The 131,541-nt window shown below is 50.4% G+C and overlaps 3 protein-coding genes across 7 annotated transcripts; 2 read left to right on the forward strand and 1 right to left on the reverse strand.

The window, feature by feature from the left end:
- Positions 1-257: 257 nt before the first annotated feature.
- TMEM94 (transmembrane protein 94) lies at positions 258-50,940 on the forward strand. Of its 2 annotated transcripts, XM_084218308.1 has the most exons (32): positions 258-336; positions 8,104-8,230; positions 19,569-19,688; positions 20,374-20,501; positions 21,076-21,212; positions 21,847-22,043; positions 22,664-22,815; positions 23,104-23,206; positions 23,511-23,597; positions 24,080-24,196; positions 27,903-27,959; positions 29,779-29,883; positions 30,471-30,635; positions 30,878-31,087; positions 31,257-31,572; positions 32,308-32,481; positions 35,795-35,897; positions 37,091-37,308; positions 38,528-38,709; positions 38,909-39,047; positions 39,671-39,786; positions 40,649-40,748; positions 42,157-42,265; positions 42,833-43,022; positions 43,821-43,898; positions 44,281-44,366; positions 44,818-44,899; positions 45,192-45,346; positions 45,610-45,704; positions 46,829-46,922; positions 47,164-47,334; positions 48,171-50,940. In XM_084218308.1, exons 2-32 carry the CDS (start codon positions 8,207-8,209, stop codon positions 48,241-48,243), a joined length of 4,083 nt encoding a protein of 1,360 aa, XP_084074434.1. In that variant the 5' UTR covers positions 258-336; positions 8,104-8,206; the 3' UTR covers positions 48,244-50,940. The 2 variants fall into 2 exon arrangements, with proteins under 2 accessions (XP_084074434.1, XP_084074435.1); XM_084218309.1 differs by lacking the exon at positions 27,903-27,959.
- A 665-nt stretch (positions 50,941-51,605) lies between these two features.
- CASKIN2 (CASK interacting protein 2) lies at positions 51,606-85,270 on the reverse strand. 4 transcript variants are annotated; one of them, XM_084218808.1, is made up of 21 exons: positions 85,040-85,270; positions 82,225-82,922; positions 64,381-64,432; positions 62,357-62,454; positions 62,124-62,269; positions 61,890-61,985; positions 60,895-61,025; positions 60,587-60,695; positions 60,345-60,453; positions 59,965-60,050; positions 59,767-59,884; positions 59,353-59,535; positions 58,822-58,943; positions 58,314-58,389; positions 58,107-58,201; positions 57,779-57,889; positions 57,576-57,677; positions 57,228-57,366; positions 54,766-56,904; positions 54,332-54,650; positions 51,606-54,099 (listed from the first exon to the last, which is right to left on the reverse strand). In XM_084218808.1, the coding sequence occupies exons 2-21, from the start codon at positions 82,316-82,318 to the stop codon at positions 54,003-54,005; spliced, it is 4,422 nt and encodes a 1,473-aa protein (XP_084074934.1). In that variant the 5' UTR covers positions 82,319-82,922; positions 85,040-85,270; the 3' UTR covers positions 51,606-54,002. The 4 variants fall into 4 exon arrangements, with proteins under 4 accessions (XP_084074934.1, XP_084074933.1, XP_084074936.1 ...); XM_084218807.1 differs by having other exon boundaries at positions 59,965-60,059; XM_084218810.1 differs by lacking the exon at positions 59,353-59,535 and having other exon boundaries at positions 59,965-60,059.
- Positions 85,271-98,341: 13,071 nt separating this feature from the next.
- Positions 98,342-102,665, forward strand: LOC311161125 (melanin-concentrating hormone receptor 1-like; the record flags this gene model as incomplete). The annotated part of the gene is made up of 2 exons (XM_084218436.1): positions 98,342-98,399; positions 101,617-102,665. The coding sequence occupies 2 exons, from the start codon at positions 98,342-98,344 to the stop codon at positions 102,663-102,665; spliced, it is 1,107 nt and encodes a 368-aa protein (XP_084074562.1).
- Between the last annotated feature and the right edge of the window lie 28,876 nt (positions 102,666-131,541).

Genomic DNA, 131,541 nt, shown 5'->3' on the forward strand with positions numbered 1-131,541 from the left:
GGGGTGACTCTCGCCCCGGGTCTCGTCTCCGCTCCGCCCGCCGCCCCTCAGCGCGGCCGCCCTTTTCCCCTCAGCCTCCCCTCACGGCTGGCCCCGACCTGCCGCCAGGGCGGGCGCCTGGCTTCGCGCGCCACCGCGGCCCAGCCAATCAGCGCGCGGCGTGCGGGAGGCCGCGCGGGCTCCCACCAACCAGACAGCGGCTTCTTGAGGCGGCCTCGAAGCGCCCCCGCGGGCCCCCGGCGCCGGGGCGTCCCGCCTGCCAGTGACCGAGATGGCGGCCCCGGCCCCGGCGGCGCGGCGGGCGAGCGGCCCCGCCGGCAGCGCCCGGCGCGGCGGGTGAGTACGGGCCGGGCGGCGGGGCAGGGCCGGGCTGTGGCCCTCTTGGGAGCGCGGCCAGGGGTCCCCACCTCGCCTGGGGGCTGCCCGCCACGAGGGGGGAGGCCCGAGGCAGAGCCCGCGGCGGTCCCACAGCCCTGCGCCCTCATTGCCCGCAGTTCGCCGGAGCGTTACCCAGCGGCTTAGGAGGAATAGGAGATTAGAAAAGGACACACAAAAGGCAGTCTAAACACATGATGGCAGCTCAGCGCACCGGCGGCGCTTCTCCCGCAGCTGCGGGACAGGCTCCGGCTAGCAGCGCCACGGAGCATCCCCCGGGGCCCCGCGCTCGGAGCATCCCCCGGGGCCCCGCGCTCGGAGTCAGGCCAGGGGGTGCCCATCAGCCGTGGGTGCGCTTGGGGCAGCTGCAGTTTCATACTCCGCATAAAGGTTTAGTGTCTGGTTCCAAATTCTGGCCTTTAGGAGGTTTTCCAGACTCCTTCCAGCCGGGATACCAGCATTCACTCAGCCGGTTCTTTCCTATTGCTTCACTCCTGTGCCTGCTTCAGCGCAGTGTTCTGATCAGCAGAAGTTCGTGGCACGCTTCGTTTTGTCCCAGATGTCCACCTGTTTCAGTTCTCCAAAGCTGTGATCCACACAGTTCTTTCTATTTGTCGTTTGGGAGCTTTTCCCTGTCAGGATAACAGAGGCTGTTATTGTTAAGGAAAAGCCTAACAAATCCCCTTTATAAATGCCATTACATAAAGCATGAGAAGTTCATCTTAGATGATACTATCTACCCAGAAGATAGAGAGAAAGGGAAAACCCATAAACAGGAGTGGAGACTGTTTTAGTACACATTTAATACTGAGTTTTCATGGGAAATTTGTGCCATGGAAGAGTTTTCTTAAGTTAGGCTTACCAGTCTTAAAAGTTACCAAGATAATAGCAGGGACCATAAGCACCCATCCGTCTTCCTGAGGCAGCTACCGAGGCATAGATATTTTCATGTTTTCTCAGGAAAGGAAGCTACTAAGGACAGCTTCTTTAAAATCCTATTATTTCCCCCAGCAATTTTAGAATAAACTTCCTAGTTGAACAGAGATCTCACACACAATTGGACACAATGGAATAGTAGCACATGAGCTCTGTAGAACACTTCAAGTTACTTAGAAATGCAGGTTTCTATGTAAACAAACTGTTACTCAACAGCTGCTGTACTGCATTAATCTACAGGGTTTGCTCAGATGTAGTAAAATTTGAATACCCTAGCAAGCAAACTAAATTTATTTTCCAAGAAGCCTGCCTAATATAGGCATACATAGAAATAACTACATGGTGCTGCTTTTGTGCAAGATATGCTTTATTCTTTCGAGAAATGGTTTATATTTCCTATCTTTTAGTCAAGCTTATTGAAAAAACTTTGCATAATATTCTTCTTAACCATGGCCTTTTAAACAAACACCTTGCCAACATTTTTTATCTGATGAGAGGATTAAGATATTAGTGCTTCTAGCCTCGGTCACCAAACGAATCAATATTGGTGCTGCAGGTGGAAGCAAGAAAACAAGCCTTTGTCCTCTAATCTTCACATTACAGCTCTGTTTACATCTTGATCTCTCAGAGCCCTACCCAAATTAGGTATTGGAAGCCGCTGCAAACACTCAGACCAACCTGCCCCAGGCAGAGACACAACCCTGAGAAGGTGTGGGTTGGGAGGGTTTATATCCCCCTGTGGCTGGCTGGGACTGGCCAGGAGCAGAGCCAGAGGCCATGGGGGGTTGGCCAAAAGGGTTGGGTTGAGTTGGCCAAAAGGTTGGCGTTGGTCAGAAGGATTGGGTTGGCCAAAGAGAGTGACCTGCTTGGGCAGCATTGTCCTGCACTTAGACCTGTGGGAACAGGGTTTGCTTTGGATTGGCTGGGTTCACATCTGTGATAATTTATGTGTTTGAACACTAAATAGTGCACTGTGCATCTCTGGAATGTTGGGTGAAGACTGGAGGAGATTCTTCAAGAGCTTCAGAGAGCTCCTCTTTTCCTTACACAGTAGAGTGAGGCAGCTCACTGCCCTATTTCTAGGCATGGCTCATCCTATAAGTTTGTCATAAAACTCCCATGGGGCTTGTGAGAATAGCAAAATACACAATCTGTGAAGTGCCTTTCCTAGGTAAGGGCTGTGCTGTGCTTGGAATGGGTGTTTGAGCTTGGTCTGAATGGCCTTCAGGTGCTGAGGCTGCTCTAGGAAACTCCCAGAGAACACCTTCCCATTGGCACAGTGTTTATCAAATATCTCCAAATGGCAAACACTGCTGTAAGAATGCTTTTTTACCCATATTTACTATAAACTATGAATACAGCACCTTTATTTATAGTGTAGAATTAAGAGGAAAAGCTGTACTTTTGTCTCTGAGTCAGTGTATATCAGCAAAAATTGATTTGCTAAAAGGTCCTATAAATACCGCACAAGCTTTTTAAATTTTACTTTGTGCCATTTTCTTTCTGTGGTTTTCTAACATTTCAGTATTATTTAATTTTAAATGGAGGTAGTTATACAATCCTGGTTACAATATCATGATGATGAATGACAGCTGTCACTTTTGCAGTGAATTCTTCCAGATTTGCTGTAAAAATTTCTTTTCAAGACATTGTGCCACAACATCTTGTCTCTGCAGAAGCTGTAGGGGCCCTTCCACTTTTCAGAATTGTGCTTTTTATTGCATTTTTCACTTTGATCCAGATTCTCTACATGTGTGACCTTCTATGGCAGGCACTACCTGAAGCAGAAAAAGTAAAGCAATCCTTTAGTTCCCAAACACACTTTTTTGTTTTTAATCAAGTGAGGAAAAATTAATACAGCAAATACTTCTCAGATTTACAATACCTTATTTTGTAGTAGTATCAGCCCCTGTGGAAGCAGTAAGGTAGACTAAACTAGCTATATAATTCTTTGATCATATTCCTTTTGATAGTTGCTTCTCAGCTCACCAAAATGAAATTAAAACAAAAGTGTTCTTTCACTTGTGGAACATCTTTTTTTATCAGTCTTAATCTTGCAAGTAAACCAAAGGTCCTATTCTTACAAGTGTGTCAAAGCAATTCCCTACTCCCCTTCTCCCTCTTTGTTTCATTTTGAGCAATGATTCTCTTTTGAAACAGTCCAATGTGCAAGCTCTGAATGTGCTGTAGAAAGTAGGAAGGAGTCAGATTATTGGAAAATTTTCAGCAAGTAAGGTTTAAACAAAAAGCAATTTCACCTCCAAGAGGCACAGTTGTCAATGGATGACACTCAGAGTTCATTTCAAATTTAATCCTGTCTGTGATTCATTGCAGAATAGACCTCTCTCTGATTCCTGTCATGTGAAATCATCTCCTGATTCTTCACAGCCAGGCTCAAATGAGATATGAGACTGCTACTGGGTTGATAATACTTAGCACATATACAACACTATTTCAGAGGATCTCACTTTACAGATACTAATAAATTTACTTCACAGTCTCCCTCTGAAGCAGATATGCTTATTCCTATCTACAGTCTGGGGTTATTGAGGCAGAGAATGTTTAGCTGGCCCAAATTCTGACAAGTCTTTTTTCACAGGCAGATACTGAAGCCAAGAAGTGTGTCTGCCAGCTCCCTTGCTGTAATTATTCCATGCTCTCAGTGGGTCTCAAAGCAATTGACAGTATCACTTGGTGCACCTTTGGAAGGCCGTATATCAGCAAATGTGCCCATGTTGCAAATGATCAGGCAGACATCAGCTCCTCATGAGTAGGAAGACCGTATGGTTCTGCTGATATCAAAACAATCAGCTCAAATCAAAGCCATTTTCTCCAAGGCAGCTGCTTTTTTTGGTTATCTGTTCCCCCGTGTTTCTATTCTTGGTTGACAGATCAGGCTTCTGTTCTTGAGGAATTCACTTTGGCAGCAAGAAATGTTCACACTCCCCATCATTTTTCATAGACTAATCTGTGTTGGGAATTTTCAGTAAATAACATGAAGGCATCAGTGATTGAAGACTTTAAGGAAAATAGTATCATTAGGTTGATTTATTTTTCTCCCTAAAGACAGGTTCTATAGGTTCTATAATTGCCTGATCTTTCTTTTTGCTAGTTGTTTTATAAGTTTGGTAGGTAATATGCTGTATAGTTTTTTATTAAAATTCAACACTGCTGTCTCATACTGATGGTTAAGTGATTTGAAATCTTGGAAAATTTGAGCCATAGTATTTTTACCTATATAAATACACTGGCTGCATAAGACATTGTTATTCAAGAGATGATCTGGTAAAGAAAAGGGTGAATGGACCCTTGCAAAGCTCTGCTGTCCAGAGGGATGTTTCAAACACTTGTTGATACTCAGATTGAGCTACAAGACTTGCCTGTTGCTCAGGGCACTTCCAAACTGAAACAAGTTGAGGGGCCATGTGGATGTATTTTCCAATTTAAAAAGGATATCAGACACACATGGCAACCCAGGCACAGAACTCACTCAATCATGTAAAATAGAGATATTCTGAGGTGGGTTGCAGACCTCTCCCTGCAGCTGTGGGATAACCATTGCCTGGATTTGGCATACAGTACTTCCAGACAGTTGGCTTGCTGTTAAACATTGGATAATTTGGTGAAACCTATCCTGGGTTTCACTCTTGCCCAATGATTTGGAAATATTTTTCAGGCTGAATGCAACATGATGACACTTGAACACCACATCCAACCATTCCCAAGTTTCACAAACTGCTCTAGGCTTGAAGATCCTGAGGAGAATGCAGTGTGCTGGGAAAGTGGAAGGAGTAAACTGCCTGCGCTGGGAGCATGTGGTGTCTGATTAGAGCAGCCACAGCTTCAGGCATCTCTGATTGTCTGCAGCTGAATATTTGACGCCCTCCAACATGTCCCAGCAAAGCAGTCCCACTTCATTTCTGTCCTGCAGAGTGTAACATGTCGACGTGACTAATTGCCCAGGCAGACGGAAGAGAGATAAGAATAGGGAGGACAGAAGGAAGCAGATATTCCAGTATGGAATAGCAGTGTGCAAAACTAGGACAGGTCCAGAGTCCCTGCAGCAGGGTAGGGATGGAGGTGGGAACTGCAGGAGTCCCTGAAACAGAGGTGTCTGGGAGGGGAGCACACCTGGACCTTGCAGAGTGAGTGGATGCACAACTCTGCCAATTTGCAGGCTGCCTCCAGAATTTATTAAGTTGCTGCAGCCTCAGTGTGTGAAGCTATTTCCCAAGTGTTTGCAAGACCTCTGTAATGCATGAGAGGTGTTTAGTTGGAATGACAAAATTCTTGCAGTTTTATTTTGATAGATTCTGCATTTAAAAGAAAGCATGCAAATCACATCTTCAATGGCTCCAGTGCCAGTCCAGGTGCAGAAATTAAGGAAGGTTGATTTCTCATCCTAGCTTGTCTTTTCTATTGGCTTCAGTTACCCCAGTACTAAGATATCCTAAGCTATCTGGGGTTAGCTGTGTTTGGAATTTTTGGTTCTAAATGGAAACCCTTTTTAAAAGTAGGAAAGTTAAACATTTTCCATGTTCTATGTCTCCAGATTGGCACAGGAATAACTTGTCTTCTTGCTTACTCTGTGTGAAATGTCTACAGCATACCACTGCTGGTATCTTAAATTAGGGATGTGAACAACTAAACTGCTTCTGGGCTGGTCAGTGGGTTCAAATTTTGAAGAAGGCCTGAATATGTATGATAATGAAGCAGTGCTTTGTGCACCACTGATTATTTTCACAAGCTCTTGTTAGGTTGTCCATTACAGCATTTGAATTTCTCTAAACAGGAAATATTCACTCTTTCCAACCAATCCTTTGTATTTTTAACACCCTTGGTGTGTTTCCTGCTTCCTAGCACTGAAGGACTCCAGGGTGGTGTTCCTAAGCATGTAGATGATGTGCTGTGAACTTTAGGGAATGGTGTGTTTTACATTCAGGATCACATTTCAGTTTACTGCCAGAACCAGAATGTCATTGAGGGCAGTGCAGAAATCCTGTCTCCTGTCCAGCTCAGCCTCCTGCCCTCTAGCCATAGCCACCCACCCATGCTGGATGCTTTTGAAATCCAGATCCAGAGAGAAATTCAGGCTCCTAGTTGTGTTTGAACAAGTGAGAGCATGGTGCATAAGTCTTTCAGTAGATCAGCTAATAAATCTTATCTTGGAGGAAACTAAAAGGAAGGCTCATGGATTTATCTTAGTCCTTTTATTGTTAGTGACTGTTTTCTCCTTAAAATCATCTTGTCTTGCCTTCCCTTATACAGAAGTCACTCTCAAATTAAAGGCACAATACTAAGGCTCTAAACTGCTGTGTGCAAACACAAAAGTACTTTTTCCTCTTTCCCACTCCTGGCCCTTTGCTGGGAGCTCTCTGTCAGCTTCACTCCAGTAACTTTGTCTGATCTTCTCTTTGCAGTTGCTAATTGGCCTGGCAGGGATATGAAGTGACTGAAAATAACTGTATTCCCTCATTGTGTGCATATTGAAAGGGTCACAGAACAGAAAAGTAGGGCAGAATCCAGACTGGTGGCTCATGCTGACCAGCCTGGCAGCCAGAAAATGGCACTTGAAGATGCTGGTTGTGGTTCTGCAGGCAGGTCTATGATAACCAGCACTCTGAATATTGAATGTCTGCTCCTTCTCCCCCAGAATGCAGGTGCAGGATTGCCTGCAGGGGAGGAAATCCTGATATCTAACTGCAGAGTGGCTTTCTGAGTAAGGTTTTGGATGCCTTTTGTTTTCCTTGAGGTAATGCAGCATTGTCAGAGCTGTGCTGTAAGTGACTGCCACAAGCATGGAATTTCCAGAATCCTCCTTTGAAGAAGGTAGTGTTGTATAAACCAGGGTAGTAAATCTCAGCTGGCAAAGGCCAGTCCTGTTGTATCTAGGAGGTGTGTGGGTAGTTTGGGTTGATTTGCATATCTAGCTGCTTCCTTGTTTATTTGCATTTAGGAGAAGTATATGTCCACACCCTGAGCTTCTGTGTGATATTAAAAAATAGAACCAGGAATTATTAACCAACAGAAAGACTTTGCCAAGACAATCATAGCATAATCTTATAGTATCATGTTGTGTTTATATGTAAGAGAGTCCTCTGGAGCAATGTACACCAGAAAAGACATTTTGTGGAAGGAGAACAAATTTGTGCCATAGGAAGTAGAGGAGGGTGAGCTAGAAGAAGGATGTGAATTCCAGAGCTGCTTCCTACCTCAATTCTGTTAGAGTCCCACTTTTGCTGAAAAGAGAAAAGGCCTAGATCTGTGGTCATCTGGCAATGTTTTTAGGACGTCTGGCCTACTTACTGGTGATCAGATCCATGCTCAGCCCAGCAGCTCAGCCTTGTCAAAGGTTGGATGTGATCTTCAGCAAATGGAAGAATCATTATTGCTGGCTCCATTAGAGATTAGCTGGACAAAGCTCCTGGTAGATAAGAGTAACAAGACAAATAGCCATGGATGACAGCTTGCTCCAACACCTGGTGGAATCCAAGCTTTGTCAGCCTTTTTTTGGAAGGTTGCCCAAAAGCCTGTCTGGACTACAGTCATACCCTTACTCTGCACTGCAGGGAACTTAATTCATCTATGGATGTCAGATTTTGGGGATAGTTAAGCTAATTTAACTTCTGAGTTGCAGGGTGGGTTGATGCACTATTAGAAGGACTTTCATCTCCCTAGTTCTCCTTCTTTTGAAGACCAATCCTGTAATTTGAATTTTGTGAATTTCATCACTTTCTTATCCTAAAGGAAGCAATGTGGGAGACTTGATTGCTTCCCCTTCTGTTTCTACAGATGGTGATGTGGTAAATGTAGCCAAGCTCTTCTCTACCTAGGAGACATTCTCCCCTGAGGAGCAGTCCCCTTTTGCTGGACATGCTTACAGAACTGCACAGCCATGGACCTCAAGGAGAGGTGTCAGGTAGGTTTGCTGGTAACAGTCATACTCAACTTAAATGTTGAGTCCTTTTAAATGTCTTTATTATTTTGGGTCGAGATTCACACGGTGGCATTATTATGTAGTGGTATAATCTATGGTTAGTATGGAAGTTCTGTCACCTTCACATCCCTGTGTCAGCAGAGAAATCCTTTGTAGGGTGGGACTGAGGCACCACAGTGGAACAGCACCGGTGGGGTGTCCTCTGTCACAACTGCAGTGTCTCTTTTGAGCTCTAAGCTAGGGCTCCATTCCCAGGGACGCTCAATTTGGCTTTACTGAATTCACTGAAATTTTTTTTAAATAAACCAGGGCAATTAATTCACCTGAGTCCAGCTGATGGTAACTTGGGGTCTCAGCCAGCTCTGGTGAGAGAACAGTCTTGGCTTTTCTCTCTGGTGTCCCTCTCCCCACCACACCATGAGCTTTTGTCTGTTGGTTGTCTCTGTTATCTCCAGGCATCCCTTCCTTGCTGTTTTGTTTGCAGCAGTGAGAAATGGTTTTGTTCATTAGTGCAAATATCTGTTAGAGACTCACCTAGACCAGAAGATACTGCAGCAGTGTAAGTGACTTTTAAAGGGCAGTTTTTCACATCAGCTGTGGCACTTGTCTACTCAAGTGCTTCTTTGGTGGGTTTCTGCTCTGAGCTGTGCTGGACCAGGAAGACCTGGGCTCACTCCTGCCCCAACCTCTTGGTTTTGGAGTGCTCAAGAGGATGTGGTTGACCTATGTTGTTTTATATCAAATTGCTTTATTACCATGGAGTTAACATTCCAACGAGGATAATTATCTCCTTGTTCTCTTGTTAATGACATCATGGGCTAATTTGGTATTGATCATTTTAAGAGATTATGCAATTACCACTGTGTGGAGGGGTGTGTTCTGTGTAGGCTCTGAGAGCACCAAAGAGAGCACGGCATAGTGGGGACACTTTCACTGTAGGTCACTATATTTGGCTCACCTTTCTCATATGACATTCTCCACTGCTCAGTGCAGGAAGGTCATACCAAATTGCTGGACAGGCAGCAACCTTTAAAAGGCCTATTAGGAAAATGTCCTGACAAGAAGGTTACAGAGGGAATCATGGTCTTCTGAAGTTCTGACCTCCTCTCCTGACTTCTTGAAATTTCTTCTCCCTCCTTTCTGAATGAATATTAAAACTGAAGGCAAGAGATCACCACAGTCTTTTAAATAGGAATTAAAAAACCCCGCAGATACATAAAGCTGCATTTTACAACTTATTTTGTTTGGATTCTGAGGAAAGACAATGATTTTATACTTGTTAGCAGCCCCAGGCAGAGGGCCTTGAAGTAGATGATCTTTAAGGTTCCTTTCAATCCAAACCATTTTGTAATTATTATTTGGTGCTAAGAATTTTACTCTTTTTTTTAAATACTGCAGATCCTCGTTCCACCCCATCTAAGGTGAAATCTCTCTTCCTTCCCAAAGTGAAGAACTTGGACCCGTACACAATGATAAGGGAACAAATTAACCTGCTTTGTAACCTCAGCAGTAAGTTTGATGTGCTGGGTTTATTTTAAAATGCTAAAAATAAAATGAACATCAGTCCCAAATCTGGCTGAAAGCAATCTCTGCAATATATGTGTGTGATGGAGAGTTAGCACTCGCAGAGTAGGGGATGTACTCAGAGCACTGCTGCACAGACAGCTGTCACTCAGATGAGAGACTTGTCCTCTGGCTCCAGTTGGCTGATAAGTTCCCTTGTCAGGAATGGCTGAGGATCAGAGTTTGTCAGGTGTAATGCAGGCTGCCTTCCAGTTTTTGCTAGAAGCCAAACACCACAGAGAAAGGCAGAGAGAATTCTTCTTAAATGTGCTGATATTCTTGTTCTTTTTCCTCCTCCTCTGACTTTTTAATTTTCTGTGTATTTCTGAAGTGAATTTAATCCTTGTTAAAGGTGCCAGAATCTCTACTCCAAGACCACTCAGCACGTACTGAGAGAGCAGCACTGATTGCCACAGGACAGAGGGAGGCTCCTGAGTTTGGGTTGCATTAACCAGAGGCTGGATTTGCAGCCACACAACTAATAAAAATTATTGACATCATTCATTCCACAGTTACCCATAACAACTGAGCTGTATTGTCCCAGTGTAATTGCTGCAGCCTGGATACAGCACAGTGCCTCCTGGCCAGAGCCTGGGAACGTGTTCAGGGAGCCTGTGCTGCGCTCCCCATTGCTCCAGCTCCAGCACTGTTGGTCCTTTTCTAGGTTGCCTAACAACAGCTACAGTCCTACCTTTGGACTGAAAAGTAGCCCAAGTCCTTTGCCATTTCTCATCCTGCCAGTGACTGTGTCTCTGTGTTTATTCCCTGCTGTTCTCTAAAAGCTCAGCTCTTCTTCCAAGGGCTTTTTCGCAAACTGATCCTTTTTCCACAGGCATCTCTCATTTATGCTGCAGATTTTGCATAGGTCAGTCCCTGCCTTTGTTCTCAGCCTTGTATTCCAAGTCCCAGTTTTATTTTCAGATCCCAAGTTTTCATCTTCTGCTATTTCATTATATTATTTGATGCAGAAGTGCATATCCAAATGTACTTTCTGATACCAGTTGGTATCAGAAGGAAACTAGATAGTACAAATTACTGCCCTACACAAAACACTTTAGTGCAAGGTCTCTTAGCAGCAGGGTAAACAAGAAGCAGCAATTTTATCCAATGCCATTTTTGTCCATGACCAAAGCTGGAGTTTTGAGGTTGGGACCTCTAACTGCATGAAGCACAAGGATTGTTCTTGGTATTGCATGAGCAAGTTGTTTTATTCACTTTCATTCCAGTCTCCAAAAGGTACAAAGCCATGGGAAACATCGGCAAGCACTGTAATAAAGAAGGGGTCTTACAAGCACATTGTGTGAGGGTTTAGCCACTCTTACCCAGTCTTGTTGTTGATCTTCTCTTTTTTCTCTCCTTTTTTCTTTGTGTTGAAAGGAGTATATGAGTAGTTCCTTAGGCAGGAAAGAAAAATTGTGCCATTAGGACATTTTCTTGTTTTTTTTCAGTATAAAATTGTTGTCTAGGAAACAAAATACCCTACAGAAGGATAAAAGATGTTTTGCCTCTTTCTCTCTTCTGCTTTCTCCTGAAGTTACATTAAATAATTACAAAGTGTCTGCTTCCCTTCAGCTTTGGCTCTGGGAGCTTGTGAGATTACATACCCATGTGTAACTGAGTGCCAACACACCAGTGATAACCAGACCTTGTGCTGGGTTTATTGTGAATATTGAGGTCATTTAATCTCTGCCCTTCTGGCTTAAAACACAGAATATGGGCTGTGCCTAATGAGGCATTTGAACCTCAAGAAAGGAAAGGAGAGGAAGTGAAGAGCTTGTCCAGGCAGGGTAGGTGAGTCCAGACACCTGTACGTGGTCTTCAGAGCTGCACAGTGTGCTGAGACTGGAAGCCTTGGCAGTGCCTGTCCTGTTTGGTACCAGCCAGCTGTAATCCTTGGCAAGCTACTGAGGTGGTGCTTGGCTGGGCCAGTTCTTTACCCCTTTCTGTGTGGAATGAAAGCAATTGTTTTAGTGATTGCTTTGCAGAACTAGGAAGCCCCAGACAGAATTAGGACAGCAGTGAAGTAGGAGCTAAATAAAAACTCACTTATAAAGGTTCATCCCTCCAACAGGGAAGGAAACATTCCTGCAAAAGATGAGAATGAGAGAGAAGGCTCATTCCTCCTTCACCTTTCTATCCCCTTGTTGTTTTTCCAGCAGCCCTTCCCTGTCTGCACTTATCCTTTGCCTTCTGTGTGCCATGCCCAGATAAATGTGGAGCCCCAGGCATGGCTATGGTGAATCTATGTGCACCTTTTAGTTCAGATTGTGTGGCTCAGGATGAATATGGGATGCTGAGAGGGGCTTTTGCAGCATTCTTTATCAACAAGAGAACACTTCAGACGGGACCTGTAACCATCTCAACTTGTTTAAATAGCAAATACTTGTAATTTTGAATTGAGCTTTAATCCAAAGCTGTGGAGTCATCTGTAGGGCAGTTAGTATTCCAGGGTCTCTTGGTCTCAGTTTAGTCTTTTTCCATGCCTGCTCAGGTGCTCCTTTCTGTAGTATATTTTGTAGCACTTTGTCCTACCTAATTTGCCATCTGCTTTTGCACAGACCCCTGTCTGTCAGCATCATTCCTTCCTGTGCATGCATATGCAGCTCTGCAGGCAGTGAGCCCAGGGATCCTCACTGTGTCGGCTCCATCTGATGAATGAACCATTCTCACAGACATCTGGTGCTATCCTGGGCAAACTTTCTTCCCTCTCTGCTTTTTTCTCCCCCTACTTCCATCCCTCATCCCCCCTCATCCCCCACCCCCATCCGCCGCCTCCTTGCTGGATCTGCAGCGTGACTGGAAGCAGGCTGAATTAATCAGCAGACTGGTGCTTCACTCTGCTGCTTCTGTCTCATTCTCTGCGGTGCTGGGCTCTGCACAATCTTGCTCCCTCTCCCTCTTTGCTCTCTCATTTTTGGAGAGCAGCAGCAGTGCAAGTTGCTAGGGAAGTGGTGCAGGAATTTAGCCCAGATGCTCTTCAAACAGGCGGACCTCTGGATCCCCCACCAAGGCAAATGTCGCAAAGTAAGTTCCTCTCCCTTAACATTTAATTTCAAAATGGCTTTCCCTGTCTCCTTCCCCAGTCTGCATCCTGCCTGATGTGATGGGGCATGAAGAGCTTTGAGGTTTTGGGGGAAGGAGGTTATGGCAGGACATGAAACAGAGTGATGATTTTAGCTAGGGAATAGCTTGGTTTTGGCAGTGATGGGGAAAAGAAACTGTTTTAAACTGCAGTTTTAACCCCATGACCAATAGGAAGATCCACACAGGATTTTAGCTGCTGACTCCTTCTCTGCTGCCCCTCTGCTTCATGGCTTAAATTTTTCTATTGCTTCTAGAGGCTTTGATCTGTAACTGTTGAACCTCCTCATCCCTGTGGGATCCGTCCGGCAGCGTACCTGCCAGGCTGGATCATCGCTTTGGTCCCCAAAGTCTTCAGCTGAAGAAGTGGGGATGGGAAGGAAACTATCAAGGGGATGAAAGATTTACTGAAGTTCTGTGGATTTCTGAGCATTGCTGGCCTCTGGTGGGGGGGCATTACCATTCCCTGGAGGGAGCTCTGCATTGGCATAAAGCACTGCTGTGTGTTGAAGCCAGGATAAATACAGACTCCTAACTGCTCTCTGAACTTGGAGGAGTAATGCAACTGGCTAAATTACAGTAATTAAAGCTTAATAATTGTGTAGTGTTTCAAAGTGTTGCATAACCCTATCTCTTCCTGCCGGCAGCCTGGTGGGACAGGTAACTGTGGTTGGGGATTTGTTGCTCCAAACAGGACTGAAGGGATGGACATAGGAATGTACAATTCCACACTGGGCTGTTTCCTGGGGAGCATCTGCCTCTTTCTCTGCTGCTGGGCTGCTGCTGGAGAGAAGCAAAGTGCTGGGCTTTGCATTACCTGTGTAGAAAGGTTGATTGTGCCTGTTGGCATCTTTACTCTGTGCTTTATGGAGAGCATAAAATGTGGATGCTGTTGCATGGATAAAAATGGACCCTGTGCACAGCAAAGTGCATCAGTGATTCAGGCTGGCGAGCACTGCTTTGGCCACATCTCAGAACTCTGTGCTCCTGCAGCTCTGTCTTTTTGCAGGGGGAATCTGCAGGCCCTGTTAGTGAGCCTCAAAGCATCCACACTGGAGCCCCTGCAGGCACCCAGTTACCCAACTGGGGGGGTTCTTTTGTCCAGGGCCAGCGGGACGTCTGGGCTGCCTTTCATCCTGGGCTGCATGGGGTGGGGAGGAGACAGTTGCTGCCTACTGCTCTCTCCATTAACTTGGGCACTGCTGTGCTGAAGACTCTGCTTGTTTTACTTGATTTGAGACCACCAACAGCTAAGCTGAGGCTGCCAAGCTCACGTCAGGTGCATTCAAACCAAGTTTAATAGCTGTGTTCCTCTTGCCTTCTGGTGCTTCTCCCAGCATGTCCAAGTTTAAAGGCAGTGGTTCCCACAGAGCATGGTCTGCTTGGTGGAGCTGCCTGAATTGTGCAGATATCAACATACATTTCTTTTTCCTGAGCTTTTCAGTAGTGTTCAGGTTGGCTGGTGAATGTTAAAATCTTCACAATTGCAACAGTTGGTGGGGAGTTGGTAGCCCCATCATAGAATGAGAAACTAAGGCACAGAGGAGTATCTGATTTTCCCACTGTCATGCAGAAACCAGTGGCAGAAGGAATTAGAGAATCCAGCTGTCCTGACAGTCCAGAGTCTTAATCAAAAATTCATCCCATGGAATAGGAATGTGTCAGGGGGGATGATTGATGTAGCCTGGGTCATTAGAGAAAACATTCTTGCCTGGGCTCAGGGAGTCTGATCTCTTAGAAAAAGTAGCCAGGAGAGCACCAAGAAAGACAGAAAATAAGACTGGGACCAAGGATGGGGTTATAAAGGAAGTTTCTGCCCAGACTGACTGATGAGTTGGCCTGCTGGTTCCATCTCTGTCGCTCTGTAGCAGGGACAAGCCATTTCAGACAGTCTGAGCACTAAGTCAGATGTACAGGAGCTGTAGCATCCTGATGGGTGATTTGCTCTAGAACAAGAATAAATCCCTCTCTAACACTGGGCTGCTGCATGAAATGCTACCCCAAGAAATTGTGTGTTGTCATGTATTTGATGTCTGTCATCCTCTTGATCAGACTCAAAACCCCCCTTTGTGCCATATTGTGACTTACCCTAAACAAGACTCTGACTTACAGTAATAAATGCAATTATATTTGGTGAAGTTACTCCTTATTGTGTGTTTTTGAACCTGTGAATAATGCTTACATTTCAGGAGGTGTAATCCCTGAAGTAAATTAATCACCTGCAAAGTGTCATTGTTAAGTTAAAAACTGCCTTCTCTTTCTGCTAAGGAATGCAAAATAGCTTTAAGGAAAAGGAAGAACATTCTGCTGCCCAGTTTCCCACCTCCAACTGTTCAGATCTGAAAAGCAATTGAGTAGAGGTGTTATAAAAGGAGCCTAGTGAGTGCAGCCTGGAAAAAGGGAAAGAGTCTGACAACTGCCTTACAGGGGTTTTCCACCACTCTGAATCAGAGGGGTGGATTTGCAGTCTATGAGAATTGAAATTTGTACCAAATATTTTTTATTCTGTTCACTTATTTGCTTAAACAGTCTTTGTAAGAGCAGTTACACTCAAGTGTACAGCAGTCTTGGTGAGAATCCCTTATACTGCAAGGGACTGAATCCACAGAGGATGGAGGATGATTCAACCCACTTTGCTCTGGAAAGCAAGGAATATATTTGTGCTCCTGTATTATTAAAAAATATATTTGGCACATATTATATCAACATTTACTGGTACCACAAATAAATATGCTACTATGGATGTGTTATGGCTGTGAGAAAATATAAGAGGACTTAAGTATATTAATAGTTTGTGTCCATTTCTCTGTACACATTCTGGGATCTACTTCTTTTTTCCTCTGGAAGGAAGCTGCAAGACCTCTGTCTTTCATCAGGTAGCAGAGAGTGTGAGATGGCTGATAAACTTTTAAGGTAATTTTAAACGATTCTATGTGTAAAAGAACAAGATTGGAATTTTAGGGAGAGAGCTCAGTGGTGAATTTGTGTGAGGATGAAGGTGGGCTGCAGGAAGCAGACATGGGTAGGTGGTGTTGCTCGGGAACAACTTCACGTAGTGGGAGGAAAAATCAGAAAATAACCACACTTTTCCTACCTATCAGCCTGAAAATGCTCCTGCAACCCCTGAGGAAGGCAAAGAGAACCTATTTGCCATGAGCCAGGCAAGGCTATGGATTTAAAAGCTCTTGTGTATTTGACAGCTTATTTACCCCTGTCAAACTGTGGGGGAGTCAACTGAAAGGACAAGACAAAGAAAAGTCTATAGATGCTGTGACTCCTCATCTCCTGCCTCTGAGCTGCTTCTTGTTTCCTTCCTGAAGAGCCAAACCAGCTCCTAACCCTGGGCATTTGCAAAATCTATCTCAGGTTCCCTTTTCCTAATGTTTTCAGGCAAGCTAATTCAACATGTAGAATATTTACTACGAGTGGAGAAATTCACACATCTTTTTATGTTGCCATCCAGTCCACATCTCAGCACATCCATTGCCTCTAGAAAATAAAATCACATGCACAGAGGAAATGTCCTGCCCTGTTTTTCCCCTAACAGCCATTCCATAGATCACAACTCTTGGTAGCCCTGATATCATCCCGAAGCAGAAGGATGCAATCATGCCCTTTTTACCTGGCTCCAGCCCTGCCTCTCACACTGCAGCTGGGATGGCCAGGGCAGGGGTCAGCTCCAGAGGAGCCCTAAGTGCACTTAGAGGTTCCAGTGCTCTCCAGGACAAAGGGGGAAGCAACTGCTCATTTTGTCCTTAGGACTTTTTGCCTTTAGGCGCAGGCAAAAGGAAAGTACAGCCTTTTAAAATGCCTCCTGATACCCATCAGGGGTTTGCTTTTGCTGTAACCTGGAATTTACTGCTGCTCTTTCTTTGTTGTTCTTCAGAGGAAGCCCTATGCTAAGGCAGCTGGTTGGGAAGGTGTCTTGCTGTTTCTGTTTGGACCGGAAAATTAGCAGCTTTCTCTTTGAGTGTAACTTTCCAAAGCAAAGATGTAAATGTTGAGGTTTTTTATTAATGAACTGACACCTCCTGTGAACAGCTTCTTCACCCTGGGGTGCTCACTTCCTGGTTTGTGGCAGGAAGAGCACTTGCAAGTGATGAAAGGCTGGAAAGATCCCTCTGGGACAGCTTTAGAGGCCTGGGTTTGCCAGAGGTTTACTTAAGGGCATTTGAAAAATGCCTCATTAGCAGTTGATGACTTAGCAGGGCAACTTTTGTTGCAAAAACCTGGAGCTGCCCCTTGCCAGGAGCTCATGGTGGCTCTTCTTGCCTGTCCCTTTCATTTTGGTCCCAGGTTCTTTCCCTTGGTGCTCACCCACAGCAGGTTACCCCAGTGCCCCCAGTTACCCTCACTCACAGTATTACAGCATTTGTTTACCAGGCTGGCTCTGCCTCCTTTGCCGAATACTCCATGTTCTGAGTGTCAGGATGGGGGTTTAACAATTCTTGCCCTTCCTCTTCCCCAGCCCTGCCACACTGCACTTGTCCTTTGTCACCTGCTACAGCCACATTCCTTTGTGGCTGCCCTTATCTTGACTGACTCTGTGCCAAACCGGTAACTCCTGTGTAAAGTCTGGAGCAGGTGTGCAAGCGTTTCAGGAACCTTTTTTGATTGCCTCTGGATTTGCTGCCTTTTTCTGCTCACTGCCTGCTGTGCAGTGGCAGTTTCTCTTTCCAGGCACTGTGTGACTGTAGTAGATGTTGGCATTAAGTGCAGCTTTTCTCTCATTTCTTCTGCAGCTCTTGATGAGTGCATTGGAACCAGCTCGGTGTCTAGGCAGACTTTGCTTTTCAGTTCAAGTCTCTATTATTTTTGCTGCCTTTCATTCAGTGTGTTTTATTTATCTATCTGCTTTCTCCATGCTGGTGGGGATTTATACATCTCTGGGTGCCTTGCTCTGCCCTGGACAGGCAGCAGTCAGACAAGAGCGAGAAGCCTGATTGTGCCTTGCTCAGTGTTGTTCTCAGACACTCCTGTTTGCGGCACTCTGTGGTGCAGCAGCACGGCTGGTGCCAGCACCACTGCCATCTTCTCCTCTGGGAGTCTTTGAGACACTCCTGTGTTTAGTTCTGTGCTGATGTTACCTGGGCTGCTTCCAAGAGCAGCACAAGAACTGCTTCCTCTATTCCTAAAACTGACACAGAGAATGAAAACTGCAGCAGGATTATTTTTAGTTCTGTGAAAGTGCAGCTAAAGCAGCATTGCTGGACTCTGCCTGGACTGAATTTGCTGTTTCAGGTTGTCTCTGATAGGTGGGGAGAGTGTGTGTGTGGTAGATGGTATTTGAAAGAGAATTTATTTTCTTTTCCTCAACACTGTTACAGTTTTGGGTTGGACCATCAATGCAAATGAGTCTGAAGTCCAAGATTAGTTTCCAGTAAATGTTCATCACGAAACCACGCAGTTAAGGAACAGGAAGGACAGATCAGAGCCAAGCTGCACTTGCAGAGCTGGATGTGTGCAAGCAGCCCCTCATGAGCAGAACTGCTGCAGTCTGAGACCATGGGGGGTTTGGCAGGGCTGGGAAGGGCTCTGAGAGCAGGAAGAGCTGCAGCTCCTGCCTGAGCTCCAGGCTGTGTCACACTGCTGGGGACAGGAGGGACAAACTTCCTGCCTGTTTGCGTTCAGTAGTTCTGTACTCTGGGCACAGTGACACATGTGAACATTTCTATATGCAGGATATCCTATGTGCTGTACATGCTCAATGTATTTGTATTAAAACATGAAATGCCCATGAGAACTTTCATTTAGCAGTTTCCCCCTGTGGCCCTCTCATGGACACCTGCCTGTTTTTCCCTGTTGATTTGCTATCAGTCATCTGGTGTCCACAGTACCTCACTGCAGTCTGTGATTTGAAAGAAAGAAGAGTGCTCATGCTTCTGGCCCAGAAATGCAAGTGTTTACCCCACTTTGTTGCTACCAGCATCTTAGGGCAGTGTTTTCCATATGGCACACTCCTGGGATGTGTCCTTTGGGACTGCTGCCTCTTTGATGAGCACTGAGGGAGCAGTGCTGTGAACTCTGTGCTTCCTGCCAGTCCAAATGTCTCCCTTGCAGTTCAGCACTTAAAACTCCAGTGTTTGCTCTTGTAAAAGGAGGAGTTGATAGCGGGGTCATGTCTGGTCCTGAACTGATCTGTGGCCTAGCATTTAAATCTGGGAGCTTATGCATCAAAGTAGCCACAGAGGCAGGACTCACAAACAAAAATCTGTAGCAAGCAGTTGTGGAAATTGCGCCACTCTTGAATTGTGGATATTCTACTACTTAGTTTTTACTATTGTTAGCAAAATTCATCCTTAAAATTCTACCAAAACTGGGTTATGTTGTCTCTACAAGCTGATACCAGTTTAAGCCTGCATAACCTCTGATTGTATTGTCCTCAGCCTCTACTGATTAGATCTTGTTTCACAGAAATGACTTGGTATTGTGCTTTGATAAAGTATTTATCAGCACAGTCAGGACCAGTTTGTTTACTTGATACTATCTAAGTGCTCTAATTCCAGCCAGCAGTCTAAAGTTCACAGGAGGGAAGATGATTTCATGAAAATGGAGAATCAGGCTGGTGATGATGAGTGCAGGGCATTCACAGTCACTTGCTTTGTCAGCCACCCGGAAAAAAACCTAGAAGGAAAATAAGGAAGCACTAACTAGTTTTATTTTTCTGGCACCTCAGGATGAGATGACCTCAAGTTTGGGCCTTACCACAAAGAAAGCCCTCACGATCCTGAGAGACCAATTGTCAGCACTGCTGGAGGGGCATCAGAAGGAACGGAAAAAAGGGACTTCATGGAAGGTGAGGCACCAATCAGCACAAGTTGGGTACTTGGTCTCCCCTTCTCAAAGTAAAGATGAGGCTAAACAGACGACAGCTGCATTTCCCCCCAGAGCGTCCAGGTGTAGAACTGCTGAAGTCCTTGGGAACAAAGCAAGGAATCCAAGAGTGAGTTTCTGTGAGCACTTCTCTCCTGGGTGCCAAAGCTCTGTGGGAAGATGCCTCTTGCCCTGTGAAGGATCTCAGGACTTCAAGAGCCACTAATGGCAGTGAGCTTAGAGGGTCCATCTCAGGTGGAGATAAAAGAGCTGTGAAGCTCAACAGTCTCCCCTTATCCGCTGTGTTTGCCTGGGATTTGTGTTGAATACAAAGTGCCAGTGTTTATGCACAGTGCTTGAAAGTGTTCCTTGGTTGGTCAGTGACAATGGGACAGCCTGGCACAGAAGCCTTTTCATTCTTCCAATCAAGAGAAAAGCAGCAAGTGTTCACCCATATCCATTGGTGCTGGAGGATTCACACAATTGATCTGGGATGCTCTGTGTCACGTTCAGGGGTTTTGCAAAGTTCTGGTCTCCCTGGAGCACCAGCTGCTGTCTTCACCCTTTCTCATTCTGCTTTTCCAAACGTCTGGCTCTGTATTCCATGAGTGCTGACTGGCTCTGTATTCCATGAGTGCTGACTGTTGTGTGCTGCTCTCCCTTTGCAGGAGGTGTGGAGGAGCAGTTTCCTGTACCATGGTAACCGCTGCTCCTGCTTCCACTGGCCTGGTGCGTCTCTGATGCTGCTGGCAGGGCTGTTGCTGCTGTGCTGCTATGGGAGCCAGCCACAGGGGAGGTGAGCAAAGCTTCCTGTGCTGCCTAACTGAAGCAAGGTGGTGGTTTTATATCATCTTAGTACTGTCTGTGATTGACATAAGTGTTGTCCCTCATTCTGTCCAGATATCTAGGTATCAGTGTAGTCACACTGGTAATTTCCTATCAATCCCTTTCACAGAACTTCAGCCAATGTAATTCTACCTCTGATAGACCCAGAGAGTGTCCTATGGAGAGACTGAGGTTTTTTTTTTCTGCAGCATTCCTAGATCTTTAAGACTTCTAAGGCATTATCATAGGAAGCATTTTGAAACTGGAGAAATTAGTGGCTCATGGCAGAAGTTAGTGTGCTATACATGCATTGACCGTATTTGTAAAGTATTTTTTAATTGATATGGGGTCCTTTCAGACTTCTCTGGTGTCTTTATACTAAAGAAGTGTGATCATGTGTTTCTTTTTGAGCCATGAATCTGTGAGATGTAGAAATAAACAACCAGGCAGTTGAGTGTTTATCTCTGTGGGTGTCTGGCAGTGTATTCTGCTTGTTTACTCAAACCTCATGTGCATTCTGCTTCCTCCTGTTTTGCTGTGTGAAGCCAAGGTGCTGAGATAGTCAATGCACTGGCCCTCTTCCTCCTGCTCCTCTTGGATCTCCTCATGATCGGGCGTCAAGAGAGGCTGAAGTGCAGAGAGGTGGAGAGGAGGCTTCAGACCATTGTTGATAAGATAAACGGTGAGGTCTCCTTCATCTGTCCCATTTGCACTTGTGTTTTCCTCCCATTGAATCTTTCCCCAAACCTAATCACATGCATTCCTAATTAAGCTTGCTAACCTTCCCTTGCACAGAAACAGGTTGTGGGAAGTGTGTTCTCCTCATGCCTGTCCTGTAAAATGGTTATTTTGAGCAGTCATGTGGCCATGTGCTTCCAAGCTGTGTGTTAGCAGGTGGGCGTCTGTTATGGCTGTGCTTTGGAGTAATTCAAATCCTCATATCCTTACAAAAATATCTGCCTTGCAGCAGATGAGGAGGGGAGAACACGTGGGGTTGTACCACAACATGGAGCAGAAGGAAATAAATTACTGTGTGTGAGCATTGTCTCAACAGAGCCTTTGGGACTGAGGGGGCAGTTTGTTTCAGTGGGGCAGTTTTAAAGACAGCCTTTAGCTTTTTGGTTATACAGGTTTTTAATGACTGTTTAATTGTTAATACTGAGTGGAGAGAGAAGGGAAAAGCCTTCAAGGAGGAAGAGAGAGATGATAAAAGACCATTGGAATGGGCTGAGCTTAGCATTGAGGGGCTTACAACCACAACAGGATGTAAATCCAGAATTGCTACCACTTCATTCTTTCCCACTTTGTGCTTTCAGATACACTTGGCAAAGAGGTGAAATGGCCAGACTCCATGTACCCTGACCTTCACATGCCTTATGCCCCATCCTGGTCCCTTCACTGGGCCTACAGGGATGGGCATCTTGTCAACCTGCCCGTGAGCCTCTTGGTGGAAGGAGATGTTGTGGCTTTGAGGCCAGGCCAGGAATCATTTGCTTCTCTGAGAGGGATTAAGGTAACTTGCTTGTCTAATTTCCCTGGCCTGTAACAACTTATTTCTCAGGTTTTTCATGCTAATACTCTAATTCCCAGAGTACAAATTACGGAGTGTTTGGTTTCTTCTGACCTTGAAAATAGCTTGAAATTCCAGTTCAGTCAAGGACAGCACACAGCCAGGCTGCATCTTCTCCATGAACTCCCAGACCCACTGGACAGGAGACACTAATGTTATACAAAAGCACCATATTTCCTCCTCTCTCAGGTCAAGGGGAAAATGTAATGTGCTGCTAAATATAAGTGGAGTGAATCTATCCAGTAGGATAATATGACATACAAACTTCGTCCTTTATCCTGCTTTTTATGTGCAGAAATAAAGTTTATCTGCTTTGACCTTCTCCTTACTACTGATTTGTTATAAAAGAAGGTAATATAAAATACCTGGTGTAGAAGTAAATTAACTACTCACAAGATCTATACTAAGATTTTACTGCTTGAAGAAGGTTGGAAAAAGTTTAGAGCTTGAAATTTACCTTTGGTGGTTTTAATTGTAACTTTCACTCCAAATACCAGTTCTCCTGAAATAACCAGATGTGCTTGAACACCACAAGCCTTTGGGCTCTTTGACCTTTCTTCTAGGATGATGAGCACATAGTTCTGGAGCCTGGAGATCTATTTCCACCCTTCTCACCCCCGCCCTCCCCAAGGGGAGAAGTGAAGAAGGGACCTCAGAATCCTCAGCTCTATCGTCTCTTCCGTGTGTTGAAGACCCCAATAATTGATAATGTCAGGTGGGTTAAATGTGGGGCACAGTGCCTACCCAGCTGTCTGTGTCCTTGTTGCTGCCTTCCTGCTAGGCAGGTGAGGAGACCTGAGAAGTTTTCTTGGCAATACTGCAAATTTACCCTGGCAAATGCCTCACTCTTATTGTAGATGTTGGCTTTGCTTTTGACAGCCCTCCCTAATAGCATGGACTGAGCACAGTGTTCTAATCAGGTCTGCTAGGAGGTTTATATCCAAGGAAAGTGAAGGGTTAGGGTCTTGGTTGCTGAAATTTCCAGCTGTTTTCTGTTTTTTAGGTGGTGCCTGGAAATGGCTCTGTCACGGCCTGTGACAGCCCTGGATAATGAGAGATTCACTGTACAGTCAGTGATGCTGAAATATGCTGTCCCTATCGTGCTGGTAGGTCTCATTCCCAGCCTTTGTCCTTGAGAATAGCCATGTTTTGTCAATAAATCTGAAGAATTGCAGCCATCAACAGGAAGTTGTGGCCAGGCTCACTCATGCAGCTGACTCGGTGTGTACCTTGAGCAGTTCAGAGATGCTGAGCCACATAACCATGAGAGTGCAGGGAGGAACTGCAGCAGCAGATCAAAAATATATTTTTCATACTTTCCCCAGGGCTGAGAATGTTACAAGGCCCTGAAAACACCTTCCCTCCTGCAAGTGCCAGTATTTAGGTGACAGTGTCATCTCTGAATTGCAGGCTGGATTCCTGATCACCAATGCTGTGCGCTTCATTTTCCAAGCTCCTGGAATTGCTTCCTGGCAGTACACTCTGCTTCAGCTGCAGGTAAAGAAGTGCTCTGAGCTTCACTACACCTCCTCTCCAGAGCACTGCTGAGATGGATTCCCTCTGTCAGGACTTAATTCATCCTATGACAGCATCCTGCTTCCTTGATCTGGAAGCATGCTGGAGCCAGGAGCATCCAGTGGAGGACGACATCAGAACTTCCCTTACAGACTTACCTTTAAATGTTTTGCTCTCTCATTTGCCATGTATGTGTTTATCTATATCTATATCTATGGTATCCTTTGCCTTTAAACTGTTTATGCCAAATTCAGCAGGAAAAACAAGTTGGTGTGATTGATTCATGGCCTCCTTCATTAAACCCCCCTAAGGTGTGCACTGTTTGCACTGCTTCCAGTCCCCTTCCTTCTTGCCCTGGCCTTTTATCCCTGTCCTCTCACTGTGGTGGAAAAGGTGTCACATGAGAGGTTCTGACTTCTTGTTATCTCTGTGCTTGTTGGCGATCACAGGTTGTTTTTTTTCAGGTGAATGGTGTCTTGCCCATCCTTCCATTGCTCTTTCCTGTCCTATGGATTCTTGCTACAGCCTTTGGAGAAGCCAGAGTGTTGGCCCAGATGAGCAAGGCGTCCTCCACCTCACTGGTAGGTTTCTCTCCACATGAAACCATTACAGACACAAGGGCAGGAGATGAAAAGGCTCTGTGAAGGGAGAATTCAGCAGATGTGTCCACATAATTGTAAAATGTTGTTGGATCTTTGGTTGTCCCAGCTGTTGTCCCCTCTCCCTGGAGTGCAATATTGCTTCTTGAACAAATGCTTTAATTTTTTCAACCTCTCTACAGATATCCCAAGGTGATAGGAAACTCTGGTGATTCTGTAATACTCTTCCAAGGCATGTGTTTTCTGTCATATAAATACAGTTTGACAGAGGGTCAGCATGGAGATAAATGCCCTGTGGTGGCTGTAAGTGGGCAATGTGTAGCCACTGAGAAGGAATGAGATACATCATATCCTCTGCGAAGCCCTGTGGGCTGAACAATCTGTTCCTGAGGCTCTGGGGCTTTGTTTGCAGGCGTGGCCTTTGAGTAGGTCAGGGAGTAAGAGCAGTTTCTGGTGGCTGTGCTGGTTTGGGGAGTGGAGTTTGGTGGTCTGATGGGATGTGGTCCTGAGTTGGATGTGCTGTTTGTCCCTTCTTTTGTCTGGTGGCAGTGCTGGTGAGATGCACTGAGCTATGTTTGTCTTCTGTGCTGATTTCTGTTACTTGGACAGAATTTCTGTCTCCTTCTTGTCCTTCCTTGATCTCTGTGGCCCTGGGTCTGTTTTCTATTCTTTTATCTCTAGCTGAACATGACTAAGCTGCCCGTGTCCTGGGAGGAAGAGCACGTTACATTCCTTAGTAGTATTTGCACCTTTATAATCTCAGTGTTTTCACCACTTTACCTTTCCTACCCATTCTCAGCTTTACTTGGTTTCTACTTTTCAAACCTCCCTCTTTCCTTTCACAATTCACAGCTGGGAAAAGCCAGAGCTCCTTGGCTTCCTTGCTTCATCATTCTTAACGTTCCCATTTGCCCTGTCACTCATACTTGCACTTTCCTTTTTTTCCTTTCCTGTCTTCTTCTTTTTCTTGTCCAGGCAACTCTGTCTGTCCAGCCAGCTCTTTCTGTGGCATCTCAGACATGATCCTCCATCCTTGCTGCTGCAGAACAGCTGCTGTGACATGCCTTGGTCGCTCACCCCCTGACCAGGGCAGTCACTTGGCCTCCCTATTTCCCTCCTTCCTTCTCTCTTCTCTGTTCAAAATGTAGCAGGTAAGACCCTTCTCCTCTCCAATCACTTGGCCTACTTGGTGGCAACTTGGCTACTTCTCCACCTTCTTCCCCTTCCTATCATGCTCAAGCTGTTTGATTCCCAATTTTTCAAGGCCAGAGGTGACCTTTGTGACTGGCTGAAAGGACACAAACCAGTGCCCCCTAAACAAGCCCCTACCTCAAGTTTCATTACTACAGCTGCACTGCAGCAACATTCCTTTTAGAAAAGAATTTGCTGTTGGTTTGAAAACATTTGTACTGCCTTTGATAGGTTTTGTCAGTAATTATTTACCTTCACTGCTAAAAATTGACATTTTATGTTAGTGGGAATTTCTGCAGTATCTTGATTTCCAGCCCTTGCAAAATTTACATCTTTTGTCTCCTAGATTTAAGAGCAAAGAGCACGTCAATCAAAAGTCTGGTCTGTTGTAACTACTCACATTCCTTTCTGCCATCTCTGGTTAAGTAAACAGTTCAGGCACCTTGAGGCACTATAAGCATATTTTCCAAACCCCTAATCTTTCTCTTGGCATTCTTCTTAGCTTTCTCCATGTTTCAGGAACACTGTAGGGTTATGAATCTCAAACCCTACAAAATATTCCAGTAATAGTTGTGCTTTTGATAAATTTCAGAATAATTTGGACTTTTGTTCTGTGTTCCCTTCTTTGTACAACAAAGGATCCCATTAGATCTTTCAGCCACTGCTTTAAAAGGCCAGGCTTTGTTCAGCTGCAGTTAATGCTTTCTGAGAATCCTCATCCTGTAAGTCCAATCTCATTTTTCTTGCACCTAAATACACAGCCTTAGTTTTGTGCCTGTTGGTATACATGGTTTTGCATACTGCCCAAGCAATCCATATTGTTCTGTGACAGTGGTCTGTCCTCTTTACATTGCACCCTGCCCTAAACTTTGTATGCTTTACAGTCTATATCAGTAATATATTGTTTTTTGTTTTCTCTCAGGTTATTAACAAAATACCCAGATTTGTCCCTGCTTGAGGTAGTAAAACATCATTGCAAATAATTCCTGTTTCTCTTCCATTTAGAGATATCTATTTCTAATATATCTGACATGGGCCCTATTACTTTCGTATTTTCATTTGAAAACTAGTCAAGCATTTAGAATTGAGTCAAATTAACAAATGGTCTATGTCAAAAGCAGTACTTTTATCAGACAAATTTGTAATTTTGTCAAAAAAGATATCACAATAGTTTGGGTTGATTTGCTGCTCATATAGTTGTGGTGTTTGGCACTGATTTTATTATTCCACTTCTTTTCTTTAAATTGAGTCTCATATTAGCTGCTCTTTTATTCTGTCTGAAATCAAAGTCTGTCTGGGGTCCTGTGGTAACTTGGATGGTTCTCTTTCCCTTTTTGGGCATTGGCACCACTTCCATTGAACTGGGACTTAATCCATAGTTCAAGCCTTCTGCAAAATCAGCAGTAACAGTCATTGTCCAGACCTGCTAATTTAAACATATTTACTTTCTGTAGCTGGTGTTGGAATGGAAAATATTTCATAGTTATCATATGGTATGATTGTATCACTGAATAAGGAATAGCAATATTTATTTAACATGTCTGCCTTGCCTACAATGTCATTTGCAATTTCACTGTCTTTAACAAGCAGTGGTCTGGTTTTAATTACCAACTGGTATACTTTTCCTTATTTTTTATGTTAATTCTTACTTCTATTTTCACTTAAAACTGGTCTCTTATTTTTACTATGGGATTGTTGCTTTTTAAAATTGTAACAAAATATTCTTAAACAGTTCCTAATTATCTTTTGTAGTTCTCAGCTTAAATTATTTCTGACACATTTCTCTTGGCTTTTTTTGGCTTTGTTAAACTGATCCTTTTTCAAATGCCATATGTATGCATTATTATTGGGGCTAAGTTTTATTTACATATAAATGTAATTGCCATGGTCACTTGTGGTTGTGAATACACTTAAATTTAAACTTTTTCAAGATTACATATAGTGTGGAATATCTTTGTGCTGGATGAGTTAGTGAATTTCTCAGGGTAATTCCAAAAGCACTGTGGTGGTGCCCTGCTATAATTTCTTTTCATTTCCTCTCCACATCCCATTCATATTGCCTCATTCCTCTGTGTCCATTGTGTTCCAGGCACCTGCTTTTCCAATCCGTCTTCCAGCTCCCTTCCTGTAACTGACCCATATAAGTTAAATTCAGATCACTCAATCCTGGCTCTTTCTAACTAAAAATAACCACCCAGAAAGATCCTCCTCTGGGTCTAATTGCTATTATTTTCTCTGTAGACATGTAGGTAATGACTGTGTGTTCCTCTGTGATGTACAGCACCAAGCACTTTGCCTGTGCTTGGCAGGTAGATAAAACCAGAGTCCATTAAAGTCGTAATTGCTTTGATGAGTTGTCGGTCTGCCTTGGTACAGCGATTCCCACAGAGCAGGACTCCTGTTTTCTCCTCCCTGAAGGCACATCCTGTGGGAAGGATGTTCCTCATGGCACATTTCTGAGCACAATTATAGTAACTGGTCTCTTCTCTTGCTGCAGCTTGCTAAGTTTTCAGAGGACACTCTCAGCAGCTACACAGAGATGGTATCTTCTCAGGTACTATTATTATGAATTGTTTTCCTCCATCTTCACTGCAGAACTTCATTATATCTTTTCCCTTCCTCTCTGATCTCCTGCTTGTTGCTAGACCCTTTTTACTTGTGTCAGTTGTCCATTGTCACTCATTTGTTGCTTTAATTTGCTGTGCATGCAGGTTGCATGTCTTTGCCTTCCACCTCCCCATGTAAATACTGCTGTGCTTTGAGTTTGAGAGTGACCTCAATACTGAATCCAGTTGGGCTTTTCTGAATATTGCAAATGGTTTGAAATCAACATTTTCTGTCCTGGAGCAGTACCTCTTTCAAGTCCTGTTCCAGAAGTAAAATAAACATTGTATGCTGTGTGTCTGAACGAAGTGAAGTATTTTCCTTGTACCAGAGAAACCTTGGTGAAGCCAAAACTAAAACCCAGAGGAAAGCGCCCAGACCAAACTGCAGAGGGACTGTGGGATGTTAAGGCTTTTTAAAAGTCTGATCCTGCTCCATAGGCTTCTTATCAGGCTTAAGCACATTAATGGTGTTTCCAAAGCTGGGGCAATTAAACATTCAGGAGCCCTTTTTCTAGGGAAGGAACTACTCTGACCCCTCTATAAATTGCATCATCCAGGTTGAACAGGTGGGTAGAGGAAAGATACTTCTCTGTCTGTCTGGTGTTCAGATTCTCCTTTCCATAAGGAGGCAGATGGACTCCAGGAGTGATTAAAAATCCCTTGGTATGATAAGAATCAATTCCTGTCTCCTTGCTCCCAGTCACTCAGAGGAGTGCCCATGGGTGCACAGACATGTGATTTCTCTGCTGAATATTTTGTTGCCTTTCTGTGCCAGTTCATCATTTAGCTGAGATGTTTTTCAGATATTAAGTGGGGGTGATTTTAGCTGACCCACCTTGTTGAGGAGATCTGTTTCTTTCCTTTTGTAACATTTTTGCTTAGAAGAAACTGGTTTAAATAAGAGGATTATTTTTCTTGGTGCTAGCTCCAGATTGTTTTGCATTTGAGCTTACTGCTGTACTAACCATTAGGATCCAGGGAACATGATTTGAGGAGCTTTGGGGGAAGTGCTCTGCAGTCACAGTATTCCAGAATAACAGCTAAAAAGCAGTAAAATAACACAGTAATTCAATCCTGGTTTTGCTGGCTTTAGGATTGCCAGAGGAAAACACACAGTTCTGGTGCTTGGATTGATTACTGCCCCCCAGACTTCCTCTGAAACAGATCTGTGTAGAAAATGAAGGGTATCAACTGGACATTTTAATTTTGCAAAATATCCCCTTCTTTCTGTTCTGTTACAATTCCTTTGTAAGAATGGAGTAGTCAGGGCACCTTGGCTTTGTTTCTGATGTTATCATTGCCTCAGTAAGTAACCTTGAGCAAGTCACCTCACCACAGGCACCCCATCCTTTACCTGACTTGCAGCATGGTGGTGAGAACTCAAAGGCCTCAAATTCCACAATCCAAGGGGTTGAGTTACTTCATGATAAAAACACCAAGAGGGGACAACTGATTCACTTGAAATGACCTCACTTCAGAATTCATTTCTGTGGTTTTGGGTAGACAAGAGGTAGTTTCAGTGAATTCTCAATTCAACAATCAAACTGACTGTTAGCAATCAGTGGAAAGGGGAAGAAATGCTTTTCCCTGGAGAACACCAGCATGTATCAGGTAACAGGTTCCCACACAGTCTGATGTCTGTCTTACAGTGCATCCCTGTGTTGAAAGTGAAAGCAGGTAATGTCATACTCCCTTTTTTCCTTCTCTCCCTTCATCTTCCACTGAATTAGTCTCTAACTGGCTGATGTCCTCTGCTTCCCTCCTCAGGAAATGATACGCTGTATCTGGAGCCACTTCCTCTGTGTTTTAAAAGGCAAATCCCCAACTCTGAGCTTCACTTCCAGCTTGCTCCACAGTCTGGGATCTGTCACTGTGAGTATTGCTGGGTTGTCAGAAAGAGGAGCCCTGTGAGGATGCTTCATTTGCATCATTCATGTCATCGTTCCCTGAGCACAGACTGCAAACAGTTCACTGTGCTGGAATTAGAAACCCTTCAGGCACCTCTCTTTGTAGAAGAGTTTAAAACTCTCCTGTCATGTCCAAGCACATTTATAGACTAAAACAATAGTTTGAGATAGTCTGTGACATCTGACAGGATGTCTGTATCTTCCAGCTCTGGTTCTGGTTAAATTATCCTCTTGATTCCTGTGCAAGAACCAGCTGGTTTGGGTGCTGGTAAGGTACTAGCTGGTGTAATAGGTTGAATAGTTACTTCCTTCCCTTGGTTTTCATGCCTAGTTTTGTAATATGCTGAAGTAAAGTCAGTGTTAGACAACCCATCAGTCTTGTTAGAGCAAGGAATTTTTGGATTTCTTGGAGTATCATTAGGTGCAGTTTCTTCAGAGAGCAAGTTGGTGAAGGAGGGACTTATCTATCCTCCCATGTGTTTATTAAAGTCATGATATTTACAACTGTGCACTAAGATTTTGCTTTCTTGGGGGTGTTGTGGGATGTTCTAGGTGCTCTGCTGTGTAGACAAGCAGGGGATTCTTTCCTGGCCAAACCCCAGCCCAGAGACTGTTCTGTTCTTCAGTGGGAAGGTGGAACCACCTCACGACAGCCACGAAGACCTGACTGACGAGCTCTCCACACGGTCCTTCTGCCATCCTGAGATGGAAGATGAGGTGGGTGGTCCTTAGTCCATAATGTAGTGTGTTGGCTGCAATCTCACTTTGACTGCCACACAATGTGATATTATAGAGGGCCCTTGTAGGGATTTGATTAACAAAGTGCCATAATTCTTTGCTTAAAGATGAAGAAGCAAGCGAGGATCCTTTTCTACAGAAGTCCTGAAGCAGCAGGTGAATCAGCAGTGCCTTGTGTTAACCACTGAATCACCACTCTGTGCTCTGTTGGTCTCCCACAGCCCCATGAAAGAGATGCTTTGCTCTCTGGCCCCCTGGCAGACACAGTGCACATGGCCAATGAACAGGAGAGGAACAACTGGTCTGGTGATGCTCCAAAGGCTCCTGAAGCCTCTGCCCACCGAAAGGCAAACAGCAGAAGCAAACATCCCTCTGGATCCAACGTGAGCTTTAGCAAGGACACAGAGGGCGGAGAGGAGGAACATACTCAGGTAAGACTTACTGGAGGGGCACACAAGTAGGCTTTTGTGGAGCCATAACACAAACTGAAACCCACAGAGTCCACACTGTTGGGGAGTTTAACTGGGACTTCTCTGCAGGATTCTAGGCTCAAGCTGTATTCATTGTAACAAACTGCAATTTCTCTGCCTGTTGGACCAGGTTGTTGGGGACAGCGAGGTGTTAGCTTGTGAGGCTGAAGACTTTGTGTGTGACTACCATCTGGAGATGCTCAGCCTGTCCCAAGACCAGCAGAACCCCTCCTGCATCCAGTTTGATGACTCCAACTGGCACATGCACCTCAATTCCCTCAAGCCCCTGGGCCTGAACGTGCTGCTAAACCTGTGCAACGCTGGCGTGACCGAGCGGCTGTGCCGCTTCTCCGACCACCTCTGTAACATCGCCCTGCAGGAGACTCACAATGCTGTGCTGCCTGTCCACGTGCCCTGGGGCCTCTGTGAGCTTGCCAGGCTGATAGGTGAGGAGGAACTGGATGAACAGACACAGAGATATCAGAGCTGTCAATAGACACTTCATCCTTGGAGAGCATGAGAACATTTCCCCAGTCCCATTTGCTGAGGAGGTGGAAATACAGAGCTGACTCTGTTGTTGTTTGGTTGCCAAAAGAGTTTATTAAAGAGATGGCTTTTGGCAAGTTCTGACATTGTCAGTGCTATCCAGGGAACAAATGTTATCAAGGATATTGCCAGCCAGCCCTGGCTAGGCTTCGTATTCTCCTGGTGTGAGTCTGTCAGTCTCATCAGGAGACAAAGAAGACCTGCTAATGAACAGATATCTGTCCTGTCTTTACTCTAGGGCTTTGCAGGGAGTTTGGGGATAAATGATGTACCTCAGTTAATTTTACAGATGGGAAAATGAAGGCATAGGGCAGTAAGAGGTTAGAGGTAACACTAGAATTAAAAACTGGGAACTTAAACTCATATCCGTGCCTGTCCTGTGATGTCACAGTTACTCTCATCAGCAAACAAGAGCATGAGCACTGTAATTACTAATCTTGTCCTTTGGAGTGTTTTTCATCCTAGATCTTGAGCCATATTTACATAGATGAACACTGAGCACAGCTTTCCTACCAACTGCTGCAGAGGTGTCAGAATGAGCACAGGCAAAGTGGGTGGCACAGAATCAGGAGAAGGGACTTCCCTTTTGCATTGATTAGAGCCTGACTTTCCTCCTCCTTGTGTTTGTGTTTCAGGTTTCACACCAGGTGCTAAAGATCTTTTCAAGCAGGAGAACTACTTGGCTTTGTACCGCTTGCCAAGTGATGAGATGGTTAAGGAAACCATCCTGGGGAAGCTTTCATCCATCACCAAGAGGAGACCCCCCCTGAGCCACATGATTAACCTGTTTGTGAAGGACACCACTACCAGTAAGGCTGCCTTTTTCTCTGTGCATCCACTTGGCACAGGGGGAACTTTTCCTCAGAGAGCCCAGAAAATGGCAGGCTGGAAGAGTCTGGAGTCCCTGTGGGGTGATGCCCCTGCTCTGCCCATGGCCAGTGCAGATATGATTAACAAACCTCAGTGATTCTGAGGGGGTGGGATTCTTCCCGGCCTTGGCTCACTCCAGAATCACAAATAATTTTTTAAAATTATCTTAGAGAGCACATAGTAGACCTGTTTTCTGTGAACAAATGTCAGTACAGAGCGTGGTATGGGTTTATTGAGTTTTTAATAGACTTCATGATGGTAGTGAAACTAATATTGCACAGGGTTGAATATCACTTTGGGTTTTAGTTAATAATGCTCATCCCTCTGATAAATCAAAAACCAATATCTTTGTGAGTTGTCTAGTTGTTACATTACACACTCCTATATTGCATGCTAATAAGGAATCACAAAACTCCCATGCAAACTCACAGTGACCATGAATATAAACCTGAAGTCATGCAGACTTCTCCACTCTTTCTACGCCTTCCTGCTCTCATAGGAATGCTCTAGGATGGAAAGGATGTACAGCTGGTTGAGGTCTTAAAGCACCTCAGAAAGATTTAACAGCTTGCCTGTCAGAGCTCTTAGTCTCTTTGTAATTCCTTAAATTGACTGAACTTGGCTCTCTAGAGTTGACATATGTTCAATATTGAGTCTGAAATATGATCATTGTGCTGGCCAGAGTTTTACCAGGTTAAATTGTCTTCTCTCACCCACTTCTTAAATTTTTCTTTTTCTGGGGAGGAGCTTTTTCATTTGTTCTTATTGCTGCTATCTTGCCTTTGTAAGTAGGAATTGTTTTGATGCTGAGATTTTTGTGTAGAGAAAAGACCTTTAATGTTGCCTCATTTCAACTCCTTATCCTCAATTTTAAACGGTTTAGGTTAGAGCCTGGAGCTCAGACAAATAGGTGTGACCTGGATTATGCTGTCTAGAGTAAATTCTAAGAGGAATTTTGCCAGTTGGGTTTAGTTAACCGTTGGAACACCTCTCACACAAAAGTCTTGTCCCTTGAAATTTCCTAAAATGCTGCCATTTTAGAACCAGAAATACTGGATTGTGCAGATAACATTGGATGGAGTCAAATGGCTCTGTTTGTGCAGAAGTCAGACCAGATGATCATAACTTACCTCTCCGCACATTATTTGTGAACAAATCTTGGAAAATGGCTCTGTTTGTGCAGAAGTCAGACCAGATGATCATAACTTACCTCTCCGCACATTATTTGTGAACAAATCTTGGAATCCACCCACTCCCATGACATGCTACAGTCAAAGCAAGATACATAAATTCTACAGCTGTAGCAGAAATAGGAGGCAGCTTATCTGTATGTTGTCTTACTATTCTATTGAAATACCTGTCTCACCATCTGGCAGTGTTCATCCCAGATCCACAGTAACCACGTGGAAATGAGATGCTCACGATGTCTTCTGCTGAGGAAAACGGCTTGACACCATCTCTGTCTTCTGCTGGAGCTGCACTGCTCTATTCCTTTTGATCTCTCTCATTGGCTCAGCTGGAGCAGTTTGGTTCTTCCCAATGAGTCCCAGCAGCCATGAATGGCTGGTCATATCCCCTGCCCTATTAATTTGTTTTTTCCCCTTTTGCCAGAGAAATCCTGGCCTGAGAGCTCATGATTTGGGAAGGGAAAAGGCTGAGCTCAGTTTTCTGGCAAGGACAGCTCAGTGAACTCCTTGCAGTTTATAGTGTCTGCAGTCACTGCCACTTTCCCCTTAGCAGGGCTGTGGTGTGGGATTCTGGTGGGAATTAATGGGAAGTGGATTGCAGTTGCTGACAGGCAGGAACGTGGGTACATCTCTGCATGTGGTCATTGCAAGCTCTTGCTCTGTGTCCAGGACACAGGTTTTGCATGAATAAACATCTCTTGTTCCCTCTTTCTGAGCAAGGACTATCTGACCTTAGGAGCAAGGTGGGAAGAATTAGGTGTTTATACAATAAAATAAACCAGAGCTCTGTACAAGTGCTCCTTTGTGTCCCTGAGACAGGCTCCTCCTTTCACACACAGCTCTTATTCGTCTTGGAGGTTTGTTATGCTGATAAACTTGGCTTGTGATGACTATTTATAGCAAAAGCAGAGAGCTGCTATGTTTTGGAAAATCCTCGGGTGTTCCTGAAGGTCCCTTGCTGGTTTGTGTTGAGGGGACATTCTTGGCTCTGGGTTTCACCAGCCAGTGTGAGCATTAACAGGCAGCAACAATGCCTGCAAGAAGACTTTGGGCTCGTTCTTCTTGGCAGCTGTTTTACTTTCGTCGTTTTCTTTTTTTTTTTTTTCATTAGCTCAGCTTTGAAGCTACTGGGGGTAAAGTCACAGAGCAGCTGGAGGAGAGAAGGGAGACTCTACGTGCAGGAAATGTTAATGGGTTGATACAAATGAGAGGGAGCAGGAGGAGTGGAGGGGAGACAGCCCTATGTCTGTGAACTTGTGTCCTGTGCCTGGGACCTGCATCAGGGATGTCACACACCTCTGAGAAAAACTTTCTGACACCTCTGACTACAAGAGGGAATAAGAGATTTTGAGTCTGTATTAAAAACTAAAATAGGGGGAGAAGGAAAACTAGGACAAGCTGTGGTGTCTGTTGATTTTCAGTTCTTCCTGAACGACAGCATGAGTTACTTATTTTTATAGTCTCTTATGTTGAACTTTTGACCATCCTGATTTAACACATTTTCAGGGTGAAAATGTGAAACAGGCTGTTATCTGGCAGGTCACACTGTCAAATTATCTTCTGCTACTTGAATGAAAAGTATTCAAGAATAGCTCTTACCCTTTAGTTCCATGTCTGGCCTAAAAATGAATGCACTTTGCAGCGTAGGCAGACTTTGATCCCCATAGTTTCATCACTGCTGCTTGTACTTTCCTGACAAGAGGCACAAAAGAATTTCTCTTCTGCTCTGTGGGATGCAGGAGCAAGATATTATCCCACTTTTATAGGAGCAGGATTGATACACAGGGTAAGGGGAGAATAGGAAGGGACTACATGGCTCATATTTTATCACAGCCTTGTTTGAACCCACAATTAGACAAAGGGCAGTTACAGGTGCATCATCAGTCCTGAACAATTTCTTCATGGAGACTGAAGACTTTCAGCAGAAGAAAGGGGGCTATCTGGAGTGCATCCAAGCATTTTGTGGGAACGCTTATGTTTTAACAAATAAGGGAGCAGCTGGTGTGATGTGCCCTTCCTGGGAGCTGTATATGTGATGCTGACTCATTGTTCTCCTACACTTCAGGCACTGAGCAGATGTTTTCTCATGGGACAGCTGACATCATCCTTGAAGCCTGCACTGACTTTTGGGATGGTACTGATATCTACCCCCTCTCTGGCTCTGACAGGTGGGCAGCTTTCTCATTTGGGGCATTCATGATCTGTAGATAAAATGCAGAGGGAATCTGGTCACTCTGTTAAAATTCTTTTTGTGATGCTTGTTAAGCTTTTTAAGAGCTTCAAGTAGGTTATGAACATGAACCATCTCTGCTTGTAATTAATTGTTATCATAGCATGTAAGAGATTAGATAGCAACAAGCATTCAGTTGGACTGGAAGAGCAAGCCATTTCTTACTGTATCTGTTGGGATGTTGTCCTCTTGTAAGTTGATTCTGACTGTACTCTGCAGTAGGACTGAATTATAATCAGGTCATGCTGGTGGCAGAGGATTTTTTCTTGCTTTTCAAGAAAAATCTGTTGTCTTACATGAAATGCAAAATGATCAATTGTGCCTGAACCAGTCCACACAATGCATCACGCCCTTGGAGTCCTGCTGCAAAATCTGACAGTGTGTGCTGCATTTTCATCTACAGGCTGAATTGCTGTTCCTGTTGGCACAGCAGACCAGTAATGTTTAGTTTCACTGACTTTTCACATTGTTCTTCTAAATCTACTTATCCTCAGGTGTGAAAAAAACTGTCACTTATCCTTTTTGGAATATCGATCATGTTATAAGCAAATTAAAAATCTGATGTGTAGTCTAATTTGTTACCTTTGTGAATTCAGCTTAGAGAAGGAACTTTACCTTATTTCAGTGACTGAATATTGACTAAATACAGCTCCTGGGACCCAGACTCTGAAAGTGGATAGGAGAAAAGTCTGCTTCTGCAACTATCTCTGCCATAGATCCTGTTGTCAGAGTTGTCAGTTCCCTCTTTGGTGTTTATCTCCCTAGAGATAAATTATGTCTGATGAATTAGGCTTCTGCTGTCATGCAGTGAACTTTCTTGGAGTCATCTGGCAGCCATATAGAGCATATTATATTAATAAGTGTATTTGAAGAGCTCTATGTTCATACCCATCAATCTGATGAGCAAATAGAAACATTCACCACTGCCTCTGTTGGGATATGTGTTCTTGTTGCCCTAAAGTGCTTGCAGCTTGGAGAATGCAGAAGCAGTGGGGAAAAACTTCTTCAGATTTTCTAACCACTCTTTATGGAAGACATTTTTCCAAATACATGGAACTACAGCATTTCTGTATTGTCAGAAATGTGGCCCATTTTTGCTAACTTTGCCTGTTTTTCCCCTCTTCCATATAGGAAGAAGGTGCTGGATTTCTACCAACGAGCCTGCCTGTCAGGATACTGCTCTGCCTTTGCATACAAGCCCATGCACTGTGCCCTGTCCTCCCAGCTCAACGGCAAGTGCATCGAGCTGGTGCAGGTGCCGGGGCAGAGCGCGATCTTCACGTGCTGCGACCTCCCCGGGACCACTCCCATCAAACAGAGCAGCCGCAGGAACAGCTGGAGCTCGGATGGTATGTGTGTCTGCAGTCCTGGCTGCAGCCAGCTCTGCTGCTGGCCCAGGGGCTGGATCTGATCAGCCTAGAGCTGGAAGAACATTGTTATTCAGAGTAGCAGATGGAAATTTGGAAGGAAGAGTTTCTGAAGTAGATGCGTTTTTGGAGGAAGTAATGATCTGACAGCTGGTAGGGGTATTTCTAGTTAAGTTATTGAAGCTTATAGAGAAATTCTTCTCCTTGTGGGAAGTCTGTTTCTAAAGTAGGCTACAGAGAGTCGAGACTTCTGGGTATTTCAGTACTACTTGTTTTGCTATTTGTCTGATTTTATGGAAATCACATGCGATGGGCTTTTCAAAGGATTGAAATGTATAGTGCTATGCAACTATTATTCCTTGATAGATTTTATTGCTGTACTGAAGGAGCTGATTGCCACTAGATGAACGTGACATGTATATGTCCTTCAGAACAGCAGTGGAAGCTGAGAAGGAAGCACATACCATTGCATAAATCCAGGAGGGGCTCTTTTGGAAAACCAGTCTTAACCTCTTTCTGCCTTGGTCTCCCCTTCTGTAAAATGTGACTAGTGGGGTTTCCAACAGCTAGGAACAGTTGTGACTGTTTTCAGAATAATTTTGAGTTTCACCTGTGGCAAGCCCTGCAACTATGCGAAGTGTTTTATTATTTTGTTCTTCATGCTGCATCCAGCCCCCATTCACCATAGACCGATGTGGTGATGGTGAAGGAACCCTGTCAAAGAGCCTTTGCAGGCTTTTTGGAAGTGTTTGCAGGGAACATGATTCAGTTCCTTTGCATCAGCCCCTCGTGCTCTGATGCCACCGTGCCTCAGCTAGACGTGTTGTTTAGGCACAGTAGGATGTGTTTAAAATGCACATGTGAACATTATGAAGCACACATCCTTGACCTTTCTACCCAAATTCCTTGTGACTGATCCCTGCCTTCTGTTTTATCTTTTTCCTTTTCACGCTTGCTGTTTCCCACTTGTGTTCTTGGTCTCCTGTGTGGGGATGTCCTGAAACCACTTCTGTGACTGGGTATGCTGGGACAAATGGATGTCTCTTCATCTTTCCTCCTGTGTTTGTATTCCTGCACATTTCTGTGTCTGGATACCGTGTCCTTGGGTGTCACCTTGGTGGACTCCCTGCCACGTGGCCTTTGTCTGATGCACGTGGCCCCCATGTCTCAATGGGATTGCGTGTTGTTTGCATGCCTGAAGAAGGGATTGGGGAAGTGATGGAGAAGGAAGACTGTATCCAGGCTCTGAGTGGACAGATCTTCATGGGAATGGTCTCATCTCAGTATCAGGCCCGCCTTGACATTGTCCGCCTCATTGATGGATTGGTCAATGCCTGCATTCGTTTTGTCTACTTCTCCCTGGAAGATGAGCTCAAAAGCAAGGTAAGCTGTCTTTGCTGAACCCCCTGACCTTGCATGGCCCCTGGTTGTCTGACTGGAGAGTTTAGCTCCAGTGCAATCTAAGGTTAATCTGATTCAGCCCACTAATGAGTCCAGAAGGTACCTGCGCTCAGTATGGAATCAGTCTGCAGTGCTCTGGCCTGGGCAGCCACTCTAAACCCCTTTGTCTGCTCACTCACAGGTGTTTGCTGAGAAAATGGGTCTGGAGACTGGCTGGAATTGCCACATATCCTTAACACCCAATGGTGATGTGCCTGGCTCAGAGATCCCCCCATCCAGCCCCAGCCATGCTGGCTCCCTGCACGATGACCTCCATCAGGGTGAGAACTGTGCCTTGCCCATTCTGAATGCCATGTGTTTCCTGGGTGGTTCTGTTAAACCCATTCATGGGTTCCTGTGTCCACACCAGACACTTGATCTGTCAGAGCTCTGAGCACAAAACTGGATGGGCCTCAGCTGTGTGTGTGTAAGCGACATCACTTTACATTTATAGCATTTCTAGCCAGCCAGTACCAAGTTTTTGGAAACAGACATCCTTCTATGCACCAGCTGCCATGAATTTATGTGTTCATGAGTGCCTCTGGTTCTTGCTGGGGCCCTGGTCAAGCCACTGAAGGTCATTTGCCTGTCCATTACTCTTTTTTTTCCTTATTTCAACTGGGATTTCTTTATTCTCTTCCCCTAGAAGGATAGCAGAACAGATAAAGTATCATGTCTCCAAAGAGCAGAGACTAGGCTCACATATCTACCTCTGAACAGATTAGTCATCTAAAAATACTGCATTTTATATGACTGAGTGGGAGATCTGAGTGTTGCTAACCCAGAAAATCAGGCTTCACGTTTCCTGGCTTCTGCAGTGCCACGTGCATGTCCCACGTGGGTGGCACAGGGGTGGCAGAGGCAGGTTTGGGAGTGTTGTTTATGCTGCTTCTCTCTGCTCCAGTTTCCCGAGATGATGTGGAGGGGCTTCTGCTGATGGAAGAGGAAGGGCACTCGGATCTCATCAGCTTCCAGCCAACAGACAGTGATATCCCCAGCTTCCTGGAGGACTGCAACAGGGTGAGGGGCCCCTCTCCCTGTACACCTTCTACTTTTGTCATGGGTAGGAGTGTCACCTCAGTAATCCTAGAAGAAATTCCTTTTCAAAGGAGATTGGTTTCCATTGGGACCCCTGATTTCTCTCACCCTCTTCCAGCTTGGTATCTAGAGCCTGGAAAATTTGGGATTCTCTTTTAGTTACTTCTGCTGAACATCCCTTTGCTTAGGAGTTTAGGAAAGGAGGTTAGCAAACATGGGGTAACCTTGAGAGCTGCATCTCAATTCCTCTGGGTCTCATGAGCTGGGCAGGGAGTGGGAACATCCCCACTTTCCATGCAGACAGAAGAAACACTCTCTCCTCCAACTGTGAGCCACAGACTGATGCTGCCCAGGGGTCAGAGTGTGAGACAAGCCCTTTCTGCTTCAGAAAGACCTCGCATGTCCTCAGCAGAGATTACAGGAATATCAGAGATACAGATCCAAAAAAAAATTTAGGCCTGGTTTTAGAAGGCAAGAACCCTTCTTGCCTTGCTGCAAGTTGATGTGGCTGCAATTGAAATAGATCCAGATGCTAGAAGACAGCAGACGTGTCTGATTAGATTCTCCACAGGCAAAAAGTCCTCAGGAATCCTTGAGCACAGGTTTGTCACACTGACCTTACAAACCCTGAGGGCAAGCACGGGCATCTTGACAGGTCAGTGTAGAACTTTATCAGAAAATTTTAGGCAGTGCCTTGGGAAAGCTAGTTCTATCTGCTGGAACATGAATTTGTATCTGATCTTGAAGTTGCATAATTCTAGGAATCATCATTCTCATTTCAGCAGTTCCCTCTGAAATGCCTCTCTCTCACACCACCTCTTAATCTGTCCTTTCTCTTTTTCAGGCCAAACTCCCCCGGGGGATCCACCAGGTGAGACCTCACCTCCAGAACATCGACAATGTGCCTTTGCTGGTGCCCCTGTTCACAGACTGCACCCCAGAGAGTGAGTGGCCTTTCCTACTCCTGTCCATGAATTCCTTCTCCAGCTCCTTGGTCTGGCTCATCCAAGTGTGGATATGGGTGAAGGGGTTACCTTCCAGAAATTTAAGAAGACGTGTTGATATTAATTACCCTCTGTTGCTACCTGTGAGGAGCCAGGTGTTAACTGAATTGTAGTGCAGCTGTTGTACAGCTGCTGAATTGGGCTGAGAACCACTCCTTTCAATTTGCATTCATAAAAGACACAAAAGCAAACATCCAAAATGCTACTGCCTTTCATTAAATAAGTGTTATCAGTGTACCAGGAGACTTTGATCTCTGCTCACAACTCTTCTATAACCTGGAAATCACTTCCCAGAAGAATGTTCTCCTGGCAGTTGCTGTTAACACCTTTTGCTGCTTTGCAGTTTTTGATTGCAGGAAACAGAAAGGACAAAATCTCTCTCTCTCTAAGGTATTACTTAAACAAGGGGGCTGAGTGCTCAACTGGCAAATAACTGCCAAATCTGCAGTAAGTGTGGAGCATCATTATGATTTGCCATTTTAGTACCTCTGGTCACAGTTTCCAGCATGTCAATCACAGTCCAATCTGCCTTCATACTTAGTTCCCAAATTTCCTCTCTCTGACAGAAGTGGCAGTTCCCCTCTTGACCCAGCCCCTCACTGTGCTGCAGGTCTTTGTGCACCAGGCATTTAGTGAAGGTGTTTACAAGGGAATCTGCAGAGGGGAGGCTTGGGTTTTTTTGCCTAGAGCATTCTGGAAAATCCATATATACACAGAGCACTGTGCATGGAACTACAGAACTAAAGTCACATCAAACAGCAGCTGTGACTTAGAGGCCCCAGGGATGTCAATAAACATATTGATAAAGGGTAGAGGTGGTGGTGGGTGGGAGTGCAGGAACAGGGGCTGGCTCTGAGTATGGCTAAACGTGGCACTGCTTTTGGAGTGGTTTGTTACATTCCCTCCCTTCCTTCAGACTTGCAGCAACACTAGTGATGTGCTGCTGAGTTTGAAACACTGTATTTATTTCCAGTTTTAATTATTTAGGTTTATTTCATTTCTGCTGCTTTCTAACAAGAGCATTTGATGCTGAGGCTGTTTTATGCACCCAGGCTATGCCTACAGGTCTGGTCTGAAAGAGTTGTGCTGGAGATGCAAATTTCTGGGTCACAGTTCTGTGAACCACAGATAATTCCTGCAGTGGCAGGTAGATAGAGCACCTGGTCTGCAGTTAATTGACTATCTAATTGTGTGCTTTGACTGTGCATCTCAATGTACACAAGTGGTGATTATCAGATGGGGTGGTTTAAAGGATCTGTTTGTTATCCAGATTGGAAAGAGTGTGAAACACTGCATTTTTGTGTGCATAATGACATAACATGCTGTTGCTCCTTCTGTCCCTTTGCAGCCATGTGTGAGATGATCAAGATCATGCAGGAGTATGGGGAGGTGACCTGCTGTCTGGGAAGCTCTGCCAACCTTCGGAACAGTTGCCTCTTCCTGCAGAGTGATATCAGGTGGGGCAGGGTCTGTTCCTCCTCCAGCTGCCTTTGCCTCCATCTCAGCAAGTGCCCAGCCATGGGTCACACCACACCTGTGGGTTGTGCAGGGAGGTGCTCACAATTGCTCTGTCCATTTCTAGCTGCATATGTCTAAAAGAGGGAGATTTGGGGGGATTGGATGGGGAGGTCTGTTTAAGGCCCTTGACACACAGAGGTATTTCCATGTTTGAAAGGAAGATAGTCTCCTACATGCTGGACTGTTGTGCCCCAGCTGTCATTACAGTTGCTTCCCATTGAGTGAAAGAGTGGAAGTACCCCATGGATCAGCCAGTTGGTTGACCCTGTGCCACAAACCCAAATATGTTCATTATTTCTCTGTAAATAACTGAAACTCTAGGGAGATTGATCCTAATTTCATGTTATAGCTCAGGCTGTATACCTCTGTATACCTTGCTCAGGCTTCTCTACCTGAGCAAGGTATACAGAGCATGGCACAGCACAGAGTGACCTTCCAAGCTGGACTGAGACAGTTTCCATTCTGGGAAGAGGCCTTTCACCAACAGCCCTGTGTTGTCCTTGCAGTATAGCCCTGGACCCTCTCTACCCATCCCGCTGCTCCTGGGAGACCTTTGGCTATGCCACCAGCACCACCCTAAGCAATGGCTCTGAGGAGCTCACCCCACTGCAGCTCTCAGGGCAGCTCAACAGCCTGCCCTGCTCCATGTCCTTCCGCCAAGAAGAGAGCACCAGCATCATCAGGCTCATAGAGCAGGTGAGCCAAGCAATCCCCAGAGCCAGGAGCTCACACTAGCATTCTGCTTGAGGTGCCCACAATGCTGCCAGCAGGAGCTTTGCTTGTGTCCCCTGTGTCACAGTAGGACACGAAATGAACGGCATGCACAAGCTGGAATGTCCAAGGTAAAAAGAGCATAGTTTATTTATGAACTCCAGTATTTATAGACTTTCAGAAGTGACCATGGATTGGAGGATGAAATTGCCACCTCTCTTGCCATATTTGTCCAACCAACAGTCCATCACATTTCTCCCCCTCCAGAAAGGAATGCAAAACAATCATTATTTACATGAAAAGTGTGTGAGAAATTCCATTAAAATAATGTGAACATCAGAAGGCTTAGAAGAACAGGGCGACACTCCTGGCCTTTGTCCAGGAAGCACAGGAGGGGGAATCTTTCTGCCTGGCCCTCCTGGTCCAAGATGTAGGGAATGGATTGGAAATGGTGCCTTATGGCAACAGAACATGAATATTGTTCATCTAGATGAAGTAGAATCTTGCAGAGATCCCTAGCCAGGCAGCAATGCAGTGTTAAGGAGAAGTGTAACCCCAGAAAAGCCCGGAGTTTAAACAAACTTACCCCTTGGCTAAATCCTGCCTTTCCTTCAGAACCTCTCCATGTAGGCAAGAGACCTTCCCTTTTTGCTTTCAGTGTGTCCATATCCTCTCCCCTCCCACTTCCCCTGCAGGCCACATGTTCTGTCCCTGCCTGCCAGTGACTGCTCTTGGCTGGCAGCTGCTCCCAGCAGGGCTCTGAGGGCTTGTGCTTCCTTCCAGGCCAGGCATGCAACCTATGGGATCCGCAAGTGTTTCCTCTTCCTGCTGCAGTGCCAGCTGACCTTGGTTGTCATTCAGGTGAGTGCTGGCCTGGCTGGGGACAGCTCAGAGGACAGGAGGGCTCACATGGATATGGGTGGCTGCAGTGGGGCAGCCTCGAGGGAGGAACATGGCCTTCAGTCAGGTTTACACAGTGTGTGTGGGGAAGTTACAGATGGAGACTTGGTGATCTCAGCCTGTGCTGCCCCTTCTCCCTGATCTCATACATTTACCTTCAAATCCTTCTTCCCTGAGGAAAAGCATCCCCTGTAGCTCCTGCCACAGGAACATATGGAGGGGCTGTGCCGTGGCAGCCCAGTTACCAGTTCATCCCAGTGTTTCAGGGAAGGCAGCAGCATTTTGGGTAACAAGTCTGTCCTAGCACTGCTCATGCTCTTCACTCTGGGTTGTTTCTGTGCAGTTCCTCTCCTGCCTGGTGCAGCTGCCCCCCATCCTCAGTACCACAGACATCGTGTGGCTCTCCTGTTTCTGCTACCCACTGCTCAGGTGAGTCTGTCAGGGTGGAGTCTCCTCCCACTCCCCACAGGATGCACAGAGCACTCCCTCAGCCTCAGTGTGTCCATGCTGAAAGAAAGCTGACTTCACCCACAGCATGCTAAGAAGGGTGCAGGGATTGTTCCAAGCACCTGCTTTGACAAACAGTGACAGGAGCATTTGTGTGCTGCTGTGTTAACCCCTGCCTTGTGTGATAGACAGTCTGGGGTGTCAGGCAGAGGCCAAGATACCACAGGTGGTTTTTTTCTCCCTTATACATTTGGAAGTCATTTCTCTCTCTGTCTGTACCTGCCATGAATAACACCTTTTACAGCATATGTAAAGAGAAGTGCCAATACTTCAAGCAGTCTGAGTAGGTTATTTGAGTTCAAATGTTAGATAAAAGCACAATAGCTCTGGTGCCTGAACACATTACTGAGACACTTACCTTACCTTTCTCCAGTATCTCGCTCCTGGGCAAGCCTCCCCACAGCTCCATCATGACCATGGCAACAGGAAAAAACTTGACTTCCATTCCCAAGAAGGTAGGTGGCCCCTCAGATTTAAATTGTCCACATATTTTTCTCTTCAGTTTTGTCCCAGTGTTGGTGCATAGCTGAGGCCCTGTGCCTTCCTAGCTCACTCAGTAAATTGATCCATGGCATGAGCCAGGGAGGGAATCCTCTGTTCCAGTATGCCTGAGGCAGATCCTCAGTTCACCATCTCATCTGTACTACAGCTTGTCTTTTGCAGCCGCTGCTTCTCTGGTGGTCCATGGGGAGGAGGTTGTACCAATGACATGCCCATGTCATCCTCCTTTCTTTCCCTTTTTCACAGACTCAGCACTACTTCCTGCTCTGCTTCCTGCTGAAGTTCAGCCTGACCATCTGCTCCTGCCTCATCTGCTTCGGGTTCACCCTGCATGAGTCCTGCAAAGGGGTGAACACAACCAGCCTCAACCTCACAGCCTGCTCCTCCATCATGCTGCACAGGTGAGGAACTGGGCCTGGCCCACACTGCTCCTGTCCTTTCCAAGGAGAACTGATTCCCGTCCTCTAACAAGCTTCAGCCTCTTCCATGGCCCACCAGGGCTGTAGCCTTGACAGCTCCATCATTGCCCACTGTCACCTCCTTGTACCAGGACAGCCTGAGCTCACACACAGATTCCTCAGCTGTTAAAGGAGGACATGGCCCTGGTGGGAACAGGTCAGTTAAGTGCCCAGTGTTGACTTTCCTGTGTCCTCTCATTCACTAGCAATGCTTATGGTGCTCCTGACTGGTTTGGGACATTTTCCAATGCTCTCCTGGTAGCCCAGAAGCTCACAGCTGGCCTGATTGTTTTGCACACAGGTAAGTCCTTGTTCCCAGAACCCCATTCCCTTCTCTGGGGGACAGTTTGCATCCTCTGTCTCTTTCTTTGCCCCCTATGCCAGAGCACAAACTCCCCGATAGAAGCAGACACTGCAGTGGCCTCAGAGCACAGGCACAGATCCCTCTGTCTCACTAAACATTACCCTGGCAGATTAAAGACAGCACCCTCAGAACTGATCCTGCTTCCTACCAGTCTGGTGAAGTGCTGGTTCTGTCCAGTCTCACCAGAAGAGCCAAATACCTTTTGCCTTCTGGAAAGTTAGTAGCAGCACGTGAAGCTCTCAAAAGATATTCCCTCCTTCAAAAACATTTATATCCCTGCTTCTATTCTGTGAAGTACCCCACTGCCTTCCCACAAAGGGGACTGTTGCAGCTGTCACTGTTTGAGAGCTGGAAACCTTTTTAAACCCTCTGGAGGGGTGTGGAGCCAGCTCCTGGCTGACCCTCATCACCTGCACCCATTGCCTGGCAGGGTGGGTCCAGCAGCTCCCTGACAACGCTGAAGGGTCTCAGTTCCCTGTCCCTTTTGTCCCGTGGTGCTGGGCAGAGCACTGTGTGTTGACATGTGCAGGTGTCCAGTCCAACAGAAATGCTTCCTGATTTGATCTCTGTCTTTGGAGAGAGTGGGTTGCTGTGCTTTTGTATCCCTCACACCACCAAGGCAAGGCAGGGGTGCTTTGCCTGGCAGCTGTTTGGAAGAGCCCAGATAAAAGCTGAGCAAATGCTTGGTCCTGTACAGACAGCCCTGGGTCTCAGGCTAAATCTGTCTCTGGGCTGGAGCTTTCCTCTGTTGCAGCCCTGGAACAAGGGCACAGCCACCCCCATCTCACTCCCCAGACCTGGGCCTTTGCCTGCTCTGTTTTAGCTCCCAGGCTGTGAACCAAGCTCACAGTGAACAATTGTGTGCAGTACAACCACTGCACTGCCCCATCTGCATTCCAGGCACTTGGAAGTGCTGTGAGGAGCCTGGTCTGAAAGAGCCCCAAATGGTAGGCTGGTTCCAGGGACATGAACCCCATATCCCTTAGAAGTAACAGGTGTTGATGTACCTTGTAAAGTGCTGTATCTGTGTGTGATGCTGAATGATCCCCTTTTCTCTGCAGTGTTCATATCCATCACCCACGTGCATCGCACCAAGCCCCTGTGGAAGAAGAGCCCCCTCTCCAACCGTTGGTGGACGCTCACTGTGGCTGTTGTGTGAGTACCCACAGGCCTTGGGAAGGTGCTCCAGGATGCTGCAGCAAGGAGGGCCCCAGGCCCACTCCAGCACCAGTTTCTTGGTGCTGAGGAGAATCAAGTACATGGCACTTGATCTCCACTGCTGAACTGGTGAAGGGTCTCTGGTGTGAGCATTTCATCTGGGCCTGAACCCTGATCTGCAGATCCTGGGAAGCTTATCAGGTCTGCTGAGATTTGCTGTGTCTGTTCTTAATCTTAGAGTGCTGGGGCAAGTGGCACAGACTGTGCTGGACCTGAAACTCTGGGAAAACCTCAACTCTTCTTTGACCTTTAATCACGTCTCCATCTCTCCGGTCGCATGGCTCCTGGGTTTTCTTTCCTTGGTCCTCGTGGTTATCATCAATGAGATTGTCAAGCTGCATGAAATCAGGTATGGGGGTTGTACGGAGGATGGAGAGAAAGAGCTGAAGCCTCCCTCCAGCCTGGCCTTGAGCTGCAAAAAATAATGATGCCCAGGGAACAGGGTGGGGAACAAAAAGGAAAAGCTGACTGCATTGTGTAAATCACCTGGCTATTGTGTGCAGGCCCACGCTCCACCTTCCCAGGGAGGAAGTGCAGGGGAGGAAGGAGGGTCAGAGAAGGGCAGTGGCAGTGATTGGGAGCAGGAAGAGAGAACAAAATTTCCTTATCTCAGACCAAAGGGAAGGAGACAACAGCAGTATGCAACACCAGTGTGGAATTGGGGAGGGCTGCTCTCTCCATCTTGTCCCATGAGGACAGAGAGGCATTGAATCACAGCAGAGGAAATGTGCCTTCACACAGAGCCTGGACTGTGGGACTCGTTTTCACGGGAAGTGGCTGAAGCCAAGAATGAGGAGCAGGCGAAGTGGCTGGCTGTTCTTCCCAGCACAGGGAGCAGCCAGAGCTGGAGTCAACACTGATGAACATTGATTCAGGAAATGGGCTGGGGAGATAGAGCGGGGATTACAGGGAACCCTGACGGGGATGGAGACACCATTTCGGTTCCTGCAAAGGGTTTCTGGACCTTTCTGTGCTGTGTCTGGTGTCCCTGGAGATGGAATTTAGCTGGATGGGGTAGGACTGAGACCATGGGTTGCTCTCTGGATTTGATTCCCCTCCCAGGCTACCACAAGGCCCAGGCCAGGAGCTTCCCTGCTTCTTGGGGCTAGCAGCTCAGGAATGGCAGTGGAAGAGTCTTGCCTTTCACCCCTCTGCATACTGACTCTCTTCTTTCTTCTTCTCTAGGGTCCGTGTCCGGTACCAGAAGAGGCAGAAGTTGCAGTTTGAAACCAAGTTGGGGATGAATTCGCCATTTTAAAAACACCCAGCTCAAGTTCCCTGGAGCCAGGGCCAAACAGCCACTGGGAGAGTGGCTGCACCAAAGGCTCAGGGAATTTTCCATCACACTTGCAAACCAGACAGCCTCCTGGCAAAACTACACCTGCACCTCCCCGGGGCCCCAGGCAGGGATCCCCCCACAGGTATGCAGCACCCTCCCAGCCTACCAGGTACCCTCACAGGAACCTGCAAGCTCTGGTGCCTGTTCAGGCTGCTCTTCCTTTATTTATTTATTACTGGAGGTATTTGTTAGTATCATGGTGATGCTAAAATGAAGCGGCTCCTTTCCTCTTTGTGAACAGATGGGTTTCCTGGGCCTGGCAGGAGAATCTGGGACCAGTAGGGCTGCTGAAGCAGGAGATCTCTATTGAAACCCGTTTTGGTTTTCCACTTCAGGCCGTTCTCCATGTGTGCATGCCTGTGCATGCCCTCCCCGCCTCCCTGCCCTGTGTCCGGGGCAAAGGAGCCAGCTCTCTTGCAGTCCCCAGAGTGCTGGGAGCTCACATTCTCGAGGGGACAGTGGGAAAGGGTCTCTGGACAGCTGGGCTGGGCCAGCCCTGCCCTCTAGTGTCGTTGTCACAGCCATGTGCTGGCTGTGTCAGAAGAGGGATGAGACAGGGCTTTGGGAAAAGCTGCCTGTGATCCTCTGTTCTGGTGCCGAGGGAGGGCAGCTCTGCCTGCCTGCAGGGAGCCGGCATGGCTCAGCTTCCTGCAGCCCTGTTCAACCAGCTTTTATGTTCTTTAACAACCCCCAGAGAGGTTTTGTAGCTGTTCTCCTGTTTGTGATCTGAACTGCTGTTCTGCTTCAGTAATGTGCCTGCTTGAGAAAACCACAGCTTGAGATAAAGCCTGAGCCCTGACTATCCTGCCTTAGAGGGAGGGGATGTCTTTCCAGGCAGGATATCTGCAGCTTGCAGTTGTGACTAATACAGGCTCGTTTCCCAATCCCAGGATTGTGCTGCATCCAGTTCTTGCTCCCCAAGGCACAGGGAACCCCACCCAATCATGTCTGTCTGTGATAGTGCTGGGAAGCCTCTCCCCTCTGTGCTAATGCCTTCACACAGAACCACAGAATGGTTTGGGTTGGAGGGGGCCTTAAAGCTTATCTTGTTCCACCCCCTGCCATGGGCATCCTGCCATGGGCAGGGACACCTTCCTCTATCCCAGGGTGCTCCAAGCCCTGTCCAACCTGACCTTTAACAATTCTAGGGATGAGGCAGCCACAACCTTCCTGGGCAACATCTGCTCAGTGTTTTTCTGGAGATCTCTTTGTTTGCTCGGGGGACCCTCCCCTGAGGGCTCTGGCAAACCATGATCTGCCCCAGTGCAGCCCACAAGCTCCTGAGCTCTGACCAGACCCCATCTGTACTGGGAGCATTGGTCCTGCTGTGGGCTGACAGCCAAGGGCCACACAGGAGCACACAGGCTTGGCTACCAGAATATTTGCAGGTCATGGAGACATTGACTTGAATTCTAAACACTGACTAAAGCTGGTAAATCCTGGCCCTGTTTTTGGTCCCAACATTAACAACTACAATATTTGGCTGTTACTTCCTCTTTGATACCTGAGATTAACAAGTGGCAGCTGATCCCTCCTGGGCAGGCAGGGAGCTGGCTGGAACCCCCAAGCTCTGCCCTGCTGCTCCACCTTGTCTTCCTCACTTTTCAGCATAACCAGAGAGCACGGACACAGCTGAGTGTCTCTAAGCAATACCCTCACCCTGCTGTGGGGCTGGTAGAGGAGCAGAGCTGGGTACAGCCAACCCCTGAGCTCTAGGGACACACTGAGGATGCTGGAGGGGTCAGCTGGGGGTGTTCCAAGCCCTGGACCCTGCAGTTTCTGCAGCTGGGGGGTGGATGTTGAGATCCCATGCTGGTAGGATTGCACAGGATAGGGAGCCAGCAGCAACCTGGGGAAGCACAGGGATTGCACAGGATAGGGAGCCAGCAGCTCCCTGGGGAAGCACAGGGCTCCTCCCCTGCACCAGCAGTGTCTGCCCACCTTTGCCAGCCAGGCTGGACTGTGCCCTCACTCCCCTGGCACCTGCAGGGCGCAGGGAGAACAAGCTGCACCTTTCTCAGCCTCAATTCACTGAATGCCAGCTCCAGATCTGTGATGCCTGGCCCTGAGAAATCAGCTTTCCTTCCTGATGCCAGGGTGGGATCACAAGTAGGATCTGATCTCTGTGGCCAAGCTGAGCTGGAGTCAGAGGCAGCACAGAGCTGCTCCCTGCTGTCCCAGCTTTGCCTCCACCCAGACCTCAGCTCTTGTCCTGTGCCATGAACTGCTGGAGGTGTTAAAAAGCAGCAGATTCCAGGGCTTCCTGCTGGCCACACCTTCCTCTAGAGAAGGCACCTTCAGGGTTTCCTCCTCTGGGTGATCACAAATGTTTATTTTCCTGCATCCTCCTTCCCCAGCTAGACTTGGAGGGAGCTAAAGTGTATGAATGGAGCCTTTAGGATGGTCTTGCCAGTGCCACCCTTCCCTCAGCCATTGAAGTGTCTAAGGGTCAGAGTGCATGGCTTCAGAAGGAAATTTCCTACATCAAGATGTTTTTAAATGCTGTATATTTTATATTAAATTTTTTGGGATGTATGTAAAAATATTTCATTTGTATTAAAACTTGTAAATTGTATAAAAAAGAAAAAAAAAAGAAACAAACCCAGACCCACAAGCATCCAGTATATGAACGGCAATAAATGATTGTCTTGGATAACACACCCAAGAGTTGGGAATGAGCTTGCACCCAGCAAAGGAAGGAGGTAAAAATGTCTGTGGCTGCTGGGGTCACAGGGTGTGATTTTCCTGTTGTAGGGACACAGCCTGAGAGCTTGATGCTCCTGGGATCCAGTTCTGGCCTTTTTCCCAGTTTCTGCTCAGCTTTGGGTAAATCTGTTCATCTCTGAAAGCCTCTTTCTACAAAATAAGTTTGGTTTCCTGGATCCCAGGCAGTGCTTCAGTCGAGGATGGTGGCACAGTTTGAATCCCTCTGGATGGGTGAAAGGTTGGGGTCAGCTGCAGAAGGCACTGGGGTGCCAGGGGCCACACTCTGAGCAGGCAGGAGGAGGGAGGAATGCTCTGCCTGGCACATGGGGATGGTGGAGGTGTCACATGGGCAGAGCTGGACACCGGGACACCAGCGTTGTCACCACGTTACTGTCGTGGTGGTGAGACTCACTCTGAACATTAACTGCACTGGGGGTGACTGGGACTCACAAGGGGAGAGTATCTGAGGAACCCTGGAGCACTTAAGGGACAGGATAAAGCTGATTCTCAGGGGACTTCAGCAGTAGGGAGACAAGTTTGTCCCATTTCACACAAAGGACACAAATAGGCAAAACTATCAAAAGGGTAAAATATGCCCCACTGTTTAATAGAATTTAGTCTTAATGGATGTTAGTGGAAAACAAAACACATGATTAACACAAACAGAGCAGATGGTTTAAAATCTGTTGTCAGTCTGGTGATTACATGGGCTATTTTTTCCCCCTCACTGTCTTGCTGCACGGAGCAGGTGCAGCTGGGGTCAGTTAGTCCCAGTTGCAGTGTACATAACTTACACACCATACAGTAGCTTCAAAATAGAGATCTAGAGCTCAAAAAATAGGCATTCTTCTGCAAAATCAAATGTTTAGTTCCCTTATTGACAATGAGAGCAGCGTTGTGCTGCCCTCAGGTGGCTCAGACAGCGGCAGCTCCACCCCAGTGTCCTCTTATCCCTGACCCAAGACTTGCAGTTCTGGTTAGTAAATATATAGAATAAATCACATTTAAAATATATACATTGGCCTTTAAAAAAAAATTTACAGTTTATCAACATTGGAAAAAAAAAACCAACTGGGCTTGTCCCAGGTTGACTCATGAGAGTAAAAATCAGTTTTAAAAGGTTTCTGTGAACCTCTTTATAAAGTGCCACTGGTTGTAGCTATTTGAAATCATCATGTCCATGATGTGGCACTCAGACACAGGCAGTGGATGCACTCAGTGTGGGACAGAAATCAGAGCCAGGGAAGAAGTGTCTTACCTGCCTCACACTGACCTCAAGTCCCAGACAACAACAGGATTTTAGGTTTTTTCAGGGCTTATTGTCTTTACTTTTCAGCCCAGAAACCAGGCTGGCACCTCTTGCCTATCCAGCCCACGGCATAGCTGCCCTCAGGAGCAGAGACCCTCAGGAATGTTCAGGTGGGCTTTGTCCCCCTTTCCTTCCAATAGCGCAAGTGCTGCAAACAGTCCAGTCCAGCTGCAAACTCCCAACAGGATTGGGAAGCAGCTGCCTTCTCAGCCACCTTCTCCCTCTCTGGTTTGGATTGGCATTGGTGATTTTTTTCTTTTTTAAGAAAAGGGAAATGCGTAGAATTTTCTTTCCCTTTGTTTGGAATTTTTGTAGCAAATGGCACTTCAGCACAATCTTCGGTTCCCTTCTGGTGCTCTGATGCTTTCATTTGCTTGGCATGCCGAGCGCGAGCCAAGTTCGGGGCTCTTGGACATATTTAGCCATGCACTACTGAGCAGATCCTGCGAGAGAAATCTGTCTGGGAGCGATGCAGCCGCTCCTCCCGCCTGGCTGCAGAGAGCTCTCGCAGCCGCTCCCCACCGCAGCCACGGGCTGTGGCCGCGCTGGATGTCGAGGGAGCTGCTCCTGAGCCGAATTCCCCGGTGCATCCGGGGTCAGCTCCCCCGCTGGGCAGCAGAGCCGCGGGGAAGGAAGGATCACGTCCCAAACGCTGCTACTGTTGAACAATGCTTACTGCGGGGTTTGTGCCAGCAGCTCCCTGCAGGGAGGGGCACTGGGAAAAGGGACTGTTTTCTCCCAAAAAAAAGGGTAAGGGAGGGGAGAAAAGAATTTAAAAATCATTAATCATGCTGCTGCTGCTGCACTCTGGAAGGACCAGGGTGGGGGTTTGCGTAGGCACTGTGTTGGCAGAGGGCAAACTCCATTGAGCAGCATGATCCAGACGGACTGGCCCAAATTCCCAGGTTTTTGGCACTGCCATTACCATCCTCATCACTCTGGGAAGGGGCAGGAAGGCTCACGTGTCCAGCATGGCTGTGGCAGAGCATCCGCTGTTCAGCAGGCTGTGCCAGCCCCATCTCGAGGGGTCTGTGGGTCCCACTGGAGGGATTTTGATCCACTTGGATTCCACGCTGCCCGATGCTGATGCGTTTGGAAAAGCGGCAAATAAAGCAGAAAGGTTCCTTCTCGCTCCGCAAGCTGCCAAATTGCAACAAGCCCTGTCTTCTTTTAGCTGCTGTCAGGCCTGGCCGGGGCTGCGGCTGCACAGTGAATCGCCAGCTCCCTGGCGGCTGCCCGGGGAGGTCTCTCCTGTGACACATTGTTGGCAGGGGATAAATAATAAGATGCAGGACTCTGACAATGCAGTAGGGAAAGAGAAAGGTCCCTTGTGGAGGCTCCTCAGCTCTGTGCAAGGGAGCAAGGGCTTCTCCGTGGCCTCCAGGACTGCATGTGCAGCCCCTCTGGGCTCTCCTGCTGCTGCCAGTCTGGTGGGAAATGCCTGACCCCTCAGAAACAGGCCCAAGGCCACGCTGTCACATGTGACACAGAGCCATGGGTGGGCAAGGAGGGCAGGTTTGTTCCCAGCCGCAGTGCAAAGTGTGGGGAGGGGGGCGGCTGGAGAGACCTGCAGACACCGCTGGGTGCTGGATCCACTCTTCCCCCATCAGCAGGGGCACTGCTGGAGCAGCCAGGGGCGGGGAGGGGAAGGAGGGAGCAAGCCTCAGTCCAGCATTGCATCCAGCTGGTCGGCCAGGTCGTCGAACATGTTGCTGATGTCTTCCAAGATGTTCTTGGCCGAGTGCACAGTTCCAGGGTGGCTGGGGAGGAAAGGGAAGAGTCAAAGCACTGCTCAAAGGCTGCAGGTGCTGATGGGGAAGGTTTGGCCAGGCTGGACCCGACCCAGCAGCAGGAGCTCAGCACAGAGCTGAGCTTGAGCATGTGTGACCTGTGTAGTGCAGGTATGACATGCCCATGCACAGCCTTTCTCCTGCCCTCCCTGGGACCTTTCCAACCCCACCTCAAGAGGCCCAGCCCCAGAATTTCCCTCACCTCTCTGCCTCCTCCACTGTGATTTTCTTTTCGGCTGCCTGCAGTGTGGCAGCTAGGCTGGAGTTGGTCTGCTCCAGGCGCTGCTGGGCCAGGGTGGCCCCTGGGGCAGCTGCCAAAGGCTTTGATGATACTTTGCTGCCTGTTTCCAGCATCAGTGAGCTAGGACCGGGCAGGGACCCGATCACATCCGGCACCGCCTCGGTGGCTGCCCAGGGAGCAACAGTGTGGCGGGAGGGCTGTAGGACCTGCTGGTAGATGGTCTTGGGTCCAGAAAACACAAGCTTGGTGGATGCCACGGAGGTGTGCTTGGCAGGGACATCTGCAAAGGAAGGGGACTCATGGTAGGTGGTGGCACGGGTCCTCCTCACCTCCCACACCAGCATGGTAGGGAGCCCCACCACCACCTTGCAAGACAGCTCCACAAGCCCCCATACCTGGAGTGGGTGTCCTCACCACAGCCGTCCCAACCAGCTCTGTGGGGCTGGGGGCTTTGGTGGGGCTTGGGGCCTTCTTCATCCCTTTCTCCAGCGACAAGATGCTTTTCTCTATCTCAGCAATCCTGAACTCCACACTGTCATCGTCAAAGGCATCCCCAGCCAGCGTGGGCTGTGGTGCTGGTGCCAAGGTGGGGGGGCCTGCGATGCTCACGGCTTGGGCCTGGGCATACTGGGGTGTGGGGGTGCCCCCCGCCTCTGCCTGCCCCGCCATGCTGAACGCCTTCAGCACCGCCTGCAGTGGCTCCCGCTCCCTGAAGCGCGGCCGGCGCTTCACGGTGTCCGACTCGGTGAGGTTGAACTCCAGCACGGGCGGCTCCTTGGTGACAGCGGGGGCTGCTGGCTCCTTCTCAGTGGAGCCCTGGGGCTCTGCTGACTGGGAACCAGTCTCCATGTCCGGCACGGCTGCATCAGCCTTGGAATGCCCACTGGGCTTTGGCCGCTGTTTGATGGTTAAATTGCCTTCTTCTGCAAAGGGGATGCACTCACTGGAGCTGTTCTGGGACGATGAAGAGGAGACCCCCGGCTTGGCCTCCTCCTCTGTGTCTGAGCAGGCATTCTCCTGCTCACCCTGTGCAGCCACCTCTGTCATAGGAGCGCTGGGCTCACTCACTGTCCGTCTCCGTGGCTTGCTGCTCTCAAAGGGGTCCCTGCTGCCATCGGAAAGTGCGGCACTGCTGGCGTCACTGCCATCGTGGGACCCCTCACCCACATCTGCCCGGGGGAGACAGTCCTGAGTCAGGTGCAGTGGTTTTGGGGCCAGGAGGGGCTTGGAAGGACTCACACCTGGTGTTCCCTCCAGCGCAGCTGCCAGGCTCTTCACTGTCCTGCCACGGCCAGCATCACTGGGGGTGGTATCTGTGTCCTGAGGGGCTGTGGGCTGGCGCTCAGGGCTGGGGGGCTGCTCACCGTCTGCCTCGGCAGCGAGGGCACTGGACACGGAGCTGAGGCGCTTGGGAGGCGGCGGTGGAGGGCCCTTGCGCTTGGCCCGGATGGCGAAGGACTGGCTGCGGGTCACCTTGGCATCCGCCTGCAGACAGGCCCGCGGCATCTGGCTGCGGCCCGGCCGCCGCGTCAGCGTGGCGTAGGAGCCCAGGGTGCTGCTGGGGGCCCCGTCCTCCTCCTCATGCTCCCCATCCGACAGCGCGTAGCGGTTCAGGCTGTGCGAGCGCTTCTTGTGTTTCAAGCCTTCGCCTCCGTTGTGATGCTCCCCAGTCGTGAGGGCTGTGGTGGGTGGCTCTGTGGGGCCACACTGGCTGTGCAGGTAGGAGAAGCCTTTTTGGGCTGACGTCTGCAGGCTGCTCTTCTGTCCAGGGGAGATGGAGGGGAGATGTGCTAGGGCCTTGGGCTGCTCTGCTCCCAGGACGGACGGGGCCGTTGGGGATTTCAGGGAGACGTGTGGGTACATGAAGACGTATGGAGCTGTTCCCTTGCTGGGAGTCTGGGGAGGAGTACAGGGAGTGACCGCCGGAGTCCCAGCTCCTTTCTGAGCCACGGGCCGGGCGTACTGATCCATTCCTTCGGGCAGGTTCCTTTCCTTGAGAGGGCTGCCTCCACCACCACCACCATTGGCAAAGCCGTTCAGCCCCTCAGGGGACACGAGCTTCCCATAGGGCTCAGGGCTGGGCCGGCCTGGCAGACTGGCCGGGCTCTCCTTGCTGCGGGGGGGTGCACAGGACTGCCCACTGCTGCTGCTGCTCTCGCCGCTGCCCAGGCTCTCCTGCGAGGGGCTGGAGAGGCGCCGGGACAGCACGTTGTCCTGTGAGTGTCCTGAGCCCCGCGACCGCACCCCGATGCTCTCCTGGCTCCGTGACATTCCCTGGCTGCTCTTGATGCCGAGTGTGTCATGGCAGCTGTTGGACATGGCCGTCTGGAGCTCATAGCTGAGCTCACTGTCCTGGAAGGTTGTCATTTTGAGCGTGTGTGGGGACTGGCACTCCCCATTTTCCAGTGACTCAATGGTGACAATGTCCAGCGAACCGGGAACTTTGCGTCTTGCCAGAGTTGCTTCTGATTGATTGAGGCTTTTACGGAGGTCCCTGAGCTTCTTGACAGCCAACATGATCTTCTTCTGGTGGCCTGCAGGAAGGAAAGGGACATTGGGTCAGCTCCAACCCCCCTGTTTCCAGGCCAAGAAGAGTAGTAGTTATGTCACACACGGAGCAAAGGCCTTGGGGTTATCTAAACCCTGCCTATGGGAGGAGACAAACTACTGCTGGCATCTACCTAGCTGGGCCCAGCTCCAGCTGGCCAAGGAGAGTTCTTACAGACAGCCAGGAACTGCCCTTTCCGGGTGCTCAGGACATGCCTGCATCTCCCAGCCTGAGGCAGAATGGGGCGTGGGGACCTGGGTGGGAAACTTGGCTGCCCAGGGCCACTCCAGCATGGCAGGAGAGACTCACCCAGCTTGTTGATGCCAATCTCTTGCAGGTCCTCCCATGTCAGGTCCGTCACGATGGTGATGGAATCGTAGCCGTTGTTCACCAGCTTTTTGTGGTACTGGGGCAACCCAATGGCACTGAGCCAGTCCATCAGGTCAGCCTGGAAAGAGCACAGAGCCACTGCCATGAGCATTGAGGAACAGGCAGCACCTTCAGCATCCCCTCCCTGCCCAGGAGACTGTTTCTAGGATGTCTCTGACTGCTTTAACACAGTCAAAGCTATTCACTTACAGGCACCATCCGTCCTATCCTGGGGTCAGAGAGCTCTGAAGAAAGGGGGTGACCAAAGGCTCAGTGCCGGGGACTCACCGGGATGTAGTTGGGCAGCCACTCAGCAATGCTGAGCTGCCCGATTTCTGTAGAGATCTTTTTCCTGTGGCCTGGTTTGGTCACACCGATGGCTGTCAGATCCTAAGGGGAGCAGAGTGGGGCCATGGTCAGCAGTGGCTCAGGGAGTGGGGGCAGTGAGTACCCACAGCTGGCAGCTCTGGGTGGGGAAGGACCTGCCTCACCTCCGGGGTCATGCGGCTGATGGTGGGGACATCGTAGCCAGCATTGAGGAAGTTGACAGTGTATGACTCCAACTGGAACTCACGTAGCCAGTTGTAAATGGCTTCTGCATCCTGGGGAGAGGATGGGACACATTAAAGCCCATGATGGTGGCTGCAGGGGCTGGAAGAACCTGACTGCTCCAGGCAGGATGACAGGATCTTTCTGGGAAAGACCCACTTGTGTCCTGAAGACCCAGTTCCCTGTGTCCCTGGTGCAATATGAGCTGGGCTGAGTGCCCCAAACATGGCCCTCTCACCCAGCACACCATTCCCCAGTTGTTCCAGTTACCTTCCCCTCGAGGAGCTGTTCAGGACGCAAGAACTGGTGGGAGAAGACCCTGTCTCCAGGAGGGCAGCTGCCTGGGGTCTGGAGGCCCTGTGTCCCTGGCAGAAATGAGAGAGGAGAACTGTCACAGGGGAACTTGAACAGCGAACAGCCCCTTGGGCTGCGGGGACAGCTGTCCCCAAGGTCCCATGGAGTTGCGACAGCCCTCACCTGCTGGGGAGGTCCCATTGTGTGGCTCTGATCCCAAAAGGTGTTGCTGGAGGTTGTCACCAGTGGAGGGCAGAGGCTGAGGAAGAGGAGGAGTGAGTGGAGGAAGGACCCAACTGTGGAGACCAGCTTTGTCACACCCCCAGGAGCAGAGTGGTGGTCCCCATGCTGGGCTGCTGGTCACAGCTTCACCCAGCAAGAGACTGGTCCCCAGCAAAAGATCTGGGCAGGATTTGGCTAAGGGCCTTTTGTTGTCCTCTCAGGTGACACAGTACATGATGGAGATGCTGTGGGATGCCTCCAGCTCCACTCAAAAATGTGTGCTTTGGGGAACAACTAGGGTCGCCCCAGGAGCATCTCCCTGCTGAGTCCTGGCAGCAAGTAGCTCTTTGCTATAGGATACTCAACTCCAGCAGCCCCTCCTTTGCTAGGAGGGGGCATGGAAGGGGCTCTATCTCCAGCCTGAGCCAGCACAGGGAAGCAGCACAGGGGAGCAGGGGCTGGTGCCTACCCTGGCATTCTCGATGAGGATGCTGGTGCTCTGCCCATTGGTGCCCTCGGTGCTCTGGCCACTGCCGGCACTGCGGATGCTGCCGATGCTGCCCTCGCTGCCCACGCTGTTCCTGTCTCCTGCTGCTTGGGGCAAGTAGGGAGCCTGTCAGCAGCTCCCCAGAATTGGGGGTGACGCAGGGCACAGAGGTCCCCAGCAAGGACCCATGTGCCAACACACTGATGCCACTGATCTCCCACAAGAACCCTCCAGCCACAGACAATGCATCAGTTCCCTCCCTCCTCCCAGCATGCACAACACAGACAGGGTGACCTGGGTGGCAAGAGACACACAGAGGGCTGAGACACAGGGAGAAAAGGGGCTGCTCTAAGGGCTCCTCAAAAACTCCCTTTTCCTGCATCTGCTCCCTCTCATCTGGCTGCTTCCCCATGGAGAGGAGGAAGGAGAGTCTCCCCCTGTGCCCCTGCCCAGGCAGGGCAGGGAACAGGGGAAGGTCCCCAGCCCCTCTCCCTCCCCAGGTGCTCCCCTGACCTGAGCTGTCAGGGCCTGGGGCCGTCCGGGTTAGGGTGAGGTGACCAAAGGCCGCGGGGCCGCTCGGGGCTGCCGGGTGTGGACACTCGTCGGGGAGGTGCTGCAGCCCCCCAGGGGGGGCTGGGAGGGCCCCGGGGGGACCCTGGCGCTGCTGCACGGGTGCCACGCGGGGGACAACCATGCCTGCATTCAAAGACAAAACACACATGGTCAGAGCTCATGCAGGTGGCAGGGATGGAAGGGGGGAGAGCTGAGCCACAACCCCCAAAGCAGTATTCCAACCATGATGACAACCCCTGGGTCCTTCCCTTCCCCCCTAGCTAGCCAGGGCTGCAGGGCCTGTCTGACAGGAGGTGCTGGGAAGGCTGGGAAGCACAGGGACCTGTCCCCAGCATGCTCAGGATGGCCACTGACCTGTCCGCTTGCTGATGACTTCAGCGATGGAGGGGGGGAAGTACCCGACCCGGTCAGTGCCTTTCTGAGCGTCGTGGATGTGCCCCTTCCATCGGCCATCTGGATGCTGCTCCAGGACCTGCCATGGGACAAGAGGGATGGGGCTGGTACCCAGGGCCATGGTGGGGCAGGGGGATGGGGAGCAGAGAGCAGCCTCACCGTGATGACATCTCCTGCTCGGACATTGAGAGCAGTTGGGTCATGGAGGTTCCAAAAATCTTTCAAAGCTCGGACCTTCAGGATTCCTGATGCCTCTGAAGGCAAGGGACAGAGGAAGAAAGGAGGCGCCAGAGCATAGGGAGGAAAGAGAGGAGTCCAGGGAGAGCAGAAGGAGAAAGCAAGAGCAAGAAGAGGAGAGAAGAAAACATCAATACTGCAGAAAGGCCTCAATCCCCAGACACTGCCCCACATGTAGGATGGGGGCACATGTGAGAGGGGACTGGGATGCTGGCACTGACTTAGGCTGTTCAGGAGGAGCACTGGGAGCCTGGGCAGGTCCCAGAGAGAAGAAACCCCTCTCAGTGCTATCCCCACCTCACCTCTCAACAGCTGCTTGATGTCCTTGCTGGCGTGTGAGGTGGTGAACTGGTTGACGATGTCCAGTGCTGTCTGGTTGTAGGTGTTCCTGATGTTCACATCAACTCCACCCTGCCCAGGAGAGGACACAGTCAAGGCCAGCTCCCTGCCTGCCACCAGACTCAAGGGAGGCAAGGGACCGAGGGGAAAGGGTGTTGAGTGACCCCCAGGGGCTGTCCCCCAGCCCCATCCCCACCATGCTCACCTCCAGCAGGAGCCGCACCACCTCTGTTTTGCCGTAGAGTGCGGCCTCGTGCAGGGCTGTGCCTGTCTTTGTCTGCTTGTTGATCTCAATCCCAGCCTTCAGCAGCTGCCTGGTTGGAAGGAGGGAGAGGCATGAACAGAGGACATGGACATCAGGGCCAGGCATTTGGCTGCTTTACAATAGGAAGTGGACAACACCTTGCACTTGCTTTGGGGATGAGAGGCTGAAGCCTGCAGGAGGAAGGTGTGTTTGGGAGGAAGTGGGACTGAAGCCATGATGGGCTTTTCCAGCATAAAGCAGGGAATTACCTGATGATCTCCTTGTGCCCATTCTTGGCTGCCAGATGCAGCGGAGTGGTGTAATTGGGGTCAGTGGCATCCTTGGATTGTCCCTCCAGCAGGGCGACACACAGATGGCTGTTCAGCAGCAGCTGGGCCACCTGCATTAGACACTGGTAAGCAACGGGGTACAAGTACCCCTACCTGCACCCTCCCACTGAGTGGCTCATCCTTGGGGCCAGCCTGCTACTCCCTTCTATCCACAGCCCCAGGCTTGGCTGGAGCTGGACAGTGCTTGGCATGGCCACACTGTCGTAAAGGGCTGTAAAAGGTCACAACAGCCAGAAATAGTCTTCCCATAAGCAGGCTTTTCAGACCAAGCCCTAAAAACCTCCAGTCTCTCCAGCCCAGAGCGACTCTCAGCATCTCAGGGCAGCCCAGAGGCACAGAGCAGTTATTTTTACTGCCCTGTTTATAACTGCAGACATTATAGATACTCCAAAAATGGAAATATCCCCCTGGTCCCCTCCGAGTGGGGCACAGAACAGTCTGGCTGGCCGTGCTCCATCCCAAACCAGTGATGCTGGCACGGCCAGGGTCTCACAGAGTACAGTGTGGCCCTGTCCCCAAGAACTGTGCTGGGGACCTGGAGCAGGGCTGGATGCTCAGAGCTTGCTAGGATTAGCCAGCTCAGCCTATCCATGCTTAACCATGAGCAAAGCTGGAGTGGGTAGGGGAGGCTGTGGAGAACCGGGAGCAACAACTCCTGGCTTCACTCCCAGTCTAACACTGTCCTGCTGTGAGGTCAGGGGCAAAACCCACAGCTCCCAGGTTCAGGATCAGGCTGTGTCTGGCCACAGGAGGAGGCAGCTGCTGTCTGCCGTGCTCTGAGTCTCGTGGGGGAGGGAGAGCAGTTGTGGCCAGATCCCACACTTTGCTCCCAGAGAAGCCAGTGGGCTCCACAGCTGCCCATGGAGAAGCCCTTGGTGCAGGGCAGAGCAGAAGGAGAAAGCAAGAGCGCTCACCTTCAGCCGCCCAAACTCGCAGGCCAAGTCCAGTGGGGTTTTCTTCGCCTTGTTGATGAGGCACGGGTTCGACTGGTGCTGGAGCAGCATCTCTGACTGCAGGGGAGAAACGTGGTGCAGGGGCTCAGCATCACCTTGCAGCCTCCCTCCCACCCGGCACGGCGGGGTTTGCCCCCATCCAGTACCCCGAGGGCCCCACAGAGGGCACACGGATGCCTCTGGGCTCTCACTTACCACCTCGTAGTGGCCGTACTGCGCCGAGAGGTGCAGCGGGATCTGCCCGTCCAGCGAGGCCATGTTGACGGAGGCGGCGGCGCGGAGCAGCACCCGCACGGGCTCCAGGCGGCCCTGCCACGCCGCGTAGTGCAGGGGCCGCATCCCTGTGGGCAGCGCGGCTCAGCAGGGCTGGACACGGCCCCCGTGGCAGGGGGCAGAGCAAGGGGCCGTGCCTGGGGGTCACCTCTTACCGTTGCTGTCCTTGATGTCGACGGTGGCCTGTGCCTCCAGCAGCAGTGAGATGAGGTCCAGGCTGCCGCCCAGGGCTGCGTGGTGCAGCGCTGAGAACCTGTGGCACAAGGTAGGGCTCAGCCCAGCCCCCAGCCCCACTGTGCTGTCCTCGCAGCACCCCTTGCACAGGGACATGGGCTGAGGACTGGGATTGTCACTGGCTGTTCATGGCAACATCCTCCCAGATTCCCCACTCCCAGTGCCTCAGATTCCCCATAGCAAAACATCGATGAATCTCTCCAAGCTGTCTGTGCCCCAGGGCTCAGTGAGGGATGCAGGCATACTGTGTACCATGGGAAACCCCAGTGAGAGGAGTCCCTCCCTCCATGCCCTCTGTTGGGGGAAACAGGCAGGATGGAGAGAGATGCACCTCCCCTCTCCACGGAGCATCCAGGCAGCCACAATGCTGCTCACAGCATCCAGCAAACACATCAGCCTTGTGGCCACTCCTGCCCCCTCTGCCAGCTGCCCCCTCCCCATGCCAGCAGGGCTGCCAGGAGCCCATGGCAGAGCGTGGGAGGCCGCCGGTAATGAAAGAGCCCAGTGTCTTGGGGCTGTGAAAGGGGCCTGTCTGCCTGGCACTCCCCTGAGCCGTCACGTGAAGGGCCAAGGCCAAGAGAGGGGTCCCTGTGCCACCAGGGATTAGCCCGTGAGCCACTCCAAGGGACATGGGAGGATCCTGACAGCACCAGCCTGGGGCTCCAATGGGCTCTGCAGTGTCCAAACTCAGTGACGGGGATGCAGCTCATCCAGCATGGCTCTCCTCATGATCTGCATCCCCAGATCCCTGTGCAAGTCTCAACATTTCAGGAGGGACACTAACCCCAGCAGAGAGGGCTCCTCCTTTCTCCAGTACACCCACCATATCCCTGAGCCACAGCAAAACCTCTGCCTCAAAGTGTGAATGTGGGGGGAAGGGGGGGTGGGTCAAAATCCCCCAGACCCACCCCTGTGGGGTCCCACTCTGCCCTGGGGTGGCTGCACAAACCCACACTCACCCACCCCATCCTCTCCAACCCCTGAGCAAGGTGATGCCAAGGACGCCACCAGCACCATGGCTCTCCCAGGACACACACTGCCATCCCCATGCACATGTCTCACCTCCCTATCATTCCCCTCCTGTGCCCCAGCGAAACCCAACACCCTGCCTGTGTCCCTTGGGCAGGGAACAGACCCTTTACCCCAGTTCCCACCATCAGCATCCTGGAGTAGCCCAAGCACAAACCCTGTGCCCTATCAGAATCAGATCATTGCTTCTATTATTAAATTCTTTTTCTATTAAGCTCCATCTGTACAGTATTATTTTAAGACGGAGCCATCCTGCAGGTTCCCAACCCCCCGCTGGCCTGTTAGGACTCATCATGGACACCTCTTCCTACAGAGCCCTCCAAAAGAAAACATGTAGAAATTAGGTACAACAACAGCACATAAAAACAATGCTAATGACTGACAGGTCAGAGTTAATTCAATAAGAATAACATGCTTATTTATTTTATGAGCCTTTGTGGTTTCTTTAACTCTCAGTACCCAGTTTATTAAGTACTTGGATTTTGGAAGTGATGAGCTACACAAATATGCTGTGGTCACTGGGCAACCTCACATTTTCTTTCTATAACTCCCCCCAAAACAATGGGATTTTGCTTCTGGGATATTAAATAGAGGCATGAGCATGTGCAGGCACTGAGGCCGGCTGGGTGCTCCTCTGAGCTTCGACCAGGGGGACACGGGGCACTGGCTGGACAGACTGCCATCCCTATTCAACCCCCTCCCCACACAGGGGCACATTGAAAGGATTTATGAAGGATTTTCAGGAGGGATTGAGCACTGCCCTCAGCTGAGATCCAGGCAGGCTCTGGGATGCTGATGTGTTCTCAGCTCCCCTGGAAAGCTGTGTGATACCCTGAGCTGCAGAATGACTGGATACCAGGGAGAGGAGCCCCCTGGGCTGGCAGCAGCACCCAGCACCCTCCAGGGGAGCACTCACCCATCCGCATCCTGGTAGTTTACGTTCAGGCGCTTGGCAGATCCCAGGAGCTCTGCAGAGACAAGAGGTGAAGGTCAGGGCAGGAGGCAGAGCCTGCAGGCCCCCAGGCCCCCACATGAACCCCATCCCACAGCCACACCCACCTCCCAGCGCGCAGAACACTGCCTGGCCCATCCCGGGGGTCTCTTCTCTACTCTCCTCTGCCTCCACGTTCACCTCCACGAACCCTCAGTGGGCTGACCCAGCTCGCGCTTAGCACTCTCCTGCCTCCATCTCTCCTGCCCTATCCATGTGTGCCCCCGGGATGGGTCAGACCCCACAGCTCCTGCCACCCTGGCTTGGCAGAACAGCGAGTGCTTCCCTGCCCTTTATAGGCACTGACCCACCAAAACTGCTGAGTGGGGCCATTTTACCCCCCACTCGCTCCCTGTGCCCGCCACTGCCACTGAGGCCTGGCCCACAGACCACATGGTTGGCATTTTTATGGCCAGGGCAGAGGCTGAAGCTTTCAGCTGTGAATGCAAGGATTGTGCTACCTTGGATATCCCCATCCCCCTGCCCAGCCCTCCCTCCCCTTCAAGGACCCAAGGATTGTGTCACCTTGGCTATCCCTATCCCTCTGCCCATATCTCCTGCTCCTTTGGGGACCACTGGGCTGCAGAGGATGCTCAGCCCACCCCAGCACAGCCTCACACGCACCCCCAGTGCACCCCCAGCTCCCTGCTCCTTCCCGCAATTAATTCGAATGGATTCCTTCCTCCCACATAGAGAGGACATTTTATTCTTCACCGAGGGGCTGAGAGCGGATTAACATCTCTGGAATTCATCCGCTAAGTCAAAAGGGAAAGAAAGGGGAAGGTATGTGGGGGCCAAGAAATACCACCACTCCTCCTCTGCCTTTCCAGGCAGCCCCATCGCCGAGCCAGGGAGGATTAAATGCTTTGAATGGTTTCTGTGCTTTTTCCTACAGAAAATCAAAGTCTGAGTGCCAGGCTCTGTGCCTGGGGTGAAACAGCTGCTCAGACCCCACTTGGCTGTGGTGGGGTCCTGGGAAAGGAGCCCCCTTCCTCACAGCCAGGTAGATCTCCGGGGCTGAAGACCCCTCTCCTTTTCCTTTCTCCTCCTCAATTCCCTTCTCTTCTCCTTCTTTCCCAAGGTCTCTGCCCACCTTGCATGGCAGATCCCATAAGCCATACTGGGCTGTGTGACCCCTCTGCTGGAAAAGAAGAGCTGAAGGGGGGCTGGCTCATTCATCATGCAAATGGATAATTAAAGGAAACCAAGGACCCGGGTGTTCATTACTGCAATTTACAGTGTTTTGTAAACAGCCTAATTAACACAAAATGAGCTTGGAGTGGCTGCTGGTGAAGGACTCGTGACTCCTCACCACAGCTGAGGGGATCAGGACAGGATCACCCTAATTACCTCTTCCAGGGACTGTTTGTCTTTGAGCCTCAGCCACCAATCCAACAGACCTTCCCAAAGGAACTGGCTCCCAAAGCCATCACTCAGCAGAGCTCCTACTTCCCCCTCCCACCCCAAAGAGCTCAGGATCTGGGGTCTTCATCAAGGACAAGTTGCTTCCCTTGACCTCAGCAGCCAGGAAAAAATAACATTTCACTTGTAAATTGGCCACTTCTGATCTGAGTCCTAGAGAACCATAACCACTGGGATTGCTCCCACCATCTGCAGCTGAAAACTGCCACTGGAAAAGGATCAGGACGGGGAGGAGAAAGAAGAGGAGGAAGGAGGAGAAAGAAGAGGAGGAAGAGAGGTCCTTACTCAGGGCAGGAGGGGCAGACCCTCAATGATGACCACTGGGAGTGCAATGCTGGGAAAAGGGACAGGCTGGATGGAGATGCCCAATGAGCACCAGCACCTCCAAAAGAGGCAGAAACATCCCACAGCCCCTGGGGGCTGGTCCTGGAGTTGAGCAACGCCCACTGTTTGAAGAAGGGGAGTTCACCCAAAAATCCTACCCCTAACCCCACCTTCAAGGGGACTGAGCTGGCCAGTGGGGTCCAGTAAGCAGGGCTGGGATGTCCCAGGACACAGTGGGTGTCCCAGGCAGCTGTCAGCATCCACATCTCTCTGAGCAACATTCCTCGAATTCGTTCCCTGCTCCAGCAGCCCAGCCAGGCCAGGACACAGGGCAGGACCACACGGACATGGTGTGGGTGGCTGAGAATGCCACAGGTCACAAATAGCAGAGCCAGGAGCAGCATTCCCTTTGGGGGTCTTCCTAAATGCTTGGATCCACCCTGGGCAGAGAGGGAAAGCACCCCTGGTTGCAGCTGGGTAAATCATTGCTTGGAGAGCTGGAGGGTTTGCAGCAAGGCTGGTAGGTGAAGTGTGGGTGGCAAAATGTCTTGGCACCCCAGCATAAAAGCATGGGAAAGGAGAGGGATGGAGGGGAAGCAGAGCACAGCCAGGCAGCTGGGATCCCTCCACCAGCGCCATCCTGCTGCACAGCCTCAAACTCCAGGGACGTGGTGACAGGAAGGCAGCTGATGGGACATTTCCCTGCATTTGCCCTCTTCATTCCATCCATGTGCTCCTTTTGACCAATTTCCCAGGTTTTCCCCACATTTCTTCAGCCCCTTCTCTCCCCGTTGGTGCCCAGGCTACCCACCCTTTTCCCCACAGATGTTCTGGAGCTCAGCAGAGGCTGGGCCAAGCTGTTCCCAATCCACAGCTCTCCCAGTCTGGCCTCTACAGCTTTGGCCAGGGGGCTGCAGAGCTGGGCTGGGAAAGGGCTGCAGGGTTAATCCAGCTACAGCACTGGGATAGTGTGGCCAGATCCTTCCCAGCTGCACCATTGCCCCCGTTGGGTTTGCACTGGGGCAGGGGCGCTCTCAGGCCTGATCTGCCACCCCATTCCCCACCAGGAGCATGCCCATATCCCGGGAGAATGAGCCCAGAACACAGACCCAGCGCTGAAATACAAAACACCCTGAAGGGGTTATTTATATCCAGGGAAAAAACCCAGCTTGGTGCACCCCAAGGGTTAACTCCAGCCGAGTTTCCCCCCCGCCCGGCCCTGCTCCGCAGCCCGACCCCTGTGAGGGGTCCCGCCAGGCTCCCGGCCCGCTCTGCCCCGGCCCGCCGCGTTCCCCGGCGCCTGCCCGGACAGGACGAGGCTCCGCAGCGCAGGGCCGGGCCTGAGCGAGGCCTCGAGGGAGCCGGAGAGCTTCTGTGCGGCGTCTGGCTGCCAAGCGGCAGCGGGAAGCACCTCCGGAACGCTCCGGCAAATTGCTTACAAATGTCGGGCCGGCCGCCGGCCGTGGCGAAGGCAGCGCGGCCGCCCAGCACCAGACGGGGCCAGGACCCTCAACCCTGGCACGGCCTGGCTCCGGCCCTCGGCCTCTGGATCCCCACTGAGGCACAGCCCCGCACGGCGCATTCCCAAACAGCCCCCCGTGCCTCAGTTTCCCCGCGGGCTGCCCTCCTATGGCCGGGATGCCAGGCTGCCTGGGCTCCTCGTGGGGTGCGGGGGGTGCCCGGGGAGCGGCCGGCCGGGGCGGGCACCTCACCCGCCGCGCTGGCAGCCGGCCCGGCACAAACCCGTATTTACCCCCCCGAGGCACTCGCCCGGCGCCGGCTGTGCCGGCTGCGTGGAGCCAGGCGTGCCCTCGGCCGGCCCAGCACCCCCGTGCCAGCGGACCGGGCACCCTGAGTCACCCGCTGCCCTCCAACGGAGAGCTCCTTCCTGCAGCGACAGCCCTGAGCTTCACCCCGCGCTCTTGGAGACACAATCCCTCCGAAGTGCTCCTTGGGAACGAGTGACACATGCTCATCTGGCTTTGGCTGGGGAAGGAAATGCCCAAATATCCTGTGGAGTCCTGCCCTTTGGATGCTCCTGCCCTGGCTTTCACACGGGAGTCAGGCTCCAGAAGGCAGGTTTTTGTGCTGTGACCCCCTGCCGGTTTTGTCCACCCAGGAGAGCTCCACCACTTGCAAGGCTTTGTTGCTCTCCAGGACAAGACACAAATCCGCAACTGGAGATTCACCTTCTTGCCAGAAAAACAACCCTTTCTGCTGGTCCTGTGTCACAGGCTCTCATCCCATCGCCCTGTGCTGTGAGCCTCCCTGTGCTGCAGGTCTGAGCATCCCAGTGTCATGAACATCCCTGTGCTGCCAAGCCACAGCATCAACCCTGAGTGTCCCTGTACCATGAGCATCCCTGAACATCTAGTCCTGAGCACCCCTACACTGCCTGCTTCAAGTACCCTGCATGCAGGAAAGCCCTGCAATGGCACTGCAGGAACACCATTCTGCTTCCCTGGGCAGTGGGAGAGGGACAGTGTGCTTTGAAGACCACATACATGCACATACCCTCTTGGGAAAATGAAATCCACCTGGGCACTGTCACTGGTAAGCCAATAAACCAGCTGGAGGAGCTAATCAGCTGCTATCCCGCAGAGCAGCAGCCGTCTCCAATGGTGGTGGCAGCCTCTGGAGCTGGAGGTGGAGGTGGCAGGAGGTGGCAGCTTCACCCAAACTGCCCTGTGATGGCCCAGGGTGGCCCTGCCTCAGCATATGATGGGTTCATGCAAGGGCTCAGGACAGCCTCACCATCTTGGCCAAAATCAAGACCCAAAGAGGTGATGTCCATCCCTCTTCCACAGGAATCACCCTTCCCTGTCACCTCTCTGTCCACAGGCACGTCCGCTGTGGCCACCCACACCCGGCTCCTCCCGGCGCAGCCTCTCGGCAGACCGGCTGCTTCAGGAGCAGTTTCCCAATACGTTCAGAAGATTCACCCACCTTGATAGGGAAGGAGTTCAGCCACAGAGATGTTAAGAAACTCAACCAAAGCTGCCCAGCCAGCTCAGAACAGAGGCTGGGCGAGAGCCAAGGGCTCCTGACCCCAGCTCTCTACTACAGCCACCAGCTGCACCCCAAACATTGATCCCAGTGCTGTGCCTGGCTCCCCAGACAGGGGCTCCCCTAATTCCCCCATGGTATGGTTGGTGAATTTGGCTGCCAAGATTCTGCTGCCTGGGAAACCTGGCTGAGCACCCATCCCTGTGCCCAAATGCCATGGCTGTCCAAATGCCATAGGTGTCCAAAGGCCAGGGGTGCCTTCCTGCCCACAAAGAGCCTGTGCCAGGTTTGAGGCTCTGCAGCATCACTGAGGATGGGCTCCCCACCAACGCTGACAAACAGGCCTCTCGCCGAGCCAGGCACTATGGGGTTGGTGTGACTGCGGCAAAGCCACTGGGTTAACTGGCAGGGATGGGGAGACTGCAATCAAGGAGGTGGAATCCCATCAGCAGAGAGCAAATGGCATTGCCATGAGAGCAGCTGGGAGCCCCTTACTGTCCCTACACCAACATCTGGTAACTCCTCAAGAGTAACTGGCATTTTCGCCCCTTGAGAAACCTACCAAACCCTGGACCAGGCCAGGGCCCTGCCTGCTCTGACACTGCACAGGCTGCAGGATGGCTGTCACACCGAGCCCTGCGTCTGGTTTCAGCAGCCTGGAACAATCCCAGTAAGTGCAATAACCTTCCAGGAGCTGAGCTCTGGGCAGCTTCTCACAGCATCCTGAGGCTGGACACAGCACCCCTGTGCTATGAGTATCCCTGCACCTAATGCTCATTTCTAACCTCAGCACAAGTCACCATTTACCCCTGGCTGGAGCCCCAAATCGTAGGGCTTACAGCTACACAGAGCAGAAGCTGTTCCTGTCACCAACTTGTCTCTGCTGATGGCATGTCTGAGTCCCCTCTGGCAGCTTGGCCTCCTTCCTCATCTCCTTCTTTAAGCAATGCTGTCCTGCAGCATGTTCAGATACGCTGGTGGATGATGGCGAAGGTGGGTGATGGCAAAGGCAGAGGAGTTTGAGAGGTCCAGGGATCTGCCTTCCATCCTGGGCTGGGCTGGAGGCCCGCCACAGGCAAAGAGGGATAGGGCAACAGGACCATGGAGTCAACTGGGAGCCTTTTTCCTTCTTTAGAGAAGTCTGGGAGTATTTTTTCCAGGGTAAGTCAAACTTCTAAGGTTTTTTAAGAGGCTGGCAACAAGTGAGACATTGAGCAACATCCCCACACAGCACAGACACTCCCAGTGCACAGCATCACTCACTCCCAGCCCAGCTACTCCAGGACCCCCATCCAAACCCCCAATTCCTCCCTGCTGCTTCCCCTCATAAGCAAAGCAGGAAAAAACAGGCAGTTTGTTCAAAGTGAAGGCTCCCAGAACAATGAAAGGAAAAGCAGAATCGGAAACCCTGTCTCCATCCACACAGCTGGGAAGAAGGTGCAGCTCTCAGCTCTCGACCCCAAGGTTTGATGGCCACAGGGGACAGAGAGGACAAACGCGAAGCAGGGAAAAGAGCATCACAGGAATCCTTTGGGGCTGGATTCTTTGCAAAAGCCAAACACATGCTCCTGCTCTGAGTTTCAAGCCCCCAGAAGGATTTCAGATGAGGCGAGATGGATGGTGCTGGCTCCCCTTCTCCACAATAATTTGTGGGTTTGTAGTGGCTGCCTACCACGAAGTGATGCAGCCCAGCTCAGCTCCCCTGGCCGGGAGAAGTGGTAACAGCCCTTCCTCACAGAGCCGAAATTGCATCCCCCAGCCCCATCCAGGATGGAAACAGCTGGGAAAGGCTTTGGGTGGGGGAAGTCAGGCAGCTCCTTCGGAGATACAAGGGCTCCTTTCCCAGCTGGCCGGGGAAACGCGTTACCGGGAGGTGAAGTCACCGTCCCTGCTGGGACCTGGCTATTCCGCTCTCCAGGATATGAACTCAGAGGAGCTGTATTTGCCCAGGGAAGAGGTGGAGTCTTTTCCATTTCCCCCATCCTTCCGAAAGGACAGGACGCCTCCTGAGCGGGAAGAGATGGGCTGATAGCAGTGGGGGCCAACGGCCAAGTGCCAGCACTGCCTGAACCTGCAGCAGGCACGCCGTGGGGCCAAGGGCCACCCCTGGGCTACGGGACACGGGGTCCAGCAGAGCATCAGCTCATTAACAAGGCACCTTGGCTCATGTCCAGCTGGTTCCCTGGAAGCCAAGGAAGGGCTATCCCAGATACTCTGGCAAAGGGGCTGCACCTACGGACACTCTCAGCGTTGTCATTAATGTCATACCCAGTAAATGGTGCATTAACATAATCTGTGGTGGATGTGCTACAGATTGACAAGGGCAGAAATAACACAAAAAGGATTTAGAGAGATTAGGAGAACAAACCCAGGCAGATTCAACCTGGGAAAAATGCAGATTGCAGCATCTGGGGAGAAATAATCCAACCGGCAGCAGGTCAATGGGAGGAAGAAAGAGGGGAAGCAGGATGTGGGGGGACGGTGAGAGGAGCATTGTGAGCATGGGCACAGAGGGACCTGCTGGTCAGGAAAGCAACCTCGGCAGCCCTGCGTGGGGGGATGCTGCTTCCCAGAGTACCATCTCCCACCGTGTATTCTGTTGCTTCCTGGGGTACCACTGTCCATCACATACCCAGGGCTCTGAACATGAGAGAGGCTCAGAGGGAACATGAGAGGTGAGCAACAGGAGCAAGCAGTGAAGGGCTGGCCTTGCATGGGAAGATTAGGGCAGGTCAGTAAGTCTGGATTAGCTGAGCAACAGTTAATTAGGGAGGGAGAGCAGGGACGCAGCAACCCAGCAACCCACCTACACCTGGAGGGGTTTGACGCTCCAAAGCAGCACGTACCTATTTATTTTATGGTTCTAACAATGAGCCCCAGATAAAAATTAGAGCAGCCAACAGTGGCCAACAAAGCCCTGTGGGCTCAAGGGAACGAAACAAGGAGCCAGCTCGTACATTGCTTGGAGGTTGCAGCAACCATGCAGCTTCCAGGGGAAGCAGGGCAAGGCTGAGGCTGGAGGACTGGGCTGCCACAGCCCTATGGCACCATGTCGCCATCAGTGCCAGCCCCGTGCCTGCACATGGCAGCTTGGCACCCAGGAGCTGCTCCAGCCGGTGGAGCAAGTACTCAAAGCACACAGTGATGCGGAGGCTGGAAATTCTGTGACATCCTCCTCCTTTGGCCCCAGGGAAGCTGCCGTGCACCTGGAGCAGGTGCTGCCAGGGCGGACGGAGCGGCTGTCCCCACCCTGGCTGCGCTAATCTGGGCAAGGCATACACAGGATGGGAGGGGAGGCAGCGGGAGGTGAAGCTGTTCGCTCGAGGTCACCCAGAAGGTCGATGGTTCAAGTGCTACCACTCCTTCCCAAGGCTGCGACACGGCTGGGAACTGAATTTTACTCAAAACTCCCCCCTCTCGCCATCAGCCCTGGGCAATCAGCTGTCGGCAGCCCGGGACTAACCTCAGACGGATGCTGGCGGCCAGTTTGGAGTCACACAGTTAAAAATACCTTGCGGATGCCTTTCCTCAACTCTGACCCTGCGAGCCGGTGCTGCCACCAGCCCTGCTCAGGGACGTGCCGGCAGGGTCCCCTGGGACAATCACAGCCTGGGCTGTGCAGGAACACGGCAGCTGCTGCCTGGGGACTGGGTTTTCCTAAGAACCAAGGATTTCCACTTCTGGGGGGCTGCTGACTAAAGCTTACTTCCAGCAAGTGATGCCTGCACTGTCCAGCTCCCTCTAAACTGCAGCCTGGATTTCAGCAGCTTCACCAAAATGTCTCTTTCCCTCTGGGACAGAGCCAAAATGTGGCCTCTGGTTCTTGTCAGTCTCAAGGGATGCTCGATGGGTGACTACTCCTGCAGATTCGATGATGCTGCAGCCGTTTGTGGCATCTGCATTGGTAAAGAATGTAAGGATCTCACTTAGCAGTGGCCACTCAGCTCCTAAGCCATGATGGATGGGAGGGATTCCTCTCCAAATCCCTTCTCCAGTGATGGTGAGGACACACAGGGCACCTTGCTGTTCCCATTCCCTGTGCAAAGGTCACTTACCAAAACTCATGAGAACTGACTGGTTGCTCCATGCTGCTGGCAAGTGGGAATGGGAGAGGGATGGGTCCATCACTAGCAGGCAGAGGCCAAGGGGACAAGCAGCCTGAGAGAGATGGTCCTGTTGCCACTCTCTCCTTTCCCTCCCAAGGCAGGGAAAAGCGTTGTCCTTTCAAGGGCATCCTGTGGCATGGTGTTGTCCATGCCACGAGTGAGAGCTTCTTTCCCAGATGGATCAGACCCTCCAACTGCCCGCCTGCATTTCTGGCTGGACAATGCCAAAGGGGGAGAAGCCATCGCCATAATCTTGCCCACTGCCTTAGCTGGATTGGGATATTTTCACGCAGCTGTGGCAGTGAAGGATTTGCCTGGGATCCTCATCTACAACAGGGTTCCATATGCAGTGGACAGGAGAGGGACATGACAGCTACATGACTAGGTTGTCCTGCACCACCCTGCATGTCCCCACATGGAAGCAGCAATCACTTAGCAGTTAGGGACAGTCTGTGTCCTGGGGAGAGGCATCACTCTGTTCTGGAAGCAGGAACCCACCCCAGGACCCCACACCCACCTTCCCATCCCTTCAGGGCCCTTGGTGACTGCTGAGTTATTCTGAGCACTGCGTTCCTGACCCCCTCCCCTCATCCCAGCTGCTCCAGGGCCAGCAGGGAGGGCAGCGGGTTCCTCCCATTGCCCAGCCCGGACGCCAGAGCCGGGCAGCAGCTGCTTGGGGACCAGCTGGGGACAAAGGCAACACAGAGCAGCCTCATCCCCCCATATACCTTGGAAGGGACAAGGGCTGAGTTAGTTACAGCAAGGTCAGAGGCATCACAATACAACTCCAATAGAAAAGGAGCTGGATCTGAAGACTCCCAGTCCATGGGCTGAGCTCTGGTCAGCAGCTCCCCATAAAGGGATCAGGAAGGGGTTTGGGGGCAGTACATCAACACCTCCCACCCCCCAAAGAACAGGCCCACCTCAGCACCAGAGGTAAACAGAGGCAGAGGCAACATCCTTGGCTCTTTGTCAGACCGATGTGGTGCCCAGCTTCCCGCAGGGACTCCACTGCCCACAGGGACCCCTCTGCCAGGTCAGCCCCCTCCACCCCAGCCCTGCCTGGGTGCTCCCCACACCCCATCCTGATGGAGCAGTGGTGGGACACAAGCCAAGGCCTGCCTGCTCCCTGGACCCCTGCCGGGAACCCGATCTGTTTACGCCTTCCTAGCACGGCGGGTGCGTGTCGGGAACGGCCCCGGCAAGCCCGACTTGGCGGCACAGGCAGGACGTGGGAGCGAGCCCTGAAACCCCACCTGCTGCCCCGCAGCATCTCGGGGCGGGTGTGGGGAGAAAGTGGAGGAGCACAGGGAAAAATGGGACCCTCCTGCCTCCATTTGCTCCTTTTTGTAGGAAAAGGCACCACTTCTTGCTCTGTGCTACCCCTCCTGTGGCATCCAATGCCCCCCATCCTGGCCATGAGACCATGGTGGGTTGCTCCGTCCCCAGGCTTGGCAGGGAACAGAATTCTGAGCAGTGGCAATCCTTCTGGGAAAACACTGGGAGAGCCAACTAGCCCTGGAAGCTTCGTCCCTTCCTGGAAAACGAAGTACTGTTTTTGCAAACATAGCCAGCAACACGTGTGGGTGCAGGGGGCTGATGGTCACATGCTGGTCCCTGTTCCAGGGTGTGGGCTGTACCCAACTGGGGCTGAGAAGAGGCACCCACCTGCACTGCTCCTGGGAGGAGATGTTCATCCAGGACTGCTCACCTGGCGTGAATTCAGTCTCACAAAGCCACAGGCATTTGGAGCAGGCTGCAGTGGGACAGAGCAGACTTTGGGGACTTGGAGCTGGACACCTGCTCTTCCACCAGGTTTGGGTTGAAAGGAACAGAGAAGCAGCTCCAGGATATCCATGTGCTGCTAAATATAACCAGTGGGACAGATGCTCCAAGACAGGGAGCTGCCTGCACCTTGACACTGTTGAGCAGGAAACTGAGGGCTCTTCCAATGCTTAAGTAGTTCTTGAGGTTTGGAAACACGAAGCAGGGTCAGAGGCAGCACCTCATTCTGTGCAGGAGCCTCCTTCCCTCTAAGGAGTGTCTCCCTTCTTTTTAAGCCAGCAGGATTAGCAGGTACTGGTTCAGCGAAGCCAGGAGGGCTCATGAAGCCCTTCCCATCTGTGTCAGCTCCACAAAACTGAAGCAGAGCTGCTTCAGACCAACCAGAGCAGCCTGGGTTGCAGCCCACAGCATTCCCTGGGCCATGGCTGTGCTGGACTCCACACTGCTGGCCAGAGTGACCATGTCCCCGTGTTCCCTGTGTAGGCAATGATTAGCCACCAGGGAGGACTCTGGCCCCCTTTGGAGGCCACTGAGGCCAGTGGTTTTCATGTGGCCTTGCCATGGTAGGGACACATCCCAGGTCCCTGAGAGGCTGCACAGGCTGTGAGTTGGGTGTCCTGCCCAGGGAGACAGGGGAGGATTGGTGGGGCTCCCAATCCCCAGTCTTCAACTGCTATTTGCATCCAGTTCACCTCCAGCTGGAAAGCCCCTTGAGGCTTATCCATGCCTGCCCTGGCAAAGAAACAAGGCAATGCTCCACAAGGGGCTGCTGGAGGGGGAGAGTGAGGCAGGCAGCCCCTGGGATAGATGTTCTATGTGTGCAAGAGGCACCTGCAGAGTGGGTGGCAGAGACTGAGCCAACCTTGCTGCTGGGGACACCTCAGTGACAGGCACCAGCTGCCCTTGCCATGCTCGCCAACTCCCTTCCGAGCAGACACAACCGGCCGTGCCCAGCATTATGAAATCCCAGCAGTTTTCACCCCTCCCAGCACAGCCGCCCACCTCAGGTGGCCGAGCCAGACCCAGCTCCTGGGATGGCACCAGGGAGGACAGGGCAGGGGTCTGGGCATGGCATCAACGCTGGGGGCCACGTGCTCCCTGCACAGCCTTGGCTGGGCCCGCGGGGAGCGGCGCTGGCAGGGCTTGGCGGAAGCACAGCCGGACGTGTTGCACCAGGCCTGGGATGCTGCGGGAGCCGCATACCTGCCTCACGCAGGTTCTCCCTGCTCCCTTATCTCACCATCGCAGCCCTGCTCGCTTGCAGCTCTGGCCTTTCTCCCTGGGGTTGCAAACGGCTCGGGGTGGCTGTGCACCTACCCTGGGCAGCATCCCGCAGGAGCGAGGGATGGGCCGGAGTATCCAGCCCTTCCTTCCCTGGGAGGGTAGAGATCATACCAACAGAGCCATTTCCAAGCAGTTTGGGCATCTCCAGACAGGTCTGTGACTCACCATGACACCTCGGCAAGGCTTGGGTGATATTACAGCCCCAAGGTTCAAACAGATCCCTCCCTCTCCATCCCAGGCACGATTTTTTAGGGAAGCCAGGATGGGATTTAGGGGGAGCCAGAATGCTCGCAGCTCCTCCCCACCCTCTCACTTGCTAGAGCAGCCAGAAGAAAAAAGGTGGTTTATTGTTATTTAGTTTCTTGCCCCTTTCATACTCCTTTGCCGGAGTTTTTGCCAGCGGCAGGCCCCGGGTCTGGCGGGGATCCAGGACAGCCGAGGCGCTTTTAAAAACAAAGCAGGGCGCGTGCATGCACACATACACGCACGGCATCCAACCCCGCTTTTAACTCTTGCCGGAGCAATGCTGGTGGAAGCATCCATTTCCAGCAGGAAACCATCTTACACGCGGTCTATCGCCACTGGGATCCAACAATTCACCTCCCACCTTCCCAGAAAAACCTCTTTGCGGCACTGGGATCCTGACAAAGGGGTGGCAGAAGTGATGCTGGTCGTTTTTGTGGTCCACCAGCTCCCTCCTGGAACCAGCCAAGCCAGAGGACGGAAAGCCCGTGTTGGCAGTGTCCTTGCCACGTCCCCGTCTCTGCAGCCCTGGGGAGCACTGTCCTGGTTACCGTGCCCGTGTGCTGCTGGCAGCCAGGCACACGGTGTCCCAGGGCTCAGGGCTGCCCTCCCTGTCTGCTTTCGAGCTGTTGTCGTCTGAATTATCACGTGTTTCTGGGTCAGACAGCCAAAACGGCCTCTGCAGCCCTTGGGATGGGGCAGCTGAGCCCCCTGGTCTGGGCTGAGTCACCAGGAAATGCCCAAGGGATGGAAATTCCCCTCCTGTCCCAAACCTCAGCCTCCCGCCTGTGACACTGGGGATGGCTGCCAGCCTGGCTCCATCCATGGCCCTAAGGGACCTCCACATTTCCAGGAGATCCCAGATTCCCTGGCATACCCCAGTGCTTTCTGGCCATCTCCAAAGGATGGCAGCATGGCCTGGAGCAGGCTCAAAAGTCTCCACATTCATCCCCTTCCCCAGAAGGGTTAGCCTGGTTTTCTCCCTCACTCTTTTATTGACAAGAAAATGTCAGCTGCAGTGGCCCAGGCTGACAGCAGGGACCACAGGCTGCCCTGCCAGTGGGTGTGCAAAGGCTGAGGACAGAAATACAGACCCGGGACAGGGGGAGATGTGGAGCTGTGAACACAGGGAAATCGGGACAGAGGGGCAGGGGCTGGGCCAGCCAATGCCCAGCACAGGCTCTTCCATCTCCCTGTGTGATGTTGTTTGCTCATGCCTTATCTCCTGCACTGGCACAGCGACTCTTTCCCTGACTCCGGGTGCTCCAGTGGCAGCCGGGCCCCTTTCCAAACACAACACCCGTTGGAGCCCAGCTTTAAAAACCAACTATCCCTTCACTCCTTCCGCTGCCTGTGCAGGGCTTTTCCTTCCCAGCTAGAGAGGTGGGAATGCCAGGATGGGAAAACCCACCCAGCAAGCAACAGCCTACCAGAGGAGACTCGCCCTTTCCAGGGAGGTCGGGAGCCACAGGAGGAGGAAGAAAGGATTGACCCCACCTTGCCATGGAACTGCAGCCCCACCACCATCCAGCCCCGTGGCTGCTGCACTCTCCAGAGCCTTTGAAGGCTCTTTCCTCCTGCTCCCACCACCCACCCACAGCAGGTCTGGGCATGCTGTGGGGTGCTGGGGTCCCCAGCACAAGGCCACTGCCAGCCCGGCTCCCTGGGCACGGTGCCTCGCCCCGCTCCTGGCTCAGTCCCGGAGGAAGAGGGAGTTTTGCCCGTTTCGGCAGAGTTTCTCAGCGTCTCTCCGCAGGCGTGCCCACAGCCTTTCCAAGTCGGAGCGCGGCTGCGGAGCCGGTCCAGCCCGTCAGACCTACAGCGTGCGGGGAGAGGAGGGGAGGACACAGCCAAGACGCTTTGGGAACTCGTCCTCGAAACTTGGGCTTCAGGGGATGTGGCCAGAGCCACACTTGTGCTCGGTGGCAGAGCCGGGTCCAGCCACCTGCACTGCCCAGGGCAGGAGTGGAGCAGGAAAGGTGCCCAGGCACCCCTGCACCACTGCCACCAGGGAAAGCCATCGGGTGTAACAGAGCCTGACATGATAAGGATCCTGCCCAAGGCCAGTCTGAGCTTTGCTCTCCAGCCAGACCAGGAATAGCACCTGGAGTACCCGAGGGTTTGGGACAAGCCTCGCTCGGTAGCAGCAGCGGAAGATAGTCCTCCTCTGTAAGGGGGATGGCACACTGGGCTTGCACATCCAACACCATTACAAAATAACTACCAGATTGCAAAAAAGGAGCAACTTCTCCCCCAAACAACTACAGACCTGCTGGTGTTGGGAGGAGCAGAAATCCCAGCAGGTCATAAAAGGAGGGCGGATGTTTCTGCAGAGACAGGGACACAGAGTGCCGGTGGCAACGGCTAACAAATCACAGGAGGGATATTAAACCTCATGCTTTGAGGCTTAAGCTGATAGAGCTACTAGGGATTAGGAGGAAATTCAAGGGGGAGAGAAGAAGCGATTTATCCCACATCTGCCTGCTACAGTCTCACAGCACATGGAGCAACATCGCCCTTCTCCTGCCAAACTGGATGGGGGCAGCAGCATCTGAGGGCTGGCACAGCTCTCGAGAAAACCTTAACATGCTTTGTGCTGCTGGCGTGCAGTGGTGAGAGGCTCCAACACAGGCGTGGAGAAAAAGCCAAGACCCCTCTGCAAGCTTTGCTAGCATTTAACGACTTGCTAGGTCATGGCCCAAACACAGCCATGTCCCATGAGCCCACCCCAGTCCTTAATATCTAAGGTCTGGAAAGCACCAACATAGCTGGTGAAATGGGGGCAAGTGGCTGACCGAACCTCCTCAAGACAGCAGCTGAACCCCAGCAGGGCTTTGCTCCCTGTCCTTGAGAGTTTCACACTAGTTTGCTCAGCTGCTGCCCTTTCTTTATACTTTGCATACATTTAAACAAAAACCTTCACCACTCCCTTGAGGAAGGCAAACAGTGAGTCCAGCTCCCATCGCCTTTCACAGCTCCTCCAGCCCCCCGCCATCACAGAGGCTCCCCCTCCCAGCATCACCCTGGCATCCCCCCATCCCCTGTCCCTGGATCCTGTATTCAGGGATGGGGACACCCAAACTTTGCCGGGCACCGTCCAGCTCCAGAAGCTGTTGCCCCAGAGATCCCTGGCCAGAGGGGCTCTGCCTCTCACCTCCCCCAGGAGCCCCAACCCCTCGGTGCTGGCCCTGGCCAGGCCAACTGGTGCATTGTTGGCGAGGGCAGCAGCCCAGGGACGTGATTGATCGCGGAGGAGAGAGGCCAAAGCCGTGATGGGTCGTTTAACAATTTCAATTAAACTCTGCAACGTTCCCGAGGCAGAGGGGAGGGGAGAGGGAGAAGGAAAATAAAAAGCGGGATGTTTCCATTGCCAGGGAACCTCAGCAGAGCACGGCTGGCCCGGCAGGAGCAGCCTGGCTCTCCCAGACCAGAACCCCCTCCCCGGCTGAAGGAGTGACCATGGCATCGCACCGCTGTCCCCTTCCCGCAGGCAGGACAACTGCCCTTGCCTGCCCTTTCCCTCCTGGCTCCTGCCCCCAAAAATCTTGTCCCTGCCCGCCCCACCACCTTGGAATGAGGTGCTGTGACCCACTTGTGCGGTGGCGCTTGCGCGGGGAGGAGGCTGCGCACGGAGAATATTAAACGTGTCCCTGAAGTTCCCGCTGCCGGGACTGGCGCTTGGATTTTGCTTACGTGCGGTGACTTTTTTAGGCACAGGAAGCCCCAGAGGGCTGATCACAGTGATCGAGCTCCCAATCCACTGAGACAGCAGAAGGACTCTTAGAGGGATTTAAAAAAATATATAATAAAAAAAAATAAAAATCAGCATCTCAGCCTGTCATATGGAAAAGGCACTTTAATGAGCAGCAAAGGCAGCAAATGCTTGGCTCACAGGGCATCGGTGAGAAGAGGGAGAAGGAACCATAAGGGACAGGGAGCAGTGGTGCCCTCCATGCCAGGGGTGAGCCTCCAGCACCAGGCAAGCCCTACAGCAGGTCAAGCACAGGAGCCTCACTGAGGGCTTGCAGCAGTGGCCTTGGAGGGGTCAGGGTTTTTTGGCCCCTCCTTATAAAGGAATAAAATGAAAATAAGCTGAGGGAGCTGCTGATGCCACTGCAGTGGGGGAGTTAAACACACATGTTCACGTGGGTGCCCCACGGCTGCAGGGAGGGGAAGACTCCAGAGAGAAAACAGACAGGATTGAACTGTGAGAGAGTTACTGGAGGGTACAGGAGAAAACAAGTGTGACTTCACCCCTCTGGGCGTGCAGGAGGAGGAGAGCCATGAGCACCCCAGCCTGCACACAGCACCCGGCCATGGGACACCAGATTAGGGCACGGGGCTGCATCAGCCAGCAGGACACTCATGTCCTGACATTATTTATTGCCTTGGGGGTGTCCTTCAACACCATGGACAGACTGCTCTTGTTCAGCTCAGGGACCCTGTACAGGGACAGTCCCTGAGCAGTAGAGGCAATGGCACCCAGTACCTTCACCCAGGGATCACCAGATGCCCCTGTTGTGGGGAGGAGGTGGCTCCCAGCCCTTCTGAAAGCCCAGCAGTTGAGATTTGCAAAGTTCTGGCCCAGTCAAAGCTTTCCAGTAGATGACCCAGAGGAGCTGATCCCCTCCTCATGTTTATAATCCTCAGCCTAACTCGGGTTTCTCCGCGCCAGCCTCTCCGCTCTGAGCTGCTCCTAAGAAGCCTTAAAGCTTCTCCTGCCTGAGTTTCCTCTCTCCCTCCTCCGGACAGCTTATTCCCCTTCAGCTTTCCCACCCACCCCCATGAGACCCCCCACGATGAGCAGCCTTGGCAGAGGTATCCACACTCCCACAGCCTGGGCAGCCAGGGTGCACCTTCCCCCAGCGAGACATGGCATCAAGAGCTCTTTTATTTACTTTTCCCAGTTTCCTTCTCTTGGTCTGTCAGGGGAAATGACCAGGAGCTCAGCTCTATACACAGGCTCCATGGCACTGGGCACGATCTCATCCACTTTTCCACCCTCCCCATCTCCTCCAGATGTCGTGCAGCGTCTGCAGGACCCCGGTGTTCTTGGGACACCCCCCCCCGCCCCGAGCCCTCTGTTCGCCCCAAGCTCTGCTTGCTGCTGACCTTTCTGAGAGCACAAGCAAGAAAACAGCCCTGCTGAAGGGTTAAACATTACCAGACTGAAATTCAAGGCTTGACGATTGGTTCCAGTCGACTGGCTGGGATGATAATTTTTCACAAGATAAATACGGCTGGGAGTGAGCAGCAACCGCTAAAGACCCTTTGTAGCAGCGTCCCCCCCAAAGCGGTTCACTTCCCCCCGCCACGGCTGCTTCCCTTCACCATCCCTGCTCAGTGGCCCACACTACAGAGCCCCTGGCCCCAAGCCCAAGGGGAACCCCAGCTCAGCTGTAGGATTGCTTACAGCCCAGTCATTCATCCGCACGGGCTGTGCTTGCACTCCCGCCTCCGGCCGCAGCACAGCTCATGTGCCGGGGGTCAGAGCCAGCACTCGCACCCCGGCTCGGCCGACACTGAGACTCGACCCCGGGCCTGGCAGGAGTGCCCAGCCAGGGGGACAGAGCCCACGGCTCTCTGCCCCGGTACTCACTGCTCTTGGACGCCTTGATCTTGGCCACCAGTTTCTGCACGCCAGGTACGTCCCCGTTCTTCACGGCCTGGATCAGCTCCTGCTCGCGCCCCATCGCGGGCAGGTGGGCGCAGTGGACACGTAGAAACCCTCAGATCCCAGAGGTTTATAAAGCCATGGGAATAAGCCCCTAATTCCTCAAAACACACTTTGATGAGAGATGAAATCCAGGAAGGAAGACACTTTACAATCCCACAGGGCATAAAAAACAGAAGTCTTTCTGTTAAGGGCAGAAGTCCCTTTCTGCATCAGCAGGAGCAGGACCCAGATGGGGTTTGGTTGGAGAACACGCAATCAGTAAAAAAAAATTACTTCAGTGCTCGGGGACAGGCTCCCAGCAGCACAAGAGCTCTGTGAGACAAAGCCAGGCAGCTCGGGGCAGGGTGTCCAGCGCTGGCAGCATTGGGATGCCCTCAGCCTCTCACAGCACTCCTGGAGCCAGAGGTGGTGTGCTTTGCTCCCTTCAGCAGGCTCTGCTGCGTTGACGAGTCCCTAATTCATCCCAAAGGGATTACGGGCTCGTTGCCATCTGGAAGTTATAGATCCTCCCTCTCTGGTGCTCATTAGCCCCTTCGTTTCGGCATTCCTCTCGGTGACGGCACTGCAGGCACGCTGGGGAGCCCCGTGCACGGCCGAGCCCCGGCACGGCAGCCCGGGACCTGCGGAGGGAAGAGCAGAGTCAGCCCCCAAAGGCCATTTACCTCCCGGCTCCGTCGCGACAGCTTTTGTATCCGTGCTCAAGAACGAATACTTTGACTATATTTAGTCCTGGAGGGACTTGGCTCATCCTTATGTTAAACGGAGAGGGAAGAACCTGTGGAGGAAACCTCCCGAGGCTGCTGCCCCCGGAGCGGGACAGGACACAGCTCCTTCCCTGCCCTCCCGGGGCCAGACACACCCCGTCCCACCTGAGGGCAGCACACGGGGCTTGGGGCACACAACGTCTCCCCCTCTCCCTCCCCGCTGGCAGCACACAAGGAATGGAACTGGGAAGGTTTAGCCAGAGCTCTCCACAGCCCTTGGGAGTGGGTCAGCCTGCCTTGCATTCTCCTCCTGTGCAAGGATAAACCCTCACCCTCCAAACTTCCTGGGACGCTCAATGCCCTGGGACCCTTCACCAGTTCAGGAGCTTTCTCTGGCCCCAGTGAGGAGCTGGGTGTAATTCAGCAAGACAAATGCGCTCAGAACAGGATGAAGGCCATATCCTAGCCAGCCAGGGTACCCTGGAGAGGGCAATGGGGTCCTGCAGAAGCAGTTCACGTGCCCCAGCCTGTGCTCCCACATGCACCCGGGCTGCCCAAACTGTGTGGCAAGAAAATCCCTCCTAGTTCAGGGCCATGCATCTGGCAGGCTGCTCTGACACCGGGGAGGAGCGTGCGTGCAGGAGAGCAGGGAGCACACACCATGCCAGCTGCAAGGCTATCGCCAGATCACCCCACAACTTCCCCTCTGCCCATGCAGAAGGGATCAGAACCAGCTGATGGCTCAGTGGAGTCTCCCTTCCTAGAGTGCTCGCCCTCCACAGTTTATGTAACAGCGGGTGTTGCTTCCTCCAAGCAATCGAGGTCACTGTTCAGAGCATGGAAATCACAGGCGAGACAAGGCAACAATGACAGGTTCTGTTGGGGTGGGGGCAAAACCAGAAGGAGAATCCCATGGCACAGCATTGCTCAGCCGGGAGCTGCAGCTGCCCATAAACACAGACCCCTCCTCACGGCTTCCCCGTGCTCCTGCACTCCCCAGGGTTCAGCAGCACAGGGCAGAGGAAAAAGATGATCCTCAGGTACTGGCTCAGCTTCTGGAACAAGGGGGTGTGTGACTCCCACACCGGGCTGGGGGGGTTCTCCCCCCTCCCACCCACAGCTCATTTAGCTGATGAATGCCTCGGCACTGAAGCTGGTGCCCGTCGGGGTCAGATGTCACCTCCCCTCGTCCTGGGGCACCTGCACAGGCTTATCTACCTTACAACGAAGTTTCAGCCACTTGACTCAGACTAACCTCTCGCTGCAAACAAATCACCTCCCGAAACCTCCTGTGTCGTACCGTCTTCAGAACTATTTCGTTTAACCCTGTGTACTGCATCCAACTCTGTGCTGCTCCTCAAGAGCGCTCACAAGAAGCGAACGTGAGGCGGTGAGACGACTTTGTATTTGAAAAGTCTGCCAGCTCTCCTGGAAAACGGCCCCGGTGCTGCTGCCTCGGCTCCCGGAACTCGCGGGGCTCAGCGGGCAGCTCGGAGGGACCGAGAGCTCCGAATGCCGACCGGCACCTCCTCAGTCTCCCCAGAGAGGAGCAGCGAAGGTAAAATTCGAGAAACACTCAAAGCTGGAAAAGCAACAGCAAAACATCCCTCCCACACGAGCAGAGCTGAGCCTCCAGCCCAGGAATCCACCTGGAGAACCAAAGTATCCCAAACATTCCCGCAGCCAACGGCAGCGCCGCAGGAAAAAAGGAGGGAGAAGAGGGGGAAAAAACCCCAAACAAACCCAAACCAGTTACGTAAGTGGCGGAGAAAAGATGCAAAGGAGCTGCAGACACCCAGCCGGGTCCCGAGGGGCGGTGGGGGCAGCTCGGCTCCCCCGGGAGGCTCCAGCCCCGCTGCGGGCGCGCCCGGGCCTCCCTCGCTGCCCGCCCGGCCGCGCCTCCGCCTCCCCCGCCTCGAGACCCCCGGGCGGGGCGGCTCCTTCCTCCGGGCGAGCTCGGGGGGATTTCTGCCCCCCCCGAGGGGAGTTGTTCCGCGGCTCCTGAGGCGAGTTGCTCCGCCGGCCCCACTCACCTGGCGGCGCTCCCAGCCCACCGCACCGGGGCGAACCGAACGGCGCCCGGGCGAACCGAACCGCGGCGGAGCGAACCGACGGCACCGGACCGGACCCGCCCGCGCCGTGCCGAGCCGCTCCGGACCGCGGCGCACCGAGCAGCGCCGAGCCCGGCCCGGCCGCAACTTCCCGAGCCGCGCGGGACGGGAGCGGAGCCGGTACCGGAGCGGAGCCGCGGGTCCCGGCTAGCAGGCGGCGCGGCACTCGGCAAAGTCCCGCTCGGGCCGGCCCCGTCCCGGCAGGAAATCCCTCCCCGGCCCGGCCTGATTGGAAAAGCCCGGCGGGTTGTGCGGCGGGGCCGGGCCGGGGCGGCTGTCACTCACCGTGATGCGGCGTCGAGCGGGGCAGGGGCCGGGCCGCCCATCCCGCCGTACCGGCACCGCTCCGCCCCCGGTCGGGGCTGCCCCGGGCTCCCGGGCATCGGCTCGCTTTGAAGGGGGTCCGGCTGGACGCACAGCGCGGTCCGGTCCCGGCGATGGGGAGCGGGACCGGCGTGGTACGCGACCGACCCGATGCTCCGGGACGGGCGGGGTTCGGGACCGAGTTGGTGGGACATCCCCCATTCTCGATCTAGGACCGAGCCAGTGGTTCGGGACCGGCTCCCTTGGGAGTCCTCCAACCTCCTCAATCCAGCTCCGAGCCGGTGGTCTGGGACTGGCATCGTGTGGGACCGACCTAGTGCTAGATCCGGACTGGTCCGGTGCTACGGGACGGGCCTCGGAGAGAAGTCCCCCATCATCGGTCCAGGAGCAACACGGTGATCTGGGAACCAGCCCTCCCCCCTTTCAGCCTTAGCCCTCCCCCTCAGTCCTTTGCCTACTCCGCCCCCGGCCCCTTTGGCAGAGGGGCTGCATAATGCCCCTGATGGCACCCATGGGACCAAAATCCACCGATCCCCAGCTGTCCAAGCCCCAAATTAATCCTATTCTCACAAAGCGCTAAAACCACCAAAAATCACCCATTTCTGCCAATCTTCAGCAGAAGCAGCAGAGGCAAGTGCTCCCTCGAGCACAGTTATTTTAAAGCAAGAGATTGCCTAATAAAGCTGGACAGTTTTTGTTGCATGATACCGCTGGATTATCATCAACTAATCAGATTAAAAACACACGGAGGCTTTGGTTTTATTCACTAAATGGCCAGCCCACGGCTCCCTGGGGGAGTTGCAAAGATCCCACACCTCTTCAAACCAGGCCCCCAAGACATTTCACCAAATGATGGTTTCATAAGCAACCCCAATGAGGGGGATCCTTGGCAAGGAGGAGGGACTGACGTCTCCAGGCACACCCTGTCTTTTCAGCTCGGGAATAAAGAGATTATTATGCACATCTAATTATAAATGTCAACATTTTATGGCTGCTATGCTGAAGCAACGAAGCTCTAAGTAGCCCTGCTAGAAAGGGCTGTGAAGTGAAAGGTCTTGTTATTCCTCCTCTGAGTTTTTCCAGAGCTTGTAAAGCGCAGTGACATTTATAATAATCCTCTGAATTTATGTTGCACCTTTGGTCCTTCTAAGGATCTTAATTAAGCTTTGCAGCTCCCTGAGCACAGAGTAAACCCACTTTGCAAAAGAGGAGCCCAGGTCCTGTTTGGTACAAAATGTGTGTCCCATTTCAGGAGGGGAAGGACTTTTTCACCCCAACGACCTTCAGCACACGCTGTTACACCACAGTAAGGGCACAGCACCCTGACATCCCCAGCCAAAGGTTGTGCTGCTGCTAAAGCTTGGGTAATTCAAACTTTAATCTCTGGTATCACACAGGCCTTTCGAATGGAGGGTGTAATTGGAGGGGTTTAATGAGAAATCAACAATTTCTAGTGCAGCCTTCAAACATTTAACCACGTATTAGCAGTCCTGACACTGCACCCTCCTCTCTGCACCCTTCCCTCTATGGCCTTGCCTCCAGGGAGTGCAGCTGGGAGGAGCAGGCAGCAGCCCCCTTTCCCCCCAAGAATCCCAGTTTTCCAGCCACCCCTGAAGGTTGAACAGCTGGTTGGTGACACCAGCACAAAGAGCTGCCAGTGGCTTCAGCCGTGCCCACCTTGCAGAGCTGACATACCCCCCCCATGACATTTATTCCCCTGTGCCTGCAGGTGCTGACAGCATCGATTGAGTTTTCACTGCAGAGAAAGTCCTTTAACAATTTGCCCCCTTCTATGCACCAGTACAAGATGTTTTAGTCTAGAGGGGTTCAAGGTCTAGGCACAGTTGTGTGGCCAGCTCTGCCCTCAGCCTCTGCAGAAAGGTGCCCAAGGCAGCGCTGACTTGTGTTCCCCACTTTGGGTGAGGGGCCTGGGGGCTCCAGCCGGGTCGGGCTGCCCAGTTCTGCGGCCCCGGTTCCTGCTTGCCGCTCCTCAGGTCGATGTTGCCATCTAGAGGTCCCTGCTACGGCGATCGTCTCCTTGTGAAGTATTGGGAAGGAGGTTGTTGGGGATTTTTAAATTCAGTGCAACAATTCAAAGCAGTTTTATTAGGTTAGCCCATGTCTTGGGTGGCTGCAGCTCATCCTGGCTTGTCTCCCAGCCCCTGCAGCTTTGCAAACCCCTCCTCTCTACTCTGACATTATTTTGAGATGGGGTAAAACACTCAAAGCTGTGCATTTGCTGCCCTGCTTGGAAGCAGCCACACTGGCAGAAGCAATACACATAGTGGTATCCACAGCAGCTTCATGGCCAGCGCTGGCTCCAGGTGAGGCTGTGACAGACATGGCTCAAATTTTGGAGTGCAAGACTCTCAGTCCCAAATCTTACCCATGAAAACCAAACTTGGAAGTTCATGGCCATTTCATCCTCATTGAGGGGGAAGGAAGGCCCATACCAGACATCCAAAATATTTAAAGTGTGTTATGAACCAGCTGGATGGAAATACACTTCCCCCCTTTCAGCAGTGGCTCAGGCTTCTCTTTCAGTGCTGTTTTTTTTTAAGTATGCCCATCTTGACCCCAGGCCTTACTGCAATCCCAGGGCTGCATCTCAGACAAGGGAGCAATGGCAGTTTGATGCCCATGGCAGGGGTCAATTCCCTGGATGGATGTGCAGGGACACTGTCCAAACACTCCCAGTTCAGGGTCTGGCACCTGCACAAGGGCAGCACCACCATGGCAGAGGCTGTGTTGGACCACAGGATCTGTCCTGCAGGGAGGAGGGTGCAGGCTGAGGATGAAGCAGGGCAAGGAAGGGCCTCTCCTGCACTGAATCAGGCCACACCAGAAAGCAGGTTATTGCCCAGATTTAAAGCCACCCACAGGAGCCCTTCCTGCAGCTCCTGACATTTATTCACACATCACCTGGCTCACTGAGCACTGAGGGGTGATGGGTGCCCCACTGCTGGGCTTTACTTGTGTTCTTAAGCAGCCCAGCAAGTCTCAGTCTCATTCCTAATCCTCAAAAGTCACATCCTGTCCCCATGGAGCGTGTTCTATACAGGGATCCATCTCCTCCCACATTACATCCAGGCCAGGCATTTCCCACCCTGCTCAGCAGTCCACCTCATAGGCACCAGTGTCAAGGGCAAAGTGAGAGCAGGACAGGGGATCTGCGCACAAAGGTGCTTAGGTAGGTATTTACTCCACTGCCTCTTACACACCCTCTTGGCAATAGCTGCTGCTGGAAGCAGTCCAAGGAGATGAATTAGGGAGCTTGATCAAGAGAGAGATGCACTGCCCACAAGGAGGAGGAAGAGGATCACAGCTCCCTCCCAGAGACCAGGCTCTGGCAGACAAAGGATTTGGGCTGGTTTGGCCCAAGACACCTCCTGTCACGCTACAGCACAGCTGCTGCCTGCAGCTGGCCACTGCCCACCAGGAGGGCTTCAATGCCAGGATACATCCCAGACCCAAGCCAGAACTTGGACACAGCTCCATGAACTCCTGCCCTGTGAAGCTGAACATCAGCCTTAGTGTGAAATGTCACAGTGACTGCCCTTAGCAGAGCTGGTGGGACCTGCTGATGGCAAAGAGCTACAGAAACCCACCCAGAGTCAGCTCTTAGGTAGCAGGGCTTGGTGGTTTGGGAAGCTCTGCTCTGGTAGCACCTTTTGCAACAAATAGTTTCCGCCCACAAAATTAATCCGGTAACCAACCTCTTGCTGGCAGTCCAGCTCTGAGCTCCCTTGAAAAGCCACTCCTCAGCCCTGGCTGGAACACGTGCAAGCCAGGAGTTACAGCCCACACCAGCCCCTGCCCTGGCACAGCAAAACCCAAATCCTTCCCCTGAATCCCTGCGGGAACTTGGGCAGGTGCTGGCATGGGGCTCCTTCCCATGTGCCAGTTCCTGGCTCCTGCTGGACTCACCCCTCCAGGTACACGTGAGCTGCTGCTCGCACTGTCCTCCTCGCCCTGCCTTCCTCTTCTTGTCCCCCTCCAGCCTCCCTGTGCTAACAGTCACTTCTTTCTGATCTTGTGCCTTTCTTTTCTCTCCGTCTCCCTTGCTTAGTCCCTTACTCAGGAAATTAAAGATAATCCTCCCTTTTTTTGCAGCCGGATTCCCTGTTTAACATTCGCTGCATGTGCTTGCACTGATTCAAAATGGGATTAGACTTTCTGTTGCTTTGATGTCATTTGGGCTTTGCACTTAAGACAGAGGGGGGAAAGAAAATGTCTGTTAACAAACGTCTTGGATTCCACCCACCCACTTTCATCCATCCTGGAAATGAAGGTCAGGCACATTTACCTGCAGAAACTGAGCCCCCTTCTAGGATCGATGAGGGGGGAATAAACCAACTCACAACTGCAGCACCGCACTCCCTGCGTGTGGACCTTATTCTCTGGAAACACCCAAATTTCGCTCTGGCTCTGTTATCATCCAGCTGCGTGGAGGCTGAATGGCTCCCATGAGGAGGGAGGTGTCATTAATCATCAGAAAACCACAACTCGTTGGCTGTCAGTGGATATTGCAACCTCCAGCTGCCGTGCAGCAGGGAGCGCGTGGGCCACCGGCATCGCTCCAAGGGGCCGGGGCTCAGGGCTGCCCGCCGGGAATACCCCGAGCTGCTCGTTCCTAAGGGGAAGCAGGAGCTGCAGAGTGGCTGCGCTGGAAATCCACGTCCTGGGCCGTGACATTTGTGCAGTGGCACAGTCCATAACTTTCCAGAGCATTTCCCTCCGCTTCCTCAGGCCTGAACTTCTCCCCCTTTGGAAGGTAAGGATTTGGGGTTGTTCTTCCAATGCCAGTACGAAGCAGATGAAGAACATTTTTCTCATGTTGCCTGAAAACATTTTGCTTTGCTTCCAGGACACCGCTCCCTAAATCCCTGATGTCCAAAGTGGCACAGTTCACGCTGGAACAGGATCTCACACCAGAAAAGAGCCTTTCACAAGGGATTCTGCAGAGCCATGCCCAGGGCTGAGATGTGTCAGTGGATCCTATTCCTGCTTATCCAGGACAGTCCGTGGTCTCCAGAGACTCGCAGGTGGCTTCTGCTGCCTGATGATCCTTCTCTATTTCCACCAGAGCTTCCCTTCACAGGCAGCTGTGTCTCCTCTGGATAACAGGCAGATCTAGGAGCTGCATAACTGGAGATGTTCCAATGTCCCTGAAACCATCCTAGGACCTTCTGCACATTGTTTAGAAGAGCAGCTCCATGAATGAGCACAATCCAGCAAGGCCAGAACCCACCTCAGAGCCCTGAGCCCCTGGGGAGGCACAGCCAGCACCAGCAGAGCAGATGTGGGGACACACCTAGGCAATCCTGAGGCTCTGGCAGCACACCACTGTGCTGCAGCCCTGACTGGTACTGCCACCACGCTGGGCTTCCTGCAGGACTGCCCAGGGACTCAGGACATGCCTCTGCCAACAGCACAGTGTCTAATCCATTTTGCCTGGTGCACACTCACAGACTTGATTAATGTCTGCAATGAGCTCCATCCATCATCAGGGAGTAAAGGAGATTAACTCTGCAGCACGCCTGCCTTGCGTTGATCCCATTCTCCAGGCCTCCTGATTAATGGCGAGGTCGCCTTATCTGCCAGGCCAGGAAACACGAGGATCCGGGCTGCCTGTGGATGGAGGGAAGCTGTGGGAGCAGACGGGGCAGTGCCGGCACAGCCACAGCACGCTCTGCCATCGGGGCCATGCTGTTGCACCTCTGCTCCCCACGCTGCCAGCTCTGCTCTCCATTCCTATGGATCCCTCCGTTCCCACTGCTCCCTGTCTTCCTTCCTCCTGGCCCTTCCCAGCCACGCTGACAGGAAGGAGAGCAGCAATTGGAGCGCTGATGCATCCATGCAGGAATGCATGGAAACCAAAGTCGGGGGCTCCATTTTCCCTCGATGGGTCAGCGGGGAAGATGTCATTCCCCATCCATAGAGGGAATTCGGATGAGTTGGTTTGGAGGCCTGGAATAACCATGGCAAATCCCCTCCTGGGGTGGGGGCGAGGCTGACCAGGGCTGTGGAGAGCAGCCACTCGGCCAAGCCCTTCCCGGGAGGACGCGCGTGTTTAGTGGATACAGGGAATTAGCAGTGCCATCTGGATGGGCTCCAGCTCCTGCCCCTGGCTCGCTGCTGATGCTTCATTAACAGCTCCCTCCTTTCAGCTCCCGTCTCCTCAGCTTCTGCTGCGATCAGCTGGGCTGGAGTTTTGTTGTCTTGGGTTTTTTCCAAGTGGAAATTATTTCTCATTTCTTTTAACAATCAGGACAGAGAGAAGGAGACAGGAGAGGAAGGAATTTCTAGGAGATGAAAGGGCAGGATTAAGGACACGGCTTTCACTTTGTTATCCCTCTAGTGTGGCTAAGAAATTCCTTTCAGAAGAAGGCTTTAATTAACTATGATTTCTGATGGGAATAAATCCTGGACCAAGAGATAGGTCTGGCTTCTTGGGTCTGCTGACAACCTCAGCTGCAACCTCAGCAGCCCAGATTCATACACACACACATGGTTTTACACAAAACTTAGCACATTTAAAATGGCTTTGCAAAGGCACTGACTGTCACCCTAGTCTGAAAATAAGGATCAGAGGAAAAAACCCCAGGCATGAGCAGGCCACTGTGCACGGTGCCAGTGGAAAGACGATCTGAGTGCACTGAACCGTGGGGCTATGGTGGCTCAAGATGTGGGAAGGGGCCTTTTGCACAGAGTAATAACCCAGGGCAGGAGGCAGTAGAAATATCTCTGTTGCCTTCCAGACCAACAGCCCTTCTCACACAACAGGAATAATCAGGGAGAGAGGAGAGAAAGGCACCCAGTGGCAAACTGGGACATTTAGAAAGCATCGCAGTGATGTATTTGCATCTTCCACTGCCGCAAAACATCCAGGAACTGAGTCAATCAAAAATAACATTTGGGGCTGATTTTTATCCAGATGAACTCTCTCCAAATATTTTAAGACAACCAGTAAAATGGCCAGCTTCTGCTTGTTTAACCCTTCTCCTGGAACCTTCCCTGATTCTGAAAGAATGTACCATTGGAGAAAGCATCTTTTCTGTGAGCTTGACCTCCAGAACTAGATGTGGTACCAGGACTGTTCATCCCCAACATCATCCAGGTCGCCTCCCTGTGCCCTAACTCTGTCCTGATTCACTAAGTGTTTCTGCAGCTCAACTTTCTGTATAGATCTGGACATGAAAGATGAAGAATCCACGCAGGTTTCCAGAGGAAGCCTCACCCCCTCTTTACACAACAACAGTAACTCCTGCCAGGGAAACATCTCAGCAGGTTCCTCTGAGAAGCACATTTACCTTTTCCTGAGCCATGTTAAACAGGGAGCTCACACTGAACCCACATCTTGCTCCTCTCCCATCTTTCCAGCTAATGAACTCCCAGCTGATAACAAATGCTGGCTGCTGCTGCTGGAGCATCTGCCTCTGCTCGTGTTTAACAGCCCAAGAGGCAAAGCACTTTACTGATTATTGTTTTCATAAGTGAGCATCATTTTACTTTTTCATTATCATTTTAAAAGGTTTCCACCTCTTCCACTGCCCTGAGCCACTGCCTCCAACCCCAGCAGATGCCACTGTGCCCTGCAGTGGCACAGGGAACATATGGTTGGTTTCCCTGGAGGGAAGTGGAGAGGAAAGGAACATCTGGCTGCTCCAGCAACCCAGCTGCTGAGGTGAGCAGGGCTTTTTCTGCAGGGGCCTGCAGGTTTGTGTCAGGAGGGTTTCCCATCCCATGCTACCACAGCTAATGGCACCCTTGACACAAGGCTTTGGTCTCACTTGGGATTTAATGGCTTATGAATTTTACAGATTTTGTGCTTGTTCACATCTTCTGCAAACTAAAAACTTCCTGTGACATGCTATATCAAATGTTTTACTGGACTTTGGGTAGATTTTAAAAAATCAACTATTACTGCTTTCTTCCCCCTCCTGCACCTTTCAAGGACTAGGCAGCAGGATTGCAGTCTCTGGTTATAAAACACCACTTTTTTTTATTAGCTCTGTCATAAATCCTTACACTTGGATTTGCAATTTCATGTGACAGCTCTTTCCAGACTTTGAATGGAGTTTATCTCATTTCCCTGACTTGAACCTCTCAGGATTTTCCCTTTTGCTTCATCTTGGATCTGTAATTTCCATTTCCAAGCTTAACAACATCCTAATTCTCATTGAAAAGAAGATGGCATAGCACTCATTTTGGGTTGGGCAGACACCAATTCTTGTTCATCTACCCTCCACATCAATCCTCCTGTTCTGTCTCCTCTTGAGTTCCATGAACAGTTATCCACAAGCCACAGATCCAAGCCAAAACTTTCTTCCCCAGAGTTCAGACTCAGGAGGAATTCAGGTTCCAGCTGTCTTCTCCTTGTGCTTATGCCTGTTCTTGTAAAAGGGAATCAGTGACTAACAATAAATACATACCCTGAGGTGGGATTTGTCTCCCTAAGGGCTCCTGGCTGTTCCTGTCCAACGTCAAGATGTGCTGGCAGCTTCTTATCTCTGACAAGGACACAGGGATCTGCCCATTTCACCGAGCACACATCCCCATCCCTGACCTCAGCACATCGGCTGACCCGGCCCTGGAGCCCGACAGCCTCTCACAGGGCAAGTCCTGCTTAGCCCCTTGTTATTTTTGGCTGTGCCTTTGTCTCTGGGATCCTCTAACCTTTAGCAATGAAAACAAAACCACAGAAGGTGCTGCCCTGGCCTTTGGCTCGCTGAGAGCAGTGGGATGGGCAAAAACTGAGGGCTTAAACCTCAAATTAGCAGTGTGGGACTGGAATGAGCCAGGCAGCTTGGACCTGTCATTTCAAAGGCAGGAACCAGAAGGGAGAGAGGAGGTCATCATCTGGTTTCAGATAAATGCCCACTTTGTGTTACCTAATTAGAAATCCAGCACAGATAACAGAAGAGCTTAGATGACCATTTAGTTGAGGAATTCCTGTAAAGCCACATGTGGCTACCCAGCAGCTGAGAAAGGGAATTCACCTGCTGCTTTCATTAGAGATGCTCATGTCTAAGAGAAAGTAGAGCCCGGGAGTTGGGAAATCAGGAGTTTGCTCATGGCTCAGGCTCCTTGTTCATTAACAGCAGCTCAAGGCAGAACTGGATCACGTAGTAGCACTGACCTGAATTGAGTAAGGCACCAACACAACATCAGCTTCTTTCCAACCTGCCAGACCATACATACAGCTGTGCACATCTGGATCAATGACAGCAGCACATGAGTCACAACCAAGCTGCCTTCACAAGCCTACTCCTCCAAACATTTGAGATTTCTGTGTTTAGTTTTTTAATCAGATCATTACATTCAGTACACATCCCTCTGTGAAGATAAAAAAATTGTGCTGACATAGACATTGCAGGAGGAGGGATAAGATGCTGCCTTAAACCAGGGCTGTTTTAGAGAGAATTGCTGTCAATTTTTGACCTCAAGCTCAGCATGTGGCTTTAGGGAAATTGTTTAAGTTTGCTATCACTTTTCATCTATGGGGAAGGAAAACATTATGTGACAAAGACCCACTTTCCAGAATCAAAAGAGCTAAAATGGAACAGCAGCTGGAAACTGCTTTACCAATCTTGCCTGGAAAGAAGGGAGACTGATGTGCAGCTATCAGACAAAGACAGCACTCAGTCAGCATGGAGGGTTGATGCACCGTGTCTAACACATCCTGAGTGAGATCATCCCTATCCCTAAGACCACTACAAGGACAAAACTTCACCCATTAGGCTACTTGGTCAATATAATCACAGTCAAAGAGCTAAGCAATAAAGCAATAAAAATGCAGAGGCCCATTCTGTAAGTCTGGAGTTGTGAGTCAGGAGAGCAGTGAGTTTGAGGGGAGGGTTTGCAACTTGGCTCTTAGCAAAGGCTTCTCTCTCCAGCATGCAAATCAGAGCAGCAGCCAGGTGCTAAATAAATATTTAGCAAATGAGAAGTCTCCATTTAATGAGAAATTATTTGGTGAAACCAGCAGGGGAAATGGTTTCAGTAGCACGGTAACAGAAGCCGGCGCTGCTCTCTGCCCCACGGGATGCTGCGGTTCCACTCGTGTTGCGTAAGTCAGGATCTCCAGCTGGGACAGGCACAGGAAATATAACTCATTACTGAAATGCAAGAGCCTTTCAGGGTGAAACCGCTGTTAGACCAGCCAGATTCATTCCCTGGTTGCAGAATTTGCCTAGCAGCAGCTTTGGATGATTACTATCTTTCTTCATAACAGCGATGTTGCAGACAGGATGGTCTAAGTGTTGTGGTGATGCCAAGTTTGTAGGAAGAAGTAATTTTTCTTTCTTTTATGTTCAAGGGCTGAGCTCCATTTCCTCACTTTTATCTACATCATTAGGCTGTTGAGATGGCAGTTCCCTGTCTAAATGTTAATTACTATATCTCTCTCTTAAGAGGTGTTTTCAAGGGGTTAGTGCCTCAATCTTCCTTGTAATTACATGCAGTGGTTAGCACAACTCATCGGCTATATCCCAAGGTCCCCTGAGAGCTCATCCCTGCTGCAGTTTCCAGCAGATGAACACTCACAGAACCAGTCCTTCAGAGAGCTGCTGTCTCCAAGTGTTCAGGCAGATAATGAGCCGATTACTGTGCCTGCTCCTGCTGCCGACGGCGAGCTCTGTGCACAGACAGGCTGAGCATCACCAGTTGCTGCAGTTCCAGTTCCTCCCTTCTCTCTACCCCTTCAAACTCGGCAAAACTCCGCACAACAAGTCCCTCCCTGGGGCAAGAACGTCCAGATTATTGACAGAGCAAAAAAAGGGAAAAACAAACCTTGTCAAAGCTTGAATATAAAAGCACAGTAATGAATCAGTGACACAGAAATGGTGGTGAGGCAGATCTCAGATGTTGAGCATGGCTTTGTCATGTCAGGGACAGAGCTGCTGTGGGGTTTTATGCCTCTACAGCTGAGAAGAAGGAATTACAGCTTCCTCATGTGTGAGGCTTTTCTAAGTGAACAGCAATAGCTGAGATTGCAAAGTAAAACTGAAGTTGGGCTTTGGAACAACTGCTATATTTAAATGTCAGGTTCTTTCTTTGAAAGCTATAAGATACCACATTCCAGGGAAAGTGAGTAGGAGCCTGTCTATGCAGGGAAAATGTTTGCAATAGCAACTGCCTACCAGTTTCCTATGCAAACACTCCTAATCCGTACTTCAAGCCTGGATAAAACTAAATTATCTGAAGGCACTCTGCAGAGGACAGCACTCTGTTCACAGCACTCCAACATCCACACACAAACCAGTGCTCGCTTTGCAGCAGTAACCCCACATAGATGAACACTAACATTCATCCAAGAGGTGAAGGAAACAGTTTATAAAGAAAATATTAACTGAGAAATGCCACTTTTCAACAAGTTGTACGAGTTCAAAACTTAAATACCACAGATACCTGCCATGGGGAAAAACTCACAGGCAAATCACTGACTGAGGCAACTCCAGTGACTCAATGAAAACCTTACAGCAGAGCAGACAAATTTGCCTCATCCTGTCTCTGATTCCTAAGAGCTTCAATGCCAGGGCAAAATGTGCACCAGGTTTCTGTCTGCTGCTGGTCCACTAGAGGACAACCTAATAATGATGAACCCCTTTGGGTTACACAAAGATGGCCCATACTGAAACTGCTGCTGCCAAATCTGGCTGGCAGGCCATGCTGGGATTGCTGCTCTGTGTGTGCTGGGCCTCCCTTTTACAGGTACACATTGATTCCTACAGAATTATGAAGCTCAAAAAAATTTCTCCTGCAGTTGATGCCAGCCTTTGCAACTATAGAAAGAAAGAGACAGAAGCAAGGGAGATTTCCAGGCAAACATATGTCATTGTTACAAAGCAAACCATATCCACTGCACTGCGCTCTGCCACAGAGAAAACCCTGCCTGTTGCTACTGGATTTCTCACAGCCTTCTAACATGATATCATGGGGTTTTTTTTTCAATCCAGGAAGTGCTCCGAGGTACAGAACGATCTGTTTGCCTTGGTAACATGTGATTTATCAAATCATAATGGAGGAATCCATCTCATGTATAAACAGTGGCCAGGAGCACAAGACAATCATCAGCTCAAAGCCACAGAAAAGCACAGGCTACAGCTCTGGCAAGGCAAAGAAAAGGAGTAAAACAGCTTCTCAAAACCCAAGGGAGTCCTTGCCTAGTATTTTTAAGGCAAATAGAAGATAAATAAAATCTAAGCTAGCAACAGAGCTAATTTCTGGACCTAGGAAGCAAATGAGCTGAGGCAAGAAGCAGAATAGCAGAAAACAGCAGAGAATTAATTACAAGTGAAGTGTCTAAGGTTAGAATTGGAGTTAGAGGCATCAGAGGGTGAAAGCAACAGTTTTCAGTGGGTAATTTGTTTCCTTAGCATCCTTCAGCCCCACTGGGGCTATGCCTATGACTCAGGGACGAAAAGTGCATGTGTCTGTAAAGAGAAAAATACACACTGACGGCAGACCAGAGCTACTTAAAAGAAAAAAAAAAAAAGAAAAAAAAAATTTATACTCCTCCTGACGCTAGCGAGGGCAGGCTGGCTGTGACCGGGAGGGCGCAGATCCCAGCCGTCCCCTCGGGGTGCGATGTGCAGGGGCATTGCCCAGCCCCGGTGCCGGCCCCGCTCCGCACCCGCGTTCCCTCCCACCGGCGGCGGCGAGGGATGCTCGCCCCCGGCGTGTCTGCCCGAGTCAGCTGCTCCTTGATGTCAGAACCTGCTCGGGCTCGGCGGGGCGGGAGCGGCACCGAGCGCAGCCGAGCCTCAGCCGCCGCTCGCCGGCTCTGGGAGCGCTCCCTCCTCCTCCTCCTCCCGCCGGGAAGCGCGGGGGCGCGGCCCGTCCCTCCGCGGGGAACTCGCCCAACTTTCTCCGTCCCGGCTCCCGGCACTCGCTGCCATGGCCCCCGGCAACTCTTCCCGCAACTTCTCGGCTCCGGAGGCTCAGAACGGCTCAGGTGAGCGGGGCTGAGCGGGGCTCGGAGGGGCTGGGGGTGACGGGGGCTGGGGCAGGGACCCCCCGCACCCTGCCCGGGCCGCGCCGCCTTCAGCACCCGCGGCCGGACAGCGCCGGGCGGGCGGAGGGACGGGCCGGGAGCCCCGGGGCTGCGGGACCCCCGGGCACCGCACAGCGCTGAAACACGGCGGCTCGGGGCCAGCCGCTACCTGTTGGCTGCCAGGCAGCAAACTCCAGCAGCCCGCAGGTCCTGGCTGCTTGGAAGGGAGCAACCAGCCCGGCTAGACAGGGAGGGAAGCACAGAAAAGATGAAATAGCGCTGGAGAGGGATGCAGAGATCCTTACCAGCCTCCCGTTTTCTCCATACGACCCTGTTTTCAAATCAATAGTTGAGGGTCGGGCAATACAGTTCTCAATGGCTCAGGTGGGTGAAACTCTTCAACAGAAGGTGGTTTATACATGGTCTTTGACTCTTTCTGCACCAGCACGGTCCTTTAGAAACCAAAAGTGTGCCTTAGGTACTTCCTTGTGAAATGCAGTGAATATGAAGTCTCTTGCATATCAGAGTATGGCTTAGTACAACAACTACCTTAGAGAAAAAAATTAACCCAGTCCTCATTCAGTTCACATAGTGCAGCCCCTTTGGGGCTTTAAGAAAAAATATCAGGGCAGCCACAGACCTACAAACAAGGAAAAATCAATGCCTGAAGCAGCTGCTTAAATACAAAATATATTGTATTGGATATGCAAAAAAGCAGCACTGAAAATTCAGATTCAATGATGTCTCAAGATGAAAGCGACTTTAGAAAAGACAGAACTTTTGAGTATTTGATAGATGTGCTCTTCTGACTCCAGCCTATAAAACACACATGAACTACAGCTTCAAATGAGTGCAGCTGATTCATGCAAGTCCTGCTTGTACAGACAGCATCAGCAGGACAGGTGCTACAGCACTGCACAGCCCACCCTCACACAAAGCCTTTGGGCCTGCACACATCCTGCTCTGAGCCTGCCTGAGCTCATTCCAAGTGTTAGGGAATTGCCATGAGCGCTGTATCGATTATACAGCAGGAAAGGGACATTTTGTCCCAATTTCCAGCTAACCATGTGGCATTTATGTTTCACTCAAACAATCCTTTCCCACCACACTCATAAAGTTGGTGGTTAAAAGAAAGGAGATCAGAATTCATAACAGCTCCATGCAGAACAGCAGGATCAGAATCATCATCTTCCAGTTTCTACTCCTCCATCTTCCAGCATTAAGGAGACTTGAGATATCTTTGGATGCTCAAGAGTGTCAGATTTCAAGAGGGTGCTGATGGCTGTAGGTTATCTGCTAAAAATCTCATAACAGGGAACATTTCCTTGAATTAATGGGTCACCAGGAAGAATAGGGACGACTTAAACCCCCACAAATGGTCTGGAGAAGGCTTTTTTGTCTTGTCAGCAAAGCCTGGCTTCCACCTTCAGGCTCCTGCTAGTTCTCCTGCACCTCACTGGCTGCTTCCCAACACCTGCAGAGAAGCTTCTCAATAAAATGGTGCAGGAACTGCTTTTTTGGGTTCTGGCACTGGCCTTGGACTTGTTCATGCCTAAGCTGGCTGCTTCCTAATGCCAAAAGGACTGAGCCAGTGGCAGCTCATCATGGCCACTTCTAAGAGCACTGAAATATGGCACACACATTTACAGCCACAGGCCAGCAGTGTAGCCCCAGTTATCTTGCTAATTCCATCAAACTTCTCTGTCACACCGAAGTGAATGTGGGGAAGTTTGTACTCAAGAATTCCAGAGGTCAAAGTCAGCAAATACCACTTCAGCAAACAGACACTGCTTTGGCAAGGACTACACCTGTAAGTATCTGTTATTCCACTTAATCTAATTGTCAAGATTTCCCTAGGTTCTGTTGGAGGAGGCTTCCCCACTTCTGCTGCTAAGGAGATGGAACAGTTCAGTGACTGAAAGCATTTCCAATTAGCAGCACATTGAATCATCTGCAATTCAATGAAAGGCAGCCTGGGCTGAGGGGCTGTCACACACAGTCCTGTAACAGCCACGTAAATAACTCACACAAAACCATTTCCTAGAAAAAAAAAAAAAAAAACAGGTCCCATTGGAGAGGAGTAATGAGATGAAATGAGATTTGCCTCAGCTGAGAAGGGCTGTTTTAGACTTCAGCACATGGGAACCCTGCAGAACAGAGAGCACCACCATCACTGCCTTCGACACCATCTCCTGTGCCCAAGAGCTTGTGGCTTCAAAATATGATTTTACACCCAGGTGAGGGACAAGGCCAATGTGAATTTGATTATGTTTGGGGGTCCCACCCCAAAAAGCAACAGTCAAGCACTGGCGTGGATAAGCTAAATGTTATCAGCCAAGAATTTTGCCTTGGAAATCCAATCACATCCAGAACTCAAAGACAGCTTTAAGCTGCTTTTCTCCTAGGACAATCCCTGTTGAAGAGTCCCTCTGAAACAGACTCCCAATCCTTGTCTGACCACATACTTGGATTTTCTTCATAGGAAAGAAACTAGAGAAAGTGAGAGAGGCAGGGAAGGAAGAGGGAAAGGAGAATGTTCTCTGGCCTAACCTTGGTAGAAGAACAGGGACACAGCCAGGGTACAGTCCCAGATCTCACAATACAGATAAGCATCATGTGTCTGCCTGCATGGTCAATGAAGTCTGTGTCTCATACCACAGATAAACTACCCAACAGATGAACTGAAGCTTTCTGATAGCAGCTTGAGTATTGATCTTATCCAGATTTTGGCACCCACAGAAAGGCTTTATTTCTCCAGTGTGGGAAGCACAAGCTGCCTCACCCACTCCCCTCAAAAAACAGCTAAAAACATTTCACTCCATGGAATAAAAGTTACTCTCAACTCTGTCAGGTGCTGGTGAATGCAGAGGCATGCCAGCCAGAGGTTAGTCCCTCAAAAAAGGGCTGGGGAGTTGCAGAGCAGGACAGAAGCACATCAGGAGAGCTAAGGAAAGATGCCTGCACATAGCCAGGTTTGGGCATGCTGCACGCACTGAGAGGCAGAGAAGGAAGTTCCAAATCCCCAGCTTAGCCTCTCCAAGTGCTGGAAAGGGTATTAAAAATCATTCCAATCTATGTCTTTGATGGGGATGGGTCCATCTGCAGGACAGGGCAAGCACACTGAATTGTAAAGAGGTTGTCTCTGGGCAGCACTCACTGCTTTGGTTTGTTTTGGCAGTAGCAGAGAAGTCAGCACCACACACCAATGTGATCATGCCCAGTCTCTTCAGCATCATCTGCTTCCTGGGCATCATGGGGAACCTCATTGTGATCTTCACTATCGTCAAGAAGAAGAAGTTGAGGTGCAAACAGACCGTGCCTGATATTTTCATCTTCAACCTCTCCATCGTGGACCTCCTATTCCTCTTGGGCATGCCCTTCCTCATCCACCAGCTCTTAGGCAACGGCTCGTGGTACTTTGGAGCTCCCCTGTGCACCATCATCACCGCCCTGGACACAAACAGCCAGATCACCAGCACCAACATCCTCACCGTGATGACGCTGGACCGTTACCTGGCCACCGTCTACCCCCTCAAGTCCACCTACGTGCGGACGCCGTGCGTGGCGGCTCTCGTCATCTGCCTGGTGTGGCTCCTGTCCTTCCTGACCATCATCCCAGTGTGGATGTACGCAGGCCTCATGCCCCTGGAGGACGGGACCGTGCGCTGCGCTCTCCTGCTCCCCAACCCAGAGACTGACATCTACTGGTTCACCCTCTACCAGTTCATGCTGGCCTTTGCTGTGCCCTTGGTCATCATCTGCGTGGTCTATTTCAAGATCCTCCAGCACATGGCCACCACCGTGGTGCCGCTGCCCCAGAGGAGTCTCCGGGTGCGTACCAAGAAGGTCACCCGAATGGCAGTCGCCATCTGTTCTGCCTTTTTTATTTGCTGGGCTCCCTTCTACATCCTGCAGCTCGTTCACCTGGGCATCGACACCCCGTCCATGGCCTTTTTTTACGCCTACAACTTTGCCATTAGCTTGGGCTACGCCAACAGCTGCCTCAACCCCTTCCTCTACATCGCCCTCAGTGAGACCTTCAAGCGTCAGTTCTTGGTGGCCATTCGCCCCGCCAAAGAGCCCTGTCGCAACAGCAGCTCTGCCAACAACAACAGCATGACAGAGGCCAGCGTGTGCCTGAAGCTGGCGCCAGAATCCACCCAGCAGACTCAGTTTCAGGAGGACTTTTCCCCACGCTCACTGCCAGTGACTGTGGCTGTTCACTAGGGCAGCAGAAAGCCTCTGGATCTGTGATTTGATGGAGGAGCAGCAGCTTCAGGCAGGTCTTGGAGATGCCTATGGACTACAAACTTCCACCTCCAAAATGCAGGTGCCTCCTTTTTCCATTACTCTGTTCCTGCACTGCTCCCAGCCTATGAGATTCTGTGTGCTGCTGCTTTTCACCCTGCATAGGAGGACTCTGCCACCACTGGGCCCCCAAAGAGGATGAATGGAAAAGAGAGAAAGGACAGAAAGAGGATTTCTGGGGGGAATATTCACCCTACAACAGTAAAACCTCTATCAACACCCAATAATTCCTCAACTCTTGGCCCAAGAGTTCTAAGCAGCTTGTCAACATAGAGCTTCTTCATTCAAACCTTGAACCTTTGAACCACAATGTCATATATTTTTTTTATAAGTAATCTGCAGACTTTGCTGGCTGTGCTGATACCCTAGAAGCACACAGTAGAGAGATCTTGGGGACAGAAGTATCACCCAGCCCTGTTGCTTGGCTTTTCAGTCCAGCCCCATCTGCCTCCAATGGGCTGTATTGTTTGGCAACCAAAACATTTCAAGAACTGGCTCATTTTGATGCTAATCCTAAATATTTCAAGCAAAATAAGACACATAATAATCACACTGCTTCAAGGGACTGCAAAGAATTCTCAAAACTGCTGCTGCTAACACCAGCTTTGTGGTTTTTCATGCCAATGAGCAGATTTTCACAGTGCTAGCTCTTCATGCTGCTCTTGTGCCTAATGCACGGCCATTGGGGAACCCCTGACAGAGGGTTTTAAGCAGGACTAAAAATCACAATCTGTGGAGCGAGAAGCTGTGAAAAAGCAGCTCAGGGGAAGCAGAGTTGCTTATGCAGCTTCCTCAAAAATAACAAATGCTTTTCACAAAGTTAAAAGAGGGAAAATTAAATGTCTGTGTGTTGTATATGCAGCTTTAACAGTCGGAGGTTAGGAAGTAACTCTGCTCATTACAAAGTAGAGAAAAGACAGTAGAGATCAGCTCAAAGCAGGGATTACACCGACAGCCTGTGCTGGGCTCCACGGGGACCACGCAGGCATTGTTCAGCACTTTGTCAGACATGGAGGGACTGGTTACTGTAGATGGATTTAATTTAAAGAATTAAAAAGATCAAACAGTCCAAAGGAATTTGTTATACCACACTTAGGGTTTCACACCACCAGCCACCCACGATATGCTGAGAACAGAATTTCACCCTTGCTCAGCTCCAAAGCAAAACTGTGACCTGCACAGGATGTCCTAAGCCACACACACACACTCACAGGTGCCTCTAATGCACCCCCATCACACTTGTAAGTGCATTCAAGTACAGCCAATATTTCAGCCCACACCCTGTAGAGAGCACACAGCCATTCGCTCACCTCTGGCGATCAAAGCAGCCAGGTGTGCAACACCAGCACCTCTGACACCATCACATGCAGCACGTTGCTTTCTGAGTCATTGTACAAACCTCAGGACAGGGTCTCTGTGTATTTTCTTCCAGGCTCTGTCAAAACCAGCACATCCAGACCGTGGCTGAGACTACCTTGTGGATGTTTTGCCCGCGTTTCCCCAGCCAACAAAACCAGACACCCGTGGAACTTTCAAGCTTTATGGCTCAGAAGTCTTTGCTCCGTTTTAACTGCCAGGAATTTTCACCTGCTGTTTTTCATGGAGCTGCTTTGCTCTTTGGTCAGCACTCTCCCTGAAGGGCTCAGATGGAGCAAAGGTCGAGGAGGATGTGTGCTGTGCCAGCCAGACTTGCCCTTGGGACAAGGGAAGCTATTGTGTTACCTTTCTCCCATCAGGCAGGGAAGGGAAGAACTGGCACACTTTTCTGGGAAAGGAGGTGGTAATGACTGGGTGGGTGTTTCTTCCTCTAGTGCCAGCCATAAGGAAAGTATGAGAAGTGAGAACAGCCTGAGTTATCAGGGCTCTCTCAGAGAGCAGTACATTGAAGATATTATCTTGCTTACAAAGTAAAGGTGTTTATGGTTGAACGAGTCTGTTCCCATCTGAAGTGAGTCCATCTGACCATTGTGGCCAAGCCATGTGCTAAAAACCACAGGGGCAAGTGGGTTAACCACAAAGGGAGGCCACCCCAGCACCAACTGGTGCAGCACTCAGGAGGGGTTTTGTGGGGCAGACCTTTCCCAGATCTCATCATACTGAAGTCAACACACCAGTCCAACACTGACCACAACACAGACACCTTCCCAGCTTGAAGTCCTGTAGATCTCATCTGTGTGGGGTGGGAAGCCTTACTGGAGAGACTGGTCCCAGCACCATGGAGAAAGCTTGCAATTAGCCAGTGTCCCAGGAGAAGCATGTGGCCCTTCCCACTACCCTGCAAAGGCTCATGGTTTCAGTTCCCTTGTGTTTCTCCTGCCTGTCCTGAAGGGGTTTCCTAGTCCAAATGTTTAAATAGTGCCTGTGGGGTCCTTCCCTTTCCATGTACATCCATAGAAGTGTGACAAATACTCCCTGAGAAGACAAGGATGTGGACACCTGTGTATGTATGGAGAGGCAGGGAAGAAAGGCACAGACAGGAAGCAAACTAGCAAAGAACACAAACAGCATATAACTTTTGTCAGCTTCCCAAAATCACCCCAAAGCACCGGGCAAGATCAACAAAAGCCTGTCCTTAGGAGCAAACCTACTGATCAAATGCCTTTAGAGATGTCACTCTACCTAGATAAGGCAAGGCCTTCCAGGAGCTAAACAGTCTCTGTGCACCTTGGTGTGACCTCCCCCAAACATCCTATCCCTTTTCCAACTTTTTCAGAGCTGGCTTTGTTCAGCCAGAGAGTGCATTGACATTCTGGTTTGTGTTCACCTTTACCTCTTTGTCCCTCTGCTCTTTGTATTTATTGTGTGATCTCCTGTCTCAGCGCCTTGGTTACCAAGGGCAGAGCCTGAATAAAGGGAATTGCAAAGTAGGGAAGGGCCCAGCTACTCGTGCAGGGATGGAGAGCCTGGAGTGCTGTGAGAGCTGCCCAAGAGGCGCTGTGAGAAGGGCACAGAGATAAGGCAGCTCATTTCCCAGCAGTCCTGCTTCCCCCATAGACAGCCCATTTTCTATCTTGAGAGAAATCAAAGGGAAATCCAGCTGAAAAAACAGGGGAAAAACACCCTCAAAACCAAAGGGTGATAGAAAAACTATTCAATCTGTTTTTTCAGATCAACAGCCTACTATGCTTGAGGAGACAAATTTCCTCTGCTCATTTTGCCAGCACTTATCCCATGTGTTTGTGAGCTGCCTTGTCAGACAGCAGGGCGACAGATGGGTTCACTCTCCAGCCCCTCCTCTTCCCCTCATTGTCCTCAGAGGTGCAAGTGAAGCCACATGTCACAGCTCTGCTCTCGATAAACTCCCACAAAAGGGCAGATGGTCCAGTTACTTTTACTCCTACTTTCCCTCCTAGTGACAAAGCCATCCTTGGCTGGTCGTGGCAGGATTCAGACCCCGTTACCTCTATTCCACTCTCCACCTCCCTGTGTCCCCACAGGCAGCAAAATAAACTCCTGCCTTCCCGCAGTCACAGCTCTGCCAGGCCATCCCTGGAGCTGAGCTCCTTGGAGCCCAGCTGGTGACATCCTTCCCTCTCAACCTGAAGTCTCTGCGCAGCTAAACCTGCCCAGGAGAAAACTTCAGCCGAGATGGAGCACAGGGCTGGAGGCTGCAGGGTGGGGAGGAGGGAAAGGTGGGGTGACTCACTGGCCCCTGGGACACAGCCAGAGCCTGACTAATCCTGTTTCCTCAGCCCTCCTGGGCTGCTAATTGAACGCATTTCATTCAGCAGACTCACCGGTGGGAGAGGAGCCACGTGGCAGGTACGGATACGTTCCCAGCACTAAACTCACTTCTCCTAAATCCTCCTGCCAGATGCAGGGACCACACAGCAATGCCCTGCCCTGCTCACCTCCTGCTAGCAAAGCAGCACAGCCAATCCCCCACAGCCTTTCCACTGGCTCCATCCCTGCTGTGGGGCTGGGGAGGGGCAGCAAAAAGGAAACACAACCACAGGGGAGAAGTAAAGGGGAAAGGATGTCTCATCTACAGCCCCCATCTCCCAGTGAAGGGCTCCTCCAGTCTCCAGAATCTGATTGAGCAGGGAGCTCACTGTACCACTGGGGAAAAAACTTTGCTAAGAGATGTGGACCACAGTTGCAGAAGAGCATGGGAGAGGATGCCAGCTCTGAGAGCCTTTGTCCCTCTCCATATCCTCTTTGGGAAACAGCTCCTATGATCATATAGGACACAATAATTGTTCCTCTCACATATTTCTACCAGTAGGGCTGCCTTGGCTATGGAAAGCGCCACTCCTGCTGTCCCAGTCTGGCTCAGGGAGAGCACCAGCAGCACTGGTTCCTCCCAAAGGGTAGAGCTGGGCTTCAACAACTGCAGAGTCACCCTTGAGAAGTGGCTCCAGTGTGGCAGTGCACAGAGCAGTGCTTCCAGAGGCACTTCAGGAGTGCTGAGGACAAACATACCAGAGAAGCCATCAGAGTGTCACCTCAGCACCTCTCACCATCCCTAAACACTGCTGGAGGCAGGTCCAGCCTTTGCAGGAAGCCCTCCATCCTCTGCTCCTCCAAAGCCAAGTCACTGCATCAGCCTCCCCACACACAGCAGCTGAACAGCACAAGCACCACTGAGGGCTCCAGGCCTCATCCTGCAGGTCCACACAGGGTCAGTCCTTTGGAAATGAGAGCCAGGTTCTGCCCATCACACCAGGGGTGAATTGACACCCCAGCACTGAGGGGGTTTTTAGCACACCAGGGAGCAGATCCTACCCCAGGCACCAATTGCTCATTGTCCAGCCCTGCGTTGCAATGGGATCTGCAGGGTCTGGATCCACAGAAATGCATTTGGGGCAATGATTTTTCCAAGCTTTAGTTAAACCAAAACTGGAGCGTGTCCCTGTTTAAGCTTTAAACCTTATTTCTTCCACCTGAAACTGAGTTAACAGATGAGTCAGCCCTTCCCTCCAACCTGTGCTCTTGTGTCCCCTGCAGGTTTCCACTCATAGAGTAGGCAGCCTGAGAGTCAGTGGCATCATTTTAATTATTCTGGTGTTTAGTTACTACTCAGTTGCCTTTGCTAAGTCTGGAGGAGCTCTTACAATTATCTTCCTACACATGCTGCTGTAAGCACAGCAGCTCAGAAACACCAGGCTACCATTCCCTGCCCCACCAGACACTTCAGGACAGAGAGCAGAGCTCTCCTTAGGCAGCCACAGCCTCATCCAGGAGCAGGACATCTCACACCCACACCCTACTCCAGGCTCCAATCCTCTACCCCCCTTCTCCCATGGGGCTTGGACATAGAAAGCCAAATTCTAACATTTTCATGGACATTTTGGCACAGAGGACTCAATAGGGATAAGCAGAAGGATGTAAACAGTGGGTGAAGTTATCCCTGATGAGAGTTTCTAAAAGTTCTTTATTGACTTACTCCTTTAGGAACTTTGTTCTTGGAGCTGCACCTTCTCCAGCAGCCAGGTCCCTCCCACCATGAAATTGGAAAGAGATTGTGAAAGGAGCAGACTGTTCACAACAGGGCTCCCTGTCCTCCTTCCTCTCTGCTCATGAATTAAGACTTAAATTTCAACTTGCACAAAACATTTTAGGGACTTAACTCCCTCCCACTTTTGTTTTCCTTAAAGGTCAGCTCGTTACAACCACCTAGACTCCAGCCAGGATTTCAGCTTAGACCTTCAAGTGCTCTGGACTTGTACATTTGTTATGTTATCAACACAGAAACTATTTGAGAAGAAAAAGAAAAGAGTAAAATGTCACCTCTGAGAGTGAGAACAAGTCCTTTGCTTTCATTCAGATCCAGATATTTTTCCTCAGCCAACTGCTGCCACTGAAGAAAGCACATGAACATTTGCTCCCAGGCTGTGCCAGCCACAGCCCCCAGTCAGTACTGGGGGGCTCAGGTCTAAGAACAAACACTGGCAGCTCAATGAGAAAGGGCTCATTTGCTGTAATTAATATTCAGCCTTTCTGCAGCATGGGAAACATCGATTGTTCCGTGAGAAATAAATCATGTGTCTTTCTTGGGAGGATTTTAATGAAACCTCCCCCCTCTTTTCCTGACACTCACAGGCTCAGGGTAAAAGGAAAAAAAGAAAAACAACATTCCAGCATCTCCCCATCAACCATGTAGTGGCCCAATCAGGCTAATTAAGATGTCTCCTGTGTGCTGAGGGAAGCTTTACCCAGCAAATCCAGCCCCACTGTTCATTATATTGCCACAGCACAGCTAATTACTCCTGGCTTTAGTGGGAAGAGGAGCAGACCAGCTTTGTGTGCAGCTGGGAAAAGGGCTGTGCTGGATACAGTCAGGTTCTGCCTTTCCCTCTGGCCCTACCAGCTCTCCTGGAGCTCTGAAGGCTACAGGATGGAAGGAGAGGCTGGGCTGGGTAGTCATCTCTCAGAAGAAGAACAGCATAAAGCTATAAACATGCTGGAGACACCTGTATTTTATCTACAAGCTCACCCTCACACCTTCAACAACAGTTAACCAGGGAACCGGCCCTGAACATGCTCTGGGACCAAACACCCCTCCCAAGGGGTTGGTACCTGTTCCAGAAGGGGATGGTACCCTGCACAAGTGCATCCAGGAGGCAATGGCAGCACTAGGAAATGGGGCACAGGCAGCCTCAGACCCCTTGGCCACAGGGAAATCCAGAGCCTCCTCTCACTCACCGCTGTTTCCTCTGAAATTAATGACATGGGATTAGAGAAAAGCCAAGCCAAACAAGGTCTGAGTCATGCCAAAAGCTCCTTCTGCCTGCCTAAGACTCAGGGCTCTGATTTCACCACCAAAATGAGCTGTTAAGAAGGAAAGCTGACATATTGCTGTCCTCTAGTTCCTGAGTCTAAAAACTTCAGATGTTTTACAAGTATTTATGACCCAAAAGTCAGATGAAGGCTGAAGACAGGAGAATAATGAGGATGATTTTTTATCCTTGGAAAGTGTGGGCTGTTGTCTCAGATAAAATCTATAGTACTGCTGAGAAAAGCAACCACTTATCTTGACTGCCCCTTAGCAGAGGAAAGGAAAACAGGAGAGAGCAGTGGGTGGCTCAAGGAAAGACAAAGCCACCAGTGACAGACCAAAGCTGCTGAGGAGCTGCAGCACCAAGGACCAGGCAGAGCAGCTGAGCCTTGATGCGTTAAACACAGCACAACTTCCATTCCTCTAATCTCCCCAAATCACCTCATGGGCCTAATTCTTTAAAATACACTTATTTAAAAGCTGAAAAGACCTCAGATACATCCCATGGGCTGGGGGAGATGGCTCAGCAGTGAGTGTTGCTTCAGATAAGCACGAGACAGGGTGACACAGAGCTGATGTACAGAATTGCTCACAGAAAACAGATTTCAGGAGCCAGTGAGGAGCTGGGATACCTAGATCTGCCAGATCTGTGTTTTCCAGGAGTGTTTAATCCCTTCTTTAAAGAGGAATGGGATAACTTCTTAGGATATCAAGTTTTAAGCAAATTCCACAGTTCCTTTAGTCTGCTCCTTCCTCGCCTTGATGATGAGCTAGAAAAGGGTTGTGTTACTCAAACTGGGTTTGCCTTGAAAATCCTACACAGGAGGAATCTGGGATAGCACTGACAGCAGTGAGGGGACAAGAGCTGGCACCTGGCTGTGCCAGGTGTGTGCTAAAACACTTTACCTGGTCATCTGGAAAAAGTTGGACAGTTTTCATTAAACAGCAGGGAGTGAGATATCTTTAAACAAGATCCATGGCCAAGGGTGATGATAGAGGCAGTGGGAAGGAAAGCAGATGCAGGGAAGATCTAAGGACTTGGCAAAGAGAAGAGTCAGCACTGTTAGTGCCACTTGGGGAGTGGAAAAAATCAAGAGAAGACAGCAGCACCCCTGGGAGGATTGTTCTAAGCCCCAGAAGGAGCAATGGGCACTGGACATTCAGAGAGCAAGACATTTTCAGCCCTGAGGGAAGGGTAGCCAAAGAGAAACAATCTTCTTGTTCTTTAAGAAAGAAAGAATTTGTTGGATTTCTTCTTTTTAAATATACCACCTCCAGAAGTTAGCTCCTGCTCCTTCTTCTTAGGGAATGAAATTAAAAAACCCTCACAGTCAATTCCAAGCCCTTCAAGCACACTCTGAGAATAGAATTATTGAGCTGTTTAAAATCAGAAGCAAGTTTTACCAAAATCTATTGCACTCTGATTGCCTTGTTAGTGGCTCTGTCAGGACAGTTGATTTTGGCTGTTTATAATTCTTCAGTCCAACTGGCACAGGGGTTTCAGCACCTGTCCAGGCTCCCCTGGACCGGGCATTCCCTGGCCATGCTGCTGCCAAAACACCCCACACAGCAAAGTAAACTCAACAAAGCACAAAATGTCAGCAAGGGGATGCTGGCAACACAACCATCCAGCATAGGAATGGAACATCCTTCCTGAGCCTGTAAAAGTTTCTGGTCTGCACATTTTCATTTCCTCCCTGACAGACAAAAACACTTCAACTGGTCAGAGTGAAGCTGGTTCTCTGCTGAGATATTGCAGAAATTGGGTGCTTGAACTGAATGAACACTTCATTCTCTGTCCTGGATTCAGAAATGTCCCTGCCCTCATACACACATCCACCTAAAAGCAGTTGCCAGCCTTTTTAGGGCTGTGCCTGAAAGGGACATCTGCATGCCCTGAGCATCCACGGAGGGTTGGCACACACCTGGCTGTGACTCCAGCTTCCATAACCATCTTTCAGGGTCAAGCAGGGACATTGTTTCAGCAAAGTTTCCTTTTCTTCTGGGGATTTATTATTGATGTTTCTATGGTTCCCATCTTCAGCTCAGGCCTCAAAAGTAAGCAGCGTGCAAATTGAGGGAATTTTCCAATTGCAAACCCATAGCACAAAAGGAACTCTACATATAAAAACACACTTGTTTTTTATTTATTATTTTTGTGTGGAGGGACAAGCTCTCATTGTGCTATATAGTCCTCAAATCATCAGCACTTAAAACACACCAGTCAATAAACCTTTTTTAATTTAAAAGCTGAATGAATTTCTGCTGAACAAACGACTTGTACAGCTTTTTGTCCCTATTGCAACATTAGTTTCAAAAAAAATCAACTCCCGCATTTGATTTCCTGTGAAGTCAGAAACAGATTTCAGCCTGTTCTGCTGTACAGTAACAGATCCAGAATGGAGCAAATCAATACCTTTTGAATGGATTTGCCTGCAGCTGTGCTCACACCTTTATTTACTTCCTCCACAATTCTAGGTTTATTTACTTTGCTTGGATAAGCTGAAGCCTGGGCTTATTCTTCTAGGTGTGTATGTAAGAACTGTCCCTGCTGTTCATGCACGGTTGGGTCAATATAAGGGAAGGATTAAACATGATGTTTTATTATGAGCACAACTGTGCACACACAGGCCCATCACACGCTGGCATGGAGGATTTAACAAACCTGAAATGCATGTGAAACTGCTCTAAATGAGTGATTATTCAGATAGTCACAGAGAGGGTGTCCACACAGGGGAGGCAGATCTGAATAGCTACAGCACAATTACAACCCTACCATTACTCTGGATAATTTCCTAGCAGACATGCCAGACTCCCCCAGCACATAACACAGCCTCAGAGCCAGAGATCCATAAGCCAATTTACATGGAAAATTAGGAGGTGTCAGAAGAGGCAGAACTAGACAGGTCTCAAGGATATTAATTCCTGCTGCCTTAGCCTTGAGCTTTCAACATATCATTAATTTGAGATCATTGATGTTATGCTGTCGTCTATGCTGTGAAAAGAGGGAATATTTCACACATGCTATGCTTGTGCTGGGTGAAGATAAAACCAGCTCCAGAACCAGCCTGCATGTGCAGGACAAAGCACTTCAGCCCAGGCACAGCAAGACCCTCAATCCCACAGGGATCAATCCCAACTCCCAGAGCTCACCCCTGCCCACGACACCCCAGTACCACAGACCCCAATGCAGCAGAAAGAGATGACAACACCAAGATACTTCCACAAAGAGCTGTTCATGTCAAAGCTTAGCCAGCACCACTCTCCTCCTATTTTTACTTCCTCTCAGGCTCCCTGAGCAAGGCTGTAAGTACCCAGGGCTGGGATAACTTTACTCTGGAGCACACCTCCCACCCTCCCAGCACTGTCAATCAGTTTGATGCAGAGTGGTGTAAAGCACATCCAGCACCACCCCAGTCTAGTTCACTGTCTTCAAATTTATGATACATCTGCAAGCAATTTGCTCTGGGACAATGAAGTACCAATTAATTTGCAGCTGGGTGCAGTTACATCAATAACAAAGTGGGTAAGGGATGCAAACTAGTAGTGCCTGCACAGAGCATATTAACCATCCTTTTAGGCAGAGCAGCAACGAGCCCACGGCTGCACCAGTGAGTCATTACAGGAGAGAATAGAGCTCCCTTTGGATGCTGTTATCAATTTTTATCTCTTCCCAGAAGCTGGGGTTTCACACAAAGCCAGGGCAGCGAACGGCCGTTTCTGTTGGATTTAGCAAACACAGCTGTGAGGTGCTGGGTTTGGTCACGCTGCTTCCCACACCTCCAGCCCGCAGCTGAAGTGCTCCCCAGCCTGGCTCTGGATCCCCTCCAGTGATCCCTCTGTGCATCCACACAGGCTCTTCCTCCCTGACTGGGAGGCAGCTCAGCTCCACAAGAAGGGCTCAGCAAGCTCACCTCAGTGCCAAGTGCCCCCACCCTGCCCAAGAAGCAGCCCCTGCACATTTGCTGGTTTAATACAGACAACTGGGGTTTGTTTTTTCCCTCCTCTCCTTTTCCTAACAGCAAAGGCTGGCAGCTCAGAGGATCATTCTATTTTTTGGGTGTGCCAGACACAATTCTCATCCTGGATCCCCTGTTCTGGCCTTTGGGGCATGATTACAGTATCAATACATGACTTGTTCCAGTTAATGCTTGCAGTGCTGCAGACCCCAAGGATTCAGAAACATCAGCCTTGACACCAGCTATAACCCAATAACACAGGCCGTATCCTTCCTCCACCACAGCTCTCCCCCAGTGCAGGAGCTCAGCCTTTCAGGGGCTACAAGGATAAATATCAGCAGGTTCCCAGCTCTCCAGATCCCTGGAGGGTGCCTGTGGGGTCTCTTCCACCCTCTCACCACCCTACAACCACCAGTCATTTTGGGCTCTTTTCCTTGATTCTTGGTGCTGGTGTGATGGGATTTTAACCCTCAGGCAATTTAGCTCTGCCATAACAGGTTCAGCATTGGTGGAGTATGTGCTGGGCATGACAAATCTTTTCCCCTGGATCTCATATAATTTCCTCCACCTCAAGAGGAAGCTGCCTCTGAAGAACAAGGCAGCAGCAGCTAAAAATCAAAGCAGACAGCTAGAGCAGGACTAGGACCACACGGCCAGGCATGCTGCTGCTGGAGGCAGTGCTGCTCCAGTGCCTTCACACTGAATTCACACCCACCTTGTTAATAAGACCTTTTGAGACAGGCCATGAAATTGCATTAAATTAAATACCAAGACAGACTACCACAGCAGAGGCTCTTCCTCCCAGGAGCCTGAATGCATTTTAACTCAAAATTAAGAGGACAGGTGAGGGGAAATGTTGTATTTTCCCATTAGCATTTTTCTACTTCTCAGAAGAAACAGCAAGCAACATCTCCAGAAATTAATTTCTTTTGGGAGTTAAAGTGGGGGAGGAGAAGCAGCCTGGCAGTGCTGCTGCAGACCAGTGGAGGAGGGAGATGGTCTCAGCAGCTATTTCCACCTTCCAGATGAAATAAAGACCCTGCCCAGCTGTAGCTCTTGGCCAATTTTAACTTTGCAAGGCAACAAGCTCTGATCTCTGTAGAAACCCCAAGAACCAGCCTGCCAAACCAGCTGTCCCTGCAACAAGGCACTTCATCCTCCCAAATCTCTACTTCAACCTGCAGCTTTTTCAAGAGACTTAAATACACTTAATGGCACAATTAAAGCTCAACCTTTCATGTTCTTTATCCTTAAAGAGCTGCAAAACTGGAAAGTCCTTCACAACTGAACAGGACCAGGTCATCCTGCATTAAAGATTGGGCAACAGAGCTGCATTTGTGTAGTGGTTAAAGCTAAATATTAATTAGCCCATGCTGAACCCAACCCAGGCCAGTCCCTAGTTTGCTGAGCAGCTATACAAGGCTATTGGATACACCTCAGCAGCACCTGCTGAGACCTCTGTGGAAGGACACCCAAATGATTTAAAATTTAAAGTTCAATTCAGCTCTCTCCTCCTGCTCCAAATAGGGGAAACACTTCCCCACAGCCAGAAGCTTCATGGCTCAGGTGTGAGTCACCAGCCACCCACCCTTGCTCATGGACCAGTGTTGATGCAGGGTCACTCTGGCAGCCTGCTGGCCCCTGCAGCCCACAGCTCCTCCATCCACCCTCTGGGGCACAGGGACAGAGGTATTTTTAGTGCAGCTGGTGTTTTCTAAACAAGAAATGGCACTTTCCCCCTGATGCCCTGGCCATGGTTGCAGAGCAGGAGCTGCTGCCTTAAGCAGTGGTGAGTGATGCAGAGTCTAAAGGGATGAATTAGGCACAGCAGTGAGGCTTGGAGGAGCTTTAGCCTCCAGCTGGCAGAGCAATGCACAACTTGGGGGATGCCTTTTGCTGCTGGGGCCAGCCCAGGCCCATTGCTGCAGCCTCCAGCTCTGCGTGTTCACAACAACTCACTTCACCCAAGCAGAGCGAGTTGGAGACTCTCACTTCTGCCTACAGAGAATTCAAGGGGCAAAAAGCAAACCCAAGATGTTTTGATGGAAGAAAAAGCCAGCAGTGCTCTTCCCTGCAGCTGTGCAGGCAGGCAGTGGCTCATGACCCCTTTGGGGGTCGCAGTGGCTCTGTCACCATGGAGTGGTGACTCTCAGCATGTCACTGCCAGTGAGGTGGGACAGGGTTCTGGAGGTCTTCCCTCTCTGGCACTGTGGTAGAAAAACCGTTCCCAGGCTGGCAGGAAAATTATCCAGCTTTCCAAGCACACTGGGGATGAAGGCAGTGAGAGACTGCCAGCACTGGGTAACAGGATCCCTTATCCTATTAGGCAAGCCACATCCCAGGGAAGTAACAGCACTATTTCACTTGGACAGGATGAGGGTAAAATGGGCTCATCCAAAGCAAAGACTCCTGAGCTCACTTTGCAAGATTTAATTCACTATATTGCCCTCCAGAAACTGATACTAACTAAGCCCTGTCAGTCACACAGTAAACAATTCCAGCTTTGTAGGTGGATCAAGAGCAGTTTTGTGAGCAGATGACATGTGAGATGGAGTATGGTTTAGTTATTTTTCCTAAGTGCAAGATATCATTTGGCTTCCAGGCCAAAACCATTTTTGTTTCAGAAGGCAGATAAGCAGTTTCCAGAGTTCATTACTCTCACAAGCTCTTCTTTCAGGAAACATAGGCTATTCAAGATGGAAAAGAAATTCCTTGTATGAGAGAGTGAGAAGCCATTCAAAGATCTGCTCACTTTAAACTGAGGCACTTCAGAAGGCAGAAACCACTTCCAGAGCACCTCAACATCTCTGTAAATTGGGAAACTTACATTTTCAGGATACTTAATGGTCTGCAGGAACTAAATAGTTTGTTCACATCCAACCTGGGAGGACTTATTCCATTCCACTTCTGCAACAGAATCATTCCACTTTCTGTGAGGGGGAAAAAAAAAAACAGCTTCCACTCACACACAACACAGCAAGTCCCCCAAACTTTGTCCCACCATGCCAGGAGCCTGACTCAGAGTCCCTAGCCCCCAGGGAGCCCTGTCTCCACCACGGAGCTGGAGTTTGGGGCTCACAGTCATCCTTGCTCAGGTCACAGCAGCTCATCACCTGGCTCAGGAAAACCCTGTTGAGCCATGGACACACACTGGGACCCACCCAGCTGTGATGGGAAACTGGGCAGGCTGAGCTCCAGTGTCTCTTTTGCTTGGAATATAAATCTGCTCTTCCAGCAAAGTTACAGGCAAAGCTTGTGATTTCCATAAGGACAAGAATAAGAGAAGGGATCAGACTGAATGAGGCAGCAGACAGAGAGATGCCACTGCCACCTTCTCCTCCCAGGAATCCAAGGAGCCTCTCCCATGCCTCTAGGAGGGGAGCAGCTTCTTGGGTTTGGATCCTGGCCCCTCCAGAGCTGTCAAGGCTCCCACAGAGTCAGGAAAAGAGTCATTGTCCTGGCAGGCAAATTTGCAATCACATAGACCCACAGCCCAGCAGCTCCCCTGAGCACAGGCTGGAACAAACATCTCTGGCAGAAGCCACACAATACCTTCCCAACCTTCAGAAAAACCCAAACTAATCAACAAATCTCTTTGCTTTAATCATGCGCACCAGAGGCCAGAGCAGCACAGAGGTGTCTCATTAAAACTGACCTATCTGCCCTGGAAAATACATCTCATCCCCTCCAGCACGGGAGGCACAGGAACAGAGTGATACAAAAGGAGGAGGGATGGGTTCCCTGCTCTGTCCCTGCCCAGCACCGAGGCTTCCACTCCATTACAGGAGACCTCAGCCTCATCTGCACACAGGCAAACCTCAAAGAGAACAAAGTATTTAAATGGACCAGCTTTTATTTCCAAAGAGAAGATGAATTCCTATTTGTTTTCAGGATTGCAATTTTCTCCCCACGCTGCAGAGGATGTGAACAAACGAGCAGGGAATGAAAGGGATTAATGAATGAATGGGTGGGAGCAGGCTCCCAGCTGCAGGGAGGAGGGGGGCACACACACAGTGGGACTGCCAGGGGGAGAGAACCAGCATGGCCAGTGCTCAGCACCACAGACATCCCTGGGAACCCCTGCTCAAATAAGGACAGATTAGCAATCATCTCTGAAAGGATTTCCTTAAGGGAAAATCAAGCAAAACGAAAGGTAGGAAGGGTTTAGAGTTTAGATCAACCACACATGGTGTAGGAAGGGCTGTTTTTACAGAAACACTGAATTTCCAGCTGCTGACACCACTCAGTTCCCAGCAGCTTTTGTCCTCTTTAAATGATGGACCCACCCACACGACAGTAGTTTCCTCCCCAAGTCTTAAAAGATTCAGAAAACCAAAAGGCATTTGGAGGCATTTATACCAAGCATTGCTCATTTGAGACCTATTGACTCTCCCAGCTGGATCAGAGAGATGCAGCCCTGTGGAAACTGCAAAACAAGGAAAAATTAAATCTTTTTCCCTTATTCTCAAGCTATTTTAAGTCAAGTCCAACATCAGGGGATTAGAGGCAAAGTTTGGGATTAGGATTAGTTTTCAGCCTGGTGCATGAGCTGCTCTGCTTCACATGGCAAGTTGGTTTCTGGTGTTGATGGCTCCCAAAAAATTGAATGAACTCACCCTTTGCTCTCAGTGCTCCAAGATTAATTTTTGCTTTGGCTTCCCAGTGCTTGGGGATGATGGGACACAGGAAAGCCACATTAAAGCCACCATGGTTTGTTTTGGTGGGAGAAGTGACATCTCCTTCTAAATCCAAAGACCTGGCATTAACCCATCATGCTACTTATAATGCATGGTTTAATTTAAAGGCAAGCTCAATTTGCAGATTAATTATTATAGCCTGTGACTGGTTGAGCTTGTAATAAATCACCTGGGTGAGAAATTGCACAGCAATTAGCTGATTGTACATTGAGCATGTAAATGTTGGTAAAGAGGTGTCACCTAATGGAGACTGATGTTGGGGAACTGCAGGCTGCAGCCAGCAGAAGAAAGTCACAGTGCAAAGCAGGTCAGAGGAGTGGGTGGCAAACAGAACCAGAGGCCAAAAGGCTTAAGAACATTCAAATCATCCTTCAGGAACAACAGGCAAAGCTAACACAAGATTTCCAGGGACCAGCAAATTATGGTAGAAGCTGCTGGGGTTCCTCGCAGGTAGTGCTGGGACAGCAGATCTGGGAGATGGGGCACTGGTCAGCACAGCCCCAGCCCCCGAGGTGAGGATCAGCATGGACAGAGCTCAAGGTGAGTGACCTTCAAACCACAGGGAGGCTGCAGCAGATGAAGCTCTCTGGCTGCCACAAGCCTGGATTTCAGAAGCATCACTTCACACCCTGTCCTGCCAAGTATTCCCTTCTGGCAGCTCTTCCCTTGCAGCCTCCTTGGGCTGCAGCAGATCTCACTGACCTGCTGATCCCAGGCCTGGGGCAGGGGGAGGACCCTGGGACCTTGGGGCACACAAGCCATGATTCCACAGCTGTGTCCCCCCCCTGGCCAGGGAACAGCTGGGTTCTCTCCTCAGCACTGACACACAGTGCCCCTCTCAGCCTCACCAGGGAAGGTCTGAACCAGCCTCCTGCCATCACAGTGGCTGCCCCAGGTGGCTCCTCTCTGACTGAGGCAGAGCAGTATCAGGTGAGTTTCTGACCTCAGTTCAATTCTCACAAACCCGTGGAGAAGCTCCCCTTTGCTTTTGGAAACTTCACTACCCAGCAGTGCCAGGCTTTGGTTCTGTTTGGGAACCTCCCTTCAGAGGAACCAGATTTCCAGTTTAATTATTAAAGTCCAAAGCTGTGGGGCACCCAAGGCTAGAAATGGCTTTAGAATAGCAAGCCCAAGTGTGTTATCTTTCCTAAGATAGGACAAATAGGAAACAAGGCAAATTTAGAAGTTATTTTTTCACTGTAGAAGGGCTCAAGCCTTGGGGAGCAGTTTGCCACCCTCAGGGCCCACCTGTGGGATGTCCCCCTCCACAGCACCAGCACCCAGGACACTCCACCCTGGAGCCCAAGGACTCCCTGTCAGCACAGCAGCAGCACTGCTGGGACAGGCATTCCAAGAGGCAGAGGGAGGGAAAACTTCTCACCTCCTTGGGCCTGATGATCCCAAAATGGGCTGGGGAAAGGTGCCACCATCCTGCAGAGCTGGAGAAAACTGGGAGATAGCAGAGCACCTCAGCCCATCAATGTTAACAGCTCTCACAGACTCCCAGGTGAGATTCAATTTGCCAAAGGATCTAGGATTTATTACCATGATCAAAGCACTAGGAACAAATGCAAACACTGTTGGATGAAATCTGAACACTCACAGCACCATGAGCACTTATCCAGAGCTCGAGTTAAGACAAGTAGCTGCAGTCTGCATCCAGGGCCAGGACCTTGATTAGAGCCAGCAGATGTAGATCCTTCCTCAATTCACAGCTCCCTCCTTCATTGCCAGCTGCCCACAGAGTTGCTCAGCAACACTAGGGCTGATACTGCCAATTTATCCAGAGTGAGCTTTCGGGCTCCCAGGAGGAGATGCTCTTATCTGACACTGTGTTCCCTGTACTCTCAGCCATGGAGAGCTGCCAGGGAAAACCAGGAGCCCCTGGCACCCCAAGGTAAGGGAGGGATCCCCCCACAGGCTGCACCCCTGCCTGCATGGGATGCACCAAGAAAAAGCAGCACATTTGCCTGGCACAGGTGCCTGCAGCCCCCATTTACACATCCCATCCCAGCAAACAGGGCTTCAGCAGCGAGCCTCCCCTGTCTGAAGTTGCAATCGGGTTGGGTCCATCACTCTCCAGTTTCCCAGTAAATTCTTGTCCTGAGGACGACCTTGCAGGCAGAGGAAGCACAGAGCTGCAGCTGCCTTTGACAACGCATTCAGAGGCACATCAGGATCACCAGGATCCTTCTTCAGGGTGAAAAGAGGCCAACATTAAAGTCCTGCAGCCATTGCAGCCCACAGCTGCAGAGTTTCCATCGCATTTTTTCCCTTTAACTCCCAAATGCAGCTTTTTTGGCAGGAGCAGGTCCCTGATGCACTGGACACTCTTGGATAAGGATTTGCTGTGTACACGGTGTTATGAATAAAAAAAGAGTTATCCATTTTTTTAAATTGCAAAGCTCACAACTGAAACCAATAACTGCCAAGTGGGAGTTCTAACCATTTCTGGTTTATAGTTTCATGTTGTAATGTTCTGTTAACAGTATACTTTTAACTACCTGTTCTCAGTAGCTGCTGGGCTGCCCGAGAGCGGTGGAGCACCCCCTCCCCAGCGCGGGTCCCGGCGGGGCCGGGGGAGCCCCCACGGGTGGTGTCAGCGGGGACCGGCCCGCCCCGGGAACAGCAGGCCGACCCCCCCACTCGAGCACGGGTCCCAGCTGAGCCGGGGAGGGGGCACCCCGGGGGTAGCACAGGGGGCAGGGACCAGCCCGAGCCCCTTTCCCGCAGGGGCAGCTGCTGGGTGTTTGTTGCCCGCTGTTTCCCTGGGGATGGCACCCCGACAGATTGATACGCAAATGTGGTCGGTAACACTGTATTGTATCAGTACCACCTTGCCTGGGACAGGTAAATGACTTTTTCTGGTCGGTGGAGGGGAGGGGATCAGGAGTTGATATGCAGATTAAGTAGAACCAAATGCACCAAGAGCAAAAGGCACCAAACGCAAGCTAATAAACCCCTAAACAGGCGAGCCAAGATGGAATTTAGAAGTCAAAGTAGGGTCTGGACATCGGACCGATGTCTGGAACCGGCAGAGACTCTGAAAAACCTTAATGGCCCCTCGCCACAACCTAATACAATGTTAATAGGAGGCGGGACTCGAGATTTCGATGCCTTAAAGGGGATCCGGGGTGCATGCTCTCGTGAGGAAAGGACCCCTAATTCTGTTCTTGGTAGATGACGCTGCATCTACTTCCTCCTCCTCAGAGTCACTTCTGGGAGTGACTGACAGAGAAATCGCGGACCCGTTGGGTATCCCAACCTTGAGCTGATCACTTTTAATGAAGGCATTAAAAGGAGAAAGATCTCCTGCCCGTTTATGTCACATGGTCTGTCCACCAGAAAATGAGGATTTGTCTGAAACTCCCTGACAGCCTCCAGTGGTGTCAGCCCAAAAGACCCTATCACAGCAAAGCAGGAAGAACCCCAAATGCAACTCTGCCTACAAAAACAAAAATATGGGAAGCTCAAATTCATATTTATGATTCTTGATTATCTGCATTATCAGGAATTTAGCAATGCAGGTGGGGGGGAGGGGGCAGAGAGAAGCTGTTCCTCCAGCCCCAGAAAGCCCCACAACCCACACCTGGAAGGACTGAAGGCAGAATGAAAAAAAAATTCATTCTTCACTGAGAAAGAAAACTTTCCTGAGGAATGAAAAGATGACAAAATCTGCTTTGCTGTGGCAGAGCTTCCAGGGAAATTGGGCCAGTTACAAAACCTGCTTGGGATTTAGCAGGCAGACGCTGGGAAACGTGTTGGTTTGTCTGGAGAAAGAGAAATCAGGTTGGAGAATTATTAGCAATGAAAGAGAGGAGCTTTCCGTGCTCCACACCCGAAGTCAGTGTGAGTGTCTGTAGCACTTAATCCTTATCAACATCAGGTTGCACAGCTGGAGCTACAGGCCTGGACCACAGAAACTGCCCAGGGTTCCAGCCAGCCTCTCCATCCTGCTGTGGGCAGTTTCAGCCTCACCTTACAACACTGGAGCCTTTGGCTCTTCCCCCTGTGACTGTGTGAGGTTTCTTGCTCTTTAACACCACCTGCAGTGGGTGGGTGTGTTCTGATTCTCAGTTTTACACAAGTTTTCACTAGTACGATCAAGACAGTCACCCATGCTGTGCAGAGTAGCAGCTCAGCAGCACCAGGACCCAGCAACACTCACAGCTGAGCACATGGTGAGGTCCCAGTCCTGCAATCCTGCTCCTGGGCCTCCAACACCTCTTGGAGACCTCTCTGTTCTCCCCTAGGAATTATTGACTCTTTGGGCTGACACATCCAGTTTATTTTCCTGCTTGCCTGGGAGCTGGTTACTTTGCTGCTAGATGGCCTGTTCCCCACAAAAACCAATTGCATCTTTGGTGTCCCTAAGCAGCAGGGGCACCTCTGAAAGGGTCTGGGCCCTCATCAGACTCCAGACAATTTTCCATGCGCTGCAGAAGGGAGAGGTTTCATTAATTAGAAGGTGAACCATTCCCCAAGTAAGGCAGCAGCTAACAAAGGAAATTACTCACTGCCCTCCCAACAGTTACAACTTAATTAAAGCAGGATCCTTCCTCAAAGGCACCATCAGATTTCTGGAGTCTTGCTAGAGCTGAAAGAGGAACCAAGCAGCCTTCACCCCCAGGGCTGCAATTGCAGGTAGAATTTCCAATGCCAGAGAAAGGCACTCCATTTTCTTGCAAATGAATCTCATCAAGAGCAATGCTTCCCTGGAGGTTTTCCATCCCAGAGTGGTGCCACAGCCCAGTGCTGCACCATTCTTATTTCACCTCTGTGCACAGGGCTCAGATCTGGTGTCTCTCCAGCAGCATCAGAGGTGGACTCTTCCACACTCCTGTATCCTCCTTGGAATCCCTGTTGCCTCCTTGCAGCAGGAGAGCTGCTTGACCCACAAAACTTTCATCTCCAGTCCATAAAGAAAAGACAAAAACTTATATTACCAGGTGTTCTAAGCCTGGCGCTCCATTTCTCTCTACACCATTAGGCAGAACCACCAGCAGCTTTTCCATCTGCAGATATATCATTTAAATGGAATTATGCCAGCAGCAGGGATCACACTGTTCCTGTTTTATAGCCATGCTTTGGAAACTGATGCAGATTTATTTAATATTGAATTCTGACTTTTCTCAGATCTGTCAGCACAGCTCCCTAGGCTTCAGCATAGCTGAGGTGCTGGGTGCAACTGAAAGCAAGATCCAGCACACAACACTCTGGAGTTATTAACAGTGCATGAATAATCTGGATACAATGCCCCTCTAATGCCAACAGCAGCATTAAAAGTGCAGAAACAGAGCCAGCAGAAGCAATTTCTCTGCTCTCATATGAGCACAGGCTGCTTTCCACCCACTGCCTCCAGCAAGCTCAGGAACACCCAGTCTGCCTCTGGCTCACTGAACACGATCTGGACACCAGTTTGTGGCTGTTGAGACCAAGGCAGGACCATCATCCCACTTATCTGCAGAGCTGTTTCATCACAGCCAGTACAAAGATGTTGGCCAGATGTCCAAAACCCCAGAACTTGGACCCTGCAGCCTCACAGTGCTGAAATCAGAACCCACTGCCCCCATTCCATGGTGGGAAACCCCTCCCTTCCCACCTGACACCTTCCATGCCTGTCTTTTTCAGCCAAATGAGGTGCTTGGTTTAGCCAATATCCAAGACAAGTCTGGCCAATTCATGCCATCCCACCGGGAGACAGCATTTCCCCCTTTGGGGTGGAAGTCATTAGCAGATTGCGCAGTATTTCTAGCTGCAATTGGTGTGATTTTATCCTTCAGACAAGCTCTCATTGTGCCTTTTTTTTTTTTTTTTTTTTTTTTTGTACTATTAAAGTGCTCTTTGTTATCTGGCAAAGTACTTAAGTGTAATTAAGTCACCCAGTCCTTCATTTGATAAGGATTAAGCCGACTGAGCTCTGGCATTCCTTCCCTCTACATGCCTTCCAAGCTTTCAGCGTGCTTTTAAAACCCCTGTTACCAAAGTTGAAGGAGTCACTTTAGCATTTTTGGCCCAAAGAGGGGAACAGATCACCGCCCTCCCCTTGCCTCCCACCTGACACCAATCCTCCTTCCCACCCAGCAGCAAAGGCAGGGGAACTTTCCCCATCCTCCCCCCTTGGAGGCTCCGGCGTTTCACCCATTGATAGCCGCGCTGCCCTCTGGTACTGTCAGCCCGGGCAGGCATCCTGTTACAGCGTTGCACACTGATAACAGAAGGGTTTCTGTATCCAGGGTTACCTCTGCATGTGGAGGTGTAGCCAGAGGGTTTAACCATGCCTGTTCTCACCCCAAATCTTCCTGGGCTGGTGGAATCATTGCTCACACACATTGCAGATCAATTCCAGCTAAACTCCATCCTCATGCTGTTCCCTGCACGCAGGGCAGCTTGCTGCCAGGTATTTCAGAATAAATTCCATCTCCTTTCAGGAGTGTACCAAGGAAAAATAAAAAAAGTCTCTCCAGTTGCATTAGGATAAAGTTATACCTGGCTCAAGCTGACACTGTACAGCCATTTCTGCTGGAACAGCTTCTTGATTAAATCTACCCATCCCTACAGCTCCTGACAGCTCCCAGCAATGCCTGAAAAAGGAAGATGAGGCTTTCAGGAGAAAGGAGCATGGCTGTTCACTTCAGTGGCATCACCCTCACTTTTCCAAGTCGTTGTTCAGAGCACTACATACAAAGATTGCATCCCAGCCTGTCCCCCAAGCCCAACCTTTTAAAACCTCATAGATGGATATTGAGAGATTCCTGACACCAGTTCTCTGTGCTCCCAACTGAAATAAATGAAATAAAGACATTAATTTAGCTGCACACCAATGAGAGCTGCTCCGGAACTACGTGGGAAGCACAGCTCAGGTGTGCAGAGGTTTGTAGTGAGAGGCACAGCCCTTGCACCCAAGTGCTCCTGTGAAGTTCAGTGCCCCCAGGATGACCAACAGCAGCACTGTCAGGACATAAACTACTCCCCAAAACAGTCAGGAGCTCTACCAGCTTCTCTGAGGCAAGCACAGGCAGTAGGACTCAGCATGGCTGCAGGTTTCCAAATTAGTTCAATTTTTAGCAACAAATTTATGGGAGAAGAGGGGGAAAGCAGCTTGGCTATTGGGAAAGATTTATGGGACAGTCCCTGCACATGTGGCAGGAGCTGCCACATGCAATATTCATCCAAATGTCCCTGGGCTGCTGCACACACAGGCTGGACTCCATACCTCCCTCAAGTGCTCCATCGAACACATCAGCTCCCAGTGTGGCTTTAGAGGACTTAAAAAAATACCTTTGCTGTGTCAGGTGAAAATTACTCTGTTCTTCAGCATAAAGCCTTGTTGAAAAGCAAAAAAAGCAGGCAACTGCCTTTACAATCCGCACCCAGAGCCACACGTGACTGGCAGAAAGATAACAGCCCTCAGGCACTGAGTGGTTTTCAATTTACACAGTTCTTTCAGTGCAGAAATGCACCACTCCTACAAACCTGTCTTTTTACTCCAGATGGAATCCAATCACACAGAAAACCATGTACACATTTGAGAGAAAATTCTTCGGTTATAAGTTTAAAGCAAAAGGGAGTTGCAGCCTCAAAACAGACTTGGTGTAGGCTCTGGAAGTTGTGTACAGCTTCAAATGCAAGAAGCAGCACTTGGCTGGGAAGTCAAGGCCAGCTCTGTGCAGGGATCAGAGTCCTTAACATCTATTTAATGGCCCCAAAGACAGGGCACTCTGCAGGATCCCACAGCCAGTGGGACACTTGGCATCAAAGACCATCATATCAACCTCACCAGGCTCCCAGCTTGATTCCTGAAACCACACACCCAGGAGGGAGGGAGACCAGAGAGGATGTTAAGGGGGTTGCAAGTGTCATATAGTGGCAAACCTTCTCCCAGCCTTGAAGAGCTGCTGTGGAGTCAAAGCTGGTGGAAAAAGAGCAGAAGGATCAGACAAAGGAGTCAATCATCACATGAAGCCTCCTCCCACCTTCCTCCTCAGAGCAGGGCATGCCAGCTCCCCCAGCTCACCCCACAGGTGTTGCCATGGGCCAGGTTTCAAGCAGCAGCCCTGTTTTCAAATAGCACAAAGCAGAATCACAACCAGCCTTACTTCCCCACCCCTCAGAGCCTGCTTCACACCAGCTGCCAGCTGGAGACTCATCCCTTCCCACCCCATCCACTAACTCTGCTGGCAGTTTGCTTCCTGTAAGAAAAGGAAGGGACCAACGTCCTCTTTGGCCTTGTGTACCAAGAACAAATCAACCTGCTCTAGTGCTGGAACTGAAGCTGTCTCAGCCTATCACAGGCCTTGTGTACCAAGAACAAATCAACCTGCTCTAGTGCTGGAACTGAAGCTGTCTCAGCCTATCACAGAGCTGTAGATGGTGCTCACGAGGCTGATTTGTTTGTTGGAGCTGTTAAAACACCATCATTATTCTAAACTCTTGCTGTAGCACTTGTATTAAACTCAAGAGCTCAGAGAGGTACACTCCAGCATTCCAAATAAACTAAGCAGAGACCTTGAAGCACAGACACAGAAGAGAGTTCAGTGGTCCTGGCACTGCTGGTGCAGACACTGAACAGCTCCTCACCCTTTCTGAGCACACCATCATCTGCTGCTCCACATTCACTCTGCTTATGGACTCAACCAGACAAGCAGCACAATGGGAATTGTTCATTCCATTTGGTGAATTGTTCATTTCATTTGGTTTAAAGTCTGGCTGCACAGAACATAAGGAATAGCCTGAAGCTTCACAAGCTAATGAGACACTGCAGAGCAGATCCTTAATCTCCCAATTCCTTGCCTTAAACAATATATCCTCCCTCTCAGTCTCCAGCACAAGCCAAAGGCACCCTGGGTGTCCTGACTCAGTCACTTGTCTCCTACCTGAAGGCATTTCCCTGCCAGGCATCTCCTTTCATGGAATGCTCAGCAAGAAGCAGCAGGATTTTGAGTGCTTCTCCAGACCAAAGGAAGGCCAGGAAAGACGTTTCCAACTACCTGGTGAGCACAACCACATTGCAGAAGGTATGAAACTTGAGCAAAGAGCATAATCTGTAGCCTCAAACTCTGCACAGTGAAGCTCCTTCACCCCAGGCAGGCACCCCAGCGTCAGTCTGTCCAGCTGAATCATGAGCAGGGTGCCAAAGCACATTGGGGAAATGAGGAAAGCTTCAGTCATTCTCTCCAGACAGAAATAACTCAGCATTTCTCCCAGCCCATCACTAAAGTAAGAAAGGCTCCTGACCATTTCAGTGTTGCTGCACTCTGTCAGTGGTTCCTTAGTTTTCACACACAATTAACAAAGTGCAGCTTCCAGTGATTGCAAATGAATCCTTAGGTCCCTAATAGAGAGCAGCTCCAGAAAGTCACACAGTGGCATTTGAAAGCCCAGATTCAGATCAGTACTGGGGTTTCCAGTGGCTGATTGTGTACCACAGCTCTGCGTAACAACACTAACTGTTTCACTGCCACCAAGCAGAGCCCCAAGAACTGTCCTGCAGTATGGAAAGTTACACAAAGGCAATTTCTTCCACAGATTTAGAAGTCAGCGTGAAATTTAAGCTCTTTCCATTTCTCAGCCATCAGGAGGCAGTGGTAGCTGTCAGCAAACCAGAGCATGTAGTGGTTGTGGAGAGGTATTAACTGCTTAATCCCCAAAGCCCTGTTCTCAAAGACATGTTTGTTTGGTTTTTTTCTTAAAAATCTCCTTCTATCTTCCAAGCCCAGCCCTGATGAGTGACAACAAAGGTTTAGCCCAGAAACCCACCTCAGTAATCTCCTGTTTAGCCAAAAGTCTCTTTCCATTGCCCTGCCCAAACTCCCAGCTGTAACATGCTGTGGGAATGATTGCAGGCATTCTAAAGCAATAAGGAATTTGCCAAAAAACTCCCAGGTGAGGCTAGAAAACAGACAGATCCCACACCTCCCAGACAAGCTGTAACACCTGACACCATTACCTGCTTTGCATCCAAACCCAAATACTTCAGTGTAGGCTCAAGGTCTGCCAAATCCTGCTGGAACAGACTGCCAAACCACCCCTTCTCATGGTCTACTGTAAGAAGTTTAAGTTGTCTCAATGATGCTCTGGAAGCTCAGAATTAAGATGTTTCCACTAGAATACAATTAAGTATAATAAAAATCAGACAACTGATTGCTGAAATACAGCTAATCCATTATTACAGTTTTGTTGGGCATAGCTCAGAGCAACTGTGATAACACCACAAGTATTGCAACACACACAAGAATTGAAGCACTTGCCAGTTTTAGGGAGTTTCATAGAATCACAGAATGGTTTGGGTTGGGAGGGACCTTAAATCTCATCCCTCTCCAGACCCCTGCCTTGAGCAGGGACACCTTCCAATAGACCAGGCTGCTTAAAGCCCCCTCCATCTTGGTCTTTAACATTTGTAACATCCTTTTCTATCCCAAATCACACAAAGCACCTACACACAAATCCTCCTGGAATCAGAACAAACTCCATGGATTGCAATGAAGGCAAGAGGATGGGCAATGTTATCCATCTCAGACACTGTTTTCCAAGTGTTACCATTTGTAAAGTCTGAGGCACAGCTGGTTTTTGCAGAATTACTAAAATATTTCCAAACATCCTGCCAGGAACTGCAGGAGTTGTTAACACAGGGATTAAAGCAGGTAGCTGTACCTGGCAGAGCTGCTCTGCTCCAGCACAGAGCATGCAATTCCCACCTGGCTGTGCTACATGAAACTAGAAAAACAATCCTAAGGCCAAACTTTCTCCTGTTTTTCCAAAAAACACTGAGTCTATTTACATCAAGTTCATCCAGGAGTTAACCACAACAAACTTGTGAATACAGGGACTGCACAAACACAACTTCAGAACAACAGAAAAGGACTGGAAGGACTCAAAGCCATCCTCACACCCCTCAGCTCTGCTTCCCCCAGGAGAAGGGTCAGAAGCAGGAGGGAGAGCCAGGGACAGGCTGCCCTGTTCAGAAGAGCCAGCCAGCCCCCACTTTTCTCACACTTTATTAACATTTTTCCCAATCAGAAAAAACCCCCACCACAGCAAAGCGGGCGAATGCATCACACTCACCTGCTCCAAGGGCCCACATGCACTGTCCTGGTTTATGCAGTGTGGTGTCTCTCCAGGAAAATCAAGCCTTTCTCACTTGGGATGATGGCAGTGTCCCACAGGGGAATCAGGAGCAGCTCTGGCCTCCACCATCAGATTCCTCCTTGGCTTCCCCTGTCACTCAGACAGCGAGGACTGGATCCTGCTCTGCTCCCTGGTGCCACACACCCACAGTCTTCCTGTGGGACCTCACAGTCCCACATCCATCATTATCTGAGCTCCCAGGACCCCCCAAGCAAACCATTCACTCACAGCGCCAGGTTTCACTGCTGCTCAGCTTAGGGACCATTAGTTCAGCTTCTTTCCACAAGGAGAACCCAGGACAGCCATGTTCCACACAAAATACATTCAGGTTCCACACTGAACAAAGGTAAAAAGACCCCAAACTTAGGGGAAGAAACCCATTAACAAAACCCCCCCATGAGCACCACAGTTATAGTTACAAAGCAGCTGGACAGAAACCTGATGTTAAAAATCCTAATTCAAACCCAGAATATATAAAGGGAAAAAAAAAGAGCGCTACCTCACCCTCCATTTGTAAGTGGAGAATAGGAAGTGCAGCCCCCAGGACCACCCACACCCAGCTGGTGACACTCAGAATGAGGGCTGATAAGAGGATTCAGCTGGGGAAGAACACGAGTCCCATCCTGCCAGGACTCTGCTGGTGCCCCTGAGAGGAACAGGATGTACCCCCACCACATGACAGCTAAAATCCCAGTATTGAAAGGAAACATGAACTGAGATTAGTCTTGACATTTCTGGGTCTTGTAATCACAGTGGGTGACAAAAGCAAATTCTGGATCAGAGATTTTCCCTGAGCAATTTAAACACGGCTATTTTAAGAAGACTGAGCTAAACAAAGGGGTGACAGCCCAAAAGTTGAAAGCCACAGGATGTGGGGTCCTGGGATTATGTGATAATCCAGCAGTCCAAGCAGTCTCCAAACTACATGTACTTTTTTGAAATCAGGGTGAAAAAGCACTGCACAGCCTTCTGCCCCTTACTCTATCTGTGGGTTCTTGTCCCCCCACATGCCGTGGAGAGGCACTCACTGCTGGCCAAAATCACTTGACCCCTTCACAAGGTGAAGGCTCAATTCAGGAGGAGGAAATAATGAGGCAGGAAGCGAAAATTAAATCATTTCAGTGGAAAATGGAAGGGAATGGTTTTTGCATTCATCTCCCTTTGTTGGCATCTTGTCAAATAGCTTTTATTGGGAAACCACAGTTGGACTCAGGGACTCTGGTGGGGAGAAAAGCTGTGTTTTTCCTTACTTGAGGCTCAGTGCCTCCTGTGAGATACCCCACAGCAACAGGAGACAGGTTTGAGGTGAAACTTGAACTTTTGGTGCGTTTCCCCATCAGACCTGTACGTGCCTTCCCTGGCAGCCAATCCAGCCATGCTGGCAGAGGTGAGAGGCCCCACTGGATCACTCCAGGCAGCCAAAGGCACCAGCCACTGCTGGAGACCAGGAGAAATAGTGACACCACTGAAGGGACAGTCCTCCTGCCTCGGTAGGCAGGACACAGCCACTTCCAGACTGGTCTGGCTGATCCCACATGGTTCTGACAGCCCCACGGCAGGGCACAGCCTGTCAGTGATGCTGGGAAAATGTACTGAAGAGTTTATTGTGCTGGCAAGATTTTAAGAATTTGTGAGAATTTAAGAATTATTTATATTGTAATTACTAAGAATTTATTATTTAAGGAAGTATTTTCCTTTGGAGAAATGTATTTAAGAAAGGGCAAAATGCAGTGAGAAGATAGAAGGTCCTGTGAGCAGCGTGTCTGGGGAAAAGAGGGGAAGGACAGGTGGTCCAGGTGCTGCACTGCTCCCCAGAAGCCTGGACAGAGCAGATATCCAAGCCTGGGACTAATATTAATTAGTAATAAATTTCTGGGGGTTTTGTTTGTTTGTTGGATTTTTTGTTCTGTTTTGTGGGTTTTGTTGGGTTTTTTGTTTGGTTTTTTGTTTGGTTTTTGCCCGGCCCTGGGTGCTCTGTCCCACCCCAGTGCCCGGCCCCGTCCCTCAGGAGTGCCCGGCCCTGGGTGCTCCGTCCCGCCCCGGTGCCCGGTTCTGTCCCTCAGCACTGCCCAGCCCTGGGTGCTCCGTCCCGCCCCGGTGTCCGGTTCTGTCCCTCAGCAGTGCCCGGCCCCGGTGCCCGGTTCTGTCCCTCAGCAGTGCCCGGCCCTGGGTGCTCCGTCCCCGCCCCGGTGCCCGGTTCTGTCCCTCAGCAATGCCCGGCCCCAGGTGCTCCGTCCCGTCCCCAGTGCCCGGTTCTGTCCCTCAGCAGTGCCCGGCCCCGGTGCCTGGTTGTG

The sequence above is a fragment of the Fringilla coelebs genome, assembly GCF_963513975.1.
Source record: "Fringilla coelebs genome assembly, chromosome: 19".
In the NCBI taxonomy this organism is placed as follows: domain Eukaryota; kingdom Metazoa; phylum Chordata; class Aves; order Passeriformes; family Fringillidae; genus Fringilla; species Fringilla coelebs.

What these genes read in the sequence shown, in the direction of transcription:
- TMEM94 (XM_084218308.1), top strand. Translation starts at nt 8,207, where the DNA reads ATGGACCTCAAGGAGAGGTGTCAG. An exon ending in ACAGTCTGGGATCTGTCACT is followed by an intron (nt 29,884 to 30,470) that starts GTGAGTATTGCT and finishes GGGATGTTCTAG; the next exon opens with GTGCTCTGCTGTGTAGACAA. An exon ending in GAACAGCTGGAGCTCGGATG is followed by an intron (nt 37,309 to 38,527) that starts GTATGTGTGTCT and finishes GCATGCCTGAAG; the next exon opens with AAGGGATTGGGGAAGTGATG.
- CASKIN2 (XM_084218807.1), bottom strand. Translation starts at nt 82,318, where the DNA reads ATGGGGCGCGAGCAGGAGCTGATCCAGGCCGTGAAGAACGGGGACGTA. An exon ending in CCCAGGCCCTGACAGCTCAG is followed by an intron (nt 58,944 to 59,352) that starts GTCAGGGGAGCA and finishes TGCCCCAAGCAG; the next exon opens with CAGGAGACAGGAACAGCGTG. An exon ending in GGCTGCCCAACTACATCCCG is followed by an intron (nt 57,367 to 57,575) that starts GTGAGTCCCCGG and finishes TGCTCTTTCCAG; the next exon opens with GCTGACCTGATGGACTGGCT.